At 35.1% G+C, this 126928-nt stretch overlaps 2 protein-coding genes across 7 annotated transcripts; one reads left to right on the top strand and one right to left on the bottom strand.

Annotated features, from left to right (window-relative positions):
* Positions 1-8674: 8674 nt before the first annotated feature.
* Positions 8675-84993, bottom strand: PIK3R5 (phosphoinositide-3-kinase regulatory subunit 5). Of its 6 annotated transcripts, none has more exons than XM_074311944.1 (20): positions 84771-84993; positions 77106-77260; positions 43794-43909; positions 42279-42379; positions 39171-39239; positions 37529-37667; positions 26541-26610; positions 25930-26104; positions 24634-24787; positions 22304-22387; positions 19764-20460; positions 19322-19484; positions 18364-18486; positions 17315-17443; positions 16619-16712; positions 13230-13306; positions 11684-11777; positions 11407-11489; positions 11020-11132; positions 8675-10785 (listed from the first exon to the last, which is right to left on the bottom strand). In XM_074311944.1, exons 3-20 carry the CDS (start codon positions 43894-43896, stop codon positions 10638-10640), a joined length of 2616 nt encoding a protein of 871 aa, XP_074168045.1. In that variant the 5' UTR covers positions 43897-43909; positions 77106-77260; positions 84771-84993; the 3' UTR covers positions 8675-10637. The 6 variants fall into 6 exon arrangements, with proteins under 6 accessions (XP_074168045.1, XP_074168048.1, XP_074168046.1 ...); XM_074311947.1 differs by having other exon boundaries at positions 17315-17440; XM_074311945.1 differs by lacking the exon at positions 77106-77260 and having other exon boundaries at positions 84771-84975.
* Positions 84994-111289: 26296 nt separating this feature from the next.
* On the top strand, positions 111290-118615 carry LOC141540754 (cilia- and flagella-associated protein 52-like). Its single transcript, XM_074264733.1, has 5 exons — positions 111290-111431; positions 114197-114348; positions 115470-115572; positions 117002-117113; positions 118542-118615. Exons 1-5 carry the CDS (start codon positions 111336-111338, stop codon positions 118613-118615), a joined length of 537 nt encoding a protein of 178 aa, XP_074120834.1. The 5' UTR covers positions 111290-111335.
* Positions 118616-126928: the final 8313 nt, after the last annotated feature.

Here is a 126928-nt window from a genome sequence, read left to right as displayed (position 1 = left end):
CTGTGAATGACTCTGCTATTCTCAGCAATACAATGATCCAGGACTACTCTACAGGACTTGTGATGAAAAATGCTATTTATGCCCAGAGAAAGAACTGATTGTTTCTAAATACATATTCAAGCATACTCTTAAAAAAAACTTTATTTTTCTTAAGGGCTTTTATTTCAGGGAGGGGAATCTATGTTTTCTTTCACAATATGACATGGAAATGTTTTGCATAATTTCACATGTGCCTTCTTAATGGAGTGTGGAGGTGGGGAGAAAGGGAAAAAACCTGAAACTCAAAGTTTTAAAAACATGTAAAAATTGTTTCACATGTAACTGAGAAAATAAAAATATTAAATATAAAAAAATTTAATTCACTCATGTCCAAAGTAGGGAAAAGTATTAAATGTATAAATTATTATATAATTAAACATATAATTTACTTAAATGTACATATTTTAAACATAAATTATTAAATATTAATTAGATACACATGGCTTACCCCAATGAACTATAAGTGCAAAATATTCACAAGTATCCATTGATAAAGACTTAAAATTTACATATATTGATATAATTATATTTATTATTAAAAAAACAATTTGTAATTACTATCACACACTCCTGGTTGGTTGACACATAAAACATTTGTAAGAATATAATAATACTATTTATATTATTACATTCTCTTTGTGGCTATGCTTCTGACACTCCAGACTTCACCACCATAACTCAGCTTCCTTTTCACCCTGGAACACTCACCTGTCCTGCTAGTTTTCTTCTCTCTGCTTGCTCATGATTTTCTGGATTTCACTATCATACTCCTGCATTTCTTTCCCTTTTTTAGTTATCTTTTATTTATTTTTTTTCAAGTATATCATTTATTTTCATTTCCAAATTCATTTTACATTTTATGATTAATAAGTTGGTTTGGACTAATAGATTACTATTTGATTATTATCTATCTCTTCTGCCTCACATCTTTTAAAAATTTAATTTGTTTAAATATACATTACTTAATGAATCATGTTGGGAAAGAAAAATCAGGACAAAAAGGAAAAACTATGTGAGAGAAAAAAAAAACAGAAAAAAAAGTATACTTAGCATGTGTTAATTTACATTCAATCTCCATGTTTCTTTTTATGGATGCAGATGGCATTTTCTAGCCAAAATCTATTGGGATTGCCTTGGATCACTGAACCACTGAGAAGAACCAAGTCTTTCTTAGTTGATCATTGCACATTTTTACTGTTACTAAGCACAATGGATTCCTGGTTCTGCTTGTTTCCCTCAGTATTAGTTCATGTAAATCTTTCCAAGCCTTTTTAAAATCAGCTTGTTCAGCATTTTTTATAAATCAATAATATTCCATTACTTTCATATACCACAACTTATTCAGCCATTCCTTAATTGATGGGCTTCTACTCATTTTCCAGTTCTTTGCTACTGCTAAAAACATTTTTTGCATATGTGGATCCTTTTCTCTCCTTTATGATTTCCTTGGGAATTAGTGATTTAAAAAAAAAAGCTTAAAATACCTCCAAATATATAAACATTTGGAGCACTTTTTCTGTATAATAGTAAAGAAACTAGAAATAACTGGATAATCAATGAATGAGGAATATTAGGTCTCTTTTATGTATGATCTTTCCCCCATTAGATTTTAAGCTTCTCAAAAGTTTTATTTTTGCTTTTATTTGCATTTCCAATACTTATTACTAGATCATAAATACTTACTGCCTTTTGCCTGCTAAGCATTTTATGCTTTATAGTTCACACATTAGAGAAGATTCAGTGTTAAATGTTAAAGCTATTCATCCAAGGAATTAAAAACTGCAAGAACAGAATAAGAGGAGTAAAAAGGAGGAAATGTGAGGATGCCATAGCAATTACTTCTCTGGCAATATCTTGCAATGGATGGATTTGGCAAGGAAGAAATTGAGACTTCAGGCACAGTCTACATTCAAAGAATCAAAAAGACTTAGAACTAAATTTGATGGTGTATATTCTTCTAAGAAAGTGCAAAAAGCTGATTTCTGACTGTATATGAAAGTATATAAAAAGGCTTAAGAAAGAAAAAGCAAACTCAAGCACACTGGGCTGATCTAATTCAGTGTGGTCTTCTGTTGTTTAGGCCCAATAGGTCATTTAACAGTTAATAAAAGGAGGTTTATTTACCTAAAGCACAGAAAGGACACCCAACAAAGATTGCACTCAGCCTCATGAAACATCCACTCTCCCCATCCCTTGTCTACCCCCAAATACTTCTGGTCAACAGAAGAAAGAAGGAATTGTGCTATGTAGTTTTGTCTTAGGATATTTGTCAAATATGACAAGCTCTCTGATGGGTTCTTTTTATGCCCTCAGGTGACCAGAAAGACACATCAACACAACCAGAAACCCTGTGCTTTTCAGTCTTAGTTCTCTGGGTCAATCAAATCTTGGAGACACTTCTTTACCTTTTAGAGAAAGAACCAACCTAACCCCCATGGTGGAGAGTGGGGGTTGAGGGGAAAAAGGAAGAGATGATAAAGTTTTAAGGATCTTCTAGAACAGTGGAATTCAATTCAGATAGAAAATGTCATTACTAAAATCCTTGTGGACTACATATTAAATTGGTTTTTAAAATGTAATATGTTTTATTGTATTTTTATTTATTTTGTTAAATATTCCAAACATGTGGTTTAGTCTGCTTTGGAAACTGTTGCTGGTGTATTTGAAACCTCTGTTCTAGAGTTCCTTACACTACATAACTGGCTTTAGGATAGTTACTGGATAACTTCAATAATAATGTTAGCATTTATATAGTGCTTTAAGGTTTGCAAAGTACTTTATCTTTGATACCTCATTTGCCCCTCACAATAAGCCTGTGAGGTAGATGCTATTATTATCTCCAGTTTACAAATGAAGAAACCAAGGTTGAGAGAGGATAAAAGCATGGACCAGGACTCAGTTCTTCCTGACTCCAAGTTAAGCACCCTCTTCATTGGACCACCTAACTGCCTACCCACCCTTAATCTCAGTGATGCAATGTGGCATAGGCAGTCTGAGAGGTCAAGTCAAGTTATTGAGTACTTAAGCATTAGGAATATAAAGAAAAGAAAAAAAAAAAAAGCAATCCCTGTGACAGCTTACAGTTTAATGGAGGAGATAACATATAAATATGTAGGATAAAATTGAGGTAATCAATAGAGATAAGGAATTAGTATTTGTGAGGAAAAAGAAAAAGAGTACACAAAAAAAAGTTAAAAAAAAAACCCAAACCAACAAAATAATATCTCCCTAAAGAAATGACCAAATGTGGCAGAAAATGAAACCAAAAATCCCAGTTTCTCCTTTGGAAGGTCTCAATCCTGTATTAATGATCTTGTCTATATTGAGTGAGGCTACAATTTTCCAATATACAATGGCTCTGTGGACGTCAGGCTGTGGCAATAAGCAGCTGCAGCAATTCCAGGAACATCAGGGCCACAGCCCAGGTAATGACATCACTGGCAATTTCTTTAACATGAATCAGGCTTACCATGAATCGTAAGGTTAGATAAAAGATCACTCTTTTTCATGAAGCTTGTTGTAGTACCAGTGTGTATACAAAGATTTGTCCTGCATTATTCCCTTATTTTAAAAAGGTTAGATAAGAATTTTCTCTACCATCATCCAGGAGCTCATTTACCACCATGTCAATTGCAGAAATCCCTTCTTCCAAGTAAATATACATTCACCATAGTTTTAGAGCAACAGTTTCTCCTCTACCACACAAGCAAGGAACCTTCCAATAATACCATGCCTGGATTCCTCAGGCCCTTTATGAAAAATCGTCTGAATCATGCCAGTGCCAAAGAAGCACTTAAGTTATTTTCTCAGGGCTTATGGAAGTCCCTGAGGAATTAGGAACCTTGAAGTAGGCTTCAATTCTGTGTTGGTAAAGATGAATTACCACTTGACCACTTGAAATTGTGTCCGAAAGCACTCCATTCTTGCTGGATAAATCCTCAAGAGAAAGGTTCCAAGAAAATGAAGGACCAGAGAACTCTTCCCTTCCTAGGGTGGTTATTGTTTGATGAAAGTGAGCTAATTTCTTACCCAAGATGAAGTAAACCAGCCAGTAGAGGGCAAATTGAAGGTCATGTCCATTATATAGGTCATCCATTTGGCAAAAGAATCCAGTTGGGCAAGAGTTCCAGTCTTGCCTATAGTTAAAGAAATCTTATGGTCTCACACTCAACATTATATGGCATCCGTACTGTTCAGATTGACAGTAGAATCAGTCCTCAAACTCTGCAGTTCTTATAATTGTTTCAACTTAAATTTAGGCTATTTACAAATATATTTGACTTTTTTAATGTCTTTAGGTGTCTAAGAAGCCACATCAATGGGACCTGAAGCCACTAGGAAACTACAACAATAGCAGTAGGACTAGAACCTTATCTTCCCTGAGCCAATCAAGTGTTCAGTTTCATCACTTTTAAATACAAAATCAGATTAGCCTGCAAAGCAAAAGGAACCCTGGTAGATAGTGCTCTTATCACAGAATCTCACCATAAGCATAATGACAGGAATTTTGTCCAGATAGCCAAACCATCTGAGGCCCTGCTTTATATTTAGGGCACCAGGAAGTATAGTTACAGATGCTTTTGACTGATCTTTCTTTTTCTTCATATATATCCATACTTTCTTATATATGTAGATAAGATTTGTGAGGAATTACTTTCAGTGAGCTAAAGGGAAACCCCAGGAAATTTCATAGAGGTGATGACAACCGAGTGATTTGAATCTTGACTGAAGTTAGGAAGGGCTTATTTCTCACACAAGGGGCAGTGACAGAATGAGACAGAAATAAAACTGATGTTGCAGAGTAGTCCAGTGTGACTGGAATATAGTATTAAGAGAATCAAAATGAGAAAAGGCTGAAAACATGAGCTATGCTTAAATAATGAGGATCAGAAATATCAGAATGGTAGGAATTGGGCAATAACAATTAGTAGGCAAGTAAGCCACTGGAAATTTTTGAGTCCAGGATTAGCATTACAGAGAGTGGTACATTAGGAAGATTACTTGGATTTAAACACCAGTTGTAGAGACTGGAAACCCCTAAGGAGACCAGTTAAGAATCTATTATGTTAGATCCAGACAAAATGTGACAAACATTTGAATTAGGGTTGCAATTGGTTGTTCAGTTTTTGTATCGCTAGTGCTCAGCATAGAGCCTAACATATAGGTGCTAATAGATGCTGATTATTCATCCTTACATATTCAAGGACTCTTACCTACCATAAGTAAAGTACCAGCGTATTCTTGACATTGTCTTGCATTTTTCAGGATCATCACATTTTTTTTTGATAGCCATATTCTAGGAATGAAACCCAATTCTTCCTCATCTCTACCTGGCTGATATTCTTCCAGGTACCATTGTCTCTCATGAAGCCTTCCTTCATGACAATTATCCACATATGTATCCCTACATACATACATACACACACACACACACACACACACACACACTCCTTAATGAAAGATTTCTTTAAAAAAATATTTCTTTCTCCTCAAAAAGGAGATCCTTTGGATCTCACTGTTGCCATTAATCACACTTTATCTTGTATGATGTTTGTGTGCATGTAATATTCCTCCTATTACACATAAGTAGCTTGAAGGCAAGGATTGTGAAGAATTTTAACTTCACAGCTTTAGAATCTAGTCTCTGGCACATTAATCAGTGGCTGTTGAACTGAAGTAAGCAAACCATTTATGCCAAATTATTATAGTGTTACTTAATATGCCTATCTGAATTTCTTAAATTTTATTTGTTCTGTGTGTGTCTGTTTTTCATGTGGCTATCTGAAATTCACAACACAATTCTCTCTCCCTCCCGCTCCAAAAAAGGAGAAGAAATATCACCCACATAACAGTTTAAGTTAACAATTTTGGACTAGAGTGGCAGAAAGCTTCATGACAAGACTATAATTACATTATGGCTAATAGTTTTAGTCTGGAACAGCTATAGAGTGCATCCAGGATGGTAGGACCTCAGATCATCTAGTCAAACATCTCCATTGTACAGAAGAGGAAACAGAAAATCAAGCCCAAAGCCACACAAATAGTAACCATCAGAGGCAGGATTTGAACACAATCATTTTAAGTTATTGCTTTCCCTTTTACCTCAATGCAAGTGAAATCGGATGTTGATGAAGTAGTTAAAAAGTAAGAGTGGTTCTGAATAACTTAACCCTTTTTTCTTTTTACTTTTCTGAGAAACAGGTGAAATATCACACTCTGATCAGTGAAGGGACCAAAACAGAAGAGAAAAAGAATGAACTAAGTAATAGAGATTTCTAGAATAGGATTTTCCTCTCACGAACAGCAAAGGGTTTTTGATCCTTCCTTTGATCTTGGGAGAAGATAGTTTAACTTATTACAATAATCCTGTGAGATCATGTAGTGTAAATATTTTCATCTTTACTTTATAGATGAGAAATTGAAGTTCAAAGAGATATACTAAATTATCCAAGGAAAGCCACAATGTTAGCAAATAATGGTATTTAAACCTGGATTTTTAAGTTTCAAGTCCAGTGTTCTTTCCATTATACCATATTGCCTCTATGAAATCTCAAAGCTCCAGGGCAATCTTTCAGGAGGCAGATATGTTACCCACATATCTGACCACAGCAAGGCCTCAACTCAGTTACTTGTAAAGACTGGGCAGCCAAAAAGGTCAGAAACTAGCTGAATATTTTAATCTGTCCCAGAAGACTCGCCTATCTGAATCCTGGGCCCACTATTTCTTGCTTAAGAATCTGGGATTGAGGCAAAGGGAAATACAGCACATCAGATTTATTTATTTGTTTTTCCTATCATTTTTGATTCTTTATATATACCTTATCCTCCAGAAATAGATTCAAACTAGTACTGATCCCAAAAGCAACTGTCTGAAGAGCATCTTTCCCAGACTTTGAACCTTAGGTTTGTGGGAAATTCGGGCAGCACTTTGCACTTGTTACCCTTATCAAAACAGCAAGGCAAGAGGAGATGGGAGACTGAAGTGAAGGACAGAAACCATTTTTTCATGATACCACCTTGCGTACTTGATAGAGATCAGCACATTTGGCCAACTAAGTCAGATCTTGTTCTCTTTCGTACCTGTTCCTTGCACAGGCCAGTCTCCTTAACCTAAAATGAACTACTTTATTCCCTTCCTTACAGACATCCTTCTCTCTTTGCAAGTCATAACTCTGGTATACTTTTCTCCATAAAACTTTCTCCAACCCCACCTCCAACACATAATTGACCTTTCTTTCATTGCATTTCACTGCCTACATTGTAGTATCTCTCCTATTCATTTAACTATATCCTCGTTCCCATTCCACATCAAGCTAAAAGTAATTTTAGTACAGAGTAAATTTTTAAATTTTGTATAAAAGTATACTTCTTTCATATTGAGACAGCTCTGAAACAAACACTTTTTAAAAGCAGTCCCTCAGAGAAAAGGCACCTACTTAAGATAAAGACAAAGACATAGTCCTGTTTTCCAGCATCTGATTTCCATTATCTCATGACTGACATGATGACTTTGAAGATAATGTTGGGAAATCCTTTTTCCAGCTTGTTTTCATCCAGTTAGGTGATATTGGGACAAATGTATATTTCCTATCCAAGGTATAAATGGCAAAATGGGGATTTTGGCTTATTCTCATGTGATAGAAATAAGTGATCTTAATGAAGAGACTCTGCTTTGGACCAATAATTCAAGAAAGATTTCTAGTTGAGTCTGGGAAAAGACCTTAGAATTTGCACGACCATTTTAGATAGAATATGAGCAGAAGCAAATATTCTCAAGAATGAGAGGAAGGACTATTTTACTTTCCATTTCTTGCTTTACTTACTTAATCTGACTTTTCTATCCCTACTGCTTAATATAGTGCTTTTCACATAGTGTTTAATAAATGCTTTATTCACTTATTTATTTGTTCATTTCATTCATCTACTGCTTAGAAGGGCTAATTCAAAGAAGAAATGTTTTTGCTTCTGTGTTTTCCTATACTGTTCCTTGCTGCCTGATTGATAGAAACTCCTCAGAGTCCAGCCAAGGAGTGAAGAAGCTCTTTTAAGATCCCAGACTCAAGATCTCTATTTTGGTGGAAATGACATAACACAATGTAAAGCCCAGAAAAAGTTTAACTCAAATGAAACACCCATTAGTGGTGTCCCTCACTCCATCAGTGAATTGTTGTACACAAAGTTCTCAAAAGAAAAAGTGCAAAGTCCAAAATTTTTAGTTGCTGCAGGCATTCCCTATACTTGTGCCTCTTTGCTATGATTCTCTTTATTTTGTGTTCATCATGGTAGTATCCACAATATGGATAGTATGTGTTTCCTATTGGAATATTTTATTATTCCTGCTTTATTTGTAGTTTAGTAAGCATTTATAATTAAGACTTAATGAAGTTAAATTGGCTGCTTTGTTAAACGGGAAGCACAATGGTGGGGCTTGGTGGGTATAATGTATTATAGGATTGTATTCTCCCAATCAGGGAGAATTCTCCCTCAAGATCCCTGAAGAGAAAAAGCCTGTCCAGAATGAGTACAGATTGGGTAAGTGAGATAGTCCAGAGTGATAGTGTGAAAGTGATAGGGTGAAAGAGTATAGAGATTGTGTGTCATATTCATACCATATTCATATTTCCAGCACCAGTAGTTTCTTGCATACACTTTTAATAGAGTGGTTGAATTAAATAGCTAAAAAAATTTACTCAGAATTAGAGAAGAAATCCCGTACCTTGCTGCTATTCACATTCGTTCCTATCTTTGCCTTCTCTTCTCCTTTTCCTGTCTATAGAAACCCGACTCTCTACTTTCAAGATTTATCTCCTCAATTAAGGGATGGAATTTAATCAGAATTTACAAAATCAAAGTGAAAGGGAAGTCAAATGTCATCTAATCCAACTTACACATAGGAAAGGACCTATTCAACATCATCTCTGATAAATGGCTAAATAGAATTCTACATGAAATCCACCAGAGATATATAAGTCCCTACCATTCCAGGGAGTCTACTTCATTTCTGCATAGTTGTTTTTTTGTTTGTTTGTTTTGTTTTGTTTTTAAAGCGGACCTGTGATCTCTTTGGTGTGGGGATCTCCTCTTGTGGAAATGTGCTCAATAATTGAAGACTGACAACAGTTCTGCAACTTCTAGAATTCTAGAGATTGCCTGGAAGCACCAAGAAGCTAAATGATTTGCTAAGAGATCACATGGCAGATCACAAAAGGTAGGACTTGAATGTAAGTCTTCCAGACTCTGTCTTCTATGTTATATTTCTACTATTTGTGCAGAGAAATAAAATAAACATCATTAAGTACCTATGGTATATAAAGTTCTATTAGGACACATTTTCTCAGATCATGCTAAAATTGGCCTCTCAAGAACTCCTATCCATTGCTTTTAGTTCTGCTTTCCCTGGTCAAACAAAAAAAAACCTAACTGCTCCAACTCTTTTTCACATGAGAGTCCTTCAAATATTTCTTTTCTGCTGCCTAATCATCTTGGTTTGAAATCCCCTTTATACTAAGAAGGTCTATAGGGAAGGAACATAATGTATATTATGTAGACCTCTTTTGTACACAAAGAGTGATATAGTACAATAGAACCTAAATACAAATTCTGGAACGTAGTACAGGACCTTGATATATATGAAGCTTTAACATAACAAAATCTTTTTTTCAGTGTTTTCTAATAAATCCTCTTGGATCAAGTCAAGATGGAGTTGTCTTAGACCAAACTCCCCACTATAGTGAGTTGTTTAGAGTTAAACTGAGGTACCATTGATTCTTCATTATATTCTTAATTATTAGCTATATATTTAAGTATATTATTAATCCACTGTTGCACATAAAGTATGTCTTATGTATTATTTTATCTTTCCAACTATAATGTAAACTTCTTACACATCTCATGTCTTCTCAAACTTTTAAAATAATACTATGTCCTTGTTAGAACCTTGACATTCATCTCCTCAGAGGAGAGTGTGCTAAAAAAGGCAGGGGTTGGGTTTGAATAGCCTTCTGGGACAGAATTTCCTCCCTATTTGTTCTCCAATTTCCTGCCAGCCTTTCAACTCAGGGTTTGAAATGAAAGAAGAGAGGACTAGCATTCAAAGGCAGTAGCCAAGGCACATAACTGAACATCTAGGTTCTGAGATAAAAATCATAGATTTTAGAGCTAGATTATGTCCCAGATGTCTAGATTTAGGAAGGAGCAAGATATTCTCCATTTTAAAGATAAGGAAACTAAGGCTCAGAGAGAGGCTAATTGCCCTACCTTACTCACTCCCTTAAGTAATCAGAAGGGAAGATGGACTTAATTCATGTCTCCCTTACCACCCTGTCTTCCCCCTCCCGTATAAAGCATACTTATATGAGCAGAAGGCAATCTCCCCCTACTGAGATAAAGGTTTCTGTTCTTTTTCCTGCTGAGAAAAAAACAAAAACAAAACATCATCAGGATCCCATGTAAAAATTGGCTAACTAATATTGAATTCCACCCTCTTCAAGGAAGAGCCACAATTGCCAGCCCTGGTTTTCTGGATTGAGAGGTTTCTGGTTTGGGAGGTGAGAGTCCATGTTTCCTTGAGAAGATAAAATCCAAATGAAGATGCTGTGTTATGGCAGAGCTCCACTGAAGGTCATGATGGGCAAACAGAGGAAGGAGCAAAGCTCGGGTGAGTTTTGAGGTGGCAGGAAGGAAAGTCTCTGGGACTGTGGCCAAAGGCTGCTGTTTTCAGATTTGTAGCAGGGAGAAACTTCACACCTGTTGGGGAGGCCTTGGTTCAGGGAAAGGTCTTACAAGAACATCCTCCAATCCCCACCCCTTCTCTAACCCAGTTCTGAGAGATGGGTCAACTGGGGAGAAAGGAGAGATATGTAGCAGATACAACACTCTCCTCTCCCCAAACTAAAGCAGTAGTTTTTTTTTGTTGTTGTTGTTTGTTTGTTTTTGTTTTTGTTTTTTTTCTGGGGCAAATTTATAGACCCCTTTCATTACCTGACTACACTCTGTAGGATTTTTCGCTCATCCTGATCCAGACAAACAGCAAAGGAGCAGCTGTTGGAGCCAATGATTTGTACCTTGTCCACTTTAATCTGTGATGTGCTGATCTGTGGAGAAGCTTTGGATCAGTGATACAATAATCAAGCCAGGGATTCTGGTCTCTGACCTGGGGGTTTTCCAACAAAATAGATATTCCCTCCAGCCTACAAATCATTTGCCCACACAAGCCCCCATATTTCCCTTTCTACACATATGATTACATATATGTCTGATTTCATTTCCTTTCTCTCCTGTTCCCTGATGTCCCCCAAGCTTTTGCTGGCCACTTTTGTATGAGAGTGAAAAAGGCATTGAGACCAAGAAGATAAAGGATGCTAATACCTGGTTATAGCTCTTCTTGGACTTAGAGTTTTGTCTCTTCACCACCTCAGTCAGGGTCAAGGTCAGAGATTCCATGTTAGAATCTAAACAAGACAGAATTCTCAAATCATAAGCTCAGGCTCTGGAACTACCCTTTGCCACCGATCAATGTACAATAGGCCTAAAAGAAGAAGAGGGTTAGGGCCCCCAAAGAATTGAGGAATTGACTCCCAGTAGCCATTGACCCCATCAAATACATGACTTTAACCCCTTCCTTCCCCCTTCCAATTTCACTTACTTAGCTCCTCCAACTTCCTACAAGCCTTGTTAAGATTGACAGAGGTACACACTTTCTCCATATTGTTCCATCGGCTCCGCCCACTAATGGCCCCCTGTAAGAGCAGATAAAGGTAGCCAAGCTCAGCTCCAAGACAACACTTTAGCCTTGTTCCAAATGCACACACTAATCACCCATTTACATGCAAAAACATCTGTACTGATTTATATCCCAAAGAGATCTTTAAAAAGGGGAAAGGACTCACATGTGCAAAAATGTTCATAGCAGTCCTTTTTGTAGTGGCAAGGAACTAGAAATTGAGTGAATGCCCATCACTTGGGAAATGGCTAAATAAGTTATGGTATATGAATATAATGGAATATCATTGTTCTATAAGAAACAATGAGCAGACTGATTTCATAAAAGCCTGGAAAGATTTACATAAACTGATACTAAGCGAAGTGAGCAAAACCAAAAGAATAACAATAACACACCAATAACAAGATTATGTGAGATCAACTGTGATGGACTTGCTTCTTTTCAATAATGAGGTGATTCAAAGCAATTCCAATAGACTTATGATAGAAAGTGCCATCTTAGAAAGTGCCACCCATATCCAGAGAGAGAACTATAGAGACTGGATGTGGATCAAAGTACAAGATTTTCACCTTAATTGTTTCTGTTATTGTTTAGAACTGCACATGTTCAGATTGTCTTTGGGGTGGGGGAGAGATAGTGATACTGACCATTATGGTGTATGTAAGCAGTTTAATCCAGTAGTGATCCAGCATTGATATTTTTCTAACAAGACTTTCTTGTCTGATGTCTCTTCACTAAATACTTAGATATTTAGTTTGCAGTCAAATATATTAATATCTTTTTTATAAATTTCTTAAGTTATTTTTACTTCAGTGTCAAAGAATTATAGAAAGTGATGACTTGAGGGAAGCTTGGGGACAATCTAATATAGCCCCTGCATTTTTAAACAGGAGAAAAATTAGATCCACCATGCAAAGAGATTTGTTTAAAGTCACATATGCAGAGAAACAAATATAATTTTTCTAGATTCAGTAAGTAAGATCCAGAAAAAAACCCCAGAATAAAATTGACCCAGAATATGACCCAGAATAAAATTTCTGGGCAAAGAAAAGCCAGAGGGACAGCTAGATGGAGCAGTGGATAGAGCAGCCATCCTGGAGTCGGGAAGACCTGAGTTCAAATCCAGTTCTAGACTGTTAATATTTACTAACTGTGTGGGGCACCTAGGTGGGCCAGTGGACGGAGCACCAGCCCTGAATTCAGGACGACCCGAGTTCAAATCTGATCTCAGACACTTAACACTTCCTAGCTGTGTGACCCTGGGCAAGTCACTTAACCCCAGCCTCAGGAGAAAATAATAATAATAATAATAATAATAATATTTACTAGCTGTGTGATCCTGGGCAAGTAATTTAAACCCCAATTACATCATACAAAAAAGAAAGAAAAAAGAAAAAAAAAGAAAAGCCAGAAAGGGGCAGTTCCCAATTCTTAAAGGGAGGACAAGATTTCAGGATCAACTCCTTACCTTGCTGTAAATAATCTGTAGTGTAAGTGGGATGGCTTCTCGGTCTCCATCAATGCCCAGCCGTTTACTGCCAGGACCTATATGATACAGATCTTTCAATACAAACATTTTTTTCCTTTTCTCTACAGTCACATATAGATACCTCATGATTCTATTCACCCCTCCTTCCTTTCCTTTCTTAAGCCCCTCAATTCTAGGCCTCAATAGCCCCCTTTTTCTTAAATCTAGACCCTTTAACTCCCTTTCTGCTATCAGGAAGTCACACCTAACGCCCAATGAAAATTTTCATTGCTTTAAGGGATTGTTCTTGATTTGCTGAATCACAATCTTCTGAAACCAGACCCAGATCTACAGGTCATTTCATTCTAGGTATTTCCTTAGAGGCTCTATCACTCACTTGTATTTGGCCTTAGAATCTTACCAATCCCTGACTAGTAAGAGCAGATAATGAGAATGGCCATGAGTAAAAGTGTCCCAAGATACAGAACCTGAAGGAAGTTAGTGTCCAAATGAAATTAGGCTGGAAGCAGGAAAAAACTTATTATAAGTTAAAATATGATGTCATCCTTGTAGTTTTTTTTTCCCTTTATGTTTATTTGTTGTGCTTGGGAAGTTTTCTGAATTTATAAATTTCATTTCAAAACATCTTTCATATCCGAGCAAAAAACCAATTGAATCTCTTTGAATGTACAAACTTCCAAGATAAGAGTAATTTTGGTTAATAAAACATGCAACTTTACAATCTGATAGTTTTTTTCATTTGTTGAAAGAGAGAAAAAAGGGGTGTGTTTTTAAAAGTTAGTACCAATATTTGTTTGTTTGTTTTTTTATTTTGCTGAGGCAAATGGGGTTAAGTGACTTGCCCAGAGTCACACAGCTAGTAAGTGTTAAGTATCTGAGGCCAGATTTAAGCTCAGGTTCTCCTGATTTCAGATCTGGTGCTGTACTGATATGCTGTGCCACCTAGCTACCCCCAATATTTTTGGTTCACTAAGATTTTTGATTTGAATATTGCTTCTATTTGACATTATTTTTATTTACATAGTTGTGGTAATTATAGAAATTATATATATAAATTACATTTCTATTGATTTTATTTTATTTTGCCTCACTCTCCATATAAAATTCTTCTTATGGCATCGCAACATTATTCACATATCACAATTTGTTGATTCATTCTCCAATCAGACACATAATTTCTAATTTTTTAGTATTATAAAGAATGATTCAATGAATATTTTCATAATAGTAGATATTTCTTTGTAAGGGTCCAGAAAGGGACCTCGAATAGAATAATGAGCAAGTCAAGAGGCTTTGATGCCTGAGGCACCCGGATGTGATCTCTGCAGGTAGTAGGGACTGCCTCATAAGCAGGAGCTCTGGCCACACTGAGAACACAGCATCAAGTGGGAGAAGTCGCCTTCTCTTACTGACTGTGCATGTGACTTCATAATAAAAGTATTGGGGACCAGGAAGTAGGTGGAGTTCAGTGGGAGTGCAAGAGAGTACAGGAGGAATGCAGGAGCGGTGCAGAATGTGATCGGGTGGAATAAAGTCTTTAGCTCACAAACCGCTGTGCCCAGGTGCTCTGTTGGACATGAGAAATATGGCTTGAATGAATTTTTGAAGGCCTGGGATTAGACAAGACTGGCAATCAGTACTCTCTGAGGGGGAAGTTACATCTCTTTGTTATTAATAACCTGTTAATAACCCCTAGAACAGGTGGATAAAAGATTTTGAACAATTTTGTAACTTATTTTGCAAAACTCCAAATTGTTTTACATGTGGATGCCTCCATTGGAAGTGATTTAATGTGTTTTTCCATATCTTCAACAAAATGAAATTATTTTATCTCTGACAATCTTTTATGTATGAAATTATATCAGATTGTTTTAATTTCCATTTCTGTGATTATCAATTTTGAGAACTTCTTTTCAATGGCTGCTGATAGATTGCTTTACTTCTTTTAAGAAGTTTGTTTAGATCTCTTATCTACTAGAGAATAATACAAGATAATAAATACATTCCAATTCCTTGTACATTTGAAACCTTTGAGAAATTTTCCCATCATTCATATATTCTTTTTATTCTAGCATCATTTATTTCATTAATGTAAAAGCTTTTTATGTAATTCAAGTGGCATTTTAAAAAATGATTTTTTATGTTGTAGTTACAAATTCACTTCCTATGTACATCTATAAATATATATATATATAATTCTCTACTTTTTAATAATGTTATTTTTTAGCTCAATCAATTCAGAATAAAAACTGACATTTATATGGCACTTTAAAACTTTCATATGTTCACATATTGAGCCTCTCAACAACCCTGTGAGGTTAAGTTGATATTATTATTCCCATTTTACAGATGAGAAAACTGAAGCTCAGAGCCAGGAATGTATAATAAATTATCACTCTCTTGATCAATAAGCTCCACCAACTTCCTATTGCCCCTAATGTCTTCCTGGTTTTTGTTATTTAAAAATTTTGTTCTTGTTTGTTTTCCTTTGTTTTGTTTTGTTTTGTTTGGGGGGGAGGCTAGCATGAACCCCTTTATTAATAAGAGTCTGCTGCTACAATGAGACATTTCATTATCATTCCTATTGTGCCAATTCCTATATGTATTTTTAAAAAATTCTTCATTCAGTGATCTTATGTTCAATCTCATACATACTAGCTTGAATCTCATACATACTAGCCTTCTTTTATCTCTTTTAGTTTGGTTTAACACTTCAGAAATTCTTCTAGTATATTTACTCTCTCATCTGAAAGTATAGTTGTAAGGCTGTCATTTTTTCTGATCACAGATTTTCCTTCATATTCTTTAATCTTAAAGCCTTTATTGATCTTAATACATTTATTGGTTGTGGGGGGTCTCTTTCTTGCTTATTCAGTTCTTCAGATTTTTGTTTGTTTTCCTGTAAGATTTTGTTTTCCCCTCTTTTATTGTTCCTTTATGCTTTTTAACATATTTGTCATGGGATCTACTTAGACGTTACTCCACTATTTTGTTGAAAGTCTCAACATCATTTTTGAATGTGTGCATGAAGCTTCCTCTAGGAGTCAGTTTTTCTATGGAATGTTAAGAGAAAAGAACACTCTCATCGCATAAAAGATAGTGAGGATTATGTCTAATCAAAATTAAATGGGTATTAAATAAATGGCAGAACAGAGATTAGAATATAAGTCTCCTAACTTCCAGTGTGTTCTTTCCTTCTTGGACATAAAGCTTTTTGTTTCTCCAGACCAGTGTAATACACTCTCCTGAGCTAAAGACCACCCTAGCACACTGTTTTCCATATTAGAGTGGGAAGGAAGAGCTAAATCTAACATTATCATTATCATCTATCATGCCTTTCCTGGACCTCTTAAAAAGATAATACCTACCAGAAGCCTTGATAGCACGGACAGCTGCAGAGTGACCCAGCTCCAGAGAGTGGATAAAAATTTCTGTTGTTTTCTCCCCACTGATGAAGGTCAACTATGGAAAAGAATATTTGTGATGACAGGGAGCCAAAAGATACTGTTTACATACTGTCCTCCCTTCTTCTAAGTCCTTTTGCTCTGAGGTATGTCAAAGAAGAGGCGGCCATGGAAAAGAAGCTAATTACTACCAATTTTAAATTTAATGTATTTAAATTTATTCTGGTTCCCCAAGAACCCAGTTTCTCTTTATAGACTTCAGAATATTAGAGACAGAAGGGACAGAATTGGATAGAGTACTGGGTCTAGAGTCAAGAAGATGTGTGTTCAAAGCCATATTCAGATATCTACTAGCTGTGTGATCCTGGACAATTCACTTAATCTCTGCCTCAATTTCCTCAACTATAAAATAGCTCTTACTTTACAGGGTTATTGTGAGGATCAGATGAGATAATATTTGTAAAGTACCTGGGCATAATTGCTTGGTAAGAACTTAAATGTTTGTTCCCTTCTCCTTTCCCTTTTTCTACTACTTCTTCATTCAGAGAATTTTAACTATACAATTTGTTTGATCAAATATCCCCAAAAGAAATGGTGCTAATGGCAATTTGAAAACCAGAAAAGAGGAGGGAAACTCTCCCTTCTAGCCTATGTCTATACCTCTGTCTGATAGACTTGCAGCAGAATTGGTCTTGTGGCAAAACGGCAGTAATAAAGCAGCATATCTGCCAGGATGGGCAACTGCTCCTGAGCACTCTCCAGTGGCCCAGCCTCCGGCTTCAAAGTCTGCTGCAAAGAGAAATCCAAGAAAAAAATAACATTGGCATGAATAGTGTGAAACAGGTAACTTTAAAGGCAGGGATGTTAGAGCTATGTTCTTTCACTTCTTTCCACTATTCTTCTAAGGCAAGGGTAGACAGGGATAAAACATAGCTTCCAAATATCAGTTCCTGAGGTCATAAAATAAGGGTGGAGAAGAAAGATTATGGAAGTTGCTTAGGACACTAGAGAATGAAAATGATAAGGCTGGAGCATCCTCAGTCATAGCTCCTGAACATAGTAGGACTTAGAATTTCCTTAATTACTTAATTACTATATCATTATTCCTTTCCACTTAATTAAACAGACAGAACTAAGGCTAGGGAAAGTAGGTAGTCACCTAAGGCATAGTGCACACAATAGGGTATATAGCATAGGGTATTAAAATGTTTATTAAATGAATGGGGTTTTTTTGAGTAACAAAAGCGCACTGTATTGTCTGTAGGCATTTATTTAGTGAAAAGTCGAGTTGTGAATGTTAAAGTGAATTCCTCAGAATGGAGAAGACCATATAGGGAAGAGATGCCAGTTTCAAACTTTGCCTAAGATAGACAAATGCCTTGTCCCAGATTTAAAGGGATAAGGACTAGAACTGTGGTTTCATTGATCTAGAGAACTCCTGGATGAGGAAAAACTACTTCTTTAGCAATGAATTTGGCACCTTCTTTACAACTTATAATCTTAGGAGGGTTACCTGGAGAGGTTGCCTAGTTCTCACAGCCAGTATGTCAGAGGTCTTCCTGGCTTCAAAATCAGCTCTCTATGCATACTTCCTCCAGGCCTGAGAAGTGTTTTTAGGACCTCAGCCCAAGTAAGGCAAGGGAATCCCCAAATTTAGATCTTGAGGCAAGATCCTTCTTCTTGCTCCCCTATTTCTCTGACCTGCCTACCTGGCACAAGACATCAGTGGGCAGGTGCATCAAACCCAGCACATTGCGTTCATACCAGGGATCCAGCATTCCAAGGTAATAGGAAATATCATTGGTGCTGTCCTCCAAGGACAGGGGAATGTCCTGTAATGGGAATAGATAGGAGGCATATAGGCGTGAGGCTCAAGATTTCTAATCCAAGGGCATTAGAATCAACATTCAAGACTCAACTAAAGGGAATCATTCCAACAAGATGAACTAGATAACTAAGTCTAAAGCCCAAATGTTTTGTTTTTCTTTCTTTTGAGTTTCTACTATGGCTTCTAAAAATTACTTTTTATTATAATGGTGTTAGAAACTGGTAAGCAGCATGGAAACTACAGATGAGCAAATTATAACTTGAGTTAACTGGGGCACTGAGAATTTATATGACATATGCATGAACACATTATTAGACTATGACAAAGGTTTTCCTGACCTTCAAAAGCCAGCTCTCTATCCACAGTGTCTCTCATTATTATTATTACACTGTCTCTCATTATTATTATTAATATTTGCATGAGCAATAACCTCTTACATATCCATTCTGTTTTAAGGTTTACGTTCATTTTCTTCACAACAAATCTGCCAGATCTCTTGCACAATTCTTTTAACTTTTCATATTTATACTTGTCTCCAATTAGATTTTAAACTCGTGCATGGCAAGGAAAGTGTCTTATTTCTTTATATATCCTATAGCACCTACTAGCAATGTCTTACACATAGTAAGACCTCAGTAAACATTAGTTACTGAATTGATAACCTCAAAAATGCACAATTCAGAAAAGTTTCTCTCTCCTTTCCACACATCTCCATCCTTGTTCTTCTCTCTCCCTATCTTACTTCTTTTTGATGTGGAGACATCTTTTGGTTAATGTTAGCAGGTAGCACTATATGTAGGCATATTGTCCAGTTTTCTTTCTAAATACTCAGCACATACCATTGGAGCAAGATGCTTTAGGGAATCTGTGGACATGAGGTGTGACTGGTTTGGATGACCAGGAGAAGTACTAGATATAGACTGATAACTTCGTTTTACTGGGATATAGAAGAACTGGAGCTTGAAGTACCGTGTCAGGAGTGGGCAGCTGCTTTCCAACTTCCTGGTATAAGGATAAGACAAATGATAAAATGAACATATGGTATCCTCCCTCATCCTCATTTTCTTTGATCCTCTGGTTCTCTATCTATGTGTCCTACGCACCATACCTGGAGACAGCCCAGGATGTTTAAATGCATTTAAGTGGACAAGAACATCATGCTGACTTGCCTTCCCAACTAGAAATAATCCCTTCCTCCCAGCTCCTCTGTCTCTTGGTTAAGGGACAATCACAAAGGGTCCGAATGGGTAAGAAAGTGATGTTCGTTCTCCCATTCCTCACCGGAGATTGCTGTAAGCACGGGCAACCTTTCCTGAGATTCGGTCTGAGCCAAAGACCACAACACGTAATGTGGAGGCCTTGGAATCCTCATTACCACTAAGGAAAGGCCTCCGATGTTGATAATGGGTAGCAGTAGGGTGGAGCAAGCTAGAAAGCTGGCTCTCCAGCACGTGCTGGGGAAGGGAGTGAGAACGTTGGGCACAGGAAGAGGGTGGAGAAGGCATGTTCAAGGGGCTGCACAGACTCCCTGTCCGTCGAAGAGGAAGTGTGGCTGAACCAGTCCCTTTCACTGGACTCTGGGAGTCTCTCCGAAGCACCATATGGCTCTTGCTCTTTAAGAGTTTATAGAATCTATTAAACTTTCTCCTAGGTCTTTGGAGTTCTTGTTCCTCTTGGCCTTCTTTTCGTGGCCCATCAGGGGAACTTTCATCACTGTCTTCCATGTAGCCACTGTCCATGCAATCTGAGAGGCCTGAGACAAAAGAGCTTAACAGGTGATTTGAGAAGCCAGGAACAGATGCTTGGAGTGAGCCTGTTGATCTGGTCAAGTGTCTGAATGCCATAGAAGTGGTAGAGAGTAGAGAATCCCGCTTAGCAAAGGATCCATCTGCCTCAAAGTCTTCTTCCTCTTCCTCATCCTCAAGGGTCCCTGGCTGGAACAACTCTCTTTCCTTAAGCAGAATCTCCTTTAGAATGTCTATAGAGAAGCAAGGAATATATTCCATAAGTATACTTCAAATACTAGTCAAATCCTAGCCCCAAACTCAACACTGCCAGGGTAACACCTCCTATTCAGGAAAGAGAACATTAACCTGCTCCCATTCTCTGATTATATGGTGAGACGTGCCCTTCTCATGACTTTTCACCATCACATATTTCTCTCTTCCTTCCCTTGTGTCTCAGAGGAAAAGGTATCCCAAATCTTAGCCAACCTAGTCTCCCTTTCTGTGGTCTTTGAACCAGTAATCACACTTTCTCTTTCATGCATCTTTTAATTTCTCCTCTCCTCCTCAGGCCCTCCCATAAACAATCAATATATAAAATGCCTTGTCATTGTTAGCAGTTATTGACTTATTTAGCCAGTTACCTTCCCTCCTACCTTTCATGAACAAACTTTTTAATAATTACCAACATCTATATGGTGCTTTAAATTTTGCAAAATACTTTGCTTACCAAAGTCAAAGAAGCAGGCAATGTGAAAATTACTATTCCATTTTGAAGATAAACTGACTTACAAAATGACTTGCCTAAGATCATATATATCTAGTCAATGACAGAGCTAGGATTTAGACTTAGGCCTTCCTGATACCAAGTCCAGCACTGTTTCCACTGTCCTATGCTGTCTCTTGACAAAGTTGTTTGTTTTTAAAAAAGGAAAAATGTGTTTATTTGTAAAACCTTCCCTTCTCATTTCACTTTCCCTTGTAACTTGGCATTTTTCTCCCACACAGGATAATGCCTCACACATAAATTATTATTAAATGCTTGCTGATTAAACAACTGCCACAATTCTATTAAAAAGACTCTATAAAAGTTCTCTAATATCCTAATTGCCTATTACCCCAACCCCATCTCTTGGTATTCTCATACTTTGACTTTTGAGGCATAAAGTTCCCTTGGCTTTTATCCTACCTGTCTATTACTTCTCTATATGAGCCATCCTTTTCTTGCACCCTTAAGATAGTTTCTCAAGGTTGTATCCTCAGTTTTCTCTCTACAATCAAATGTACTAAAACCTGTAAAAGCACCTGGCAAACATCAAAGTGCTATATAAAATGTTAGTTATTACTTTCCTAGTCTTATTTATTTCCTAGTCTAGGTATAGAAGTGGAAGAGACTTAAGAGGTTTAATCCCTTCATATTGCAAATGAATAACTGAAGCATAGAGTGCCTCAATATGACTTGTGTATCATGTATGTGAAATGTGTGAAATTATTTGAAATGCTTTACTTGCCAAAATTTTAAATGGTAGTAAATGACAGTGACTATTTGAATCAAGATTTTCTGACCATATTGTCTCTTGTTTGATCATCTCTATTCAGATAATTCCAAATAATTACAAGCCATTGTACAAATAATTAATTATTAAATTTACCCACTAGAGGACTTTCTTTTCAGAAACTCAGAAAGCTTTTTACTTTTTTTCCAGCCCTTTTCAGAGATATCCAGAATAAGTATGAACAAAGATAAATCCCTCCAGATTATTTCATAGGAAGAGGCAAGACAGAGATGTGTTTCAGGTAACATCATCTTTTAGTAAGAGGGTTGAAATCAGAGCATAAGGCTATCAACCTCTAAAACTAACCCAAACACTAGTGATTCCCCTAGCATGCTGCTGATTTTAAGGGCTTTTGTGTTTCATTGCAATGAGCCTCATAGCTCTGAGAATTAATGGGAGAGTGAGAGAGCTACAGATTCCAGAATAATGGATAGTTGTTATAGAAGCCAGGAAAGAGCTGAATCCAAAACAGAAGTGGGAGGGAAACAGCAGATAAAATTTCTTTAGCATAAGCTAGAAATATGCCACACATATTCCTTACCAAAACTGTCCTGATTCCAACTACATGTGTAACACCTGGCTACTGGAATGGGGATGGTATACAGCTTACAGGGTTGAGGTGTCTCTGCAGAAATAAGAAGAAAACAATTTCAGAGCTGGAAGAAGATAATCCTAGAGATCATCTAAATCTAAACTCCTTATTTTCCAGAAGACAGTAAAGCTAGAAACAAGAAACATTATTCATTTATTAAATGAAAGAGCCAGGACAGTTATTACAAAAATAATTCCTACTGTAACTAATTTTTTTTGGTATCATACTCCTGCTAAGATAGTATTTTGTTTTGTTGTGTTTTTCTCATCTAGGCCCAAGATTTCAATGATGTTCCTAATATGAAAACTCCTTTTACTAATGCAAATCAATAGCTAGCCTGTAACTTGCAATTTTGGACGACTAGCTAGGGCACTATGTATCCAGGGTTACACTGATAGAAACACTATAGGACTTGGACAAAAGTCATTCCTGTCTCTTATGCCATACTGGTTCTTTTTGGAGAATCAATTACATTTCATCCTAGCCTTCTTTCACTGGTCATCCCACCCTCCACCCCACCCTAGTCATTGGAGTCAGTTGCTAGCACCCCTACCCTTTTCTGCTCATATGGGCCTTTCTAGCAAAAGATATTAACTTCCCCAATGACCTTCTTTTTATGTAAAGATCCCACTAGGCCTCTACTGCATGAACCACTACTACAGGAACAATTAATACCTCATCCTCTAAACCAGTGGTCCTCAAACTTTTTAAATAAGGGGCCAGTTCTCTGTCTCTCAGACTGTTGGAGGGCCAGACTATAGTAAAAACAAAAACTCACACTCTGTCTCCGTCCCTCAGCCCATTTGCCATAACCCGGAGAGCCGCATAAATGTCCTCAGCAGCCGCATCTGGGCCACGGGCCAGTTTGAGAACCCCTGCCTAAACTCTTATAGCACCTGTGGTATTTATTATATAGTGTCTTGCATTGTTAGTTAACTTTTGAGTTTCATCTATGTTCCCCCATGAAAGACCTCTTCTGATTTTTCATCATATTCTAGAGGTCCTCCAAGGCTCTTGTCAAAGGCATAGTCTGTCAGACTTTTATTTACATCAAGCTGGAAAGGATTTGATTATGGCTCAACCACAGAATGTTTGCTATATACCAGCTTCACTAACTATAGAGAGGCTCATCAGTAATAGTTTTGAAACTAAGTGATGAATTATTTGGCTACAGCAACTTATAGATAAAAATAAAAAATTGCCTCAATTTTGTGTGGTCCTTTTAGCTTCTACAGGGACTGTGGTGGGGTGGTGGAAAAAAGGCTAGCCCACACACAAACATAAATGGGTGACTTTTTCCCAAAGAAAAATGATTGATATATTGGAGGGGAAATGAACCACATCTATAATAGCACTCTTTTCATAAACTAATCCAGATGAAATAGAGGTGGCAGTGAAATGAAATGATGACTCAGAAATTCTTTTAGTTGAAGTAACTGAAAAAGTTGGCAGATTTGACTTAATTGCATGTCCAAGAGTAACAAAAAGCATCATTTCATGGGATATTTGTGAGGTAATCCATATCTTTTATGTGTATTCTTTCTCTCAAGATTTGGTTGGCCTGGGGGGGAGGGGGTAAGCTTCAAGCACTATCACTTCCTGGTCATCCAAGAAGATAAAAGATGCATACCCATGTAAACTTGGGAATTTCAGACTTGGTGGATGCTCTAAATCATCACAGCTTATTCTACTACCAGAAATATTTTTAAACAAAGATGAGGGAGGCCATGTTCATCTAAGCTAAATGTTATACTCTTAAGTATCTTTTCTAGACTATGTCTAAGTAAACTTCCTTTTATAATTAACTGTTAAATGATCTAGGAATGTCCCATATCATTATAATATCAGACATATAAGGAAAGTGGGGCAGATAACACTTAGCCAGATTGTAGTGAAATTTTATAAAGAACCTTACAAGATCCTCCACAAAAAAAGGTCAATGTATACTTGGGCTTCCAAGTGAAAGAACAGATAAGGTTGAAAAAACTTCATACCTATCTATCATAAATTTTTTTTCCCCAAGTACACAGGTGAGGAAGGTGGTGAGCATGACCAAAATGCATCATCATTTAGACACAAACTATCATTATGCTCATACTTAGAAACTTTCCAGCTTGGAAAAACCTGTTGTGCTTCATTGGCATATCATTTGAGAACCTTAAGTCACCTCCCCTAGAGAAGATCGTTTGTAGAAGTGTACACAGAAAGTATTCAATAAAACTTTGAAAATTTTTTCCTTTAAACCTGTAAGATGCATCTTCCTTGCCCCAAAATCTTACCTGAGATATGGGGGAAGCCAGCTCTCTCTCCTACAGCCTTCAGCTTGGCTTTCAGCCACTGTCGGGCCTCCTTAGGATCTTTGATGGCAGATGCTAGTTCCTGAGCCTCTGTAGTCTCCTCAAAGATGGCCTCCAGTTCAGACAGAGTCTTGGACTAAAATACCCCCATAAAGGAGACAAGGTCTGACAAAGTACTCATGGTCATTCCTGCCCACATTCTAGTTCTCTCTATGGGTTATTCTCAAGTCCTTCATTGCTTGATTCTTGTATTTTCAACTCACTAACCAAACAGCTTCTTCCCCAGCACCTGGGTAACTCCCTCTTTCTGGTGACCTCCTGGAAGAAGGTACATGTAGAGGAATAGGATATCTAAGTTAGAAAGGATCACCTGATTTCTCAATTGACAGGTGAGAGAATTGAGATTCAGAGAAAGAAAATATATGACTCCTTGTCATAATCTTAATTAATTAGAACAGAGACAAAAATTTAATTCTCTCAATTCCATATCCAAGGAGCCTTGCACTACACTACAATCGCTGTCTGTCTCGCTCTCACTTAAAAAATATTTCAAGCATTTTGCTTTTGTTCCTACTAAATAAAATGAACCTAATAAAGACTTTGGTCATCATCCACAGTGAAAAATTCTCATCATGAAAATCTTCATTTTCCCCACCTTTTAGTACACTCCTCCCCCTATGTTTAAGTCACATGTATGCTCTTCCTCCTTACCTCCTCTTCCCTCAAGGCCATCAAAAGGTAATAATAACTCAATTTATATATCTCTTTCACCACAATTATAAAGAATTATAATTATTTTCTTTATTAGAATATCAGGAAGTTTGGAAAGGTTGTGATTTGTCCATAACTACTTGATATGATCTGATACTGATACGGCATAAGGTGTCACATGAAAAGTTACTACTCTGAGTACACAGAGAGAATGATTATGATCCATATTCTTATATCTGCCAACAGGAATGGTTCCCCATTACTCCACATCATGATCACAGAATTATAAAGATGAAAGAACCCCAGAGATCATCTAGTTTCTCTAACCCTTTCTTTCCCCAAATAAAGAAATCCTCTCTACATTATCTCTGATCTGTTTGATCAGAGGTTTTAATTAATAGAAAATTTCTTCTCAAATTCTAAGCATATCAGGCTCTGAGATAGGGTAATATTAATATCATCTGGAAAGGCTCTTCTGCCTCCTCCAGTACTAAATATTAATGAACTGGAGTGTTTGCAATTTTCCCCATTCCCCCAAGTTCCAAGAGGATAGATTGACATTTATACCTGAAGCATGTGGTGTAGGCGGGCCAGGTCACAGCATACCCCAAAGGTGGCCTGGTAAGCATGTTGCAGCAATGTGACATAGGCATTGTGAGGAGATGGTTCTGGGAAACTCATCTTATTGGCCACAGATAAGAATTCAGTCTGTACCTCCAGGGGGTTCAAAAGTAGTACAGTGCTGGGACAAATGAGATAAAGAGTTCAAATTTTATGGGAAGAGCAGGAGGTAAGGTTCAGTCCAAGATACTCTCTTCTCCGGATGTTTGTACCTACTATTTTGCCTGCCAAAGGCATCATTAAAATAATCCAGGATACAAAATAGGATTCTAAAAATATGGACTTGCCCACCATATCCCACAAGTTAATCTGATGCAGCAGAGACCTAAGAGGTGACTCAAACTTACCCCAGGTGTGGGGGTAATGAATCCCCAGGGGACCCAGAGAGAATCATCTCTGTTGCCATAACATAGTGGTATACATATACCCCCCAAAATGGTATAAATCTCCTTTCCTCAACCAGACTTGGTTTTGAGCTTCCCAGAGTTGTAGATACATCTAAATCTTAAAGAGTCTATGAACCTATCTGCTCCCATACCTCCATTCTGAGTACTCACACAGTGGAATTTTGATGGCTTCTGATGGAAAGTCCCTGCTCTGATCTCACTAATCGCTGGTAGTTGATGCCTGCAAACAAAAGAAATTATTTAGCCCAAAAGAATTGCAAGGAAGGACATCCCTGCTCCTTTCCAAGGACTACTGAGTCAAGTCCTCCATACTCCCAGTGTATCTCAAAGCACTCTCTTATATCAGAGATGAGAGAGAAACTCCCTTAGAAGATTACTAAGAAAATGAAGGGGGGAAAAGGTAAACTTCAGGGTCAGAGAATAAAGAAAGGCAAGGAAGTCTCACACCTTGAAAATCCTCAGAAGAGGCTAAGGATCTTGTTATGCAGCCAAGAATAACTTACCCAGCAAAAATGAACATCATTTTCCAGGGAAGAAGATGGACATTTAACGAAATAAATGAATTCCATCTATTCTTGATGAAAAAGAAAAAAACAAGATCTACACAAAATGTTTGATCTTCAAATACAGAACTCAAGAGATTTCTAAAAAGGTAAAAAGAAATCTTGAGAACTATATTTCTGCCATAAAAATATGTAAAGAACACATGTATAATTTTTCCTAGAAACTAGAGGTGGAAAGGAAATTATACCATAAAAAAGGATAAAGTGGTGGTACTACATCTCATGAAGAGGCAAAGGTAACCTATTATATCTGAGAGAAAAAAAGGAGGGGGATGAACATAGTGTGTATCAATAGACATATTTGATTTATGGTGAAACTTCTTTTACTTCATTGAAAAGTGAGAGGGAAGGAGTAAACTAAGGGGAAAAAGGGGTAAAATAGGAAGAGGAACTTTAAGGTGGAGGAGGGATACTAAAAAGGGAGGGCTGTGAAAAGCAAGTGGTGTTCACAAATTTAATACTGGGTAGGGGGGTAAGAGGGAAGGAAAGGAGAAAAGCATAAGCAGAGGTTAACAGGATGGTAAGCAATATAGAATTAGTCATTCTTAAAAGCCAGAATCCTACTATATGTTGTTTACAGGAAACACACATGAAACAGTGTGATACATTCAAAATAAAAGTAAAAGGGTGGAGCAGAATCTACTATGCTTCAAGTAAAGCCAAAAAAGCAGGGGTAGTCATCCTCATCTCAGATCAAGCAAAAACAAAAGAGATAAGGAAGGGCATTATATCCTGCTAAAAGGTAGCATAGATAATGAATCAGTATCAATATTAAACATATACGCACCAAATGGTGCAGCATCTAAATTCTTAAAAGAGAAATTAAGAGAGCTGCAAAAAGAAATAGACAGCAAAACTATAATAGTGGGAGATCTCAACATTGAACTCTCAGAATTAGATAAATCAAATCACAAAATAAATAAGAAAGAAATCAAAAAGGTAAATAGAATACTAGAAAAGTTTGATATGATAGATCTTTGGGGAAAGCTAAATGGAGACAGAAAGGAGTATACTTTCTTCTCAGCAGTTCATGGAACCTATACAAAAATTGATCATATACTAGGACATAAAAACCTCAAATTCAGTAAGGCAGAAATAGTAAATGCATCCTTTTCAGACCACAGTGCAATGAAAATTACATTTAATAAAAAGCCAGGGGAAAATAGACCAAAAAATAATTGGAAACTAAATAATCTTATACTAAAGAATGATTGGGTGAAACAGCAAATCATAGACATAATTAATAACTTCACCCAAGAAAATGACAATAATGAGACATCATACCAAAATGTGTGGGATACAGCCAAAGCAGTAATAAGGGGAAGTTTTATATCGTTAGAGGCTTATTTGCATAAAATAGAGAAAGAGAAGGTCAACAAATTGGGCTTACAACTAAAAATGCTAGAAAAGGAACAAATTAAAAACCCCCAGACAAACACGAAACTTAAAATTCTAAAAATAAAAGGTGAGATTAATAAAACTGAAAGTAAAAAAAAAACCTATTGAATTAATTAATAAAACTAAGAGTTGATTCTGTGAAAAAACCAACAAAATAGATAAACCCTTAGTAAATCTGATTTAAAAAAGGAAAGAGGAAAAGCAAATTGTTAGTCTTAAAAATGAAAAGGGAAAAACTCACCACTAATGAAGAGGAAATTAGAACAATAGTTAGGAGTTACTTTGCCCAACTTTATGCTAATAAATTTGATAACCTAAGTGAAATGGATGACTACCTTCAAAAATATAGGCTGCCCAGATTAACAGAGGAGGAAGTAAATTGCTTAAGTAGTACCATTTCAGAAAAAGAAATAGAACAAGCTATTAACTAACTCCCTAAGAAAAAATCCCCAGGACCAGATGGATTTACATGTGAATTCTACCAAACATTTAAAGAACAACTAACTCCAATGCTATATAAACTATTTGAAAAAATAGGGATTGAAAGAGTCCTACCAAATTCCTTTTATGACACAGACATGGTACTGATACCTAAACCAGGTGGGCTGAAAACAGAGAAGGAAAATTATAGACCAATCTCCCTAATGAATATTGATGCTAAAATCTTAAATAAAATATTAGCAAAAAGACTACAGAAAATCATCCCCAGGATAATACATTATGACCAAGTGGGATTTATACCAGGAATACAGGGCTGGTTCAATATTGGGAAAACTATTAGCATAATCGACTATATCAATAACCAAATTAACAAAAACCATATGATCATCTCAATAGATGCAGAAAAAGCATTTGATAAAATACAACATCCATTCCTACTAAAAACACTTGAGTGTATAGGAATAAATGAACTATTCCTTAAAATAATAAGGAGCGAGCATATATTTAAAACCATCAGTAAATATCATATGTAATGGCGATAAACTGGAACCTTTCCCAGTAAGATCAGGAGTGAAACAAGGTTGTCCACTATCACCATTACTATTCAATATTGTACTAGAAACGCTAGCCTCAGCAGAAGAGCCGAGAAAGAGATTTAAGGAATTAGAGTAGGTAATGAGGAAATCAAACTATCACTCTTTGCAGATGACATGATGGTATACTTAAAGAACCCCAAAACTCTGCTAAAAAGCTATTAGAAATAATTCAGAACTTTAGCAAAGTTGCAGGATACAAAATAAATCCACATAAATCCTCAGTATTTTTATACATTACCAACATAATCCAACAGCAAGAGATACAAAGAGAAATTTCATTCAGAATAACTGTTGATAGTATAAAATATTTGGGAATATATCTACCAAAGGAAAGTCAGGAATTATATGAGCAAAATTACAAAACACTTGCCACAAAAATTAAGTCAGATTTAAATAATTGGAAAGACATTAAGTGCTCTTGGATAGGCTGAGCGAATATAATCAAGATGACAATACTCCCTAAACTAATCTATTTATTTAGTGCTATACCAATCAAACTTCCAAGAAACTATTTTAATGACCTGGAAAAAAATAACAACAAAATTCATATGGAAGAACAAAAGGTCGAGAATTTTAAGGGAATTAATGAAAAAAAAAAGTTGTCTAGCTATATCTGATCTAGAACTATATTATAAAGCAGCAGTCACCAAAACCATTTGGTATTGGCTAAGAAATAGACTAATAAGATTCAGTGGAATAGGTTAGGTTCACAGGACAAGATAGTGAATAAAAACAGCAATCTAGTGTTTGACAAACCCAAAGATCCCAACTTTTAGGATAAGAATTCATTATTTGACAAAAACTGCTGGGAAAACTGGAAATTAGTATGGCAGAAACTAGGCATGGACCCACACTTAACACCACATACCAAGATAAGATCAAAATGGGTCCATAATTTAGGCATAAAGAACGAGATCATAAATAAATTAGAGGAACATAGGATAGTTTACCTCTCAGACTTGTGGAGGAGGAAAGAATTTGTGACCAAAGGAGAACTAAAGGTCATTATTGATCACAAAATAGAAAATTTTGATTACATCAAATTAAAAAGCTTTTGTATAAACAAAACTAATGCAAACAAGATTAAAGGGAAGTAACAAATTGGGAAAACATTTTTACAGTTAAAGGTTCTGATAAAGGTCTCATCTCCAAAATATACAGAGAATTGACTCTAATTTATAAGAAATCAAGCCATTCTCCAATTGATAGTCAAAGGATATGAACAAACAATTTTCAGATGATGAAATTGAAACTATTTCCACTCATATGAAAGAGTGTTCCAAATCACTATTGATCAGAGAAATGCAAATTAAGACAACTCTGAGATACCACTACATACCTGTCAGATTAGCTAAGATGACAGGAACAAATAATGATGAATGTTGGAGGGGATGTGGAAAAACTAGGACACTGATGCATTGTTGGTGGATTCGTGAAAGAATTCAACCATTCTGGAGAGCAATCTGGAATTACACCCAAAAAGTTATAAAATTGTTTTGATCCAGCAGTGCTACTACTGGGCTTATATCCCAAGGAAATACTAAAGAAGGGAAAGGGACCTGTATGTGCCAAAATGTTTGTGGAAGCCCTTTTTGTAGTGGCTAGAAACTGGAAAATGAACGGATGCCCATCAATTGGAGAATGGTTGGATAAATTATGGCATATAAATGTTATGAAATATTATTGTTCTGTAAGAAATGACCAACAGGATGAATACAGAGAGGCTTGGAGAGACTTACATCAACTGATGCTGAGTGAAACGAGCAGAACTAGGAGATCATTATACACTTCAACAATGATACTGTATGAGGATGTATTCTGATGGAAGTGGATATCTTCAACATAGAGAGGAGCTAATCCAATTCCAATTGATCAATGATGGACAGAATCAGCTTTACCCAGAAAAGGAATACTGGAAAATGAGTGTAAACTGTTAGCATTTTTTTTCTCCCCAGATTATTTTTACCTTCCGAATCCAATTCTTCCTTTGCAACAACAACAAAATTCAGTTCTGCACATATATATATTGTACCTAGGATATAGTATAACATATTTAATATGTATGGGAATGCCTGCCATCTAGGGGAGGGAGTGGAGGGAAGGAGGGGAAAAATTTGGAACAGAAGGAAGTACAAGGGATAATGTTGTAAAAAATTACCTATGCATATATACTGTCAAAAATGTTATAATTATAAAATTAATAAAAAAAACCCTCAGAAGAGATCCTTGATGTCAAGATGGTTATGGGTACCACTCATCTTGCCCCTAACATTTAGGAGATAAATAAATCATGGAAATCTAATATTGCTATCACCCATTCAATAAATCAATCAACATCATTTATTAAGTGCTGACTCTGTGTTAGGTATTGTTTAGGCCCAAAAGATTAAAAAAAAAAAGATGAAATAGCTCTTGCCCTCCAGGAGCTTATTATTCTACTAAGGGAAGTATCAAGTAGACAGATGAGAGGGGCGAAAACATATAAAAAGTAAATACAAAATAATATTGAAGTGAGGTACAAGGTAAGAAGAAAAGAGGTAAGTGAAGAAAAAAAGGTAGTTTCTGAGATTATTTCTGAAGATAATGCCTCTGAGAAGCACAGATAAGGAAGAAATAAATTCCAAGTTATGGGGGATGTTGGTACAAATGTGTAGAATTGAGAGATGGAATTTCAGGTGTGAGAAATCCAGATTTAAACCTTAGAGTATGTGATGGGGAGTAATGAGTCTAGAAAGGCAGGACTAGAGCCAGATTATAAATGTTTTAAGAGCCAGAGGAGTTTACATTTTATATTGGAAGCAAGAGGGAGTCACTGGAGCTTTTTCAGTGAAAGATTGACATGGTCACATCTATGCTTTAAGAATACTTATTTGGAAGTTGTGATGGATTGGACAAAGAATTATATAGGGAAGCTATAGGAAGAGTCATATAAGGGTGATAAGGGCCTGGACAAGAGTTACATAAGTGGAAGAAAAGAGTGGAAAGAAAAAAAATGATGCAAGAGATGTGAAGGCAAATCAATAGCACTATATAATTGCTTGGGTATATGGGGACATGGGAAGGGTTGGAATGTGAGCTATTAAGAATGTCTGACATTGTGAACTTGGTTAAGCACAAAGATGATGGTATTTCTGGATCAAAACAGAGAAGTTAGGAAGAAATGTGGGCTTCAGTGGAAATTTATTGAATTCTGTTTGGGATGTATTGAGTTTTAGATCCTAGGGGATAGGTGATTCAATGGATACAGTCTTGAGTCTGGAGTCAGGAATACCCCAATTTCAAATCCAGATACAGACATGTACTACCTACATGTTAGTTATCCTTTGTTTACTTCAACTTGCCCAACTGTAAAATGAGAATAATGATAGCACATACCTCTTAAAATTGTTGTGAGAACCAGATGAGATGTTTATTAAGTACTCAGCACACGAGATGGCTTATGATAGCTAACATTCATAGAACCTATTATTGCATGTGTCATAAGTTGTTGCTAATACAGTGCTAGAGTTTAGCAGAGAGACTAAGGCTAGATATATAGATCTAGTAATAATCTGTACAGGAAATTATAACTAAATCCATAGGAGCTGATGAGATTACCAAGTGACAGAGTATATAAAAAGATGAGAAGAGGGTACCTTGGGGTACACTCACAGTAAGAGAGAACAATATAAATGTTGATGCAGCAAAAGAAACTGAGAAGGAACAGTTAGATGATAAATAAGAGAACCAAGAATTGAGAGAGGAAAGAATATTCAGGAGAAAAGCATGGTCAACAGTATTAAATGCTATAGAGAATGTTCAAGAAAACTAAAGATTGAGAAAAAGGCAAGAGCCTTTAGTTTTATATTAAGATTAATCATGTTAATCTTAATTATATACTAATTATTACACTCACATTATTAATTAATAATTATATTTATGATTAATTATTATATATAATCTATCAATAACATATTATATATTAATTATGTTATATATAATATAGATTATATTTTGATTATGTATGATTAATAATTAATATTAAGATTAGTTAAATATCATCAATGGTAACTTTGTAAAGAACAGTTTAAGTTGAAAAATTGAGTTCAGAAGTTATTATAAGGCGAAGTCAAGTGAATAAGAGGGAAGAAATGAAGAAAATGAACATATAAACATGCAAACACTCATATAGAAATGACACACACATACATATCATATACATATATGTATACACACATATATAAATACATACATCCATTCTGCTATGAAATTGAAGAAAGATACAGGATTATAATTTGAAAGAATGGATGGTACAACAGGTTTTTCTTTTTAAAGGAGGGGGAAGATTTGATTTTGTTTTGAAGTAGCAGGGAAGGAACTTGTAGATAAAGAGACATTAGGAATGGAGAGAGGATGGCTATGTGGACTATTAGACAGAGAAGATGGGAGGGAATTGGATCAAGAGTACAAATGAAGAGATTGGCTTTGTGAAGAAGGGCCACTACTTCATCAGAGACTGGAGTAAAAAGAAGAAAATGAGTCAATGGCATCAGGGATTTTGAGATACAAAGTAAGAAAGAAGAGGTAGTTCATGTTATTTGACTATTTTCACAGAAAAGTAGGAAATGAGGTCTTCTTGAGAAGAGAAAAGGAAGTTCCCAATAGTTACTGTCAAACAAGAAAAATAAAGAAGGTGAAACAAGTATTCTTTAATGAACACTCAGTTCATCAGCTCTCTCTGGAGGTAAACAGCATTTTTCCTCATGGAGTCTTGGATCACTGCATTAATTAGAATAGCTAAATCTTTTATATTGATCATTTTTACAATTACAACAATGCTATTACTATATACATTGTACTGGTTTGGCTCCCTTCACTTTGCCTTAGCTCATATAAGTCTACCTAGATTTTTCTGAAACCAGGCTGGTCATCATTTCTTATAGCACAAATACAATCATATAGCACAATTTGTTCAGTCATTCCCCAATTGTTGGGCATTTCATCAATTTTCAATTCTCTATCACTACAAAAAGAACTGTTATGAATATTCTTGTACATGTAAGGCGTTTTCCTTTTTTATTACATCTCTTTGGGAAACAGACTCTCTTTGGGAAACAGACCTAGTAGTGATATTGTTGGTCAAATTACTTAATTGTATTTGCTTCAATTTTCTTATCTATAAAATGAGCTGAAGAAGGAAATGGCAAACTACTTCATTATCTTTAACAAGAAAACCCCAAATGAGGTCATGAAGAGTGGGTCATGACTGAAATGGCTAAATAATAACAAATTGTATATCTAATCTATTCCACTGAACCACCACTCTATTTTTTAACCAATATCAGGTTGTTTTGATGATCATTGCTTTGATATATGGTACTGCTGGACCTTTTTATTTCCCATATTTTTTCTGTTTCACTTGATATTCTTGACCTTTTCTTCTAGATGAATTTTGCTATTATTTTTATTAGCTCTATAAAATACTTCTTTAGCAGTTTAATTGGCATGGGATACAATAAATAAACTAATTTACATAAAATTATCATTTTTATTGTATTAGCTCAGTCTACCCATGAGCAATTAATATTTTTTCCAATTGTTTAGATCTGTATTTTTGTGAAAAATGTTTTAGAATTGTCTTGATTTGTCTTGGCAGATAGACTCAATGTTGGAGCCTAAGCAGAAAGCATCAGGGTGTGAGTTCTGCAGCTCTTTTCCAGGCATAGGTTCCTAAAGATAAGGAAGCTTGTATTGAGCAGGCACTTCAACATTAGTTGGTTAGTGCTTGTTGCCAGAGACTAACTAACATTTACCCTAATATATACATGTACAAGGGAACTGGGGGCAGAGTCAAGATGCAATCCAGACAGTAAACTTCTACAAATGAACAAGGTTTTCTGGTGTTCTGTAGGGGTATCTCATGCTATTCGTGACCGGAGACATCCAAAGACCTGGGAGAGGTAAGTTTGCTGCCATATGCCACTAGGAGGCAACAACTCAAGTGTTTTGTCTGCAGTTATTTTAAATGATATTTCTCTATCTCTTCCTGCTAGGTTTTGTTGGTAATATATAAAAATATTGATAATTTATATGGTTTTACTTTAAATCCTTAAATATTGTTAATTGTTTCAACTTGCTTTTTAGTTGATTTTCTTGATTTCTTTAAATATACCATCATATTGTATGCAAAGAGTAATAGTTTTCTTTTCCCATTGTTTATTCTTATTCCTTGAATTCCCTATCTTCAGAAGCTTTGAACTTTACATAAATTTAAATCTACGTTTGTATTTCAGACAATTTAAAAGGGGAGAAAATTAGAAGCGAGAGCCAAGAAAGCAGAAAAATAGCAGAGATTTGCATGAGGTTTCCCAAATTACTTTCCAAACAATTTTAAATAATACCTTAAAACAAATTCTGGAATGGCAAAACCCACAAAAGGATAGGAAGAAATATTTTTTTTTCCAGTTTAAGACAGCTGAGGGGTCCAGCCAGAAAGATCTGTCTCATCAGGATGAGAGTGAAGCACAAATTAGCACAGGCTCTACCAGTGAGTGCCAGGCCCCAGCAAAACAGCAGCAGGCCTTGGGGATAACCGAATCAGCAACAGCAGCTTCCAGAGCTCTCAATTCACAGATGGTAAGGGGGTTGAACAATTTATCAGAAGAAGATTACAGGCATTGGAAGCAGGACTCTTGTGTTGCTCTATTAGGATTTAGCTCTCAGCACCCAGAGGGCACAGTTCCAGGGTAGAAAAGAATGTTTATGATCACTTCAGACTAGTGCACAAACTAGGAGAGTAGTAAATACACTTCTCCTAAAGATAATCCACTTTGGAAGAACCGAAAACTTACACCATCTCCCTTTCTCAACTCGTTCCCAGAACTAGTTCTGAAAATAGCAGCACAAAAAACTTTAAAACTGTAACATATAGTTAAAAGTTTGTATTTTTTTTTAAGTTGGGAAAATGAGCAAAAGTTTAAAAAAAGAATCTGACCATATTGTTAGTATGGTGACAGGGAAGATCAATACACATATATTCATAAGAAAAAAGTGAGATAAAAAGCAATGACATGCAAAATCTCAAAATAAAATATGAATTGGTCTCAGGCCCTGGAAAAGTTGAAAAAGGATTTAAAAAATCAAATAAGAGAGGCAAAGGAAAAATGGGGAAAAGAAATGAAAGTGATACAAAAAAAAAGAGACAATAGATTAGTGGAAAAAAAATTGAAAAAGCACCATAAAAAACAATAAGCCAAATGTTAAAAGAGACACAAAAATCCACTGAAGAAGAGAATTCCTTAAAAAGCATAATTGGTCAAATAGAAAAAGAGTTACAAAAACTCACTGAAGAAAATAATTCCTCAAAAATCAGAATGAGGCAAGTGGAACCTAATAACTTTATGAAATATCAATAAACAAACAAAATGAAAAAAGTAAAGGAAATGTGAAATATCTCATCGGAAAATAGACTAAGGAAAGAGAATTTTTAAATTGCTGGACTCCTTCAAAACCATATTTTAAAAGAGGCTGGATATTATTTTTCAAGAAATTATGAAGGAAAACTGCTGATATCCTAGATACCCTAGAAATAGAAAATAAATAGAAATTTAAAGAATCTACCAATGACTTCCTTAGAAATATATCAAAATGAAAACTCATGAGAATATTACAGTCAAATTCCAAGCCTTCCAGCTCAAGGAGAAAATATCGCAAGTAGCCAGAAAAAATTCAAATATTATAATGCCACAATCAGGCTAACAAAAGATTTAGTACTTTCCATATTAAAGCATCTGAGAACTTGAAATAGAGTCTGAATACTTTTTTAAAAAAACTTTATTTTTCTTGGATCATTTTGGTCTATATTTTCTTTTACAAATACAACTAATATGGAAATGCACATGTATAATTTATCAAATTGCTTGCCTTCTCAGTGAGGTGGGGCAAGAAAAAAAGAGAGAATTTGGAACTCATATTTTAAAAATGAATATGTTAAATATATATACAGGATCAAAATTGTAAGAGAAGGTGCTAAAGAGTGTAGCTGGCTATCAACCACAAGGGATGCATTTCCAAAGTTAAAATATGAGTGTCTACAAACATCTTTGTTTGGCATGGTTTCCATGTTGTTGCTCTCCATTGTAGAGCACTGACACATACATACCTGGCACCTTGAGTTCTGCATCAATGAAAGTGAGAAGCTCCTGACAAATGCTACAGTAAGGAACCGGCCAAGTCAGGAATCTGTGGTAGGTTCTAGCTGCTTTTAGAAGGAGGTCGGAATCTGGTGGGAAGTGTGGAGTCTGTGTGAGAAAAGCAAATATAAAAAAGAGAACAAAGTGAGAAATGGAATGAGATTTGAGTGTGGAAGAGGATAATGACATAATATAGAAGAAGAGACTTGGGTGTCTTTAAGGGCTAGTTCCTCAAAAGAACAAATATACACCATCAGGAAATTTGAATCTCCTCAGAAATGGGTGGCAAGCAGTGGCAAATAAAATAAAGACTATTATTTTCTCCTGGAGAATGGTCTTCATGTAATTTATCATAAATGGTAAAATGATAATCTAGATATAATTTAAAAAGAGGCAGATAGTCTAGTTAATAAGACGATAATCTTAGAAGTGAGGATGACCTGCTTGAATTCTGCCTCCAAAATTAAGTGGTGTGATTATGGGCTTTTATCTGTTTGAGCTTCTTCATCAGTAAAATGAGGATAATGGTCCCTGCTTCACTGAGATGTTGTGACTTTCCATTGAGATAATATAAGCAAGTATTTTGCAAACTTTAAAGGTATAGAACAAATCTATTTTATTTTATCTTACTCAAACACATTGGATTTTAATCATCCAAGGCCTAAGATGCTCTCATAAGAAGTTAATGACGAAGGAGTTTTGTAAGTGACTTGCCCAAGGTTACACAGCTAGGAAGTGTTAAGTGTCTGAGACCAGATTTGAACTCTGGTCCTCAAGGCTCGTGCTCTATCCACTGCACCACCTAGCTGCCCCGACCAAGAAGTTTTGCAACTCTTCAGATAGTATGACTACTTTTAGGGAATTGTATTCTAAGCCTGCATCATATAGTGATGGGTAGCTTAAGTGTTAAAGTTAAAGTTAAAAAATGTTAAGTCCCAGAGCTGGGACCTGAACTGAAGTCTTCTGAATACATATCCATATTCTTTCAACTATATCATATGATATATATCTCTTATTAACCCTGAAAATTAAATAAGGACAAGCACTATGTTGTTTTTCAACTTTGGATTCCCAAAAATTTATTTGAGTGCCTAATCATTGTTGAAGCAAGTTTTCATTTTTTGAGAGTAGGTCTGGTTTTTAGAAAGCTAAAATAGTTAAGACTAATAAATAAAAATAGACAACCAAGCTATGTCAAAAGGTAGGAAAAAGGTATGATGATAAATTAACAAAACTAATTTTTTCCTGTGGCTGATAAAATGAATCTAAAGAGGATTCCATAAAGGGAAGCATGCTTTGAGTAATAGCACTGGTAAACCTATGGACTCCTTCTAAGGGATGTGCTCTGCAGGGAACAAGTCTCACTTGGACAGATAAACTCTGATTTTTGCAAAGAAATAAATAACCAAAAAACACCTTGGTGAGATGGGCATCATTTACTTTTAGCCAATCCCTATATGCTACTTTTTGGCTTTTGTTCCAACATGGAATGAAAACTTCAATAAGTTAGATAAGTAAATGGCTACTCCTTAACAGAAGAGACAGGACTTAGATTTAGCAGAATTTTGAATAGACTTCAGAGACCTTGTTGTATCCTATTTCAAAACTTACACAAAGGACAGTAGAGTAGAAAAGCAGAGCCAGAGGAGCCAGAAGATCATAGCTGCATTTCTCTTGGACCTATAGAAAACAAGAAAGAAAGTTAGCCAGACCTATGGAGGAGGGGAAAATAAGAGGAATTGGGGGGAAATGAAGGAGGGAAAAGAAAGAAGAAAGGAAAGGAGACGAGGGAAGAAAAGAGCAATATTTTCCAATGCAACCCTCCTTGCTCCCACAGAGATATATATATCTCTTATAACAAAGAATATTCCAAATACCTTTCCAGAGTAGTTGGACTAATATATATATATATATATATATATATATATATATATATATATATATAATTACCACCAATGCATGTCCATTTTTCCATAATTCCTGCAACACTTATCTATTAGTGTCTTTTGTTATTGTTATTAATGTTGGGTATGAGGTGAAATCTAAGAGTTGTTTTGATTTGCTTTCTTATTTTTTAAAATAATATTTTATTTTCTCCCAAAATACATGTAAAAAAATTTCTAACATTTGTGACTTTTTTTAAAGTTATGGGTTCCAATTCTATTTCTTCTTTCCTCCCTGACACAATAAGCAATCTGATATATAGAGTATACATATGCATTCATGTAAAACATTTCCACATCAGCAATTTTGTGCAAGAAGAGTAGGAGGGCATAGAGGGACACGGACGGCCACGGAGGATTCACTTTGTATTCAGACAATATCACTTATTTTTCTGGAGGCAGATAAAATTTTTCATCATTAGTCCATTGGCATTGTTTCAGATTTTTGTATTCTTGGGCATAGCCAAGTCTTTCACAGTTTTTCATCATAAAAAAATTGTGGTTTCTGTGTACAATATTCTCCTGGTTCTGCTCACTCATTCTGTACCAGTTCATGTAAGTTTTTCCAGATTTTTCCGAAAACAGCCTGCTTCTTTCTTATAGCACAATTCCATTACATTTATATACAACATCTTGTTCAGCTATTCCCCAATTGATAAGCATCCCCTCAATTTCCAATCTTTATTCACCACAAAAAGAGCTACTATGAATATTTTTGTACAAATAGGTTCTTCTTCTTTTTCTAATCTCTTTAGGATGCAGACCTAGCAGTGGTATTGCTGGATCAAAGGATATAGCCCAATTTTATGTACTTTGAGGCATAGTTTCAAATTAATCTCCAGAATGGGTGGGATCAGTTCAATTTGCATTCTTCTTATTAGTAGTAATATAGAACATTCTTTCATGTAGTTATTAATTGTTTATATTCAAAAGGCAAAATGAAGTACAGCTTTTGAAAATAATTGAATATTATTGGGCTGAAAAAATATATGAAAAGCTTAGAGAAACATGAGAAGTATATAGGAACTACTATGTAAGGAAGAAGGCAGAACCAGAGGAACTAATGCAATATTACAAAAATAATGTAAATTAAAACATTAAAAAAATCTGAACTTAAGTTCAATGATCAATATTTCAGAGGACTAGTAGTAAAACATTTTCTTCCTTTTAGTAGAAAGGTGGTGGGTTACATCATCCAAAAGGATCCTGTCTTGAGAAGAATACTAATGTGGGCACATATGATAATTTTGTGGTGTAGAAATCTATACTCTTCGTTATCTATATGTGAAGCTTCTTTCTCTGGCAATTTTTCTACTAGCAAAATTCTGTAAGGGAAAATTTCCAGGTTTTTTTGTTGTTTTGTTTTGTTTAACTCCTTCCTCTTCTTAAATGATGGCTCTCAGATCAATTTCTACATACTATCTTCTACTGGAATTTTTTGGTGATCAAGAGAGTCTGGTAATTTACAAAATAATAACAGAGCAGTTTCAGTTTTATGCTGTTAGTTATCATTTTATTTTACCCCAATTCTTTTTCATTTCATTTAAATAATCTTATAATGCCCTCATTCCTACACTTAGAAGTTATTCCTAAATTCACTTATTAAACATGTCAATATCAATTTTTTCAATTAGTTATAAACTAAGATCATATTTAGCAAGCCAATAATTAAACGTTGAACATACAGCATATACAGAAATAAACATTGAAATAATACTTAAACATAATTAATATATACATAATAAAACAAGACATAAAATACCCATAGGAAAGGGAAAAGATGTTTCCCAGCTGTAGCTTTTCATGGAATGGACCATATGCCCTAAATAACAATCATATCAACCTTTACCTCTCTCTATCTACCATTGACTACTTTATTATTTTACATCCTGTGTTCTAAAACAAATAAGGTGTATGTCCTGGAGATATTTCTTCAAAAAGTAATAGAAATGCACAATCTTTCTCATTAATTAATTATTTTTGAGTTCCCACTCTATTTTATAAATACGAGAAAACCTTTTTTCCATAAACTTTCTTGTTTGTAAGCACCCCTTTGTAACCTGATATATGTCTGACTTGATTTCTTCAGGTTGACTGAATTGTAACCAAATCTCTGTTATGCTTTTGTAAAATATAATATTCTTTACAATTAAGCTCTTCTAAATTTATTGTTTGCCAGAAACTCTTTCCATTTACCACTCCTGGTACCTATTTTGCCTCTTCACTATTATGACCCCATTTAGTTAAGGAAACTAAGACTAATTAATTTGCATGGTGTTACACAGCTAAGAATTGAGTTTGGAATGAACTCTCAAGTCTTCCTGATTTCTCAGCTCTATATCCATACAGCCACCCAGTGGCTTCACTTACTACTGAAAACTGAAAACTGATACTGCTTTTATATAGATAGATAGATAGATAGATAGATAGATAGATAGATAGATAGATATACACACACACATACTATTTGTTTTTTCATGTACATATTATTTCTACCCAGTAGAAATATGCTTCTTAAGGGCAGGGATTCTTTTCTTTTCTTTTTTTTTTTTATTCTTAGTACCTAGTAGTTGTCTGTCACAGTAATAGGTACCTAAAAAATTGATTTCTGAATTGAATTGAATGGTCTCAGAGGTCTCCAAGTCTGAGGTTTAAATGATTCATATGAACATACTAGCTTCACTCCCTAGATTCTTTACATCTCTTCCTTCAAATCATCTTATATTCTCTCATTTCTGTTTTGTTTTGTTTTTAATCCCACTGGGCAAGGACTTACCTCTGTGGTTTTCTGCAGGATCTGCTCCAGAAGGATAAGAAAATTGTCTGGATCCCTATTGACTAGCTCTTGCAAGCTCCAACAGTTTAAACACAGCCCAGCTAGAAAAAGAACGAGAGGGAAAGAAGTCAGCTACATGTCTCTCCTAAGTGATGAATAGGGGGGAAAGCTAGGTCCCCTATACAAATCTTGAAGAAAAGCTTAAGATACCCTACGTCCAATGTCCAATACAGCTGGAAATCAAAAGATCTGAGTTCCAATTCTGGCACTGAAACTTAATAATTATGGAGTAATAGAGCTAATTATTTTACTCTATGGAGCATAAGCTTCCTCATCTGCAAAGTGGAGATAAAGAAAATAACATCTACTATATAAGAGTTCTAAGGATCTAATAATAGTGACTGTTTTTAAAAGTAAAATGAATGCACTATACCAAAGCTTCTTAAATTATGTGTCATGACCCCATAACTGAATGCGGGGATCACAGAATTATGATTTATTATCAGCAAATGTTTGATTTGCACACCTATTTGATATACTGATATACCCAGGGTCACATAAAAATTTCTCAGGTAAGTGCAGCACTATATAGAAGATCTAAGTTGGAAATAATTCATATTTCTTGTTTTTGTTAAATTTTTTCAGTTATGTTTGACTCTTTGTGATCCCATTTGGGATTGTCTAGACAAAGATACTGGAGTGGTTTGCCATTTCTTTCTGCAGTTCATTTTATAGATGAGGAAACTGAGGTAAACAGGATTGGGTGACTTTACTAACTGGTAAAGGAATACAACAATCCCTTGGGTCCCCAGACTCTATACTGGAGAAGAATGAGGTCAGTCCTTCTGGCTTATCCATTTCCCTCCTTTTACTCTGGTTATTTACAATGCATATATGCTCAAAAATGCACTTGTATTTTCATCTATTATATGGTGCAGTCTTGGGTATTCTGTACCTAATCCAGAATCAAAAGGCAGGAGAAATGAGACCTGTATATGACAAATAATGTTTTTTGGAAAGTAACAGGCAAATTCTGATTGTGCCAAGCACTAAGGGAGGCTGACTTTTCTCTGTACAAAAATAGGTTGCTGACACTTACAGCCCACAATCCCTTCTTTTGTCATATCTATATATTTGCTGAACCAAGCCAATGAATATTCTCCAAATAAATGTATCCTTGAGATCAAAAAGCTTCTGGATCCCCATTACTTCCTTGGCTTTTCAATAGGTATTTTCCCAGATATATTGTTGCTAAGGCTTTCAGTATTCTCACCCCTCATTATAGGGTATGATTTCTTTCCTGAGGATTTCTTTGTCCAGAAAAAGCCCTATAAAAGCAGTTCAGAATAAAGCACGAAAATGTGGAAGGGAAGAAGAATGAACAGAACATTTCCAATTTCAATTCCTGATTTGGCCTAGCCCCTCACTCAAGGTTGGGAAGACCTCATGTACGAATCAAGGCAAGGCCAGACTCCCACTTTTTGCTTGGCCTCCCTCCTCATACATAGTCCATACCTGTCCAGGTAGTGGTACCCCGGCTGACATTGAGCCCATGTAAACACCGTTCTAAAGCATGCTGGATCCTGTCCTCTGTGCACGTTGTGGCCATTGATTGCATTCTGAATCATTGCCTAAATTGAAAAATAAAAGAGAAATATAATTAGAAGTTCTTCCTGGAGACTTTTGTTGGGGAGAGTACTGGAGACCCTATCAAGCTGAAGACCAAGCTGTAGCTTTCTAAGGCATCAAAAGATGTAAAGGGCACAAACAATGAATTCCACTTAAGTCTGTGTTTTGAAGATCAGAGCTTATAAATTTCTTTGCAACAGAAACTTAAGCCCAACCATTAGGTAATGACTGAAAAAAAATGGTGGCATATAAATGTAATGGAATTCTATTGTGCTATAACTTTCATAATTCCCATCACCCACACTTTTACTCTTAACTCAGGAACAAACCCTATCATCCCATCATGCACAAGTATTCCATTTCCTGGATCAAGACCTCTGATATTCCATTTTCTGAACCAATTCCTTCCATTTCTCACTGCTCCTCCTTTCCCAATAATGACCTTATATTTTAACTACTCTCTGTCCTCTGCCCTTGAACCCTTGTCCTATTGTTTCTCATTCCTTGCCAAAACCTTACCCTGGATTATCTACTCCCTCCCCACCATCCCTCTTTCTTGTCTTCTATTTATGTAATGCTCTATGATGCGGAAGCAAGTGATAGAACTTGTATTTGTAGATAACATAAATTTATGTTCTCTAATCTTAACTAGGCTCTTACTGAAGCAAGACAATCCTTTTATTCTTCTTTAATTGAATGTCTACCAGTCTCCAAGTAAAATATCTCCAATTCATCCTACTTATCTGTACATAGTAGTTTACCTGCTATCTCCCCCATTAGACTGTGCTCTCCTTGAGAACAATGACTTTATTTTATCTTTCTTTGTATCATATAGCATACTATATCATATAGCAACTAGCATACAGTAGGTGCTTAATGAATGTTTACAGATTGACTAATTGACTAAAGAACTTATACAGTTTGTTGGCCGGGACTCACTCCTCCTTAACCTCTTCTTGATCTTCAACATGACCTCTAGTAGTTTACTTCTCTCTATTCTAATATATCACAATTTCTCCAACTTCACTTCCCTTTTTTTTTCTCCATTGATAACAGCGACAGCCTATAGCTGACCAGTTCAATCATTATGCCTTCAAAACATTGTCCTCTCATCCTATTTTCTGTCACTTTTAACTAAATCTTAACCCTATATTTCTCCCAACACTTGCCTTCTCTTTTTCTGTTCCCCACTGCTGAATGTTCCTAAGAAAAGTTACATAAAAATGATGATTATGTTCAATAAAAAGTTTTATTATCTAATCTCCACTGGTCTCTCACTTCTGAACAATGATCCTTTTATTTTCTTTTGGTTGACCCTCTAACACACTCTTCCAAATTTTCTCTCAGCCTTCTTACATCATCTCTTCCCCCTTCTCACTTAGTCTTTATTGAGAAAAAAAAAGAAACCCTTTATATATTTTCTCTCCTCTTTAGAAAGTAAGCTCCTCTTTCATGACCTCATTTGGGGTTTTCTTATCAAAGATTGTTTTTGCAAGCAGAATCAGAAAAACATTGTACACAGCAACACAGCAAGATTGTGCAATGACCTATTATGATAGAGCTGGTTCTTCTCAGCGGTTCAGTGATCCAAGGCAATCCAAATAAACTTTAGATGGAAAACAATATTTGCATCTAAAAAGAGAACTAGGAAGACAATGTAAATCCACATATGCTATATTTACTTTTTAAAATTTTTTTCTTGTGTTTTTTTCCTTTTGTTCTGATTTTTCTCTCCTAAAATGATTGTTTTTATTATTTCCTTCTCCAGTTCATTTTACAGAGGAGAAACTAAGATAAACAGGATTAAGTGACTTGCCCACAGTAACACACTTAAGTGCCTGAGACCAGATTTTGAACTGAGTTTTCCTGACTTAAGATCTAGCACTCTATCTACTATATCACCTACCACTGTACTTAACCAAGGAAAGCAGTTAGAGCTTTATTTTTTCTATATTTATTCCTAAAACTTAGCCTGGTGTTTTGTACTTTGCGTAGTAAACCTGTAATAAATGGTTCACTCATTCAAAGGTAATGTTCTTCATATGGTCATCTTTGAATAGCACTGGACCCTAGTACATTACAGGTACACTGCAAGGTTCCTATAAATAGGTCCACAATCACTCAAAAAAAAATGTCTTAATAAAACTTCTAGAAAAACCAAGTAGATGAGTAACACATATCAGCAAATAACACATCTAAATTAAATCATCAGGACTTGCAATGTGGTGAGCCCAAAATGGAATAGTAGAAATGTAATGTCTGGGCTAGTTCTCCAGACAGGTCTTAGTCTGAGCAGGATAGTCACCATGAGGATGGTCAGGTCTTCCCAGTCTGCCACAGTCCGACTTCTTCACAGTCTGTTCACTCTGACTGACTGACTGTCCACAGTTCTCTCAGCCCTTAAATACCCTATTACAATTGCATCATTACAGCATACTGAGTATGTGTGAACTAGAGAACCATTACATCACCATGCTAAGTACTAAGTATATATGAACTAGAGAACCATCATCTCAGCAATTTCACTGAGTTAACACCTTGTAAGTATTCTTGTTTCAACTTCTCCAGAGTTTGAGCCCTCTATATAGAAGGAAAGTAAATTAGATCATATTTAGAAAATTACAGAATATTTTCAGTGATCCCAAACTGCTTACTATTTTAAAAGTTCATATTTTTAAAAGCCAATATTATTCTAGTTGAACTGCAACAAATCTTGGAACAACAAAATCTCAGAAGAATCCAATTTGCATTGGACCCAAATGGAAATGGAAAATACATGATATGTATAAGTAGATTTTTTAATCTATTGCCAAGTATGACTTGCTAAAAAAAAAAATAAAAGTGGGTTAAAGATATTGCCAAGGACATTTTTGACTAGAAAGAGGCGGGCTAGCCATGCTCTTCAATACCAATGACAATGACCTTCAGGCTGTTACACAAACAAGACAATGGAATGAATGAATGCCTTTTGGCTCTGGGAATATTTCTTAGCTTTTCCCTATGCCTGGAATTCTCTCCCTCCTTCACTCTACCTATTGATCTCCTTAGCTTCCAATAAGTCTCAATTTAAATCCCTTCTTTTACTGGAAATCTTCTCTATTCCTTCTTAATTCTCTATTAGTTATTTTCTATTTATCTTGTATTGTTTTATATATATATTTGTTCATATATTGTCTATCCTTAGATTGTAAACTCCTTGAAGGCAAAGACTGCCTTTTACTTCTTTCTGTGTTTCTCCAGTGATTTATGCAGATAATTAGTACATTTGTTTTTGTTGAGTTATTCTAATTGTGTCCCCATTTAGAATTTTCTTGACAAGGATAGTAAGATGATTTGCCATTTGCTTCTCCAGCACAGTTTACAGATGAGAAAATGAAACAAACAGGGTTAAGTGACTTCCCCAACTAGTTAGTATCTGAGGCCAGATTTGAACTCACAAAGACAAGTTTTCCTAACTCTAGACACCTAACTGTCTGTACTGGGGTGCTTAATACATAAATACTGATTTACTGAAAGAGTGCCAGCCATGGAATTAGGAGAACTGAGTTGGAATCTTAGCTCTGACAGCAGTTTGATGATCTCATGCAAGTCATTGTACCTCTAGGAGCTCAGTTTCTTATATGTAAAATAGGAATAATAATATTAGGACTATGAGAATAATATCATAGAATACAGACTTGGAAGATCAAAATAATTTACTTCAGCTACACTATTTTATAGGTAAGAAAACTGAAGCCCAGAAGACTCAAACTGAGGCTCAATATCATACACCTAACTAAGTAGAAAAGCTAAGTCTCAGACACTTGCCTGACGATGCTAATTATGAGATAAATGCATTGTATATCTTAAGAGCTGAGTTAAATGTGAGTAATAGTTTTTGAAAAGGGGAGGAATTGATCTAGTCACATCATGCTTTAGAACACAGACAACACAACTTAGTGAATTATACATATCCATTTATCTACCATACATGGAGATGGGTGTTATATATCTTTCTCTAGTCCAACCACACAAATTTATGCAAAAGTATGCAAATTAGTATTCTGAATCAACTATTGTGTCTTCACTTTTTTTTCTTTCAGTTTCTGTGGATAATGATGAGCAGAAACTGCTCCCAGCTCTTCCCCTAAAACTAGTTCTAGCAGCATTTATTTCCTTCCTAAATTCCTCTGTTCCTCTTTTGTCACACAGTGTCTCGGTTTTTTTCCATTTACTAAATGGAGATAATCCTGTACATTTTTTCTAAAAGATTTTAAGTCCTTAAGGCTCAGAGGAAGATAGCTAGTTTGCATTGTCTTGGCTATGAAATTTCAGTCATCTAATATTGAAAACCTGAATAATCAATGTAGTTTTCTGTGCCCTGTGGGTAGCAAAAAATGTTCTAGTCCCCAAAAAGCCAGAGTGGTCTCCTCTTGCTGATTTTTATTTAAAACAAACAAACATATACTTCAAGACTCATCAGCAATTGCCACCACATATGTAATCTGACACAAATGACTCTATGCCAGCAAGAACCTTTGACTATTCAGAAGTTGGAAAAGAAGGCAAGCACTCTATAAAATGAGACTCTATAAAGAAAGCCTAAGGGGGAAAGACAGCACCATCTCTGGACAGCACAGAGTATATTTCTGTCTTCTGGGTTTCTCCCTGCCTTTTCTGTGCCCTCCGCAGTCTAGAGATGAGGAGTGATTATGAAACTCAGAACTCCTGACAGGAATGCTTCTGCCTCTCCCTTTGGGGTCTGAGCAATGTCGAAACCACCCAAGCACGAGGAATGCCTGGGGCCTTGGAGTTCCTCTTCTGGGCAAATATGTACAAGCCTACACTAAAATGGCACTTACCCAGACTAGGAAATGCTTCAGGAAGGGGTGGATGATAGGAGACTGGAAAGAGGAGGAAGGAAAAAGGAAATTAAACCCAATGTTTTTCTGGGCACAAAGTAAGTAGTCTGGATCCCTTTTCTTCTTTAGAGGTCAGTTTGTCATCAAAAGTTCTAAGGAAGTCATAAATATTCCCAAAACAGCAAAATGAAGGGGAATGAATTCATAGAATTTTGAGATGAAAAAAAATTTTGAGATCAAAGGACTTTGAAAGATTACCTGGTCAATTTCAACTAATTTTATAGATGAGAATGAGATGATGACATACCTTCCTTAAGTTCATATAGGTACAAACAGGAGCTGAGTGAGAATTTAGACTCTGACATTATCTGCCTCAGAATTTGTTGTTCATGTCACTTTAACCAAGGAAAAAAATGCCCAGTGAAATAATAAGAGTTCTTCAAGTTTTGTTTTTTAAGTATATTTGAGTCTCCAACACATAAGGAACTTTGTTTGCTTGAGGATGATTGATTTTCTCATATTTTATTTGCATTTTTTTTTAAGGCATAAAGGTTAGATGCTAAATAATGTGGGGAGGAGGGACAGGAGAATAGAAAAAAACACACCACAGAATGCTCTACCTAGAGATCATAGGATCATGACTTTAATGATGAGGAAAATGAAAATCATTTTCTTAAGGTCATGAAGGTAGTATAATGGACAAATTAATGTAAATTAATGACTAGGAAGTGCTGCTCATGCAAGTATGTTTAAAAAAAAACCTGAAAAGAATTTGTCTAAAATTTATCATATTCAATAATCACTTTGTTGAAAAACTGATTGATTGCCCATACAAATATCATCCAAAATTATGAAGTTTCTTAAAAGAAAAGGAGGGCCTTCATAATAGATAAGAATAAACATTATCCTGGATAGGCTAAAGTATTATTCCCAGAAAATTATATTATGTCCTGGCCAGAGTTATTTGTGAACATAAATAAACCTATGAATAAGTGGAAAAGGTAGATTTCAACTTATTTATACTCTCAAATATTTTACATCAAAAGTTATTTGCAAAAAAAAAAAAATTGAATCACCATAATGATTCAGTATTGCTATATTTAAGGAATAAGCCTGAACAATGAAATAAAGTAATAAAAGAATTTAATACTGACTTGACTTTTACTGTTAATAACAATAATATTAATTGCCTGAAACTATGTAACTGTATAATATATATTTGTATAATTGCTTAATGTACAATAATTAATTATATACTTCATTTGAAAAAAAGTCTTGAGTTAAGAAGAAAGTAGGCACAATCTAACCATTTATAAAAGATTCTGAATGGGAAATACACAGTGAACGCTCCAATTTTAGAAATGTAGCATGAGAAATGGCCCCACATGTATAGTGACGTCCATTTGTGAGGAGGGGCTGTCCTTGTGTGTCTATTCTGCCTTGCCAAAGAAAGGCAGAATAGATATCTCTAGCCCTCTTCTTCCCCTACCAATTTTCTAAGGGAGATTTTGCCAAGATGGTAAGAAGATTGGAGCCAGAGGGTTACCACTCTGTTCTCCTCAGAAAGAGGGGTGAATGATGGGACTAAACTATAAGTATATCTATCTACTCCTTTTAAATACTGTTCATCTAGGGGATAAGATCAGGTTTCATTCAACTTATGACTGCTTTGGCATTTTTGAGAGGAAAAAGAGGGGAGAGAAGAGGAGACCTTGTGCCCTATACTTGACTCCTTTTTTCACCTAATACCAATTCACAATAAGCATACAAATAGAGAATAGCAAAGAAACCCATTTATCCAAATCATAGCAAAATAATAATCAGAAAATATATACAAGGGAGAATATATACCAAATAATACAGAATGAAAAAGCTCAACCATTAGGAGCACAATAACTCAGCTGAACTAAAAAGAGGGATTGGATCAATGGAATCAGGGAAACTCCCTGAAATATTTTGAGTACCAATCTGGAGATAGGGACATGGAGACTGCCAGCTTCTCTCATATCTTTTCAAAGACTTTTTCTTCATCTGTCTGAAATGGAGTTGGCCTTTTCCACCTTTTGGTCTCAAAACTGGAAGACACCTGATGTTATGCTTGAAGAAGACTTTCTTGGAGCATCCCAAAGGGGATTCCTGGCAAGTCTCTTACCAACACTGCCATTCCTCTTATGAATGGCAGGGCATTTCTCACTATCATTAAGGAGAAATGCCCATATCAATGAACCTTGGGAAAAGGGTTATACAAATAATACTAAGATTCTCTAAGAAGTGTAATAATACTCTCACCTTCCATGTTGAATCAGTTTCCAAGTCCTATTGTCCTCCACAATATCTCCCATGCCCATCTCCTTCTGTCCACTCATATGACTACAATCCTACCTCGGTATCTCTCACTTAGGTTATTGTTGATATAGCCTTCAAATCGTTCTCCCTGTTCCTAGTCTCGCTCTATCCAATTCTTCATTCTGATGCCAAAATAATATTCCTAATGTATAAATCTATTGCCATTCCTCTGTTTAAGAATCTTCATTGTTGTCTAGGAAAATTCTTCAGCACACACACTTAAAAGCCCTTCTCTCTAAGAATTATTTAAAACTTTGTTTTATATACTTTATTCTCCAGACATTGTGGTCTACCTGCCATCTCCCAAAGTGGATGGTCTAGTTCCTGCCTCTTGCCTTGCCCAGGTCAAAGGATACCATACCTGAAAAGAATTCCCTCTTCATCTCCAGATTTGAGAAACCTCACTTTTCTTCAAGATTCAACCCCATATGCCAATTTCCATAGGAAGTCTTTCCTGATTCCCCCTGGTTCAGGGGCTCCTAACCCATAGAGGTCTGAAAAGTTTTTCAAGGGGCTGTACATAGTAAATAGCCTTATTATGCTAATTAAAATATTCTAAAAATAGTAATATTAACTAAAAATGTTGAAGAGGCAGGGGACAAAGTGGGAAAGGAAGTGAGAGTTATAATACATTTAATTAAATCTGAGTCAGTTAAAGGAATAATTTTTATTATCCAAAACAAAATGAATGAGGTCTGGATATGAACCGATTTTATACTGAGCTAGGAAAAAAAATCAACAAGAACAACCCAGAGAAGGACAAGGCATACAAGAATGGAATAAGGTTGGGAAGATTAACCTCTCCTTTCATCCTAAAAATTTCTTGGATTTACTTAGAATATATTATTTGTCTGACTTTGCACTCTCCAGCATTTAGTTCCTTATGCATTGTAAAGAATTAGAATGGATAGAAATATGGCAGGTAGCTTTATCTGGGATAAACATTCAGCAATTAATAGAGGAAAAAATAATCTAAACTATAAGGCTAAAGGATACTGTTTCATCCTTCTGATGGTATAGTTTGTGAGACTCTGGTGAGGCGCACATTCAAAAATACCTTCACCACCTCACTGGTATCAGAAACAATATAATCAGCAAATTCCTTGAAGGCCAAGAATATCTTTGTCTTATAAATGATCCTGGATACACTTTCAAAAAGCAAACATTTCTAGAAAAGGCACATTAAGCCGGATGAATAAGTGAAAGTCCAAGGGAAGGAGGGAGGTAAAGAAAGTGGATATCTTCAACAAAGAGAAGAGCTAATCCAATTCCAATTGATCAATGATGGACAGAATCAGCTATACCCAGAAAAGGAACACTGGGAAATGAATGTAAACTGTTAGCATTTTTTTTGTTTGTTTGTTTTTCTCCCCAGGTTATTTTTACCTTCCGAATACAATTTTTCCTTTGCAACAACAACAACAACAACAACAACAACAACAACAACAACAACAACAAAACTCGGTTCTGCACATATATATTGTACCTAGGATATACTATAACATATTTAATATGTATGGGAATGCCTGCCATCTAGGGGAGGGGGTGGAGGGAAATAGGGGAAAATTCGGAACAGAAGGGAGTACAAGGGATAATGTTGTAAAAAATGTTATAATTATAAAATTAATTTTTAAAAATGTGAAAAATAAATAAATAAATAAAATAGAATTTAGGCCCTATTTTCTGGATAAAAGCTTTACTGATTCCTAAAAAAAAAAAAAAAAAAAAAAAAGAAAGAAAGGAAAAGCTGGGTCCTGATTTTGCCAGACACACTGTATTTGTAGAAGAAACTGTCAGTCTAATCCATGATTCAAAAGATAATATAAATACTACTTTCTGAAGACTATGGTCAAGTGGACTATGTCCAGAAAAGCAAACAAAATGCTAGCCATCATCAGGAATAAATATTAGAAAGAAAATCAAATATTATCATTCTTTCCAGAAACTATAGGATGAACTGCACCAGCAAAACTGGGTATAATTCTGGTATCTATACCCAAGAAAGAAATAATATAGCTAGAAGAACAATGAATGTTAAGTATCCAATATGCAAATAACTTGTAAGTAAACAAAAGAATTTTCATTCTCTTTCCCCAGCTATTCTACCCACCCCTTCTTTTCCTCTTCCAGACACAAAATCACAGAATCTTGGGATTGGAAGATACCTCAAAAATCTTGAAGTACAATCCTTTTCTTTTTTGTAAATTTTAAGAAAAAAATTTAAGTTATTTTTTTCTTGATAAACATCATCAAATATGAGCATATTCATATATAGACAGGAGAAGGCTTGTACTATGAAATGCTACAATAGCCTGCAGCTTGCCTTTTTTGAAAAATAAAAAAAAAAAACTCAACTTGTCAGTTTTAAAACTATCTCATTCTGTTCTTGGAGCAAGGGATAATGTTGTAAAAAAATTACCCATGCATATGTACTGTCAAAAAATTATAATTATAAAATTAATTTTAAAAAACCCTACCCCCCAAACTGTCAGAACTGGATTGATGGTCCCTGCCTGGAGATTCTGGCTCACCAGAGTTTGGACTCCACCCTCCTTTGTGTACCTGAGGTTGAATCTTGTATATATTTCATTGAGAACTCACATTTGCTGCTGGATACTGTGGACATCAGCCCTGGGGACATCATGCCCCTAACACAATCTTTCCCTCTCAGAAATTCAAACAAAATATTAAAAACTCTCTAATCTCTATCTTGCCTCAGTTTCTCAGGCATTACATGATTATATCATTGATGAAAAAATCATTAATAAGAAGCCCAGATGAGTAGCTAAAAAAAATTGATGCAAATCCCAAGAACATAATAAAACATATCTCCTTCCTCAAAGCTGAGAGATGAAAGATTACTAATGCAGAATACTGTATATATCTGTCAGATGTGATCACTATAACAAAAGTTGGGGAAGAGAGTACAAGGGGTAGTTCAATTTAAAAGAATAAAGTTTCTTTCTTTCTTTTTCACTACAGAAATAAATATGACATAAAGTATCAATAAAAAAAATTGATGTCCCCAAGAAAAGAGTTTAGGGAGCTTCTAATTTCTCACATTGAATTTTTCATATGACTTCAAAAAGGCAACACTATGGTAGCTCCCCTTAAGAAAGGAGGGGAAACCCCAAACCAGAGGTTGTGGTTATTGCGATGAATGAATGTCTCTTCTTCTCTTCCATTCCTGCACCTCAGTACTACTCATGCCCAGAGGCATAGATCTCTTTGACCATAGAGTCAATTCAGCTTTAGCTTCAGAAAAATTTTGGTGACTTTAAGGACTCTAGATGTACAAAAGACTATGAATTTCTAGAATGGAGATTGTAGGAATGACCTTCAGTGAGGATCTAATTAATAAAACAAATACAATCACATATCCAGTTCTTAAAGCCAGCTATCACTAAATATTTCTTCCTCTTGCCATGGAAAAAATAAGACAGTGAGGAACAATACAATATCTCATTGGACTTCAATATTAACATTCTTAAAATATAAAGAGAATAATAGAATTTGGACTGCACTGAGAAAAGCTGAGGCATCAAGACTACTAGCTGTGCCCTAGTCAGACTACATGGGAATATCATGCCTTGTTAAAAGCATCATATTTTAATAAGGGCATTGATGAAACAGAGCAGATGTAAAGAAGCTTAATCAGAATGTTGAGGGAAATTATAGTTAATACTACTATATCAGGATCATTTAAAGCAAAACTTTTTAAACTGTGCAATGCAATCCCATGTGGAGCTGTGTAACTAAATGTTGTAGACAACAATAAAAAATACCAAATAGGAGCAGCTAGGTGGCACAGTGGATAGAGTACCAGCCTTGAATTCAGGAGGACCCAAGTTCAAATCTGGTCTCAGACACTTAACACTTCCTAGGTGTGTGACCCTGGACAGGTCACTTAACCCCAGCCTCAGGGAAAAAAAAAAGATACCAAATATTCAGCCAATTATTAATTATTATTATAAAATAATTATTAAATATTTTTACATAATTCTTTATGTAAAAATAAATAAGCAAAATAAAATAAGCTTAGTATGCAAATTTTCTTTCATATTTAATAAATGGTAAATGGTAAAATTATGATACCTAAGAATTGTTTTTAAAATAAATTTCTTTATGATTTATTATCAGTGTTTGATTTGTATACCTATTTTATATAAAAATTTCTTGGATGAAAAGGGGTTGCAAGTTGAAAAAGTTTTAAAAGCCCTTATTTAAAGCAACTAGACATGTAGTCTATAGAAGAAAAGAATAATGGAGGGTAGGAGAGAATGGGGAGTCAAGAGGTCTTCAAGTATCTTAAGTGTCATTATGAAGAAGAGAGATTAGACTTACTGGACTTGAATTCAGAGGGTAGAAGGAAAATAAATGGGTTAAAACAGAGGTATAGTTTTAGGTAGAAGCTTCTCAAATATAGTGTGGATTTCACAAGATGATTTTTATGGCCTCTTCCAACTCCAGGCTCTTACAATTTTATAATTGAGAATTACTATCTTCATTTTACAAGTCAGGAAATTGAGGCTCCAAGAGGTTAAGTGGCTTATGGTGATTCAGATTCTAATACTAGAAAAAAGTCAAAATGCATTACAGAAAAGACCTCAAAAGTCATCCAGTCTAGCCCTCTCATTTTATAGATGAGAAAATTCAGTCTTAGAGGTTAAATGATTTGCCTGATATCATAAAATTAGGTGGTATTGGTTGTTGTTTTGACTCCAGGGCTAGAACTCATGTCTTCTTCTGACTCTTTTAATGCATTTGATGCCTATATTTACCCTTACCTGAGTAGAAGAGAAGAAATTTTAAAAAGGAAACAAAGTTTTGTGACTTTTCTTCCCTGGGTTGTAGGTCTGTTCTCCAAATCATAAACATTCCTCAGCAGTAGAATAGAGGCATGCATCCCTTTTATTGTATGTCCCACTCTCCTTCCCAAAATCTTGACCTTTTCTGCTTTACTAATCCCATTAGTAAATAAGAAACATTTACATGGAAACATTCAACAGACTTAAAATTATAAAATTGTTATCAGCCCATAATGACCAGGTCCCCCCTTCCAGTTTTGAAGAATAAAGAGGGAATGGAAGGAATCATGCAAGAAGAAAGGGAAAAGAAAAGAAAGGAGAGGCAGAAAAGGGACATATCTGCCCTGAGCAACTCAGGTTTCAGATAGTTAAAAAAAAATCAAAATGAGCATTGACAACCCAATATTTCCTGTTGTTCTAACAAATTACCAATGATTTCCAAGAAAAGAAAGCTGTGCTATGCTCAAACCCATACATTGCCACAGAATTTGCACTTCTGGCTTTTGTTTGTAGAGAGCTTGCCATGCTTTGCAGAGGAACAGGATGTGGCAGTAAACAAACCTGAAGGGTCTTAAAAATAGAATTCTTCAAAGGCTATCCAGGCAGCCTCTCTCTTAGCCATCTCCAATAAGTGGATTACTTGCCTCCTTTAATCCAAGCAAAAAATTACATGACCATCAGAGTCAGATGAAATGGAATCTGAGAACTAGAGTTTGAGTTCACGATTTGCTATTTACTATATCTATATGACCTGAAGAAAGTCACTTCTCTTCTCTTTCTCAGTTTCCTTATTTGTAAAACAAAGATGTAGAACTAGGTGATCTATAAGCTCCCCTTCACTTCTAAATATTATGAAGCAATGATCCTGGGATGATTATCCTTTTTTTTTTTTTTTAATTTAGGTAAGTAGTAGAAAGGCTACTCAATGAGATGGAAGGAAAACTGACTTCTAATTTTGCCTCTGTCTTCTAAGTTATTGTATTACTTTGGCCAAGACTCTTTCCCTTTCTAAATTTGCATTTTCTCAGCAGTAAAATGAATTGATAACATTTTATTCCAGCCTTTATATGAGATTTTTATTTCAAAACTGAGACTTTCTAATTCAATATTGTTTCTTCTGTAGAAATAAACTCAGACTTCCCATCTCCAAGGAGCTTCCAGTAATTTACATATATGACCGAAATAATTACCAGGTAAGAAATATTATCAAAACTATTTAGCAGATAAAGTAGGGAAAGGATTCTTCAAGTTTTAAGTTTCAATTACGATCTCCTATATAAACATTTCAGAAAGAATTCTCTTTGGATTTTCAAAACAAAAGAAATCAGTTACTGATCAGTCATTAATTGTAGCAAGGAATATTAGGATGTTATTAAATAATTTTGATTGTTCCCAAGACTCTTTTTATGAGTCTTCTTGAAGGTAGCATTTATATCAATGGACTTCCTTATTTTTCGTTTTCTCATTTAGATTCTCTGATGATTTCTAGTAAGGCCTCAGCAAAAATAAATGATGTGAAAGCTATTTCAAGCACCAAAGTAGTTCATCAAATAATGGCCTGTTTCGTTTAGCAGAAAATTAAGCTAAAAGAATAAATGGGAGGACAAAAGAGGCAACCAACAAGGATAAGAGAAGGCTCCAAGAAGTTCTCAAGACCTCATCTCAGGTCTTAGGCCTCTAACTTTAACACTTCCTGCTTAAGGTAACTCCCTATTGCCCGATAGAAGATCACAAAAAACCCCAGGTGGTTTGCAGGGGCCCATCAAGAAGGACTAAGATCCTAAGGATCACAACATGTAGCAGCTGCTTCAATCTAGACAGGAAACCTTATTGAAAGCAATATCCCCCCACACCTAAAAAAAAATCATCCACACCTCAGTATCATACCCTATAATTATTTTTAGCAACAACTCTCTAAATAAATACTTTAACAATTCTCCAACCCATAGCTAATGACTTCAATAACACTTCTTATCCCTTTCTTTAATCCTACTAACTAGTAACCTCTCACCCCACAGCCTTCTTATACACCTATATCCTACCCCTCTCTTACTCCTTCTCAAGTGAGCCCTCCAACATTTGCCCTACTCAAGTTCTACCCTAAAATATATATACACACACAAATAAACACATTCAGTCCCTGTGAGAAATGTCATCCTCATCTAGAGAAAAAGAGAAGCCAACATAAACAAAAGAAGGCCGTGTAAGAGAGCAAAAAGAAGACTAACCCTTTTCACTCTGGAAGTTCACTATGCCTTTCACCTTCTCACCCTAGAATTATGCTTTGCCCTGTAACTCCTTTCTTTATAGCATCAATTTTAAGCAAAACTCCTAAACCAACCATGTCTTCATTATTTTCTGAGCTCCACTCCTTATTCCCTGGATTTTTTTCATCACGTTTCCATATAAATACTCTTCCCCACTACTCCATCCTCAGCTTTCTTTTATGTATAGTACGATAAAAACTTAAGATCTTTCAGGGGCTTTCTTTCATCTTGTATTTGTAGTTTCAGTGCCTATACGTGGCATACTGTAAGTACTTCATAAATGCTTGCTAACTTGAACCTCTAAGTCAGGAAACTTAGGTTCTGCAAAATAATACAGGTTGCATCACCAAAGGCAAGTCATTCTCTTTCTGTGGGCCTCTGTTTTGATACCTATAAAATGAGGGGGATGAATTCTTTTAAAATCCTTTTCATTTCTGACATCTTATTTTACTTGGTATCTCATAGATCCCCAATATTCAGATCTTAAGGGCAACCTTCAAAGACTGAAAAATAACCAGATATAATGTATCCATTTATTTACTTTCAACTCACTTCTCAGTTCCTTGCAATGTGGCTCTTGAGCTGACCATTTTCACAGCTTTTTACAATATATCTTATTTGTCAAATACAATCACTTTTTCTCAGTTATCTTTCTTGATCAACCCACTCCCTTTTTTTTTTAAATTGCCACCCATCTCTTTATCCTGAATACCTTTTTTTCTTAAACTTGTATGACACTTTTTTTTTTCACTTCGTTCTTTTTCTACCAGCTAACCACTCCTTCTGAATATTCTTTTCTAAATTATTCTTATTATATCACCCTCAAAAGTATCTCCTCAAAATTTTCTCTTTGGCTCTTTCCTCTTCTCTCTCTACACCATCTTTCTTAGAGACCTTATCAGCTTCCATGAGTTTAATTATCAACTCTGTTGCAGATGATTCTGAAATTTATATATCTAATCCCAAAATCTTTCCTGTTTCATATCACATACTACACATTATATATCTCTGTCTGGATTTCAAATTCAACATATAAAAAACATTTAAAAAAAAAAAAAAAAAGAACTCACATTCTTTCTGCCTTGCCCCACTAATTCCACCCTTTGTCTATACTTCACTACTTCTGATAAGGGTATCAACAAGCTTTATAATTACACAAGTTCCCAGTCTCAGCCACTTTCAATTCCTTCTTCTCCAATAAGTAGAAAAACATAAGTATTTTATTTCTAATTCCACAACATCTCTTGCATCCATCATCTTCTCTTCACTCACATGACAAGCTAGTTCAGGAGCAAATCCTCATCATTTCTCATCTAAAAAATAAACATTTGCATCATTGGTGTCTCTGATTCCGGTTTCTCCCTTTCCAATATAACTCCCATCATTCAAAATAATCTTCCAAAAACACAAGTATGACTTTTCCACCTATTCTGGAATAAAATATAAACTACTCAATTTGTGATTAAAAGCCACTCATAATCTAACTCTGGCTTACACTTTCAGACTTATTCACATCACTCCCCTTCAAATAACCTAAATTTCAGACAAATTGGCCTATTTATTATTCTATAAACTGGACAGTCCATCTTCTCTCTTTCTGACTTTGCATTGTTGGTCCTTAACTGGAATATTCTTCTTCACATCTACCTTAACTTCCTTCTAGGTGGAATCACCCTGGATACATAACAAAGTACAATCTGCTACTTCTTCATAAGGTAAACATGTGTACTTCATCTTTATGAGCCACAATTTCCTGCTTTGAGACTAACAAATAGATGAGTGCCAAAGTTTAAATAATATATACACTTGAGAAAAAGAACACATGAAAGTGGCTGCAGAAATCCCTCTACTCCCCATTCCTGGTCCTTATCCTAATGCAGGTCTAACTGCAAAAATTAGAGCAAAACATCCCTTGTATCAATCAATTTTTGTCAAATAATTAATCAATTAACTAGCTAATCAGTTGACTCTTTATTAAGCCTACTATGTGCCAAATAATAAGGATACAAATACAACAAATGGCATAACTATTACTCTCAAAGGACTTAAATTTTGTGTTACACTAAAAACCATACACTCTGGGAAGAGAACTAATCAACAATACACTGGCACACTATTATCTGTAAGCTCCATTATATCAAGGACTATGTATTACCTAACTTTATTTTATATCCTGACCAGCCCATCTTGTTTTCCCATCATGCTATTACTTTATTCCTATTCTTCTTTTTTTGTAATATGTTGTACAGCCACCATGACATTGCTCTCTGAATGAGTCATCTTTAATCCTTTGGAGGAAGTAGAATTCTGTATCTTGCTGCCATACAGTTATACTGACAAAATGTATATAGTGAAAAGGTGGGGCTTTTCTTTCTTAAAAAGTTTCACTATTTCTCAGAAGCAATTCAGTTTATTATCTTCTATTTCTCAATTCTAGGTCTGGCTCACTATCCATTCGTAATTTCTGTTCTAGATTTACATACTACTGGATAAGGTCTATAGTTGTCCATTCAAATGTATATTGAAGTTTGGGCAACAGATATTCTTTCCTCTGTGGTTGGATAGGCCAAACTCCTTTGAATTATTTCAAGTTTCATCTGAGAAGTTCTTCAATAGCTTAATACAATTAACATAATATTACCTACAAACAAGAATATCTGGAGTACCCTCCAGATATAGTACCTCACTATACACAGGAAATCCTTCCTCAATTTGAACTCTGATGGATCAAAGGACCTTTGTTGTCATTTCTTCAAAAAGTCCTAACTGATCTTAATATATGGCTGAAAGACATTTTACTATCAAAGAGTCTATAAAGGTGGCATTTTGTTCTATCAAATCAAATGCTTTTGGTTTTCTGCTATGCTGTCCAATTTCTTCAGTGAGGACAAACATGGAATCAAAGTCAGCTACCATATTGATGGTAAATCCTTCAACTTGGACTTTAACACCTGGATATTCTTGTGGTGATTAATCTACTGAAACAAGGCTTCTCCAAGACCTCTGGAAAACCCACCAAGAACCTTACATTAGATAAACTTTTGTCTATAATTGCTGTTAGCTGTGAGTTTGGTGTTTCTGAGCCAAGATTCAATAAATCTACAAAACATATTTATGGTACTGTAGATTTCTTGTGATATAAAAATAAATATTGTCTGAAATCAATTTTTAATTGAGATAGCACAAAAGATCACAAAATTCTAGGGAATTAATGAGAAAAATGTTTTGCAGGTTACCAATTTAATTCTGTGTATTGCATTTTATAGATTATATCATAGTTACTGTGTTAGAAAAAGTACATATTATCAGAATTAATATTTTATTACATAGAATTGTAGGCAGAAAAGTGCATTTTCAGCAATCTGCAGCAAAAGATTACAGTTTTTGATGGTCATGAGAATTTAACCCATATATATTCAATGTATCAACATTCATTTACTGCTGTTTTCTAGTGGTGGCACTACTTAAGTTGAGGATTCACTGAATAAACAATTTCATGATATATTCACTGTATAAACAATCACATGAAAGTTACAATAAGGTATTTTTACTATCTTGGAAGGAATTCTCCAGTACAATATCCAAAATATCTTGACATCTGACAGGTAAACATTTTCATATCTTGCTTATAATTTGCTTATCAAACTGGCATAATGACACAAAAGTGGAAGGGTTAATTAACACAACAGATGACAGAGTATGGATTCAAAAAAGATTATTATGGGCTGGTGCACTGGGTTGTATCTAATAAAATAAAATTCAATAGAAATAAAATTAAGCTCCACAATTTAGCTTTAAAAAAGTCTTACCTGAATTATCTTTATAAGGGAGGCATGATTACAGAACAGTTTGTTTGAAAAAAGATCTGAGAATTTTAATAGTAACAAGCATTTAAGAACTTAACTTTCTGCCAGGTACTATGCAAAATACTGGAGATACAAATAGAAGCAAAAAGAAAGACAGTCTTGGTCCTCAAAGAGTTTACATTCTAGTAGTAGTTCAGAAGGCTTAAAGAGGAGGATTAGGAATATTTGGGCAAGGCCAACCTGGACCCATCCCCAAAATGGAGGCCTGAAAAGAATTCATCATTGGAAGAAGGGAACTGTTATCTTGGAGGGATATTTCAAGGTGAGAAGGACCCAAGAGCTAAGAGAAATTCTATAGTGAAAGAGCAGCTGAGTTATGGAGGCAAAGTACTTAATTGAATCTAAGCTCAGCATGAGTCATTAGTTTGATATGGCAGCCAGAACATAAAAACTAACATGGTCTTGGGTGGCAATAAGAAATGCATAGCTTCCAGAAATAAAGAGATGATAACATTTACATATTCTGTCCTTGTCAGTACTGACTAACATCATTTAGGAAAGACACAGATAAACTGGAGCGCAACTAAAAGTTTCAAAAACCCTTGAGTCCATGTCACATGAGGATCCACTGAAAGACCTAAGAATATTTACCATGAAGAAAGAGAATAGTCAACAGGAATATGATATCTGTGTTCAAGTTTTTAGAAGAGAAAACCATCTTGTTTTGTTCAGCCCCAGATGACAGAACCAGAAGAATGGATTGAAAATGCAAAGAAGCAAACTTAGTTTGGGTATCAGAAAAACTGACATTATTCTCTCAAGTAAATTGCCTCAAGAAGTAGTGGGCTCCTCCTTCTTCTTTTAGTCAAAAGCTATATATAACCAATTGTTTGGGATGCTTAAGTATGAATTACTTTTCAGGTTTGAATTAGATTAGATGGATGGCTGTTCAAGTCCCCTACAACTATGTAATTTTATGATCCTATGATTCATTTACACACAGAACTCTTACCTGAGCAAAGGATAGAATTCTATGGCTTCTGAGATCCATTCTAATTGTAGGATTCCATTATTTTTTTCAGCCTTAAGTTGCCACCTCCACACACACACAAAAGCTACAATTCACTAGCACTCATAGTACAATTAACATCTCCTACCAACTTCATAAACATGAACACAAAGATATTTTCAGTTTCCTCTACCCTGTATTCTATAGACCAAGGCAGCCTATGATCTTGACCAAGATAAAAAGCCAGAAAGACCAATTATCTTGTATAGTGAAAAAGCACTTTGGAGTCAAAGGTCCTGATTTGAAATCATGCCTTTGTCACTTATTTTCTATGTCACTATCAGCAACTCATTTAACTTTCCTAGATCTCAGTTTCTTGTTGAATTAGAAGACACCTGAAGTCCCTTCCAAATCTAAATCTATGATTTCCCTTCTTCCCCACCCTCATCCCACACCCAATACATAAATTCATCAGTCATAAACTTTGCTACACAGACAGGCAGAACCAGATTGCCCCACAGTCCATTTGGAGGACAAGATAAGAAGCTTTTATAAACAAGTTTTGTAAGTAGGCTCTTCCCCAAACATATGAATTACTGTCACCAGCAAAAGAAGTAGTTTATTTAGAGAGAAGTGGGATTTCCCCTGAAGATTACACAGAATTAGCCATAAATTATGCTCATTAAAAGCAGATTTTAGGAGATCTTAAATCAAGCTAGAAAAGCATTGAACACTGACCCAATAAGGAACTGTATCTGCTAGACAAAGACTAACCTATATAGATAAAGAAAGAAAAGTTTAATACCAGAAAGCTGAGGCCTATGTGATGAATTTCTTGGCTATCATGACCATGAAACAACTAAATATGCAAATCAGGTGTAGAGCCTGATGTAGAAGGGGATCACCTTTCTACTTCTGAAGAACCAGTAGCAAAATGGCATAAAAACAGAAATTATGCTAAGAATTTCAGCTTTTATACTTTTACAACCATTAATTTAACTGCTAGTATTCATAATGTATATCTTTGACCAACAGTGGATGATTAACTACATGATAGGAGTAACCGAGTCACATATATAATAGTGTTCTTACTAAAACTGCAAAAACATATATTTTAGCTAAAAAGAAGAGATATTTACAGGTCTTCCCTGGAAATGCAATTACAAAAAATAGAGGAATTGGTTTTATTGTCACAAGAAACATAATTCCATGGGACATTTGGTCATTTTTATCTGGTAGTGCTCATAAAGAACATAAGTAAGGTAACAGATCTCTAGAAGATGGCAAATTAAGTGGCAACACCTGCTGCAAAGAGTTACAAAATAGAGAAATTCTACAAAAATTTGATAATATCCTCCAAATAGAAATTATTTTTACCCTTGATATTCAGTTGATTCAGTGCTAAAGTAGGCATAACTATATTGAAACTCGGCTTGGCTGGGGAAAAATAAAATATACTAAATAAATAGTGGGTGGGTGGGGAAGAAACACATTCTTTGAGATTACAAAATGAAAGCCAAAGGATTATCCATCTGCAAAAGTCTCATGTTATTGGAAAACATGAATTATCAAAACACAAAAATTATTAAATTTGCACTTAGATAAGAAATAAATAATAATCAGCGTGAAAATTATTTCACAATTAGCTGTTCATATACAAATTATCAACTTGTCAAAAAGTAAAAATCAATAGGAATTAAGATGAATATAAGATGCAATGTGTGATTACAAGGAAAACAAGAATTTATCAAATGTAGACTATGTGCCATATAAATGCTATCTCACATTGTACCAATAACTCTAATTCAAACTTCTTAAACAAATTGTTGTCTCAAAAAATATAAAATGAATAAAAGTAAAAACATTAACTATTATTTAAGAAGTTAAACAGACATAAAATATTCCCTAAATCAGGAGACACAATGAGTCCAGAAATTAACTACTCTAGGCAAATACATTCCTTTCCTTGTGTAAAGACATAGAAACCAATGTCAGCAATAGTTTAAATTATAAGCTCATAAAAACATAATTAAGGAGACAGACAATTATACAGGGAATCCCCTACAACAGAGAAAAATTTTTCAGGGATTGAATTTGGTGTGAAATGTAGATACAAATATCCTATATTTGTAGATGAAGGAAAAGAACAAAGAGTATGAGGCAGAACAAATATTTGTTATCAGTAACAGTAGATGGAAACATCACATGTTAATTTCACCATCAAATTACTTGGAGTCAGGAAATATCAGTGGCACTTAAGAATAAAAAGTAAAGAAACATGTTTGGACCTGACCAAACACATTCACATAACACACTTTCAAAATCACTTAAAAGATCAATTTTTAAGACACCACAATGAAGTAGTAAAAAGAATGGAAAAGATCATGGCTATTATTTTTTTTAATACCCTTGAGATATCAGTAATTACTGACTTACTGGTCCAATTTCTCCTATCTACTTTTTATTTAGTATAGTATTTTATTTAAAAATAATTAGTTCCCAAAAATCAATATGTAGAATTGTAGTAAACCTTTTAGGGGAGACAGAGGATAGTAACAGAAATTGGAATTTATAAAATTATGATTCATGAGCTTGTCTAGTTATTAAAATAATAAAGAAAAATTTTTTTAGAATGTGTATGTTGTTTGTAATAATAATAGAAATAAGAAAATTCATATTCCCTTCCATTAGAATATCTGTAGGAAAGAAATCAAATGAAAATAAGCTTACCTCCCTAATAACACAAATAAGGAATTCAGAATAAATTGAAAAGCAGAATGCAACAATATGTTGCTTTTAAGAAGTACATTTAATACAGAAAGATCGAAGTAATTCAAAATAAAGTGTTTAAAATAAAACTTTTTCATCCTACTTCTCCTTCTGCTACATAATGATTAGAAAAAATAGCAATTATACTGTAATACAAAAATCCAGCCCTTAGTCATTTACTAGCTAGCTGTGTGATCTTGGGCAAATCATTTACCTTCTGTCATACTGTTTCTTCATCTGTAAAATGGGATAATAAAACACCTATTTTCCAGAACTGTTAGAAGGATCAAGTGAAATATTTTACAAACCTTAAAGTATTAAAATTTATAAAGCACTTTAAAGTGCTATATAAATGCTAGGTATTTCTATAACTATTAAGATATAGGCAGAATGTATTTTAAATTTTAATGAGATGATGTCAGTTTTCAATACATATGCATTTAATAATTCTGCAGTATAACTCTTAAAGGAAATCCTCAAAATCTTAAAATAATGCATCTATACTTAAATGGTACAAAATTCTAAGATTAACATCACACATTTTCCAATGGAACAAAGGCCAAAGAACATAGACAATGCACGTGAAATACAGTTAATATCTCATTGAAAATATTCACAACTTTGTTCCTAAAAGAAATATGAATCAAGACAACCTTAAAATGCAATATTTGGGGGGCAGCTAGGTGGCACAGTGGATAGAGCACCAGCCTTGAATTCAGGAGGACCTGAGTTCAAATCTGGTCTCAGACACTTAACAATTCCTAGCTGTGTGACCCTGGGCAAGTCACTTAACCCCAGCTTCAGGGGAAAAAAAATGCAATATTTGCAATGATATGATTTTTCCACTTACTGCTTTGGCTGCATTGCAGACATTTTAATATGTTGTTTCATCATTATCATTTTGTTTCACTTAATTACTGTTTATATCATTTGTTCTTTGACCCACTCTTTTTTAAAGATTCCATTGTTAAATCTCCTTTTGAATCTGTGACTTTTGTTTGTGATCCCCGAACCAAAGTCTATTTTTATTGCATTTTGACTTATAAATGACACATTAACCATGTTTGCCTTTTTTCATTTGTTTAAATACCTTTGTACCCTAATATATGGTCAATTTTTGTAAAACTTCCATATGGTGCTGAGAAATATGTATATTCTTTTGCCATCTCACTTAGAAAATTTCATGACACTATTATGTTACTGCTTGTATCTACCCGTAGATTTCTTTATGAATTTGGAAAAGCATTTCAAACATATAAGTTTATTAATGATATTGACAGTTGACTATAATGAGTTTTCTTTGTTTATCCATTTTTAAATGTTTAAATGTTTGGTTTTTCCTATGTCAACATGATTACAACTCCTTTTTAAAAATTCATTTGACACAAAGAAAACTTAACTTTATTTTGTAATGTAATGTATTTCTTGGAAATGACAGATTGTAGGGTTTTGTTTTCTCATCCAATCTATCACTTTTTCATTTTATTGAATTGTTTAAACCACTCACATATAAAGTTTTGAGTATTATTTACATTTTCATCCATTAGTCTCTAATAAGTATTTTCAAGTTATAATTGCTCCCCCTCTTCTGTAAACACAATACTATGTTTATTCAGTTACTTTGGTTGATTCTTTTTTTAAGGAAGCACTATTCCCATTGCCTCTCAATAGTTACCAATTTTTTTTACTGTGTTTTTGAGTGTTAGTTCCTTTTCTTTCTGCTTTTATTTGATTATTTAATTCTCCTCATTTCCCCTCCCCCCTTCAATTTTCCCCCTTACCTTCAACTAGTCTTGGTCATTAGTTTTGGGGATTGTTGTTGTTGTTGAATTTTTTACTCCTTTCCTGAGAGAGTTTCTTTCTCTCTCTTCTTTACTGATTTTCTATTTCTATTCTAGACTTGAATCTAGACCACTGCAGATTCCAATTTTTCTATGCTGACATTATTTTTGTTATATGGGCCATAAATTCTGCTCCATAATTCTCATTCCTCTTTTAAACTACTCAGAAACAGCATATTGTGATTCCATGTTCTTCTAAAATTCCACAGAGTTCTCTATCTCATCAAGTGTCCTTTATTGGTAGCATTTTTTCAGAGATGTTTGAACCAGATGGAAATATAGAGGTCATATTTCTTTCTTTTGTTTATGCTTTATCTGTTGATTTATCTGCTTATATTTAAGGTCTTCAAATTTTCTTCTTTCTGAGATTTCAGATGCATTCTATTTTCTCCTATTCACTATCTGATGCACTTTTCTAATGGGAGTTTCCTTGAGGACTGGATCTCAAAGGGGCTTAGCCTTCTCCCATACTAAGCAATTCACAGTTTACCAGCTTAGGTCTCATAATTAATTTCTGAAAGGACAGAACTGGCCCCAGTTGGATGCTGAGCTCAGGCTTAGCAGAATATCACATAGCACCCCTCCCTGACCATACACACAGTGTCTTCTGCTCCCTCTATTCCTCACTTTTCTGGCCTGTCACCAGCAATTCAAATAGTTGCTATGGAGTTAATTTATGTAGTTTGGATCTCTAAGAATCTGAAAGAAGAGTGAAATGAGTGGGTTTTGAGCTCTCCTTCACACTCAGAAATGTGTCCTGCCTCCTTCCTTCTGTTCCTGGCTCTCTTGCAGAGATCTTTTATAATGCAAACTTTTTCTGCCAACCAAACTACTGCCCTTGGAGCACTGCAATAATGCTGAGCAATAGCAATCCAAGCAAAATTTCACTCCTGGGGCTGAGATCTCCAAAGCCCTGGAGAAAGGTAGGAGGGAACTGGGTTTGGATTTGGGTTCTGTTGCAAGCCCAATGTCAACCCTTTGGGTTAGCTAAGTGCAGTCTTGCTGCCAGTACCATGGAAGGTGGAGGAGAAGTACTATATAAGCTCAGTATAGAAATCAGTTTCATGGATTGGGTTTGGGGGGAATTTTGTGTTTTTAATCTTCTTTTGGATGTCGTGTCCTAAATCATGGAGACAGTTGAAGTTGCTTTATTTTTGCTTCAAAATTTCTCTTTTGGACAAGTTTTGATATTTTGCCATCAGAGTCCTCCATCTTGTTAATCATGTGACCAGGAAGTTTCATTAAGCATTTATCAAATATCTGCTATATACCAGGAGTAACTATGTATTATTCTAGGTGAGAATAGACAAGCCAAAATGTACCTGCCCTCAAAGTGCTTATATTTAATTGAGAGGGGGAATATAGCTTGTTCATAGATAAGTAATAGAGGATATATGCAAAATAAATACCAAATGATTTGGAAATGAGGTGTCTTTACTATGGAGGTAAATTAAGACAGGTGATTAACCTGTCACCTCTGATGAATGGACATTTATACTTGGATATTCTACCATCCAACTAAAACTCAATATGGTCAGCATGTAATTCTTCTCAAGCACCTGATATCCCACATACCCTCCTTGATTTTCATATGATTTCCTCCCACTTGATGTCATTGATATGTTAGAGTTTGAAAAGCTTCAGAGACCATCTGGTTCAACCAATCTATGAACAAGAGTCCTTTTAGTCTTAAATTAAAAATAAGACATTCAGCTTTTGCTTAAAGAGCTTAATATCTCCCAAGGTTGTCAATTCTTCTTTGGGATAGTTTTAATTATTAATATGTTTATATCTTTTAACTCAAGTCTAAATTTACCTCAACAACTTCTATCCATCATTACTACTTCTTCTATCTTCTCAAGTCAAGAAGTTGATATCTTTTTCATGTTACAATCCATCATATACTTAAAGTCAGAATCATGCAAAATAACAGTTTGTGATCTATGAGGATTCTGTGAGGAGCCTGGCAATATAACTTCTATCCCATAGTGTTTTAATTGTCACAGCCCCAAAGAGAACTAAGAGATCTTATTTCCTAAAATACTGAGATTTAATTTTAAAAAAGAAAGAGTATGAAAAAACATCTTCTAGGTAAATTGAGTTTAACACATCTGTAGAGAAATGTGGAACAAATTCTTGAGAATATTTTAATTTGTATTTTGAGAAACCTGAAGGCTGGGGAAGGATTTACAGAATTGAAGAGATGTAAAGGATATTAGTAACAATTAAACAGTACTCTGGCTACAATGTTTCTCATACTTGATATATTGTGAATAGTCATTTTATATTTCTTTTTATTGTTTGCTATGCTGTACGGTTATCGATTTTGATGTTTTATTAAATTAGGTTTAAAGCCTAAGATTTAGGGATTTTGATCAGCTGAGAGACATAGCTGAAAGTTGAAAGGAAAAGAGGTAGAGGGATCACTAATAAATTAGAGATAAATTTTATTAATTTATGAGGATTATCAGAATGCACAACTAAATTGCCTTACCAGTATCACCATTATCATAACCATCCAGCTACTTAGCATTTATATAGTATTTTAAGGTTTGCATAAGTACTTTATCAATATTATCTCATTTTGCCAGATAGGTGTCAAGTAACTTGCTGAGAGTCACATAGCTAAAGTATTAAGTCTTCCTGACTACAGGCCCAGTGTTCTGTCTACTGTATGTGATTGCCTTAGAACCCAGGTTGAGAATTAATAAAGTAATGAGCAAACTAAAAGAAGGGGATTTCATGTGGCTGCAGTGTACCACATACACCTCTTGACTCTACATCAATAACATATGTAGTTTGAATCCTAAAACCTATTACACACAGCAAGCCTACTTCCTCTTACTTTTAACTAGAGATTTATGCAAACAATAAAATATTTAGATAAATTAAGGTTTCTTCTATGTTACTCTTTGACTTGAGAATACAAACATAAAGGAAGAATGGGAGGTTTTTTCTCTTCTCAATTTATAATCTTACTTAGTAGCCTCACCCAGTTTCAATTATCATCCCAACATAGATTTTGTAAAATTGCAAATTAGAAATGACTTCTGAATCTATCTCTGCAGCTACAACTAGTGACTTGTCCAGCCCTACAGCTCCAGTCTCATGTCTCCAACTGCCTGTTAGAAATCTTCACCTGGATGTCCTACCAGAGCCTTGACATCAACATCCCTTAAAGCAAATTCATCATCTTTGCCCCAAAGTTACTCCTAACTAGCCCATTTGGGGGGAAAGAGAGAATTAACATTGAATAATAATAAGAAAATTATGTAAGTGACTTGAAGGAATTTGTTGTGAAGCTGCTCAGGGATTGAATTCAGGAAGAAGAAAGTTGGCCAAGCTCAGGATGAAAAGTAGAAAATTTGAATAACAACATCTAGGACCAGAAAGTGGTTCAGATTCTACTTCTGAATTATAAAAGAAAGCAAATGGAGGAAAATTAAAGGGGTGGGGAAAATGATTAAGGAAGATTAGAAGTAGAAACTAAAGAAACAGACTCAAGAAGGATAAAGGATAGGTAGTTGGCAAGATGAGGTAAGGTAAGTGGAACCATTTGAGGATTAAGTAAATTGACTGAGTGTGTTGGAGGGTGGAGCAAATATACAGGAAATTGGTGTAAGGGTGAAGAGGAGGTGAGTATAACTGTGACTATGGAGTTGTTGAAACAAGGGAAAAAATCTGATTAGCTATTGTCAGATAATCAAGAAGTCATAATTGGCTGTTTAAAAAAAATTAGAGTTGTGATAAAAACACCCATAAGGAGTTTCAAGAAACAAGGTTTTAAAAACTCAACCATTAGAAAAAATAAGATAAACTCTCATGTCTTCCTTTGAGTGAGTAATGTTTGTATTTCTGCCAGCATCAAGACACTATTATCAATGTTCCAAATAAGGCTGATTTCTCTCCTAGAGGATAAGGTAAGGGGTCTTCAAGTACATCTCTCTCTGCTCCAGTTTTTTTTTAGGGAGAAAAGGAGAATCCTAAAGTAAAAAGAAGCAAGACTTCATGGAGGAAGAGGAAAGGAAATACCAAATCTGAGGAAGAAGAAGGGACATTTGGCCCTGGTCATGATAAAAGATAACAGAGTTACACAGAGAGGAAAGAGAAGGAAAAGGATAGTTGTATAATTAGAGCTTAAGAACAGATTTGAGGCTCTTCCTCAAAAAAGGGTTAGATTTTCTAAGAAAAAAGAATTTTCTTATCCTCCAAAGAATGATAAAGTAGAGCAGCTAAATGAAAGATCAATAAGGGGAAGAAAAGAAGGGAAGGGGGGGGGGGGAAATTGGTGCCTATTGTCTTCCTGAAGCATATATCCAGGATATAACAGAGAACTTCTCAACACATCAAAACAGATGACATATACCCACTTCTGATGATTCACAGTCACAAATTACCCTTGCAGAAGGAATATAAAATATTTCCCCAATGTTTATTAAAAAAAAAAAAAAATGAGGACCACAGGGAAAGGCAGAGGTTGTGTTATTCTACTCCGCTGAAGGAAAAAGGTACAGAAAAGAAAATTTTATTTAGGAACTAATCGATTGACCAAGAAGGTGGTATCTGAGAATGGGGTGGATCACATTTTAAAACACAGAGTTGGCAGATCACTGGCCAGAGATGGAGTACATAATTCACTGACCTCTAAAAATTACCTAACCTCCACTAGCTTAATTTTCCTTATCTGAAAAAAATGTAAGAATAGGATTAAGTAATCTCTAAGATTTTTTTCTAGTTATGAAGTTCTAGGATATGAACAATGGCCACCACTAAATAAAGCTAGTTTTTTTGTTTTTTTTTTTTCTTTTTGAAATGTTCAATCATTCCTCTCCATTCCTGCTACCATCACCCTTGGAGGAGTGCATTATGGCATTGTGGATAGTGTCAGGCCTGCCTCTGATAGTTATTAATTATGTAACATTGGGAAAGTAATTAAACTTCTCTAAACTTCAATTTCCTTTTTTTTTTCTTTTATTTTCTTTACTTTGTTTGAAATTGTGAATGATAACAATACCTATGATACCTACCACACAGTGTTGTTTTGAAGATCAAATGTATAGATGGGATTTTTTTTTTATTTCATTATTGTTTCAACTTAGATTATTTGAACACTTTGCCACTTTCCTTCTCACCTTCTTTTTCCTTTGCTTCAAAAGCCATGCAATGTACTCCACTGTTCCTTTCATTCAATTTCGTGGGGTTACATTATTGCCTGAGTATAAGATTTCAGAGTCCTGGACCATATTTGAGAAAGAAACTCTAACTCTATACCTTGGAACCAGGGCTATTACTGGTGAGGGAGTGGGGAAGAAGTGAGTCTAAGTCTCCACTATGGAGAGATACAGAGTTTTCTTCAAGTGTGAAACTGAATCTCCAGAGAAATAATAAAACTGTGTAAAGAATCTTGACTTTTAAGTCAAAGGGCCTAGGCTGGAATCCTAGTTTCATAATTTTCTTTGTTGATGGTCATTCAGTCATTTCAACTGTGTCCAAATCTTTATAACTCATAACTCCACTGGGGTTTTCTTAGCAAAGACACTGGAGTAGTTTGTCATTTCCTTCTTCAGCTCATTTTATAGATAAGGAAACTGAGGCAAATAGGGTTAAGTAACTTGCTCAGGGTAACACAGCTAATAAGTATATGAGGCCAAATTTGAACTTGACTCTAAGCCTGGGATTCTATGCACTGTGCTACCTAACTGCCCTCTGTAATTCCCTAATATTGTGAAAAAAAATTATTCTACCTCTCTAGACCTCAGAAAATAAAAAAATTACAGCTGATCACTACAGCTTTAAAATTTGCAAAATGCTTTACATATATTATTATCCTATGTGATCTTTACAACCTGTGAAGTACTATGATTATCATTATTCTTTTTATAAATGGGAAAAATTAGAACCAGACAGGTTGTCATCACTTGCCCATGGCCACAAAACTGCCAGCAACAAGATTAAAATTCAGTTGTTTCCTGACCAGCCCAATGTTCTTAGCTGTCTCAGTTTGCTTGTCTGTTTCAAAGAAGCTTAATGTCAAAAGCATGAAGGGAGTTTTAAGGGTCTGTGAATTACCTCCCAAAACTCTTTAAAAAGATCTCAGCCCTCCTGCTTTTCTGTAACAAGCTGTAACATCTCAGTCACCTGGTCTGTGGCTGAGTCACGAGACAAATGCTGGCTTTCATAATATTTAACTACCTCTCTTACCCCCATCCCCCACAAGGAAATAATATTTGCTTAGGTCTACAACAAGCCTCTTCAGAACTGAAAAATGCAAAATACAAAATGCCACTGCTGCCTCTTTGTCTCCACTTTATTCTTTCTTCAATTATCTAATAATTTGCAGGTGCTCTTATTGATTCAGTGACATTAAAAAAAAAAAAAACAGCAAGTCGGAGACTGAAGGAGTCTAGTCATCTAGTTCAGCTCTCATTTTACAGTCAGAAACAATGACTCCTTAGAGGGGAAGTGACCCACTCAAAGTTACCCAAGTTATCTATGACAGAGCTGGGGTTTGAGTCCAGGTTTTCTGAATTCTTCTGTGGCAATATGGTTTATGGCTCAGCATTGAAATAGCACGACCACCATGGCAGAAAAGGGCAGTTGAATACAGCAGAGGCAGTCAAGAATGAGTGGGGAGAAAGCTTTATTTTTTAAAGAGTTTCCCATGAAGAAAAAAATGAAGTAGATTGCTACACTGAATGCCCATCACCAAATGATCATCACAGCATCTGGAAGTGGCTGACTGCCTGTCCTGCTACTCTTAGTTCATTTAACAAATAAATAGTAAGGACCTACTGTGACTGCCTACTAGGGGTGATACAGAATTCCCATAACACATGACCCCTGCCTTCTATGAGACTTTCTAATTAGTTGAAGGATAAGTCACCAATCAAGGTAACTATAATACATAACGTTACCTTAGATTTTAATCTCCTTGAGGATAAAGATTATCTTTTGCCTCTTTTTATATCCCCGGCACCTAGTAGAATACCTGCCACACAGTAGGTGTTTTTAATAAATGTTTGATTGACTGATTGCATGACAAGTATTTTATAGAGATGAAAACAAAGTGCTTGGTGAGTCTGGAGAGAAAATATCCAACTGGGATGATCAGACTTTAAAGTTTGGGTGGTAATTCAACAAAATGGGGGACTAAGGATATTACAGCATATGTAGTATAGTAAATGATATGAGCAAAGTGCAAACTATTTGGGGAATAGAAGGCTGCATAGATGGTCTGCAATAGGTTAGATTGAAGAGAGTAATATGAAAAGATGGGAAAGAGGTATGCCAAATACTGAAGGACTCTGATAGTAACAGGCAAAGTAATTTAATAATAATCTTTTTTTCTTGTAATTTAAGTTTACTGTCCAGGCAATAAGGATTCACTTGATGACTTTTTAAGCAGGAGAATGATATATGTCCACATTCAATAGGTCTTACAGGCTTTCCAAAGACTTTAGAACCAGGGTTAAACGCTACAACACAGAGAATCCCATGGCCATTTAAATCTTCCTTAAATCATACCAGCTCAGAATATTATGATAATTTCAGTGGAAAGCTACAACTTCTTGGGGAAAGCAGTTCTCCAAGATCAGTCACATTCCTCTCTAATTTAGCAGCATTATCTTTGATTTAACCCTATTATTCAACATAACTTTATAAAGGCATCACTTATCCCATGAGATGCTTATTAGCAATTTCAATATCATAAAATGCAGCCAACCATCTAGAAAGAAATTAAAAATTAGATCCTATGACTCTCTGAGCTTAGAAACTCCTTATATTTCCTACTGAAAAAATGTTCATGTTTTCATATTTTACATTTACATGTCACACATTTATTTAACACAATTATTAACATCTATACTAGGCATTCAAGATACAATAACAAAAAATGAACTAAGCCCTTCCATCAACAAACACATATTCTACTGTTGTTCACAGTAAAAGGGTAAGAGAAATTAATTTAAAGAAAGTGAATGCATTACAACTGAGGGGATCAGGAAAGGCTTCACTTAGAAGGTGGTACCTAAGTTAAATTTTGAAGGACACTAAGAATTCTAAGAGGCAAATGCAAAAAGAAGTATATTCCAAGTGTGAAGGTCTGTGTGTCAAAAGGCATAGGGACTGGAAATATACTTTGGACAACTCCAGGTAGATCAATTTATATGCAACATCAAGTATACATGAATCCTAGAAAGAGAATAATATGAAAGCTAACTTGGGATGAAATTCTCCCTCACCAGCCCAAATAAATAAGAAAAAAAACAAATAAGGCCAAAATAACAACAATATGAAGAAAAAATTGGAAGGCCAACCCCTCTGTCTGTGTTCTTGATGCCCCCTCCTTCTATGTCAGGTGATTGCTTTTATTATCATCTCCCCTCCAACCTTTGGTCTGCAAATCTGGCCTTAAACACAATACTTCCTAGCTCTGTGATCCTGGGCAAGTCACAACCCCAATTGCCTCAGTTTAAAAAGAAGATAATTACAAATTACCTATTGGATATTTCAAAGTAGATAAATCATAAGTGTTTCATATTTAACATATCTAAAACATTCCCATAAAAACACATATCCCCCTTTCCAATTCCCTATTTCAGTCAAGGACATCATCATCTTTCTAGCCTTTGTAATTTACCACTTTAATATCATCCTGTATTTCTTGTTCTTTTTCACCCTACATATTCAAAGTTATTTAATTTTATTTTTCCTAGTTCCACAATCTCTATCATATATATTCCCTTCTTTCTATATGTCATAGATATTACCCTAGTTTACTCCTTCATTGCTTCTCACTTGAATTGTTATAATAGCTTCCTGATAGTCTAGGATCATAGATTTAGAATTGGAAAGGATTATAGATGCCAACAAATCCAACTTGCTCATTTGTGAGGAAACAGAGAAAAGTTTAGTTATTTTCCCTGGGTCACATAGTAAGTATCTAAGATAAGATATGAATGTAGATCTTCCTGACTCCAAATCCAGCACACTATTCACTATGACACTTAATTCTTGCCTTAAATGACACACACACACACACACACACACACACACACACACACACACACGTTTAGCATTTAAAACTCTTTAAAACTTGTTCTCTTCCTATCTTTCCAGTTTTCAAATAATTTTATCCTTGCATTCTAAGGTAATACTATTCTATTTGCTGTTTTCACAAACAATACTTTATTTCCCACCTCCATGCTTCTCTATTGGCTGTCACCTATGCCTGGAAAATTCTTATTTATTTCCAAATCTACTTTCCTTCAAGATTCAGCTGAAGCAACCTCTTGTAGGTAGGAAGCTTTACTCATTGTCCAAGTTGCTAGTATCTTTCTAAAATTACCTTGCATCTACTTGTATCTTGTATCCTTCATTAGGATAAAATTACTTAAAGGCAGAGTTGTTTTTTTATTTTTTTTTAATACCCCTAGTGCTTGACACAGTGTCTAACACTGTGTAAAGATTTATTAAATGCTTGTGGATTAACTGAAATCAGCTCTCTTACCTGCCTCTATTAGTGTCCCCAACTTCCCCCTTCTCTGACATCACAGACCACAGCCATAGTGGATTGTAGGGGCCTTCTTGGCTCTTTTGACAACTGCAGTTTTAGGTGTGGCTTTCAGTATTAATCCTTTGATAGGGTCCTGAGAGAGCTCATTCCTATGAAGAAGGGAAGAGTATAATTCAGAACTATTTCAAAGTTCTAGAGAAAGGAAAGATGAGTGAGTAGGAAGAAGACAAGTGCTTTATATCAAAGAAACCATAGACAAATCAACAGAATAATGGGTAAAGGCAGATAAAAGCTAACGAGAAATGAACAAACAATTTTTTAAAGGAGTCATATCAACAAACAAGTATTTTACAACAAAGAAAATGGAGTCAAAATTCCCATGAAGCTGGTATTTATTTATTTACAATAAATTCTGCAGTCTTCTGAAATGAGAGAACAGCAAATTCAAGAATCTTCAGAATGAGGTAGAGAAGAATAATCAAAATTTAATTGGTGGGAATGTGTAGAAATCATATAAAGAAAGGAAGGCAGGGATTAATGCTAGGAAAGAACTCAAAAAGACTAATAAGAAACTAGAAAATTTAGAACAAAAACTGGACATTTTTGATAACAGGAGATTCTCTGAAAATAAGAACACTGGAATGCAAAGATACAGAAGAAAAAATAACAAAAAGCAATTTCAAAAACATGATCATATGAACAATTAAAAGCAAACAATTAAAAGTAAGGTTATAAGAAAATATGAATTCTACAAACTATAATACTGAACTCAACAGTAAGATTCAACCAGGCAGTCTAAGAAGTATGTCTGTATGTCTTCCGGAAAAAAAAAAAAAAAAACATCATTAAATACTGGGGGAACCAGGTATATCAACTGGTGAAAAAATGGGGCTTGATCCTTTGAGATATTGTTAAATTCTAGTCCTAAAGAAAACCACACTTCAAAGAATCATACATGAAAATGATCCAAACATTTTGGAAACAGAGGGCAAAATATAGAGAGATTCTATAAAAGAAAGAACCCCAAGTTTAATTCAACAAGAAATACCAATAAAATTTCAGAATTACAGTGTTAGATAAATTACATAGGAATCAAGAAAAAATCTTACATGCTCCAAGATTTAGTGTTTACAAGGAATCAAAGGATTAACTCGAATGTGATATTCTATAAAGCAAAGCTTAGTTGGCACATTTTGCAGAGCTGAGCCTAGGCATCATAGAGAATGAGTGAATGTTGAAATACAGAAGTAAGTAATTCAACACGCAAAGGACCCAAACAGAAGAAAACGAAATACTTCAGAAAGTAATAAAAACTTAAGAAATGAAATGTTTGTTTTCAAGTGGTTAGAGACAATTAGATGGAATAATAGATAGAAATTGGGGTGTGAAGTCAGAAAAACCTGACTTTAAATCTGGCCTTACACACTTACTAGCTGTGTGACCCTGGGCAAGTCATTTAACCCTGGTTAGCCCGATATCTGTCAAATAAGCTGGAGAGAGAAATAGCAAACCACTCCAGTATCTTTGCCAAAAAAACAAAACAAACAAACAAAAACACAAATTGAATCAGAAAGACTCGAATGTGACTGAAAACACTAAACAACAAAAAGAGACAAACAAGACCACAAAGGGTAGAGGAATTCCACTGTTCATAGTTTAATTCAAACCACTTTGCACATTGAGAGGCATTGAGAAAAAAGCAATAGAAGAAGAAATAGGGGACGTTAGTAGAATACATGGATTAATACTGAAGGGGTAAATTTTCATTCCCTCATTAGTAAATTAACATGCTAAGATAATGCAAAGGAACTCCACTTGGTTTGGGAGAAAAAAGAAATGGATATGGAAAACGGAAATATCTAGGAAAAAGCTGTTCAAGACCGAAGAGAAGAGATGGAATAAAAGCACTGTGTGATAATGGAAAGATCTTGTGTCTAGGAAGACCAGCCTGGGCAAGTCACTTAACTTCTCAGTGTTCTTAGCATTGGTAGAAGACAATCCTTTCCAGGAAAAGGAATGTGGGGAGGAAGGGGGAAGAAACAAACATTATTCAGCACCTAACATGTGCCAGGCACTGTGCTAAGCACTTTGCAAATATTATCTCATTTGATCTTCACACCAAGCCTGGAAGGAGCTTCCTTTACCAATGGAAATCAAAGGTTCGGTGTTCAGTTTCCCTCATGATGGAATGAAATATCACCGTGTAGTAAGAAAAGGTGAATATCAAAAATTCAAAAAGTGAGGAAATATTTGTATGAGGTGATCCATAGGGAAATAAGCAAAACTAACTGAACAAAGGAATGATAAAAAATAATAATAAAAATAAAAATATTAAATAATATTGAGCAAAAAGAATTTAAATTAATGAACAAAAAAATTTACTAAGAACTCACTATGTGTTAAGCACTCTGCTAAACACTAGGGAAGCAAACAAAAGCAAAGATAATCCTTGATTTAAAGAAATGTGTGTGTGTGTGTGTGTGTGTGTGTGTGTGTGTGTGTGTGTATTACAGGAAGTAAATTCTTTAATGTCTTTTGGATTTTTTTAACATCACCTGAATTTTCCCTAATAGCCTTCCTTTTCCTCCTCCCAGAGAGCTATTCCATATAACAAATAGTTTTTTAAAGGGGAAAAAAAACACAAAAATCAATCTGATCAATACATACCAAAAGTCTAACAAAATGTTAAATGTATACTATTTGTAGAAATAGGGCGCTCTCTCTCTCTCTCTTTTTCTCTATCATAGATACATAGAGATATAGACATATATATGAGAGAGATTCATATTTATATGTGTGTACGTATACTTACTTATTCTTTATAATTTTTGCAACATTCACTTTTGATATTCTTGTGGTTCTTTGCATTTACATTGTTGCCATTGTATATACTGTTTGTTTTTTTTTTTGTTTGTTTGTTTGTTTACTTAAGTAATACACACTGTGGATCTTTCCATGCTTCTCTGTATTCATCAGTCATCATTTCTTATAGTGTGGTACCAATTTAGTCATTCTTCAATCAGTGGAGATCTACTTTGTTTCCAATTCTTTGCCATCACAAAGTAACTATAAATATTTCAGTATAAATTTTTTTCTATAAATATTTTGGTATACATGGGGCTTTTATCTTATCAATAATCTCCTTGGAATATGTACCTAGGGATTAAAATTTCTGGATCAGAGAATATAAACATCTTAATCCTTTAAAAAAAAAAAAACACAATTCCAAATTGTTTTCCAAAATTGTAGCACTGATTCTCAGCTCTACTAGCAATATACTAGCGTGCCTATCTTCCCACAATCTCTTCAGCTTTGACTACTCCCATCTTTTGTCATCTTTGCTAATTTGCAGTGTATGAGGTAAAGTCCCATAATTTGAATTTCTCATTATTATTTGGAACATTCTTTCATGTAGTTGTTAATAATTTATAATTCTTTTGAGAACTGTTCATATTCTTTGATCACTTAGGTACTAGGTGATAGTTTTTGGTCATACACATATATATTTGTGCTAATTTTTTTTACATATCTTAGACACCAAATCCTTATTAGAAACACATACAAAAACTCTTACAAAGACTCTTTCCCATTTGACTGCTTCCCCCTTTATCCTTGGTGAATTAACTTTGTAAAGAAACTTTTCAGTTTCATATAAAGTTACATATTTTATCTTCTGTCATTGCCTTTATCCTTTGGTTAAGAGTACTTTCCATAGCTATAAAAATATGTAATTTGCTTCTCTTCTAATTTTATAGCATTATCTTTAATATTAAGGTCATGTAACCATTTAGAATATATTATAAAAGAATTTAATATAGAAAGTCAGACAATATGATATGGCAATCGTGGCCAGGGAGTGTCACTTTAGCGATAGGAATTAGCAGTAGATATCATACCTTTCAGGCGCAATAACAGAATTAATTTGATTATGATTCCAGAACTGGAGAGCATGGAATCTGGTGAGAAGAGTGCCTCAAAGATCTGTGCTTGCCCCTGTGCTATAAATGTTTTCAAAATATTAAGATATAAGTTTAGAGGAATTTCAAAATACCATATGGCTTAATCGGGATCCAAAAATTTTTTTAACAGAATACAAAGCAGGTAGGTGGCTCAGTGGATACAGCAAAGGGCCTAGAGTCAGGAAGACCTGAGTTCAAATCTAACTTCTTATATTTACTGTGTGACTCTGACCATGTCACTCAACCTCTTTTGCTTTAATCCACTAGAGAAGGAAATGGTAAACTACTCCAATATCTTTGCCAAAAAAATCTCACAGACAGTATGGTATATTAAGATACATGGCATCATGAAGAATCAGATGTGACTGAACAAATGAACAAATGTCAAATTTAGGTGATATTTAGCAGGAATAAAGATAAAGTCTTATACTTGGATTTGAAAAAAGTCAGTGTTATCATTACAAAATGGAAAAATATAAGGCAGGATTATACACTAATTCCTCTGAAAAAGTTTTTGGGGTTTTAATGGATTGTAAGCTAAATATGTATTACCAATATGATAACAATGTCAGACTAAAACTAACATAGTTCTCTTCTCTGATCCAGTTACACATGGAGTACTGTATTCATTTGTACAAACCACATTTTAAGAAAAACATTGATAAACTGAAGAAAGACCAGAAAAAGATAATCAGGAGGTTGAAGAACTTGTAAATCATGCTAATATGAGATAGGAGGCTCTATTGAAGGAATTGGGAGTGTCTAGCCCACAAGTGGCTAGAAGATATGGAGAAGAAAGATGTTTTCATGAGTTCAAGGAATTATCATGTGAAAGAGATAATTTTTTTCTTCTTAGCTCTAGAGAGCAAAACTAGGAATAATAGGGTAGTTCTGATTGCCAAAGAGATCCAGAATACAAAAAGGTTAAAAACTCCTAAACAATAAGGTTACCAACAAAACATAACAAAACAAAACAAAACATTAAAACTAAATGAAAAAATTTTAAACAATTTAATGTATTCAAAAGTAAAATGAATTAACCTAAAAGGTAATAACTTCAAGAAAGGATAGAAGACTATCTGTCAGCTTTATTATAGAGAAAATTCTTATTGATGTACAATGTGGATTAGAAAGTCTTTGATTTCTCTTCCAACATTGATATTCCCAATTACTGTTGAAGGTTCAACCAATACTCCAGTCACTTATGTTCAAAATCTTAGTGTCATCTTCTAGTGATCTCTTCCATACCACATATCCAATCAGTTGCCAAATCTGGAAGTTTCTTTCTCTACAATATTTTTCAAAATGTCCTTTTTTGACCACTAACAAACCACTACCCTAGTTCACTTCTCATCTGGCCTTTTGAAATAGCATCTTAATTAAATTCCCTGCTTCAAGTTTCTCCCATCTGATTCATTTTCCACACAATTGTCAAAGTGATTATCTTAAAGTTCAGATCTGACTTGGTCTCCCTCCCACCTTTCTCAACAGATGCCAATAGCTTTCTATAACCTCTAAATATATATATATATATATATATATATATATATATATATATATATATATATATATATATATATATATGTATGTATGTATATATATATGTATGTATGTATATATATATATATATAACTTCTTCCAATTGTCATTTAAAACTCTTAACAGTAACCAATTGCTTTTCCCACAAAGAATGCTCCAATATGCTCCATTTCCTATCTCAGTGTCTTTCTATTGGTTTTCTCCAGTGCCTAAAATACTCCCTCTCTCCTAATTTCCACCTTGTAAAATAGATACATGGCTTCCTCTAAGACTCATCTCAAGAGCCAGCTCCTATAATAGGCCTTTCCTGGTTCCCCTATATACTGGTGTCTTGCCTTCTACTAAGGATTCATAACTCAGGATCTGTGACCTTGGATTCTGTATATATACATATCTACACATACACGCATATATACACATACAAAAAGGTATTGCATAATAAATTTTATATACACAATTTATATATTTCTTTTTCTATGTTCATAGTAAATCCATCATATATGAAATATATTGCATGTATTCTAAGATATATAATACACATTATGTAAATATGTGAGGATTTCTTTCTATGTAGCACCGCAATATAATTGATTTCCATTGTAATCAATGCTGTTGTTTGTTTTGCATTTAAAAACATTATTCTTATAGGGGTTCCATAGTTCAGACTACCAAAAGGATCTAGAACGCAAAAAAACCAGGATTAAAAACCCCTCCTAAAGGGCACTTCTCATCTGGGGATGGGGTTCTATGATTCTGGGACTGGAATCAGAAAGACCTCAGTTCAAACCCTGTCCAAACACTTACAAGTTGTGTGACCTTAGACAAAGTTCTTAAATCTCAGTTTCCTCATCTGTAAAAATGAGGATAATATTAGCACTTACCTCCCAGGATTGTTGTGAGATAATATTTAGAAAGTACTTTGTATAGTAACTATCATGTTAGTGCAGTCCTGGAGTCATAAAGACTCATATTCCTGAGTTCAAATCTGATCTTAGATATTTGATATTTGTCTGACCCTGGACAAGTCACAAGAGCATGATAGGGCATTTGTACCCAAGTAAGTGTTCTTCAAGTCTAGTGCTATATAAATGTTACCTATTAATAAGGAAAATAATAGCAATAATTTCCTTCATACCAAGGGAGAGGAAGGTTAAAGAATTATATATCCAGAAAATCCCAATTAAAATGCAAATATGTCACTGTTTAGGAAACCATATTAAGCAAGTTACCGAATTACAGCTTTCTGGAACTAAAAAGGAACTTCAGAGATTACTTCACTGTTCTAGATCTCAGTTCCCTCGTATGAAAGAGGATGGTATTGGTCTAGATGATCTCTAAATTTCTTATCGGCTTGAGTGAACAGTTTGCAGATTCTATAAAAATACTGCAAGTTTGAGAGTAATGTCTCTAAATCCGAGACTCTGGATTCCAATCCTGCTTCCAAAGCTTATCTCCATGATTTGAATTACTTGAGGATTCCAATTATAGATCTACCAACCAATTAGCGTATTATTTTGTAAATTGAGAATTTGGCCCGCCCAGGGTATGGGTTGGAGTAAATTTAGATGGAGGCACTGGTTTACTTATTGTGAACTATAAAAACTAAGAAGGGGTTTTAAAAATAAATTTAGCCTTCTAATAATTTTGCCTAACAACTGTATTTCACGACTCTACATCTCCCCCCTCCCCACTCCAACGTCTTCCCCCCTCCCCCCCAACATATGTACTGAAAGCTTGTTAACTAACTTTGGACTACATCCTTTACTTTTCAGGTCTTCCTTTTTCTCCCTAAGTCTCCTCTTCCTCCTGAATTCATACATTTAGTCTGGGCTCACGAAGCTGGGCCACTCAGTTTAATCAATTACCTCAATTTAAGCGTCCGATTCATGTAATTTAAGTTTCCAGGCTTTATATCTATAGCTTGACAGGCATTTAAAATAGAGACTAAATTGGGTGACGAAGGTGGCAAGTGGCTGGGAGGGAGGTGTTAAAAGGCAAATTCTCTGAATCCTCTGTCCTCAATCTCCAGGCTTCAGCCTCCAACTCTTTCACTCTCTTCCCAAGATTTGCACTCATTTGCCATCCCCACCCTTGCATTTAGTCCCGAAAACCAACTTCCCCGGGCACGAGGCCCTCGGCTCAACCTCCCTTGCCAACACACCTGCTGCCCCGGCCGGGCACTTTGCCCATGCTCGAGGTGGAGCGCCTCCCGGCTCGTTCTCTGGCTACAGTCCGTACATCTGTTCTCCGACCCCAACCATAGCCCCGAATCGCCTCTTCTGATCCCAGACTTCTGCTGCCAAATGCAGCCTTCCGAGGCGGGAACATCTAGCTTCAGGCCAGACCTTGCAGCCCCACCCAGCTGTGGTGTCTCGCCCCAGAATGGGGCGGAGTGGAGCCCACAGGACTCCCGAAGCTTTCTGGCTGCCACGCCCTACGTTGAAGCTGCGGTACTCACTGACTACCCCGCCAGGGAAAAGAGGCCCCAGTTAGCGGAACTCAATCATGATTCTCAGAGACTACGGGATTCTGTACTTTCCAGTGACCAGTTTCTAACTAACCCAAGGCCCCTTGCCCTGTTTCAGGAAAGTTTGGCTCCCTGTGTGTCAAGCAGATTAGATGCAGTAGGAGAAATAACTGGGAAAGAGACTTGCAAGGGTTCATCCATCAGAGTAACAGTATAACTAGTATCCCAAATCTTGAAAGACCTTAAGAAGCTATATCACCGACCCTAGAACTTTTAAATAGTAGGGTGGGGTAATCCGAAAGAGTGTTTAGTGTTGAGGGAAAGCGATAAGGGGAGAAAGAGGAAGCTAGAGAATATGCTTCCTTCTACTCTTACCCAGCTCCCACTTCCTCCTACCACTTCCATTTTCTTTTAGTAGGTGCATTTTCCGTCTAGTACACTCTCCTTCCCCCATTTCCAACCCTATCCCTATCTTTTCCCTTACTACAATACCGTTCAGCTGAACCTGGAGTCGAGACAAGTGGTACCCTTATGATTTGCCGCTAAATTGCTGCTTAATGTTCGTTTGAGGCCTCTTTGGCCTCAAAATGAGATTAAACTAGATAATTCTCTTCCTCCTTTTCCCCCCTCCTACTGCAGCTCTACTCCTATCCCTACTCTCATCACCTTGAAGAATTCCTGGAAATTCAGGCATCCCGGAATATATTTTGGAAAATATTCAGAAATAAAAGGATCCCAAAAAACTCTGTGACATGCTCTTTACAACATTTGCACAATATCTCTTTTGCAATCACTACATTTTATGGAAAAGAAGAAAAAAAGTAACTATTACTGCAACTCCATAAAAAGAAAAACTAAGGCACTAAAAGGTTGAGGCATTTCATATTCTATTTTATTTATATTTAGGTTCATTTAGAACTAAAGAAGGAATGCTATGAATTGCATGTTAGAGGAGGTAGGGAGGGCAGAGATAAGAAGATGAAGAGAACAGATAATTCATCTTCAATAGACAGCCTAAGCAAGTGAAACCATTAACTATAGGATTTCTGAGTGGGTTGGAAAGAAGGTCCAAGTTCATCTAGTCCAATCCCTTTATTTTACAAATGGAAAAACTAAGATCTACATTTGTGCTTCCAATTTCAAATCTCTGTGCCAGTAAAAAGGTTAGAGAGCTATCTCTTTTATAAATGCAAAATTAAAATAAGGCCAGTTCTTTACCCAACCTAAGACATTCCTACTCATGTGTCTAGCACAATGTTCTGCACTCCACAGATACTTAATACTTGTAAAAGATAGTGTGATGACAAGATCTATAGGTTTGGAATCAGAGGACTAGGTTGAAGTCCTAAGTGTTCTATCCTTATATGAACTTGAAAGGTCATTGATTCTCTCTGAATTTCAATACTTTTATGTATAAAATTATGGAGTTGGACTTGACTATCTCTAAAATCCATTTTCAGTTCTATGAAATATGTGACATTATTTTGCATCAAGTATATCCACATAGCTATCTAAAGGAAGTGATACCTCACATTTCAAAACTGGCAAAGATAGTATACAACCATCCTTTCAGTAAAATTAAGCAAAGGTAGGGGAGTACTAGTTTATACCACAACTTTAGCCCAAGTTTTCAAGGTCAACTATGAGGTTATTTTTTGTAGAAAAACTTAAAGATGTGAACATATATAATTTTTCCTTTCCTGCTCACATAAAAAGATTAAATCATAAAATTTTGGAATCGAAAGAAAACATTTAATCCAAGGAGAAAGTAGTTGCTACCTCCTAAAGTAGCCCATTCTGTTTACCTCTGCTTGTTAGGAAGTTGCCTAATATGAAGATTAATTTATCTATTTGCAACTTCTACTCATACCTAATGGACTCAAATAAAATAAACCCAATACATTTTTCACTTGAGCCCTGCAAGAACTCAAAGACAGCTATCAGCACTCTCTTATTTCTTAAAAACTAAACAAAACAAAAACCATGCAAATACAACTTCCCCAAAGGAAGTAGAAACAGAAAGCATCTTGAACTGAAAGTAGGGGAAGCAAATACTAGTTTTAAAAAGGTCCTGAGAGATCATCTGCTCCAATTTCTGCATTTTACAATGATAAAAAAAAAATAGTCACACTGTTAACAGAGTAAAAAGAATGACGTCTAATAGGATTATAACTAAAATTTAACAAGATTTCAATATGTTTCTTTTTCTAACATATAATAACATATTCTAACATATAACCTTCTTTAGGTCTTGGTTATAAATTATTCCAGACACACTCATCTATATGACTTCATGTAGAAGATGGCTTTTGAGCTGGGTCTTGATGGAAATGTACAAGAAAAAGGATGATCGTATTACTATACTTTCCCTGGATCAGACCACATCTGGAGAGTGCCATATTTTTAGGGGAAAAAAAATAGAATTCAGTAACTTTTGTTGAATTTGTGAATAAATAACAGTGAAATAAGGGGGGGATTTTAGGATCAAGGCCTGGAGTGGCTGATTAAAAAAATAATTGTAGCAAGTAATTAAATAATTTGAAACTGTGGAGTGGAAGGTTTGAGCTTCATTGGGGTCTGCAGGTGAACTCCAATTTTAGAAAAAAAGGTAGTAGATTTTATGTGAGGTATTGAGGACCTGAGATTGGCTGAAGTTCTAAACAGTGATGGAATTGCTACTTAGAACAATTTTGTTAAAGTTAAAACTTGTTATTAAACTGCCAAATGTATATTTACCTAAAAAAACTATTTTATGGGGAACTCACACAAGTTAAACTCTCACACAGAAGTCAGAAGGAACAATACAAGGACATTCTCAGGGGTTCTCTGAAGGACTTTGAAATTCATTGTGAGACATAGGAGACACTGGCACAGGACTGTCAAAAAAGGTGCTTGTTCTATGAGCAAAATAGAAATGTAGTAGTTCAAAGAAATGTGAGGTGTAGTTTATATGGACTATCTGTCTTGCATTTCTAAATTTGTGTTGGTCTGATCAGCTTTTGGTCCTCTTGAGCATGAAGGACAACAACCAACTAAAAGAGAGGAATGTATTCAGAAGTGAAGGTACTATAAAAGCAAAGGATAGCAATGAAAAAAGATTTTTAATAACAGCAATAACAAGAAAAGACAATAAGATAACTTCTTTTCTCTGAGTTTCCATTCCATTGAGATTTGAACACTGCATGTATTAAGCCTGTCTAGCAGGCAGTATGTGTAGTACTTAGTGAATAAAACTGAGGGATTCAGTAAAAGAGCAAAAGCCCTTTGGTTTCATCTACTTTTTCCTGAGACTGCTTGGTTTTTTTCTTCTACCAGTGGAGTAGATGTTCTGACTTCCTCTTGGTTGGCAGTTGGCTTCTGCACTTCTTCTAGCTTCCCAGACCTGAAATTCCTGTTAAATTCCTGAAGTCTACAACAGCAATATATATTTTGCCAACAGCCCCCAAACAGCTATTTAAGGAATAGCATAACTATAGCAAAAGCGCGTATGTTCTACAGTTATATTTTTCTCATTCTTAGCCTGGTAAAACTTATACATACTTGAGAATCAAAGGATCAGAAATCATTGTTCCTAATAAATAGAGTTGTCGAATAATGCTATCTTAGAAAAAAGAAATTGAACAAAATGTATATGAATTCCCAAAGGGAAAAAAAAAAAAACTTAGGACCAGATAGATTTATGAGCAAATTCTATCAAATATTTTAAAAACTGTTCATTTTAATGCTATACAAATGCTTTGAAAATAATAGATAAAAAAGGAGTATTACCAAATGTAATGGGCCAGAATTCTGGAGAAAGGTGTTAACTCAATGGAATTGATAAAACAGTAGTTATCTAGTTTTGCATGGTGATATGGTGATTAAGTTCTCTAATTCAGTACATGTACTTAGTACTTAATATAGTTCTACAAGATTGACACCTATTCTACAAGATTTACACCTATGAAGATGTAATTATAATAGAATATATAAACTCAGACAAACTCAGTCAAGAGTCATTCATTCCATCTCTCACCTTTGTGGTGGCTGGAGGTTGGAGCACAAGCCCTCGGACTCAGAGAGACATTCCAGCTTTGATCAGACTCCTGGTGGCTCTCCTTCATTTCTCCACTGAAACCAAGTTCCATCTGAAGGACCTTCAAAAAGCTAGCCAGGCCCCCAGTGAAGGAGATAGACTTTGAAGGAGATAATAAAGAATTTGGACTTTATCCCTGGCTTTCTTGTGGTGATTACTCTGCTGAAAAGAAAGCTGGTCCAAAGACCTCCAGAAAATCAACCAGGACACTACAACCAAATTCCTTTTATGACATATAGTCTTGATAGCTAAACCAGAGAAAATCAAAGTTGAGAAAGAAAACTGTAAACCATTTTCCCTAATAAGTATTAATGAAAAAATTTAAATAAAATAATAGCAAGAAAACTACAGTAATATATCACAAAGAAAAGAATCAGTGTCCATCATCTGGGGAAAGGCTAAACAACATATTATGTGAATATAATATATGAAGATGTTGGAATACTGTTGTGTTGTTAAAAATATGAAGGAGATAGTTTCAGAAATATCTGGAAAGATTTATATGAACAAAATGAAGTGAGCAGCACAGTAGAACATTTTATATAGCAACAAGTCTTATGAAGATATTCATCTTTGAAAGATATAGTATCTTTAATCCACACAATGACCAATCACAATTCCAAAGGACTCATGATGAAACATGCTGTCTACCAAAAAATAGAATGCAGATTGAAACATGATTTTTTTTCTTTGCATGTCTTTTCTCTTTTCTGGCATGGCTAATGTAGGAATTTGTTTTTTATGACTATGCATATTTATAATGGTTTTGAAAGATTTCTCTAGGGGTGGAAGAGTGTAAGAAAATTTAGAACAGAAAATAAAGCTGAATTTACAAAAAAAGTCAAAGTATCTAGTACATACATTTATCTCTTAGACCAGAAGCCTAAGTAATTACCATATTTCTAGATCTGGTATCATTTCAGGCTCCAAATTATCTTTGTTCAAAGTGAATCCCACTGAGTTCCAATTGTATAGACAAGCTGAGTGAGAAGGAGCTGCTATAAAATAACACTGTTATTATTAACAGTGTATATATTAACTATAATATAATATATTAACATATAATAACATAATTAACATATAACATATAACATAAACAATAATATAATATATTAACAGAGACAAACTGTTATTTGCTTGCTATATGGTGAATACACCACCTAATGTCCCCCATATTTTATTCAACATAACCTTTCCCAAGTTTAGGATCTGTTTCTTCTGGGCTCAGTTTACTCTTATATTAGTCCAAGTGAACTAGTTGCCTATTATGAATTTTTTGTTTATTTTTTTACCTTAGTATAAAAATCTTCATTATCAGCTCTCTTCTTTGATCAGAATCATTTCCTCTTATGTATTTTTTATATCAAGCTTTTGGGATGATAATAGCTTTTAATTTGGGTATAGCCTTACTTCAATCCCCACCCTCATATGAGGAAATTCCTTCCTTTCCTTATTCCTCAATTACTTTTTTTAAAATATGCATTTTATGTGTTTTAATCAGCTGATCCCCACCTTATCTCCTACCCTAATTGTGAACATGAGAAAATTAAGTCCATTAACAAATATGTAGTCAATAAAAAGAAAAATTCCTCATTGGCCACATTCAAAAGCATAAATATTTCATTCAGTACTTGGAATCTTTTACCTCTCTATCATGATGGGTATAGAACTTTACATCATCAGTCCTCTGAAATCATTGTTGGTGATTATATTAATAAAAGTTTAACATTGTATTTCATTACATTTATATACCATTAACTTGTTTATCAATTCTTTAGAATACCCATCCTGTTAGATTTCCATTCTTTGCCACTTCAAAAATAGTGATATTTTTATATATCCTTAGAACTTGTTTGCTTAGGACTAATTCCTTCTCCTTGCTTTTCCCCTTTCCTTATTTCTTTGTTGAGTACTCAGGTGTGTGTGTGTGTGTGTGTGTGTGTGTGTGTGTGTGTGTAAATGTGTCTGTTCTTCCTTCTTCTTATCAGTTCAGATGAGACTGAGTTTCAAGGGTCAGCCACCATCCTTTGCAACCTAATTATGTGAGATCATTTCCCCTAAAATTCCTTTCCCTTTTGCCTTATTGCTGTTCCCCTCTTTTTTTATTCTTAAGGTCATCAAGACATATACAGGCCTTAGCTAACTGACTCCTTATGACTTTAATAATATTAGGGTACAGAAAGGACACATGTATCAGTTCCCTATATTTGATTATAATCACTTTAGCCAGCATTGTTTTAGTCATTGTTCATTTTGTTTTTCTTTTTGTTTTTCTTCACTCCTGTATTTAAACTTCAAAATTTCTACTTAGTTGTGCCCTTTTCACCAAGAATGCTTGGAAATCCTTAATATTTCATCTGAATGGAGAATATTTTACACTGTATCATTATACTCACTTTTATTGGGTAAGTTATTCTTGGCTATAACCTAATATCATTTGCCTTTTGGAATATCATATTCTGAATTCTCTGCTTCTTTATAGTTATAAGTGCTAAATCATATGTAATCTTAACTGTCATTTCTTGATTTTCTGGCTGCTTGGAATATTTTCTTTTGACTTGAAAGTTCTGGTTTTTAACTATGTTTCTGTGCATTTTAATTTGGAGATTTCTTTTAGAAGTTTCATGGCGGATTCCTTTTATTTTTGTTTTTCCCTCTGATTTTAAGAGACATAAACAGTTTTAGTATTTCTTGAAACATGATGTCTAAGCTTCTTAGTTGTGGTTTTCAAGTGGTCCAATGATTCTTAAATTGCTTTTCTGCTCAATCTATATTATAGGTCAGTTGTTTTTGTTATGTTACCTTAGATTTTATTCTATTTTTTTTAGTCTTTTACTTTGTTTTAATATTTTTTGTTGCTTCATGGAGTCATTGGCATTTATTTGATTCATTTTAATTTTTAGAAAGTTTGTTGCTTGGCCAAAGTTTTTTATACATTTTATAACAAACTGTTCATTCCCTTTCCAATTCTTTATTCCATTGCTTTAATTTCTTTTCTATTTTTCTTAAGTGCTCTCATTTCATTTTTAATTTTTTTAGATTCTTGTTTCATCTCTTCCAGAAATTCTCATTGTGCTCCATTTTAAAATTTTATTTATTTATTTGCTTACAAATGTTTTGGCATTATTCTCTTCATTTAGGTTTGTGTCTTCAACTTTCATGCCATTATAATAACTCTTCGTGGTGGAGCTCTCTTTTTTGTTTGTTCATTCTTTCAACCTGGTTTCTAACATCAAACTTGAGGTTAGGGCTTAATTCTGGTACTTTTCCAAAAGAAAAATCTAGGTTGGATCTTTTTGCTACTTTCCTTGTATGTTGAACGCTGTGTTATTCCAAAATGGAGACCTGCAAGTTTTGGCGCTCCAAAGGTTATCTGATGAGGACAAAGTCTGGTTGCTGTACACTTGGTCTGAACCCTAAAAATTTTTAAACTAGGTTTGGCTCTAAGCAAAAGTAAAATGCTCCTGAATTTCGCTGCTATCTGTCGCCTGAAGCTTTGTGGGTTCAGAGTGACAGAATTGTAAATTTTCCTTTGCTCTTCAGTTCCTGCCTTGATTATTCTTCTTCAGGTTGTACTAGATGTTGTAAATGAGACCTTGCTGTAGCTTGAAGTTTAAACTCACAACTGCTGCTGTCAGCTTTTGAAATTCCTCCTTTTCAATATATCATCCAAGGGATGGGAACTCTACCATGCAGAGATTCCCTTCTAAGTGTTGAAGTGCCCACGAGAGAGAAACACACAGGGCAGCCAAAATAATGAAAATTTAAGAGCATTTATTGCTTGCTAGTGACTGAATTCCACCAAAACAGGGGAGTCAGCGAATGAGTGGTCTCAGGGCCATATATTTATAGAAAGAAGAGAGAGACATCAAAATGTTTCCTGATACATTTGTCATAATAAAAGAATTTCAGGAGGCAAAAAGTTATCACTCTAAGGGGGTCATTCCCAGACAGCAATAAGCAGTATTTCTTTAAGTTTATCAAGCTGTCAAGGTCTTAGGTTTTTCAGGACAGCACAACTGGGGGTAGTATTTTTACACCTGCATTAGGGAGTGAAGAACTTGTAATAAACTTCTAACTACAAAGATTAAAGATTATATTTCTCACAGTCCCATTTGGGGTGCTTTTCCACTTTTACCCAAAACTGGTAGTGGATAACTTAGCTAATCTTATAGTGCCTCAGTATGGGTCTAGTGGTGCTCTAGGAGGGATATGAGACTTCCTCTTACATTAGAACATCGTCCCTCCCTGTGCATGCTTCTGTCATGGCAAGCTCTTAGTCCTATCCATATCTAGAATATGCAGACCTCCCTGTCTCCATCAGAGCTTAGGGTGATTCCAAGAGTAGAGTCCAAGTTTCCAGTGGGGAAGAGATAGAAATGATGGCTAGATTAAAGATCTTATGGGAAATTATTCTCCTTAGTATACTGAAAATTATGTTACTATTTTTCTGTCTGATATTTAAACATTATTACCTAAACTTTGATGATTTAAACATTATTAAAAACCTAATCTTTTTATAGCAATATATTGTTTTTATTCACATTAAGACATTCAGTTAATGAAATATTACAATCCAGGCAAGCACCAAAATGGGGATCATTGTGAGTCACTGAGGTCCAATTGCAAGTACCATGATGTATCCCACCAAGGAATAACCCAGAGGAGTTTGTCATTACAACTAAATCAACAAGCAGTTTATTCTGATCAGGGTGGGATTTTTTTGATGTTTAAAGCATTATGTTAACTTTCATAATGAAGCAGTTTGAATGTTACATTTATCAACAGGTTAATGACACTAAAATACTTTAACATTTGTAGTTTTTCTTTGTAATTATAGCAAGTTTTTTTCTTTTGTTATAATATTTAGGAGAAAACTCCACAGGATAATAAAAATTGGAAGATGTTTTTCTCAAAACTTGAAGTTTTGAATTTGTGAATATATTTTCTATCTTTAATTCATTTTTCTCTTTCTTTCTTTTTTTAATTCTCCTGATTTATAATAGTTCAAGACATTCTCCAATTGATAAATGGTCAAAGGAAATGAACAATTTTCAGATGAAGAAATGAAACTATTTGTAATCATAAATGCTTTTTATTTACAAAACATACATATAGGTAATTTTTCAACACTAACCCATGCAAAACATTATGTTCCAAATTTTCCTCTCTTTTCCCCCCACATTTTCCCCTACCTGATAGGTAGGTAAGTAATCCAATACATGTTAAATATGTTAAAATTCATATTTATACAGTTATCTTGCTGCACAAGAAAAATCAGATCAAGGAAGGAAAAAAATGAGAAAGAAAACAAAATGCAAACAAACAACAACAGAGTGAGAGAGAATGCTATGTTATGGTCCACACTCAGTTCCCACAGTCCTTTTTCAGCATAAATGGCTCTCTTCATTGTTGAATAAGTGTAACTGGTTTGAATCATCTCATTGTTGAAGAGAGCCATGTCCATCAGAATTGATTGTCATATAGCCTTGTTGTTGCCATGTATAATGATCTCCTGGTTCTGCTCATTTCACTTAGCATCACTTCATGTAAGTCTCTCCAGGCTTCTCTGAAATCATCCTGTTGGTCGTTTCTTACAAAACAATAATATTCCATAACATTTATATACTATAATTTATTCAGCCATTCTCCAATTGATAGGCATCCACTCAGTTTCCAGTTTCTTTGCCAGTACAGAGAGGGCTGCCACAAACATTTTTGCACATGTGGATCCCTTTCCCTCCCTTAAGATCTCTTTGGGATATAATCCCAGTGGAAACACTGCTGGATCAAAGGATATGAACAGTTTGATAATTTTTTGAGCATAGTTCCAAATTGCTCTCCAGAATAGTTGGATCCATTCACAATTCCACCAACAATGTATCAGTGTCCCAGTTTTCTCTCATCCCCTCCAACATTCATCATTATCTTTTCCTGTCATCTAAGCCAATCTGACAGGTGTGTAGTGGTATCTCAGAGTTGTCTTAATTTGCATTTCTCTGATCAATAGTGATTTGGAGCACCTTTTCATATGACGACAAATAGTTTCAATTTCTTTATCTGAAAATTGTTCGTTTCCTTTGACCATTCATCAATTGGAGAATGTCTTGAACTATTATAAATTTGAGTCAATTCTCTATATATTTTAGAAATGAGGCCTTTATCAGAACCTTTGAATGTAAAAATGTTTCCCAGTTTATTGCTTCTTGTATCTTGTCTATATTAGTTTTGTTTCAAATCTTTTAAACTTAATATAATCAAAATTATCTATTTTGTGATTAATTATAATCTATAGTACATCTTTGGTTACAAATTCCCCCTCCTTCACAGATCTGAGAGGTAAAATATCCTATTTCTTCTTCTAATTTGGTTATAATATCATTCTTTATGTCTAGATTATGAACCCATTTTGACCTTATCTTGGTAACATTGTTATGTATGGATCAATGGCTAGTTTGTGCCATAATAATTTCCAATTTTCCCAGCAGTTTCTGTCAAATAGTGAATTCTTATCCCAAAAGCTGGTGTCTTTGGGTCTGTAAAACACTAGAATACTATAGTCATTGACTATTTTGTTCTGTGAACCTAACTTATCCCACTGATCAACTGCTCTATTTCTTAGCCAAATGGTTTTGATGACCACTGCTTTATAATACAGTTTTAGATCTGGTACAGCTAGGCCACCTTCATTTGCTTTTTTTTTTTTTTTCATTAATTCCCTTGAAATTCTTGACCTTTTGTTCTTCCAGATGAATTTTGAAAAACCTAATCTTGACTATGAAATTTTGCTTTTGTTTTTGAACCTCATCAATTGTAACTAACTCTTCTTGGGCATAGAAATTTTGTAGGGTAGATCCCTTTGAAGCAGCATTTTTCTTTAAGGGCTTGTGACAGAAAATGAGACTGTTGAGTTTTTTTCCCATTATTCAAGAACAATGATGGATGTAAGTGAAATGAAGCATGCAATAGTAACTTGCATATCAAGAAGTAATACAAAAAAATGTCAAGGAATTAAGATAATTATAAGAGAAAAAGAGATGGCTTAGCCAAGTATTGAAAATAAGGGAAAACTTACAAAAAGTTATATGGGTAGTAGCAAAAAATAAAAATAAATAATCACCACAACAATCTCAAGGAATACCTTCAGTACCTTGGTTAGATCTTTAATGGAAGTATAACTTGTGCCTCAGAGTCCTCCCAGAATAGGAGCTTACATGGACAGGACTCTTTCATGGGAAATGATCATATAACTTATTTCTCTCTTTGGCTCATTGCCTCCTACTTACTTTAGAAAAATCTCCTAATATAATTGGGGAATAACCATGTCTGAACTTCTCCAAGTGAATAAAAAAGGTTTTTCAAGCTATTAAGAGCTCAAGGTATTAAATGCATATTATATTCCCAATCAACTTTAATTTATCACTCAGAAAAAGCATAAGGTATAAAAAGCCCATAACCAGATAGAGAAATACTTAAAACACCTACATAGTCTATTAGCAGTTCCTCCCATCAAAAGGAACTCAATTTAGGGTTACCATTGGAGTAATGAATATTCCAATGGAATTGTTTTTTTCCACAGATTTTTTTCAATTTCCTCCCTAATCTTTATACTGCTTGTGTGCCAAAAAAAAGCACAGAGGAAAATGTAAAGAAGGCCTGAAGAGCATTGGAGAAACCAAGCACTTCACGTTAATAGACAAAGGGAAGGATACATTTTCTGTCAATTATCAGAAGACAACTTTGGTTTCTGAGATCTATAATGGTAATATGCTAGTGGGCAAACTCAAATTCATTGAGGAAGTATCTCTCAGTTGCTTCCAAACAATATCCTAAGCCCTATCACACTATCAAATTTATTGGAGAACTTCTCAAATTGATTGGTGGTTCCTCTATTTACTAGTCATTCTTATTGACAATTTATAGGAAGTCATAGAAAAGAAACATACAAGAAGAGAAGGCATTTCCAAGTATTAATAACATTAAGTAGAGTTATCAAATTAATTAAATATAAGCCAATGTAGTGTAATGGAAAGAGTAATGGTATTAGAACCAGAGTGTTCAGTATTATTCAGACAAGTCATAACTGTCTTGGGCCTCAGTTCCCACATCTGTATAAGGACAATAAACTAGATAGTCTCTGAGATTTCTTTTGACTTTAGATGTCTGAGAAATATCTCTACAAGATATGTGTGGATTCTTGTGGAATCCATTGAAAGTTTGGCAAGAGCAATTGAAAGATATTAATACTTGTAATTAATAAACATGTATATATAACAAATCTGTATATAGATATAAATATAGATGATGCTTTACAGTGACAAAGTTCAAATATAAACAGTCTCACTAGATCCTCAAAACAGAAAACCATGTAGGGAAATTGTAAGCTTTTTGAGGGAAATAACTGGTTTTTTGTATTTTTTTTAATTTTTGCATTTCTAGCACCAAGCATAGTGTTTGACACATAGTAGGCATTTAATAAATGTTTATGGATTAATTTATGAGGTCACAATAAAGTAATGTTATACTAATAAATGATAGAACAATCCAACAAAGCCAATTTTCTTGAAAATTTCTAAAACTTCAGATCTGGCTCAAAGAGGAAATAACATATTTATTCAATTGGGTATAGGAATCTATTTCACCCTGTAGGAAAGTAGAAACGGGAGGGGATCCAAAAAGGAAGGATGATGATAGAAAGGAAAGTATATTGGGGGTGGGGTGGTCAAAAGCAAAACATTTTTGGGGAGGGATAGGGTGAAAGGAGAGTGAATAGTATAGACAGCAATAGTAATTGTGAAAAATAAAAGCCATTTCTCTAATTGATAAATGATCAAAAATATGAAGTTTTTAAATGAACTTGAATGGCTTATAGCCATATAAATATTATAATTCACTGTTGATTGGAGAAATGCAAATTAAAACAGTTATGAGCTACTACCTGTTAGATTAGCTAATGTGCCAGAAGAGGAAAATAACAAATGTTGGAAGAAATGTGGGGAAAATGAGATATTAACGAGTTGTTGGTGGAATTGGGAACTGACTCACTGGAGAGCAATTTGGAACTATATCCAAAGGATGATAAAATTATGCATGCTCTTTGATCTAACAATACCATCAGTAGCAACTCTTTTCTCAAGGCAAAGAATTGGAAATTGAGAGGGTATCCATCAATTGAGGAATGGTTGAATAAATTATGATATATGACTAGTATTTAGGGAATACTATTGTTCTGCAAGAAATGATGAGCAGGAAACCTGGAAAGACTTTCATGAGCTCATATAAAGTGATAGTAACTGTGAATGACTTTGCCAATCTCAGCTATACAATGATCTAACACTCTAAAGGACTTATGATGAAAAAATGATACACATTTCTTCCAGAGAAAGAGTTAATTGTGTCTGAATATAGATTGAAGCATACTTTTTTCCCTTTTCTTCTTGAGTTTTTTTTTGGGGGGGTATCTATATTTTCTTTTGCAACATGACTTTTATGGAAATGTTTGCATAATTTCATATGTGCTTTCTCAATGGGAGAAGAGGAGAAAAGGAGAGAATCTGAAACTCAAAGTTTAAAAAAAATGTTAAAAATTGTTTTACATCTAACTGGGGGAGAAATAAAATATAAAAAAATTAAAACTCAAAACTAGAGATTTGGTTTCATAATGATAGTTTACACCCTCCTTCCCCCCTCCCCACCCCCCCCCCGAGGCAATTGGGGTTAAGTGACTTGCCCAGGGTCAAACAGCTAGGAAGTGTTAAGTGTCTGAGATCAGATTTGGACTCAGGTCCTCCTGACTTCAGGGTTGATGCTCTATCCACTGCGCCACCTAGCTGCCCTACACCCATTTTAATAATAAAAACTTGATAAGAAATTTTTAAAAAATAAACAGCCAAGACTTAATCAGAATTAAAAGATAAGTTTCATTTCATGACTGAATCCTTGGATTCATACAAATGCCACAAAAACTACTAACCACAGATGGTTAAAGAGCTTCAGGGCAAGATAAGACTTAGAAGAAATAGGGGGCAGCTAGATGGTGCAGTGGATAGAGTACCAGCCCTAAGGTCAGGAGAATGTGAATTCAAATGTGGCCTCAGACACCAAACCCTAACTGTATGACCCTAGGCAAGTAACTTAACCCCAATTGCCTCACCAAAACTCCTACCTCCACTACTGCTTTTATCCTAAAGGATCCTTTGTTCCTTCCCCCTCTTCCTCACTCCTTCTCCCTCTCCCTTTCCCTCTTTCTCTCACTCTTCTTCTCTCTCTCCCTTTCTCTCCCTCCATATTCCATCTCTCTTGAATCTTACTTATCTGCTTCTATTTCTGTTACTTTCATTGTCATTCCTGAACCCTTATTATTGTCTTTCCTCACTTTCTCTCCCTACTCATTTCTCTCCAAAATTGTTGCCAATCTCTGTCTCCTCCATGTATTTTTCTTTTTCCCTTTATATTTTCTCTTTTAACATCTTAGTCCCAAGTCTTTTACATCTTCCTTTTCCTTTCTTTTTTCACACCCTTCTGTTTTCCTTTAATTCCCAAAATGAAGTTTGGTATATTTAATATAGTTTACATTTCCTTTTCCTAAAACATTTTATATTATTCTTTATGATAAAAAAACTCTTAATAATTTTTTTCTTACTATATGTTTTCCCTCCATGGGTCAGCTGTCTGTCTGCCTTGTCATTGGGAGAACAGAGAAGACCTGCTCATCTAAACCCTGATCCAGCAGGGGGCAGCAGAATCCTAGAAGTTAGAGAGCTACTAAGAAGCTGTTTTTATCTGACAGGATCCTAAAGGAATTTAACACCTCAAAATCTATTAATTTGGGGCATCCTTCAGGGACAAGAGCTGTGGCCTGAAGGACTTACTGGGTACCATTTGAAGAGACAGGGCCAGAAGGTGATGGGAAAGAATGAAGTTAGTAGCAAGCCTTTGATTTCATAGCATTCTAGAACTACAAAGGAAACCTTTAAGGGGTCATGTCCAACTCCATTCCCCTGGTAGGTCAAATCCCAATCTACATAAGGCGTAACACTAAAAGGAAGTATGAATTAATGGGAAAAACATAGATCTTGCTGAGGAGACTTCTAGTTTTGGATTTTCTGTGTAACTTTGGAGAATTCACTTCATCTCTTTAAAACTTGATTTACTTATTTGTAAAATTTTACAAATTTTTTAAAATGTAAAATTTGTTTAAAAATTTGCTTATTTGTAAAATGTAAAACTACGCATGATCCAATTCACTAAATTCAATGAACAATGCCAATTCTAGGCATTATGCAAGTTATCAAAGTGGATACAAAGTTAATGCATAATCATTGATCTTATGAAGCTTATAGTCTAAAAGATGACTGTTAACATATACATCATAGCTAGAAGACATTATGAAAAGTAAGAGAATTATAAAATCCAATATGAGGGGAATCTAGTAAGGGAAAGATTATTTCCAACTTAAGCAGGCTTCAAGGAAGAGATGACATTTGAACTGGATCTTGAAGAATTGGTAAAAGGATTAATTTAGTAGGATACTCTTTTCTGAGGCTGTTGGCCTCCTTATTGGTTGGCAATAAGGCTCTGTCCTAGAGTTATAGCCCTGGGAGTAAAAAGAATGAGATATTCCAGAAAGTGGATTAGAATCCCAAATTTTTAGAATTGAGAATGATGTCAGTATCCATCTAATCCCATTTACACTTGGAAAATTCTCTCTATCATTGTTTGTTATTTGTAACTTTTTTGTGTGTGTATTTGAAGAAACCTATGAATTCTCTAAAATAACAATTTTTTTAGTTTATTTTTTTTAGTTATTTTTTCATGTGCCCAGCAGAACATCAAGGAAGATTCAAAATATATAACAACAAATTACCAGTTCAAGAAAGTATATATATTAATAGAAGAAATTAAGTTCACCTTTTCTTCCTTATAAATTGTTCTTTTGTTCTGTACTTCATTCCTTTTTATTTTACTCTTTTTCTCCCCGATTTCATTCCCCACCTATCATCCCCAAGCAGGCTATAGTTAAAAAAGAATATACATATGTAGATATATATATACACACATATAAACACACAAACCATAACCCATACATACTTATACACACATACATATCTTTCCTAAGCCTGCTAACTCTGTTTAATTCTGCTTCTTAACATACCTTCCTATTACTTAACCTGACCCCACCCATGAATTTTTCTTCTTTTCTTTTCTTCTTTCCCACTCTCCCTGGCCATTTGCCCATCCTTTCCCCCTTTATAGATTTTGGAGGGTGCTATACCCTTCATGGTATATATATATACTATTACATATTTAACCTATTCCCAATATGAATAGGTTTCAGGACAAGGAGCCCTCCTCCCCTCTCTAATGCCTCTGTGTCTACTCTTCCTCTGCACCTCATTTGTATAACATAATTATATATATAAATTAATTATATATATAAATTATATAAATATAAAATTATATAAATATAAAAATTATATATAAATTATATATAAAATTATATAAATATACCTTAACTCTGTCCCAGTTTTTCTTTTATCTATCCTATTGTTGATATCAGTCTTAAAAACATATTTCCCTTCCCCCAAAAAACATAAACAATTTGCCCATGTCAAGTTCCTTGAAACTGATCTTTGATATTGGCTCTTATAGTTTAAATTTTCTATTAAGTTTAGGTTTGATTGATAGCAAGTCCTGAAAATCTGCAAGTTCATTTAATATCCATTTTTTCTCATTCAATGTTGTAGATAATTTTGCTGAGTATGATATTTTTGGCTGTAGGCCTAATTCTTTTGTTGTTGGTATATGTGATTCCAGATACTGTGGTCTTTTACTGTGTCTGCTGATAAGGTATGTACAATTTTAATTGTAGCTCCAGAATATTTGAATTATTTTTTTTCTTAATTCTTGCAAAATTTTCTCTTTGATGTGGAGACTTCAAAATTTGGCAATAATATTCCTATGTCTTTTCCACAAGGAAAACTTTCAGGCAGTCCAATTATTCTTATATTTTCTCTTCTTGATCTGTTCCCCAGAGCTGTCATTTTTCCTATAAACTGTTTCATATTATGTTCTATTTTTTTCATTCTTTGTAATTTGCTTGCTATTTCTTGGTCTCTTATAGCTTAATTGGCTTCCCCTTGCCCAATTTGAGACTCTATCTTCTTTTCTAGTTAACTTTTTTCATAATCTTCTTGTTTTTTCTGATGATATTTTTATTTTTATTTTTTCCTCAATGACTTTCATTTGATTTTTGAATTATTCTATAAATTTTCTCATTTTACATTGCTCTTTGGGGTAGAAGCTTTTTATTTACTTTGAAGATGAACTCCTGTCTTCTCTGTTCCCATAGTAAGTTTCTTTCTTTCTTTTTTTTTTTTTTTGGTAATGAGAAGTATTAGTGTAAGTACCTGTAATCATGGGGTGGGGGAGATGATGCCTGTCTTTACCTCAGATTGCCTCTCTGACCTGGAACCCCAAACCAAGAGGCTCCACCCTCCTGTAAATATCTGCCTCTGCACTAATGGGTGTGCTGGTTCTTTCTTGCCCAGGGTCACATCTCTGAAGCACAGCTGGTATTGGCATTCTTTTTTTTTTTTTTTTTTATTATATATATATATATATTTTTTATAATATTATCCCTTGTATTCATTTTTCCAATTTACCCCCCCTCCCTCTATTCCCTCCCCCCGACGACAGGCAATACCATACATTTTACATGTGTTACAATATAGTCTAGGTACAATACATGTGTGAGAATATCATTTTCTTGTTGCACAATAAACATTAGAATCCGAAGGTACATGCAACCTGGGCAGACAGATATTAGTGCTAACAATTTTCATTCCCCTCCCAGTGTTTCTTCTCTGGGTGCAGCTACCTCTGTCCATCATTGATCAACTGGAAGTGAGTTGGATCTTCTTTATGTTGAAGATTTCCACTTCCATCAGAATACATCCTCATACAGTATTGTTGTTGAAGTGTACAGTGATCTTCTGGTTCTGCTCATTTCACTCAGCATCAGTTGATTTAAGTCTCTCCAGGCCTCTCTATATTCCTCCTGCTGGTCATTTCTTACCGAGCAATAATATTCCATAACCTTCATATACCACAATTTACCCAACCATTCTCCAACTGATGGACATCCATTCATCCTCCAGTTTCTAGCTACAACAAAAAGAGCTGCCACAAGCATTTTGGCACATATATGTCTCTTTCCGCTCTTTAGTATTTCTTTGGGATATAATCCCAGTAGTAGCGCTGCTGGGTCAAAGGGTATGCACAGTTTGATAACTTTTTGGGCATAATTCCAGATTGCTCTCCAGAATGGCTGGATTCTTTCACAACTCCACCAGCAATGTATTAGTGTCCCAGTTTCCCCACATCCCCTCCAACATTTGTCATTATTTGTTCCTGTCATCTTAGCCAATCTGACAGGTGTGTAGTGGTATCTCAGAGTGGTCTTAATTTGCATTTCTCTGATCAGTAGTGATTTGGAACACTCTTTCATGTGAGTGGATATAGTTTCAATTTCTTCCTCTGAGAATTGTCTGTTCATATCCTTTGAGGTATTGGCATTCTTAATCAGCTAAAGTTCACTCAATCTTTCTGGTCTCAGAAATCCAACCCCCCCCCCCACTCCAATCCTCAAATTGTCAAGAAGGTAAAAGTTTCTGTGGTTCCTGCTGAGGCTCCAGCCAAAGCCAGCTAGCCCCAAGGGTCTCCATTTGATGTTTCTGTGTAAATTGTGGAGGTAGGCGGGAGGTGTTTGCACTTTACATGAATTAATTCCCAGCCTGGGGTCTTTCTTCAGATATTCTGAGTTGGTCCCAGGCCAATTCCTCTTTCTGCCCCAACTCTTCTTGATTTTTCACCAGTTTATGTTAACTTTGAGGTGCAGATTTTGTTGTTTTTGGTGGAAATATGGAGAGCTTGAAATTTATCAACCTACTCTGTCATCTTCCCAGAATCCTCCCCAAATAATATTTTAAATAGTTATATTAAGACAGTGTTGTTTTAAACTTCATAGATCTCACATTAAGAACCCCTATTGTTCCACAACATACATGACAAGTGTATTATTTTGACTTTATATGAAGAGCTTTTTATTGAAAACAAAAAAGAAAGAAAGAAAGAAAGAAAGAAAGAAAGAAAGAAGAAAAAGAAAGAAAGAAAGAAAGAAGAAAGAAAGAAAGAAGAAAGAAAGAAAGAAAGAAAGAAAGAAAGAAAGAAAGAAAGAAAGAAAGAAAGGAAAGAAGGAAGAAGGAAGGAAGGAAGGAAGGAAGGAAGGAAGGAAGGAAGGAAGGAAGGAAAGGAAGGAAGGAAGGAAGGAAGGAAGGAAGGAAGGAAGGAAGGAAGGAAGGAAGGAAGGAAGGAAGGAAGGAAGGAAGGAAGGAGGAAGGAAGGAAGGAAGGAAGGAAGGAAGGAAGGAAGGAAAGAAAAAAGAAAAAGAGTTGTATCTAGGGAGAGACTAGTTAGAATTTACCTCTTCTTGAAAAAACTCAAAAAGCTCTATTGGGTCCTCAGCTTTTTTGGCTCAGCCTTTGATCAGTAGACTTTCAGCACATGAATCAAACAATTCTTGCTTGTTTAAACCCCTCTTTCAAGTCCCACTCTTGGAAGAAATAACTTATAAAATAATTGTGAGCATTTTCGTCTCAAATGATTGGATAGATCTTTACCTGAGCATCCTGTTTGCACCTCAAACTTCACATCTGAAACTGAACACATGATCTTACCTCCCTCCCTCCATACCTTTCTCTTCTTATAAATGTCATTTTTTCTGTTCACAGATATCCACAGTTGGAACCTCAAAGTTTATTTTCCTTTGCCTCACCCCACATATGCAATCAGTTCCCAAATATTGTCAATTCTAAATCCAAAGCATGTGTATTAAGAAAAGTTATATGTTCGGATTCACTCCTATAAATAACGCTCTCAGACTCAATTGAAAACGAAAGTAAGGTTTTAATCAAATAGGACAAAGTATAGATAGTTTAGATTTGCATAAAAAAACCAAATAGAAATAAGAACAATTAACAACATGACAATTATAGCAGATAGAGGAAGAGAATACATCACCAATTCAAGGGAACCTCAAAAACTCAAATGGCTGGGAGCCCCGTTTCAGCCTCAATCAACTTGAATTGTGTAAAGATTTTTCCCGGACGAAGCGTCCTCCCCACAGGTGAAGCTCAACTATGGTTTTAGAACGCAGGCTTTTTATATGTTTTCAGATAAAGAAGGCTCCTGGCAAAAACTAGCTATATAAGGTTTTTGACAAGGACTTGCAACATGTGCAGTTTGTGTGACAAAGCTCAATCTATTTTTGGGAACATATTCATGTTGACTCATCCCAGACCTCTGAGGCTTGACATATGTCCTTATTAATTGCATATGATCAGGGAGGAAGCCACCCAGCCCTAAGCATAAGCATTTTCCAAGAATGGCTAGTTCCTGGTATCTATTGTCAAGAACATGCAGAGTTCATGGAAAGGTCAAGTTCCTATAATTTAGAAGCTCAGAACTGTTAGATTTGAGTGAGTTTATAATTCTAATATGAAATCTTGATTTCTTATTCAGCATCCCTCACATTTGTTATCTTCTCTCTGCTCATATTGTCAGTACCCTACTTTAAGCACCATGTAGATGGAATACTGAAATAATATTCTAATTGTTTCCCCCAGCCTCCAGTGTCTCCATTTTCCAATTCACCTTTTACAGAGCTAAAAGATTTATGAATTACATATTGTGCCTGTGCTCAAGAACTTTATTTTTAAGATGTAACTACTTTATTTTACTTTTTGCTAATTAATGAATATTAATTTTGTCTTAATCCCAACTCCTATCCATTGAAAAGAAAAAGAAAAACAAAATACTTTTAAATACATTATGTCAAACAAAGTAAATTCTCACAATGATTTTATAAAAAAAGTATTATCTCATTCTAAACCCTGACTCCATCACTTATCTATCAAAAAATGAATAGCAGGCTTCATCATGAGCCTTCTAGAACCATGGTTAGTTGTTGGGCTGAATAGAGTTTTTAAGTTTTTACTTTAACTGAAGCTTAATAGATTTTTGATCCAGTCCCTTATTTTTAACCCTTTATTTAATTTTATGTTTCAAGTTTGTTTCTTATAAGCAATAAATTATTGAATTCTTATTTCTAATCCATTCTGCCATCTTCTATCATTTAATATTTAAGTTAAACCTATTGTATTTGTCATTATTATAATTAATTGCATATTTTCCTCTATCCTATTCTCTTATACTTTTTTCTCATTTCCCATCATCCTTTTACATAGAAGAAGATAATGAAAGAAAATGAGTGTGGTCAGAATTAGTACTCTAGTTTTGGTTCAATCTACTTCTGATCCCTTGTCCTTTCTTCTCTGTCACCTAGAGCCCAATCATGAGTTCTCATTCTTTTTTTTTTTTTTTTTTTTTTTTTTTTTTAAATTCCTCTTCTCAATCTACTCTTCTGGATGAAGAGTTTACATTACTTAGGTCTAATCTTAATCTGCCTTCCCTTTTGTTTCACCATTTCCCTTTCCTTCTTCCTCTTTCCCTTCTGTTTCCTTATTGAGTATTTCTGTACTCAGCCCTGTGTGTGTGTGTGTGTGTGTTGATATTCTTCTATCGTTGTAGTTCAGTGAGGTTCAATTATAATTTGTTCTTCCCATCCTTTCCCCTTTGTTTGTATTGTCATCTACCTCAATTATATAAAATAATTTCCCCAACCATCCCTCTCCCTTTTCCTTCCAACTGTGATCTTTCCCCCTTCTCTTTCCATTGTTCTTTTATGATCATGATAGCATAAGATCCCAAAATCTCTATCTTATTAAACTGCCTCCTTAATTGCTAGTGATAATAAATGCTTTCAATGGGACACATTCATCATCTCTTCATCCTAAAATGTAAACATTTTATGCTTGATTAGTCCCTTACAAATGTTCACTTGTGTTTACCTTTTCATGCTCTCTGTATTTCAAAGTTTATATACCGCTCAGATCTTTTTATCAAGCATTCTTGAAAGTCCTTTATTTCATTAAAGATTCATTCTAATAGATTCTTCCATAGGATTATACTTAGATTTTCTGGGTATATTATTCTTAGCTGTAAGTCTCTACTTTTTGTTTTCTGAAATAGTATATTCCAAGCTCTCGGCCCCCTTTATGGTGGTATTGCTAAAGCTTGTTTGATCCTGATTGTGGCTCCTTGGAGCTTAAATTCTTTCTTATTATTTTCTTTCAATAATTTTCTTTTAACTGGAATCTCAGGATTCTAACTGTTTTTCCCAGAAGTTTTCATTTTGGGTTTCTTTCAAAGGTATCCATAGGTTTTTTCCTATTTTTAAAAATCTTTTGTCTGGTTCTAAGAGAGGTAGGCAATTTTTTTTTGATGGTTTGAAACATATTTAATGCTTTAGTTTTCATCATAATGTTTAAATAGTTCAGTGATTTTTAAATATTTTCTTAATCAGTTAACCAGGTTGGTTGTGTTGGCTATAAGAATGTTTACATTTTTGTTCATGTTTAAAGTTTTTTACTTTTTTTTAATGTTTCTTGTTTCTTGGTATCATTCGTTTCTATTTGGGTCATTCAAGTTTTGAGGGAATTTGTTGCTTGGCCAAGGTTTTTTTTTTTTTCATATATGTTGGAGCTTTATTGCAGGTACCATTATGTTTTGCATGTTTGTATATTTGTATTGTATTTTTAAAAATATTTTAATAATTTTTATTTACCAGATATATGCATGGGTAATTTTACAACACTGACAATTGCCAAACCTTTTGTTCTAATTTTCCCCCTCCTTCCTCTCCCCCCAGATGGCAGGTTGTTAAATATGTTAGAGTATAAATTAAATACAATATATGTATACATGTCCAAACAGTTGTTTTGCTGTACAAAAAGAATTGGACTTTGAAATAGAGTGCAATTAGCCTGTGGAGGAAATCAAAAATGCAGGCAGACAAAATTAGAGGGATTGGGAATTCTATGTAGTGGTTCATAATTTGGGCAAGGTTTAGAAATGCTTGTGACAAGTTGCTAAATCTACTTTCAATTCATTGTTTTGTAACTATTTTCTTTTCCAAACTTTACCCTCTAGCTCTCTCATTTAATTTATAACAAAATTTTAACTCTTAAAAAACGACCTCTTGCTTCAGCTTTTCCAGAAAATCTATTTGAATTTGGGTGCAAGAATTTTTCTTGGAGTTTTGCTTATAAATGTTTTGAAGCCATTCTGGGTTTGTTTTTTTGTTTTTTTGTTTTTGGGAGGTGGAGGGGTGGGAGGAGGTTGTTTTAAGCATCTTTGTTGCCAAAATGCTTTTTAGGATGGGATTTTTTTTTTTTTTTTAATATTTGCTCTTCCAGATTACTTCCTGACTTCAGACTTTGTCAGGACTGGTTTCTGCACACTTTGGGAGGAAATATTTGGGCTGAGTTTGTGTCCTATTGCTGCTTTCTAGCTGTAATTAAATATTGTGTTATTCTAGGATCTCAGGGTCTGCTAAGGCTGGGAACCTACAAATTTTCAGTATTCCCATGGCTTATTCTTGCTTGGCATTCCAACAGACTATTGTCAGAACTAAAAAGCTTTGCTAATTCAATGACAGAATTGTAGGCCCCCTTTTAATTTATACTTCCTGTTGTTATTCTATTGCATGCTTCAGATTGGAATGGATGCCAAAAAGTAAGATCCCTGCTCTCCTTTGATCCTCAGGATCAGAGATACACAGCTTGCTAGGGAATGCCATCCAGGAATGCCATCAGTATTCATAGAGATTTTGTTGTTTTTATCAAGGAATTAAGAGTTCTATTGCTGGGGCAGCTGGGTGGCACAGTGTATGGAGTACCAATCCTTAAGTCAAGAGGACCTGAGTTGAAATCTGGCCTCAGACACTTAACACTTCCTAGCTGTGAGACCCTGGGCAAGTCACTTAACCCCAATTACCTCGGCAAAAACAAACAAACAAATAAAAAACAAAACAAAACAAAAAAAGAGTTCTATTGCTCTGTTTCAATTCTATAGCCTTACATTTTGGTAAATTAAGGCTGAGTCCCTTTAGCTCCCTGCTGGCAGAGCAACTAAATTTCAAAGGCAGCTTTAGAGAGGGAAAAAAAATCCAGACTATCCATTTTTTATAATTGTTGTGAGAAAAGCACTTCTTGAGCACTTTATTTAAAAAAACAAAAACAAAAAAAAACCTTTTGGTTTTGGGGGGGAACAATTTAAGCAGTGGTGGAAAAAATAGCAAGCATATTATAACATTCTGTGGTTCCTGTATCTATGTTCTACAACAATTTTCCTCATAAGTATCCATATGATTTGTAAGAATTTGCCACATTGGTTCTAATTGCCAAGGTCTCTCCAAGATTGAGTTAGTTTTGTTTTTCTTCTTCAATCCCTAGGTTAAAATTAAGCCTATTCTTTAAACACCATGTATCTAGGGATATATCTACAGGCACTGAAAAGTCATCAAAATCTAGCTTTTCTGAATCAATTCTCAATTTTAGGGATTTGGTGATGCTCTCATTAGAACTTGCCTTTTGTTTCTTGCAAGATCCTGTAGTAGAAGCATGGATGTTCAGGGCATAGAATGATCAAGTACAAATTTTCTGTTCACAGTATTCTACTAATATCTTGAAAAAACTGAACAGTGCTAAAATACTCCCTCTAGCTTTAATATTCAATATTTTCTTAGAGAACTTAATCTCACATTAGTAAAATCTAGTAAATAGCTAGTCATATGGGTAGCTATCATTCAGTCCTTCAAGTTCTCTGCATAAGCTAAAGGGTAGTATTTTTTTTTTTTTTGCAAATCTCTTATAGAATATGGAATATAATAGTTAAGTTAGGATACCCTGTTCAGAACAGCAAGATATCCTGTATCTTCAATTATGTTCATTTCTGTAAGGAGTCTCACTGGGATCTGTAGATTTGGCAATTAGGAAGCAACAATAGTAATGTCTAACATTTATACAGCACTTTACATTGTAGTGTGCTGATGCATTCCCTGTAATCCCTTCTACTGAAGAAGGCTGAATATAAAGAATTCCTTGAATTTGGAAATGCTAAGCTACAATAGGGCTAAATTTAGGTCATAGTTTATTTCCACTGAGCCTGGCACAAATATAGTAAGCTTCTGGCAATGGAGCACCACCAAACTTTGCAATGATTGCATAAACTATCCAGGTAAAAGAAATTTGCAGATTTAAAGCTTTCTAACCAAGCATTTCTAAGAATGAGTCATTCGAGGCTAGGAATTTCCAACCCAGGCAAGATAGGAAGAATATCGTCTCAAAAGAAAAAAATTGAGTTTGATTCTCATAACAACTCCTTAGTTTATAGATGAGGAAACTAAGAGACTTGTTCAGGATCACATAGCTAGTAAGTATCTGAGGCACTATTCAATTCAGGAATTCCTGACTGAGTTCCTCTCATGTTCTATACATTATAGCACCTAGCTATCTAAAATGCTCATATACATAATCTTCACACTGTCCTCTTTCCCATCCATGTATGGGGAGTATGTTGATATTTGGATGTGTTACCGACATTAACTTGTTATTCTTTCTCGCTTCAAGCTCTTATAATCTTATTGTGTCCCATGATCCCACTGAAACTGTTCTGTCAAATGTCACCAAAGACCTATTAAATGCCAAATTAATGGATTTTTTTTCCCAGCAGGAGGGATCTAGTGATTGGGAATGGATTGTGGGATGGAATAGAAGAAGAAATAGAGATGTAGGTCCTTTCTATAGGCAAGAAGTTGGTTGTGATGACCTCAAAAGAAACATTGGTATGGGTTAGTTAGGTAATATTAATGTCCAACATATTTCCTCTTTCTCCATTCCTCTTCCCACAACAATTCATACTTCCTAATCCAAAAGCTGAGAATGTGAACAATCCAGTGAAATTTTAGGAAATTAATATAGGGGAAGTAGAGAAGAAAGGGGTTCTGACAATAGTCCTCAGCCTTATTCTTTCTATATCACTCTTCTTCCTATATCATCTCTTAATTATGATTTATGTGATTCTATGTTTCAGGTTGAGGTTAATTTATCTACCCTATTTATATATATATATATATATTTTTTTTTTTCTTTCTTTCTTTCTTTACTCTCCTAGCATGGAATGATGGTAAAATCCGTGCATTCACTCCAGAGACAGGTCGACTGATGTATGTGATAAACAATGCTCACAGCATTGGAGTAACAGCCATTGCTACTACAAGTGACTGCAAAAGAATCATCAGTGGAGGCGGTGAAGGGCAGGTGTGATATTTGAAACTAAGACTGTTTGGAAGTGATGTAGTTGGTATTTAACTTAGAAACACACTTGAGTTCACAATCATTGGCAAAATGAAAATAATTTTTAAAGAGGAAGACTATAGATGAACTTCACCTTAAAATAATAATGTGAACAATCCCACTTAAATCCACCCATCTAGGATTTCATTCTTTTTTCACTTCTGTTTGTTTTCAATAGATTGTAGTTTGTGTAAAATCAAACTAAGACACTGTAAGACTCTGAGCTATGTCAAGTGTAGGTAGAAATGTCATTTTTCTTAGAGGCAGGATGTTGAATAAGTTTATATACAAGGGCAAATGATAGAAGAGTAAGAATGGGGAAAAAGGAGTCATAAAATTGGTACCTCAACACTCTTTTTGTTATTTCAAACTTATAGGATTTTTTCTTCTTCTTCAAAGCCTGCCTCTGAAATTTCGGTGCTTTGCTAGTGGGGACCCAGCCTTTTATCTTGCTCCTTGTCTGAGATTCAGGAAAATGGTTCTTTGCTTAAACCCACTCCAGATTTTTGCAAATCTCATTTGCCATTTTTAAGACACCTATAAAAATAGCAAAAGTTCAACACCCATCAACAAATAGCAAAGCAGATCTTTTGTGCTGTTATAAAATAAATGCCATTATTTGAGGCAGTAGCCTTGATTTGAAAATCCAGGCACTTAACATTTATAGGCTGAATGACTATAAACAAATCATTTACTTTCCTGGGCTTTTATTTCCACATCTCTAAAAAGGGGATAGCTTCATACTATCTTATATATTTGTTTTCAGAAAAACACTTCATAAACTTTCATGTGTTATTTAAATATGAGTTATTATTTTTTTACTCCTTTCCTTTATTATGCGGGAAAAAAACCCCAGATTGTCATTGATTTCATATGATAGGTAATTGTTGAACAAATCTATCATAATGTAGAAATTCTAGAGGTTAAAACCTAGATTTTATTATACTTAAGCAGATGTTTAAGATTCAGAAGATTATCCCTGAGTCCAGACTAGGGTTCAGACCAAGCTATTAATAAAGAAAAATTGTCAGAGAAACAGAAAAAAAATTTTAAACATATAACAATGTTTAAATGCTATGAATGTCACACAGGTCTGGTCAAGCAGAGTCATATCATAGTTTTCCTCCAAAATCATTAAGATTAAACAAACTAAAACCAAATTGGTGAACAAGCTGATTTTTCAATCTATTTATCTATCTATCTATCTATCTATCTATCTATCTATCTATCTATCTATCTATCTATCTATCTATCTATTTTCCTGAGGTTGGGGTTAAGTGACTTGCCCAGGGTCACACAGCTAGGAAGTGTTAAGTGTCTCTGGCCACATTTGAATTCGGTCCTCCTGAATTCAGGGCTGGTGCTCTATCCACTGCGCCACCTAGCTGCCCCTGATTTTTCAATTTAAACACAGAGTCTGTGAAATTTTACTCTATTAACTACTTTGAGGCTACATTACTACTATAAATACTATAAATTGGGCTGATCAAATAGAAGTTTACATGTCACAAAGAGCCAAAGGGTAGGAGACAGGGGGAAAGTAAGCTAAATTCCCTTCGGAGGGTTTAAAGTTTTGTTATATTACCTTCTTCTTCTCTTTTGGTTTCTTATCTTAGGAATGTCACTTATTGCTATCATTAAAACTTGTGAGTTAGGTTTTAGTCAGGTGAGGTTAATATTAATGGGAGAAAGATTTCAGTAAGTGAAACATATTCAGGAGAAATAGTCCTGAATGATGTTTTAAAAAAAAAAAGGAAATTGAAAAATTCTCATTTTTTTGTTTCTATTATTTGTCTTATTATCTGATTTTTATAAATCAAGATAGCTTTGCCTCAAAATCTTTTTGCTCTCAGTTTCTAGACTTTAAAGTTCCTAAGAGTTTCCAAAGCTGCTCTAGCTTTTTAGCTAGCTAAAAGCTTCCTTCTTTGTTCTCTTTTTTCTTCTTTCTTCCTTCCTTCCTCCCTCCTCTTTTTTCTTTCTTTCTTTCTCTTTCTTTCTTTCTTTCTTTCTTTCTTTCTTTCTTTCTTTCTTTCTTTCTTTCTTTCTTTCTTTCTTTCTTTCTTTCTTTCTTTCTTTCTTTCTTTCTTTCTTTCTTTCTTTCTTTCTTTCTTTCTTTCTTTCTTTCTTTCTTTCTTTCTTTCTTTCTTTCTTCTCTTCCTTCTTCACATGTGAGAAAGAAAAGAAGTCTAGAATCATTTAAATTATTAAAAATTATAGGCATTAAATCAATCAGAAAAGCAAACTTAAAATCAAGCCTCAGTTTGTTCATCCATAAAATGAGGGATCAGATTAAGTAGTCTCTAAGTTCTCTTTCAGCTCCTGAATGCTTATTAACCTGTGGAATCAGAATGTAATTGCAGGAAAGCTACTTATCGTGCCTCACTTTCTTCAAGTGTAAAATGGGGATCATAGTTGCATCTACTTTCCAGGCTTGTTATGTAGATCAAATTAGATAATATTTGTAAAGCACTTAGCACAATACCTGACATATAGTAAAGAGAAATACTTAATATTTCTCTTCCTTCTTTTCTTTTTTCCCTTCCATGGCAGCTTATAAACTTATATATCCTTTATCAATTTTGAGGAAGAGATTTGTAACTCAGAAATGAAGTGTCTCTTTGGTGGGGTGGGAAGGGCCAGGCCTTATGATTCTCTGATCACATTGAGTTGTATACATTTGAGTTTGAGTATATGTAGGGTTTTTTCAATGTTTTTTTTTTCCCCTTGAGGTGAGAGTATGGGAAATAGGCCCTCACTCCCAGAAACTGGAGGAAGCGCTAAAGGAGCATAAATCATCAGTATCCTGTATTAAGGTAAAGAAGAATAATGAAGAGTGTGTCACAGCCAGCACAGATGGAACTTGCATTATTTGGGACCTTGTGTACGTACACTGTGATGGTGAGGATGATGGAATGATCCATCAATGATGGAATGGTCAAGTGCCCTAAAAATGTAATGTTATGGTTCAGGAGGGTCCATGTTTCCAGGATTGAATCCAAATTGAAAGATGATTCACATCAAAAGAATCGATCTTAAACAATTCACAGAATTCTTGGATTGGATTATTAAAATTCGCCTGTGGAAACTATTCCACTATGAAATGACCTGTAAATGTCCAGTAGGATTTTTTTCACTATTAGTTTATGGAAGTTAATACTAGTTTTCTCAAAGACTTTCAGGAAAATGAGAAATTTGGAGGAGAGAAATTAGTTGTTTTGTCCATTTAAAAAAACTGATTCCATAGGAAAATCTTGAATAAAAGAAATAGAAAAAAAAGCATTATTATAAAATATATTCATTTGGGGAGAAAGAGAAATAATTACTATGAACAACTGGAAAAGTAGTCAAAAGGATAAGATATTTACATTAGATGCAATTTTTTCCCCCCATCCATCTGAGGACAATAGAAAGAAATGGAAGATTGGATAATTAGACTCTAATTCTAATTCTAGTCCTGATATTAATAATTTTTTGTGACTGTGCAAATCATCTCATTTTTATGATCTTTAACTTTTCCATCTGTATAAGAGGTTTAGACTAGAGGATCAGTTCTGTCTTTAATAGTCTAATTTCTCTTTAAAAGACTATTTAATTAAGAGATAGGTTAAGAACTTTCTTCCCTAACTGATTATTTCAGATCATAGAAATCAAAGGCTTGGAATCCTAGCTTTGATCTCATTGCCTATGTGGTCTTTGACAACTCGCTAAAACTTTTTTGGGGGGAGGGGAGGGGGGAGGGAGGAGGCAGAGAGTCTGGAAGGGACCGCTAACTTTTCCCAAAAGTAAAGTTGAACTATTTGATCTTGAAAGTCTTCTATCTTGAAATCTATGATTTTGGGAGTTTCTTGAGCTAGAAGAGATAATCCTGAGATAATCTGACACAGTCAATTAGTGGAGGAAGAACAAGTAAATTCCAGAGGTTTTTGTTGTTGTTGTTGTTGTTGTTGTTGTTTTTTTTTTGTTTGGTTTTTTTTTTTTTTTTTACCGCTAACTATTTTTCAGGCGTCTGAAAAGGAACCAGATGATTCTGGCCAACACCTTATTTCAATGTGTTTGTTACCATCCAGAAGAGTTTCAGATTATCACCAGTGGGACCGACAGAAAAGTAAGTAGCCATACCTGCAAAAGACAAGATCCTTTAGAGAGCTAAGATTCATTACATAAAGGTACTAATAGGATATGGCTAGACCAATTATTATTGCTATTATTTCATGACTAAATTCAAAATGAGAAAGACTAGATAGTCATAGCTTCGTAAACTACCCCAATTCATTACTTCTAAAAAAAAAGTTTATTAATTGAGACATCTTTAATTCATTACTAGGGATAATTGGACAGGAGATGAGAAGCAATTCTTTTTTTACTGTCCATAAAAAGTTTATCAATTTAATTGCATAAAGACCTTACAGAACTACTGTTTTAAACTATGTAAAACCTTAGTTTTACACTAGTCCTCCTTGGATCTTCAGAAGTACTTATATTATTAGCCATTCATTTAAAGTGTATACAATTCCTAAATTGCTATTCTCTAAGTTTTACAGTGTTCTTTAGTTTCTTTAGAGCTTTCAATTAAATAAATAAAACAATTTTCATGATAAATTTTTAAAGAAGTGTTTTTATGAGAAATATGTTTTAAAAGGTTGAAAAATGAAAAAAAGAGGATGTAACATGAAAAAAAGCCCAACTATTTAACTCTTGTTAACTTTACTGCAAATGCTCTTCCAATTTGTGTACATCCACCTTTTTAAAGGCCTTTAAACAAAGAGCTCCTCTAACAAACGCCCTATTTTAATGCCTTCATATTTTTTTAAATTTTTTTATTATATATATATATATTTTATAATATTATCCCTTGTATTCATTTTTCCAAATTACCCCCCCTCCCTCTATTCCCTCCCCCCGATGACAGGCAATCCCATACATTTTACATGTGTTACAATATAGTCTAGGTACAATACATGTGTGTGAATATCATTTTCTTGTTGCACAATAAACATTAGAATCCGAAGGTACATGCAACCTGGGCAGACAGATATTAGTGCTAACAATTTACATTCACTTCCCAGTGTTTCTTCTCTGGGTGTAGCTACCTCTGTCCATCATTGATCAACTGGAAGTGAGTTAATGCCTTCATATGAAGATAACCTTAAAGGGAAAGAAGAGCTCAAAGGCTTCAAGTGCTGGTCAACCCACTTTGGAGAGACTCAAAATTACATAGTTGATAGTGTTTGTGTTTGTAATGAAGTGTGTATTTGTTTACATCAACTAATGAAATCTCTTAAAGGATAAAATGATAGTGAAATGATAGTTAAGTCATGGATTCTTAGACTATTGAAGCATTAAAGAATGATGTAAAGTAATTTTTTTTTTTGCAATTTTTCCTTAATCTTTTTTATCTTTTTACCCTGTGCCACTTTTTGAGGAGTAATAAGTACTTCATTTTGTAAGCATATATTCTATAAGATATGTATATCTGACTACATGTTTATTCATTGCTACAAATTCTTATTAAACTCTTCTATTCTGATTTCCAGATTGGTTACTGGGAAGTGTTTGATGGGACAATAATTAGAGAGTTAGAAGGTTCCTTGTCTGGTTCAATCAATGGAATGGATATTTCAACAGAAGGAGTGCATTTTGTCACAGGTTAGTGTTGGAATAAGAAAAGGAAGCAAAATTGTCCTTATTTAAGTATATTAATAAGTTAGTCTGGGAGATTAACACAAAGCCCCAAGACAAAATGGATTTTTGTTTTATCCCTAATCAGCTCCTATATTCTCTTATATCCAAGTAAATCCTGTACAGCCTTTGGAGAAATGCATCTGCAAGTTAGGATGATCTGAAGTTCAATGAGTGTCCCTGAGACAAAGTCACTTCACCTGTTTGCTCCCAGGATTGTTGTGAGGATTAAATGACAGGTGTCCTTAAAGGCCATTTAGCACGGTGCAGAGGACAAAGTTGGTATTTCTTCTCATTTTCTCCTTCTTGATGCCAATCTGAGGCTGCCTCCAGGTCCTAATGGCACAGAATGAGCTTCCAAGCAACACCCCAGCCCCAGCCCACCCAGTTTGTGGATCAAGCTGAACCCCAGGACACTTGTGGAAACAGTTCTGATCTTTTTTCTGACAAGTGACCTTCTGACAACTGGGGGAGCCTATCTGACCTTTCTTCAAACCATATTTTTAATTCATCACAAATAATTCTCCGCAATCTCAACATTTTCATATATTTCATTGCTTTCTTAAATTGGACGGGTGGGCACAGTTGTTCATCCTATGAGTAGATATGAAATGTAAGCATGAAAAATCTGTTTCTCACAGCAATGGGGTCCCCCAGGAGTCATTTCTTCTTCAGAGAGCTGGTTTGCTTCAAGGCACTGAAAGAGTTAAGGCAGGCTTATTCAGGGCACAACTATAGGTTAGCACTTTCAAGTCCCTCCTTCTGGCCCTTCTGACCCACACTCTCCCCACTACTAGGATCCAGTCTCTTGTGGATTTGAGAATACAAGTAGGAGAGAATTCTTTGTGCAGGATGGGAACCAATGAGCTAATGAACTCAACAGGTCCATCGGTGGTTGTGAAATCAAAGACTATTGGAACTACCCCCAAAATTTTGTGATTTGAGAAGTCTGGAAAGAGCTGCCCACTTTCCATTAGCAAAATGCCACCTGAAATCACAGCCAAGAAATGAACTTGACCTTGAGAGATTCATCCTTTTTTTGACTAACAGACACTTGGCTATAATGTTTCATCCTTTTAGTTTTCCTGTGGTCATACAAGGGAGTCTCTCAGTTGCCTCACTTCTGGATCCTTTAATGATGAGGAGAGAGGCAAAATGGATTGGAGAAGGGGGGAAATCAGGAAAGGAACCTGAAAGAATTGATCACTTTCATGCATCGTGTTAAGGCTGCCTTACTTACTGCCCAAGCAGAGTAAACACAGCAAAGCAAGCTCTGGGCTGTGCTACCTTAGCTATCAGGGCCTTGAGGGCCTGCTCCTCCTTTAGTTGGGTGGATGGGGTAGTGGTGGCAATAAAAGTTTGTAGGACTTATTACTTGACTCTTTTTTCCCCCAGGAAACATCTGCAGCGGTATGGGGAAAAGATACAGAATCGTCCCTATTGGTGAGAATCAGTCAACCAGCAATTAGCAATACTTGTTCAAGATACAAAAGCTTCACAAATACAAAAAACCTAAACTAGAACATACCAGATCAATACAGAGTACAGAGACAGTCACATGAGAATGCATAATCCTAATAGAACAGCTGGAGTCCTGTAGGAAAGAGGTGTACAGGGTCATGAGGTTGATGGCAAGGAGACTAAAGGAAAGCAAGCCTCTGGGGTTGGAGAGTTGTAGAGGAAGGGCTTAGAACCTGCAGAACCTAATGGATGAAATGTGGGCAAAGTAAGAGAAAAGGGTAGGGGATGACTGATCCTGCAAAGCTGGGTGCCCGGAGTAGAGAATTTCAGACAAGGGGAGAGTTTGGGGGACCAAGATTATGCAATGTGCTTTGGACACATGGATTTTCAGCTGCAAATTGGCTCAGATTCAACATGGGCAACAGAAATATATGGGAATTGGGGAGCACAGCTGAGGAGGTAGACTCCAGCCCCATCAACATAGCTGCGAGTGTTTTGCTTAGAGATGACAATTGGGCCTCATCAGTTTCCAGGACATAGATGACTGGTGACACAGGCATAAAGGGGTCCTCCCCAGGGTCCATGACATGAATAAAGATCCAGTCAAAGAGCCAAGCAGGACACACAAGTCAGTAAAAAACCCAGAGATGGCAGAATCGGGAAAACTCTGAAAAGAGAGGGAGAAGAAAAGGCAGTCACTCCCAAAAATGCTGCCAGAGAGATGCTGAAGGAGGAGAATTAGACAGGGCTCTTTCAGCTTTTGCACTACAGAAGTTATCAGTCACTGCATTTCAATGAGTAAAACTCATCTGAATGAGGAGGAGAGAAGCCAGAGTGCACAGAGTTTAGGAGAAAGAATAACAAAAAACATTGATTTTCTACTGTGGTGAGATACAAAAGCCTGGGGTACCTCCCAGTCTCCATGGAAATAAATCTGCACCAATCAGTGGTTGACTAGGAAAACTGAAAGTGTGAGGAGTAAGATATGGTGAAGAAGTTACAGACTAAGCACATATTGATCAGAGACTGCTAGCTAATGTAAACCAGACCTATAGGCCCCATTCACATGAAGGCCTAGGCTGCATTCCATTGTCCAAAGAAGAAGAGACTGGAAATCACCTCCTTGGCTGCATTCCACTGACCAATTGGGGGGGGGGGGAAGGAGCATATTTGCATGACCAATCACAACCTGTGGAGGGTGGGATTTTGGAGGTTCTTTGTCTGAAATGTATAAAGGTTGTGAACATTTTCAAGGGAGCAGCTCTGTCCTGTTCTAAATCTGGCTCACACACCAGGATGGGGTCCGCTTCTCCAGATTCTAATAATTGTGCTTTTCTATGAGGGATCTCAGAGTAGTCATTTTTGGAAAGGATTTTCTACCCCTGACAAAAGTAAGGAAGTTGTCCCTTGGGCTTCCCTAAGTGAGAAAGGTGGGACAGCACAAGCAACAGCCAGTTGGAGAAGGGTCCAGCTGAAAGCCAAAGGCCAGGTATCTGTGTCCATCTCTGCTCCCTGTACTGCTGCTGTCTTTGCCAGCCTCCCTCTTGTCTTCCTGATTCCTTCCCCTTTGCTCATATTTTGCCTTTTTCATCCACAGACTTGGCCCCACCATCAGATGGCCGAAGCCCCTCCCCACAGGGACTCTTATTCCCTAGGTTAATACCCCCTGTGGTGGAACGGAATCCACCAAACACTAGGGAAAACAGTCCTACCCAAGGACTTCCGTCCCTCAGTAACAACTGTTTCTGCCAAGGGGCGAAGTCTTCCATGGGCATCCCATCAAACAAGATTGCGCCCATATGGGAGCAGGACGCAACAAAATCCAGGGTAGCCAGTCCGGGAAAGAGAGCCCCCTTGAAGCAGCTGGCTCCTCTGGAGAGAAGAAGTTTCTACAAAAGGCCCAAGTCACACCTCTTAAGCAGGCCTTCTGGCAAAATCTTGCCACTGGAAAAGGAAAACCATTTTGTCTCCATAGAGAGCCAGGATCCAAATTCATTGTCTGCCCTGCAAGGCCAGGGGAAACAGGGAGCCCCCCCTCCTCTCTCTAGCTTCCTTTACCCTCCCCTGCCTGCTATTCCCACAAAAAATCCCGCAAAGGCCTCAGAGCGAAGACACTCACCCTGCCCACCTCCCAATTGAAGAAACCACAGTGTGTGGGGCAGAGCCAAGATGGAAGAGAAGACACAGGTTTCCTGGAAGCCCAGTACTTCAGAAGAGAAGTCAAAAAACAAGTCCTCCCCAAAGGTAAATAGTGAATCCCCAAATGACAGAATCTCATGCCACCAGGCCATGCCCACACAGTACCCAGCAGTTAGGAAATACTGATCCTGTGCAGCTGCTGCCACTTGCAGAGGAAGTTTGGACAAACCCCCCCTTACTGGTTAAACAGATCTCAACTTTCTTTTTTTTAAAATTTTATTTATAATTTTTTGACAGTATATATGCATGAGTAATTTTTTTAAAACATTATCCCTTGTATTCATTTTTCCAAATTATCCCCTCCCTCCCTCTACTCCTTCCCCTTGATGACAGGCAATCCCATACATTTTACATATGTTATAGTATAACCTAGATGCAATATATTTGTGTAAATACCATTTTCTTGTTGCACATTAAGTATTAGATTCCGAAGGTATAAGTAACCAGGGTACATAGACAGTAGTGCTAACAGTTTACATACAATTCCCAGTGTTCCTTCTCTGGGTGTAGTTGTTTCTGTCCATCATTGCAGATCTCAACTTTCAAAAACAAAATGAATAAAAAAACAGTAAGAACTTTGACTTGGAATAGCTTTTCTGGAAAAAAAGAACAGATTTCAAACATTTTTTACTAATTGTCAAAGTAATTGACCTGGAAAAATAAATCTTGGAGAGAGAGTCTAAGATTATTGGACTTTCTGAAAACCATGATAGATAAAGAGCCCAGACACTATTTTTCAGGAAATCAGAATCAGAAGGTAAAATGAAAGAATTCACCAAACATCTCCTGAAACAGACCCCCAAAGGAAAACTCCAAGGAATCTCCTGGCTACATTTTAGAACGATCAGGAAAAAATAACACAAGCAGCCGGGGAAAAAAAAAACCAAAATTAAAATACCAAAGAACCACAATAAGGATTATACCCAGGCCCTCAAAGCTTCCCCCTTAAAGGATAGAAGGACCTGGAATCTGATATTCTGAAAGGTAAAGGAACTTGGAATGCAGCCAAGAATAAATTACTCCTCTAAACTGAACATTTTCTTTCAGGGAAGAAGATGCAAATTCAGTGAAATAGGTGACTTACTTTCATTGCGGATGAAAAGACCAAAGCTAAACAAGAAATTTGAACTCCACATATTGAAATCAGGAGAAGCATAAAAAGGTAAACAGCACTTGAGAAGTATAATTCTGTTATGTGTATACATAGAGAGTGCATGTATAATTTCATATTAGTGTTCCAATATTAAAAAAAAAAAAAACTAGAGGTGGGAAGGGCATTATACTGGAAAAAGAGGAAAGTAGAGGGAAAATGAGGGAAATTACATTTCAAGAAGAGGCAAGAAAACCTATTATAATTGAGGGAAAGCCGGGGAGGGGATGAATATTGTGTGAATCTTACTCTGGTCAGATTTGGCTCAAAGAGAAAATATTAGAAATATTTGGTTTCCCCGAGAAACTTCTCTCACCTTACAGCAAAGTGGGGTAGGGGAAAAGCAAAAAGGGAAAGGGGGAAACTAAATAGAAAGGGAAACAGAAATACTAAGGGAAAGGTAGAAGACAGGGGGAGGGACTCTAAAGGAAGAGGGCTGGCTGAGGCAAGTGGTGCTCATAAGAAAAATACTGGGGAAGGAGGGAACGGGGAAAAGGAAAGAGAAAAGTATAATTTGGGGAATAAGATGGCAAGGAAATAGTTTTAACCATAAATGTGAATGGGGCGAACTCTCTCAATAAAAGGTAAGTGGCTAGCAGACTGGATCCTACAATACATTGTTTAAAAGAAACACATTTAAAGCAGAATGATACATACAGAGGAACAGTAAAAGGCTAGAGCAGAATCTATTATGCTTCAGGTGAAGTACAAAAAAGCAGGGGTAACCATGCTGACTTCATATCAAGCAAAAGGAAAAATATATCTAATTAAAAGGAATAAGGAAGGGCACTATATCTTGCTAAAGGGTACCATAGATGATGAAGCAATACCAATACTAAACATATATGTATATATATATATATATATATACACATATATATATGTGTATATATATATATATATATATATATATGTATGTATATACCAAGCGGTATACCATTTAAATTCCTATAAGAGAAATTAAGAGAACTGCAAGAAGAAATAGACAGCAAAACTATAATGTGGGAAATCTCAACCTTGCTCTCTCAGAACTAGATAAATCAACCACAAAATAAGAAGTTAAAGAGATAAATAGAATACTAGAAAAGTTAGGTACGATAGATCTTTTGAGAAAATTGAATGGAGACAAAATGAGTGCATGTATAATTCCATATTACTACTCTTCCAATATAAAAACAAAACAAAATAAAACAAAACAAAACAAATCTAGAGGTGGGAAGGGGATTTTACTGGAAAAAGAGGAAACTTTTCTGCCTTTCTTCTCTGCAGTTTATGAAACCTAAACTAAAATTCATTATATATTAGGACATTAAAAACATCAAAACGAACACAGAAAGGCAGAAAGAGTAAATGCAAATTTCTTTTCAGATCATGATGCCATAAAAATTTTATTCAATAAAAGGCCAGGAGAAAGGCAAACAAATTATAGCAAACGAAATAATCTCATCCTATCAAGTGAATGGATGAAAAAGCAAATCTTAGACGCAATCAACAATTTCACCCAAGAGAATGACAACAGTGAGACAACATACCAAAATTTGTGGGATACAGACAAAGCAGTAATAAAAAGGAAATTTGTCTCTCTAGATGCTTGCTTGTATAAAATAGAGAAAGAGATGATTAGTGAATTGGGCTTGCAACTAAAAACCAAAAAAAGGAACAAATTGAAAACTCCATCATTGATCAATTGGAATTCGATTAGCTCTTCTCTATGTTGAAGGATATCCACTTCCATCAAAATACATCTTGATACAGTATCATTGTTGAAGTGTATAATGATCTCCTCATTCTGCTCGTTTCACTCAGCATCAGTTGATGTAAGTCTCTCCAAGCCTCTCTGTATTCCTCCTTTTTGGTCATTTCTTATAGAACAATAAGATTCCATAACATTCATATACCATAATTTACCCAACCATTCTCCAATTGATGGGCATCCATTCATTTTCCAATTTCTAGCCTCTACAAAAAGGGCTGCCACAAACATTTTGGTACATCCAGGTCCCTTTCCCTTCTTTAGTATTTCTTTGGGATATAAGCCCAGTAGTAGCACTGCCGGGTCAAAGGATATGCACATTTTGATAACTTTTTGGACATAATTCCAGATTGCTCTCCAGAATAGTTGGATTCTTTCACAACTCCACCAACAATGCATCAGAGTCCCAGTTTTCCCACAGCCCCTCCAACATTCATCATTATTTGTTCCTGTCATCTTAGCCAATCTGACAGGTGTGTAGTGGTATCTCAGAGTTGTCTTAATTTGCATTTCCTCATCAATAGTGATTTGGAACACTCTTTCATATGAGTAGAAATAGTTTTAATTTCATCATCTGAAACTTGTCTGTTCATATCCTTTGACCATTTATCAATTGGAGAATGGCTTGATTTCTTATAAATTAAAGTCAATTCTCTGTCTGTTTTGGAGATGAGGCCTTTATCAGAACCTTTAACTGTAAAAATTTTTTTCCCAATTTGTTACTTCTCTTCTAATCTAATCTAATACATTTAATAAAAAGCCAGGGGAAAATAGACCAAAACTTAATTGGAAACGAAATAATCTCATACTAAAGAATGACTGGGTAAAAGAGCAAATCATAGACATAATTTATAACTTCCCCCAAGAAAATGACAATAATGAGACATCATACCAAAATATGTGGGATACAGCCAATGAGGGTAAGTTTTATATCTCTAGAGGCCTACTTGCATAAAATAGAGAAAGAGAGGGTCAACGAATTGGGCTTACAACTAAAATTGCTAGCAAAGGAACAAATTAAAATCCCCCCCACACGAAACTTGAAATTCTAAAAAGAAAAGGTGAGATTAATAAAATTGAAAGTAAAAAAACGATTGAATTAATTAAAATAAAACTAAGAGTAGGTTCGTTGAAAAAACCAACAAAATAGACAAACCCTTAGTAAATCTGATTCAAAAAAAGGAAAGAGTAAAAGTAAATTGTTAGTCTTGAAAATGAAAAGGGAGAACTCACCACTATTGAAGAGGAAATTAGAACTTTGCTCAACTTTATGAACCAATAAATTCGATAACTTAAACGAAATGGAAGAATACCTTCAAAAATATAGCTTGCCCAGATTAACTGAGGAAGAAGGATGTAGTCTAAATAGTCCCATTTCAGAAAAAGAAATAGAACAAGCTATTAAGCAACTCCCTAAGAAAAAATCCCCAGCACCAGATGGATTTACATGTGAATTCTACCAAACATTTAAAGAACACCTAACTCCAATGCTATATAAACTATTGGAAAAAATAGGGATGGAAGGAGTCCTACCAAATTCCTTTTATGACACAGGCACGGTACTGATACCTAAACCAGGTAGATTGAAAACTGAGAAAGAAAACTATAGACCAATCTCCTTAATGAATATTGAAAATCATCCCCAGGATAATACACTATGATCAAGTAGGATTTATTCCAGGAATGCAGGGCTGGTTTAATATTAGGAAAACTATTGGTATAATTGACCATATTAATAATCAAATTAATAAAAAACCATATGATCATCTCAACAGATGCAGAAACAGCATTTGATAAAATCCAACTTCCATTCCTATTAAAAACACTTGAGAGTATAGGAATAAATGGACTATTCCTTAAAATAATAAGGAGCATATATTTACAACCGTCAGTAACCATCATATGCAATGGCGATAAACTGGAACCTTTCCCTGTAAGATCAGGAGTGAAACAAGGTTGCCCACTATCCCCATTCCTATTCAATATAGTACTAGAAACGCTAGCCTCAGCAATAAGAGCCAAAAAAGAGATTCAAGGAATTAGAGTAGGACGTGAGAAAATCAAATTATCACTCTTTGCAGATGACATGATGGTATACTTAGAGAACCCCAAAGACTCTGCTAAAAAGGTATTACAAATAATTCCGAACTTTAGCAAAGTTGCAGTATACAAAATAAATCCACATAAATCCTCAGCATTTTTATATACCACCAACAAAATGCAACAGCAAGAAATACACAGAGAAATTCCATTTCAAACAAATGTTGAGTGTATAAAATATTTGGGAATGCATCTACCAAAGAAGAGTCAGGAATTATATGAGAAAAATTACAATACACTTGCCACAAAAATAAAGTCATATTTAAATAATTGGAAAGACATTCAGTGCTCTTGGATAGGCCGAGCGGATATCATAAAGATGACAATACTCCCCAAACTAATCTATTTATTTAGTGCTATACCAATCAGATTCACAAGAAACTATTTCAATGACCTAGGAAAAGAAAAAATAACAACAAAATTCATATGGAAGAATAAAAGGTCGAGAATTGCAAGGGAACTAATGAAAAAAAACTCAGAGGAAGGTGGTCTAAGTGTACCTGATCTAAAGCTATATTATATAGCAGCAGTCACCAAAACCATTTGGTATTGGCTAAGAAATAGACCGGTAGATCAGTGGAACAGATTAGATACAAAGGACAAAGAAGGGGACATCTATAGCAATCTAATCTTTGACAAACCCAAAGATACAAACATTAGGGATAAAAATTCATTATTTGGAAAAAACTGTTGGGAAAACTGGAAATTAATATGGCAGAAATTAGATATGGATTCACACTTAACACCATATACCAAATCATAGATCAAAGATCAAAATGGGTCCATGATTTAGGCATAAAGAATGAGATAATAAATAGATTAGAGGAACAGAGGATAGTCTACCTCTCAGACTTGTGGAGGAGGAAGGAATTTATGACCAGAGGAGAACTAGAGATCATTATTGATCACAAAATAGAAGATTTTGATTACATCAATCTAAAAAGTTTTCTGTATAAACAATACTAATGCAAACAAGATTAGAGGGGAAGTAACAAATTGGGAAAATATTTTTAAAAGCAAAGGTTCTGACAAAGGTCTCATTTGCAAAATATATAGAGAACTGAACCTAATTTATAAGAAAATGAACCATTCTCCAATTGATCAATGGTCAAAGGATAT

This window comes from Sminthopsis crassicaudata, chromosome 4, assembly GCF_048593235.1.
Source record: "Sminthopsis crassicaudata isolate SCR6 chromosome 4, ASM4859323v1, whole genome shotgun sequence".
NCBI lineage: Eukaryota > Metazoa > Chordata > Mammalia > Dasyuromorphia > Dasyuridae > Sminthopsis > Sminthopsis crassicaudata.
The sequence above is the reverse complement of the archived record's forward strand: the minus strand, read 5'-3'. Positions and strand labels throughout refer to the sequence as shown.

Coding starts and splice junctions, on each gene's coding strand:
- LOC141540754 (XM_074264733.1), top strand. CDS start 111,336: ATGTATGTGATAAACAATGCTCACAGCATTGGAGTAACAGCCATTGCT. Junction 114,349..115,469: donor TGCATTATTTGGGACCTTGT/GTACGTACACTG, acceptor ACTATTTTTCAG/GCGTCTGAAAAGGAACCAGA. Junction 117,114..118,541: donor AGGAGTGCATTTTGTCACAG/GTTAGTGTTGGA, acceptor TTTTTCCCCCAG/GAAACATCTGCAGCGGTATG.
- PIK3R5 (XM_074311944.1), bottom strand. CDS start 43,896: ATGCAATCAATGGCCACAACGTGCACAGAGGACAGGATCCAGCATGCT. Junction 39,240..42,278: donor TCCTGCAGAAAACCACAGAG/GTAAGTCCTTGC, acceptor TGTTTTCTATAG/GTCCAAGAGAAATGCAGCTA. Junction 11,133..11,406: donor CCAAGAAGAGCTATAACCAG/GTATTAGCATCC, acceptor GCTTCTCCACAG/ATCAGCACATCACAGATTAA.